Genomic DNA, 108032 nt, shown 5'->3' with positions numbered 1-108032 from the left:
CTGGTGGGGTAGGAGGTGTGAGTGGGGCAGGTTACCTTGGCAACCCACCAACCGGCAATAGCGGTGCAGGGAAGCCCCCAAAATCTCGACTTTTCCAGGAAGCGAGAAGAAAAGAAGAATTCTTAATGAAGCTTTTCTAGTTGTTAACACAAACGCTGCTTTTTTTTTGAGCTGGCAGTGAATAATAAAATAATGAAATAAGATGTCAGTACGTAAGAGATATAACACAGAAAATAAGAGATAGAAAAACAGAACCAAGCACCAGGGCAGCCATTCTGAGGCACATATGTTGATCAGTTTAGTGTCGTTTAGTTTATTTATTTAAAAGGACAATGTGCAGTTACATTAAAAAGATGGCTGCACCAGATTAAGCGCAATGCTACTTTCCATCCGTAGTCCTCAACATCAGAACGACTTTTAGAATAAATAATTTATTAGAGAAAGGAATTGTTTTAATTCTTTAAGTAAAAACGCAATTTGATGGTAAACGTTTGAGTTTTTAAATTAATAATATTATTATATATGAAAAAAAGAATGTAAAAGTATTTTTTAAATGTGTCTATGAATTAAGTATATATTATTCTTCATACACCAAATATTATAAACTATCAAAAATATGTCTGTCAAATATTGGAATATAGAGTCAAGAATATTCTAAATATTTTTGTCCAGGAAAAAAATGACATTTAAAGAGAAAACCCAATTCCAAAAAGGTATAAAAGGTGTCATGACTCGTATTTGTTGTTGAGGATTGCTGGTTTCAACCAGCGGCGCTAGGACCGCTCGGACTCCGCGCTGGTCTCTTTGTCTACGCCACTCCTCCCCCCGCTCCCCCCTCTCTCCCCCCTCACTCCTCGTCTCTCTCCATCAGGAGCGGTCTGGATGCTCGCTGGGACTCCAACATGTCTGTCAACCTCGGCAAGAACCGGCTGGCCCTGCTGACCGCCTACCAGGACGTCATCGACGAGACCTCGGACACCGACTGGTGAGTCTGGACCCTCATGTCTGTCCTCAGGGGGGCGGGGGGGGTCTGTTGTGCGGGTCGACGGGCAGAGATGCGCAGGACAGACGCGCACCGGCAGCATCCGGTTTGCTCCTCCAGAGAGTAGAACCTGACAGCCTCAGTGTCGTTTCTGATCGCCTCTCAACTTTCTCTGTGGACTTTTGAAGCTGGGGGGTTAGGGGGGACATCAGTCCGGGGGTCCGGGCTGCAGTGCGTATCTCGGGGGTCAACGTGGATCGAGCCCTGCTGCGTGATTTCCCCTCAATGTTCCTTCTGAGGCTCATGTTCTGCAGCTGGAAGCAATTGTGGTTCTTGAGAGGATGCACGGAGAGAGAGACTCGTGTAGAGGACCTGGTCCAGATACTGGTGACGAGCCCCCTGCATCCCTAAAACGAGGGCGGGGAGGAGGCAGAGGGGCGAGGCCGAGGAAGGGTGGAGGGGGGGGGGGGGGGGGGGGTTCAGCGAGGGGCGTCCTTCCTCGCCCTTTGTGGCCTCCTCACTGATGCAAGAGGAGGCACAGATCCATCTGCTGGAGTATTGATCTGGAGTTGGACTCTGGCCTCTCTGTGAGGTGAAAGTCTGGTATCTAAGCTGAACATCCAAGTTTGTACAATGAGGCTCAAACATTGTTCTGCATTCCTGGTTTCATTTCAGTAAAGATTGATTTAGATTCACTTTAACCAACTATAAAGTACTTGAGCTACGTTAGCATTCTAGAGAGCATTACTTATAGCGAGTGCGAGCGATCTGCGAGGGCCGCGTGTGACCCAGAAGGGCTAGTATTAGTTTGGCACACACTTCTGAATGAACTCAATATATATTATTGTGGATGATAAATTATATCCTCCTAATATATGAATCACATTATTAATTAATCAACTATAGCCATTGGGGGAATAAGAAAAGAAACATGAAATCAAACATAATACAAGGGTTTTTGTATGAAAAACTTTTTTTGAACAGGTCCATGGGCTTCTTCTCTGTTGGTGACCCCTGAATGTAGCAACACATGTTGAGTAAATGAATGTCAAATGACACCAGGCAGCTCAAATATGACTATAATTTAGATCTCAGCAGAGTCAAAATTTAGTTCCTATGTTGTGATCATTTGAGAACAATAAACGCTTTGTAGTTAAAATGGATTTTTCAACAAACAACTAGTCTAGTTGATGAAAGAACGAAGCTTATTTAGATTGTTAACACCATCAGGATTCTTCAGTTTTTGCTCATATTGATTACATCACCATTTGAGAAACTTCTTGAATCAGTTCATTTGACGGAACATCAGTATTCAAAGTAGTATTTTCTTTTTCAAACAAAAAGTATTTCGAACAAACTTCAGGGCTTAGCCTGTCCTGTTGTTTAGTCACATGTGTTTGGAAGAGCAAATCTGGACGTCTGTCTGTTCTTGTCCAGCAGAAATCAAAGGATTTATTTATTTTAGTTTGCTGATGCTGGAGTCCGAGCAGCTTCTGACTTCCGCTGTGTTTTTTGCGTAGTTCTTCCTTTAGCCGCGTTTTACTCATTTCTGTTTTCTGACTGAGATTTGAAGTTTCACTTCCAGTTGGAGTTAGAAATTTGAGGAGGCCGCATAGATTGTTGATATGAAAGTTCTTCAGGAGTTTCCTTTTCAGGAAATTATTTCAAAAGTCAAAGAAAAGTAATAATGTTCTCTGAAGTGCTTGCCTGTGAAAAAGAGGAATTTAATTTAGTCGTTAGCTGAGCTAAAGGCAAAAACTAGTCCCTCCTCTCGAACTGGGTGGAGTCCCCGGGACATGATGAACCTTGATTATGAGAGAAGCCTGGACCTCTGCACCGCATCTGCTGCCCCTGCAACCTGAGATGAGCTCCCTTTTGATGAGTCAGCAGTTTTTCGTTTCTCTTCAGTTGATTCACCACTTGATTTATTGGGGATTTGCAGATGAGCTGATGACCTCTTTGGACTTGTGACCTCTACTGCTGTGATGTCAAGAATAAGACATCTGAAATCATCGTATGAGTCAGTTCAACTTCCACCTTAACAACATCTGGAGAGTTCCGCTTTACGATCTGTTGGATCAGTGGGGCTGCACTCGGGTCTAAACCCTGACCCCGATTTTCACACTTGATGGGATTGCAACAAAAGCAGACACTTTAAAATGCAGCTGACCCCAAAACAACAGAGCCCACACCCTCCATCTGCCCCTGTAATGATACAGGAAATACACACACACACACACACACACACACACACACACACACACACACACACTCCAAATAACACCCACAGTCAAACACATACACAATAACACGTGCACATTCTCAAACACACACACCCAAGCACTTTGTGACCCTGGTCTAGAAAGGCACTTTACAAAAATGTTTTTCTTACTTACTTACTTACACACACTCACATAGTCTCACCCTCCAACACACATACACTCATGCATTACAAACCCAAAACGTATATTGTGAACCACAAACAAGCATGTTTGTGTTATTGTGTAACACAAACATGCTGACACTCACTCGCACACGCAAACTCAGATACAAACGCACACTCCCTCTGCACACTCCCTCTCTCTCTCTCCCTCTCTCTCTCCCTCTCTCTTACACACATTCACACAGAATCACACATACACATTTCTTCGGGCGAAAGGCGGGGGACACCCTGGACAGGACGCCAGTCTGTCGCAGGACACACAAAACAGACCAATTCACAAACACACACACTCACTCCTACAGACAATTTCCCCAAGTTCCCAATCCACCTCTGTATGTGTTTGGACTGTGGGAGGAAACCGGAGTAAACCCACGCAACACTGGGAGACCAAGCGAACCGGCAAACTTGCTGTAGGCAATCGCATTAACCATTTCAAAATCATGATGGTTAAAAAAATTATAATAATAATAATAAAATATGTAAACAATAATCAGGTAAATTTCCTGACAGAGAGGTTTCTTAAAATAATGCGAGCGATGCTCTTGTCAGCAGGTGACATTGAGATGTTTCTGCTGGCATTTATTTGACCCCAGTTCTCCATTCTATAGGGGCAGGACTAACGGTGGTAAAGTTAGTTTGATTTTAGCGGACCCGGTTGAGTCTTTGCCCGATACAAAATCCTGTTTAACTGCAGCAGTTTGTCTGTTTGGATCAGATTTGATTGTGTATATTTATCATCTAATAGTTGATACGATAGTTATGTCAGGATGATTATCTTCACCCAAAATTATTTCAATCTCTGCTTTAAAGTAAAAAATCGGTGCAGTGATTTACTTGCGCTTCGTGAATGAGACCCACTGTTTTCAAGTGATGGCGATCTGTGTGATTTAATTTCACGTTTTTAATCACAGTGTTTTGAAGCTAGATACTTCTGGAAAACCGGAAAACAGGGTAATTTCCAGAAGTTTCTTAGCAGAAGGACAAAAGAAAAGCTCAGAGGGAAACTGCTCAGACCAGATGAGCTGAAGCTGTAACTTGTCTTTTGTATTTTGGGAAACTTCCCAAGAGGACGTTCATCAATCATTACTTCATTCTTATCAGTCTTCCTGCTACTAACTCCATGACTACTATCGCAACTGATGCTGCTGCTGTGAAGGTCGTTCTACTACGACAAAATTACAGAGACAATTATGTCATGCTGTATAAATAGTTTATCCTGGTGTTTTGTCCCGATATTTGGACCTTCCAAAGAACTTGTGTACCAGGAAGTTGTGGTGTCGATATGAGAAATGATGTTGTGCTACAGTCCTCTAGTGTCTAGTGTTGACATATTAGCATACAATCGACAAGCTGAATCAGTTGTTCTTCTTCCTTGTATCTAGCTTTATCAAGCTTCATTCACAACTGGAACCCCCTCTGACCTGACTATTGTAGTCCTGTACTACAATATATTATATAGTGTATGTAATAGAATAATAACTAGCAGTGGGTTCAGCTCGGAAAATTTGAATGGGTCGAAAAGAGAAATTCTTCACTGGGCCAACAGCGTTATGCAGTCAGAACCTGTGACGTGTCACGTGTCATCCAACCGTCATCCACAAAGCCCAGCACATTCTTCATCCTTTGATACCGGATCGCTCTCTTCGCTGCATCACCTTCACTTCGACCTTTGTTGTTGAGACGTTCTTGACTTGTGCCCTTGGGCAGTGGTTGAAAAGATGACAGCATCCTGTGTCTCTGAAGGACAAATTGTTGAGTAGCAATGCAACCTGGAAACTTGAGGAAACTGATGCTGTTTCATCATTCATTCAACTTGATCAAATCCTTATTTTATGTTTTACAGCAACTGTACCAATACAGAGACATCAATTTTAGTGCAGCGCTGAACTTCACTTTATTTCTGACTTGCTATAAAAGTAGGCGAGGAAGTTTGGCCCGCAGAGGTCCAGAAGAATTTTTAAACATGGATATTCTGACCAAAAACAAAATCAGCGTCTCTTTTGGGAGTCGAGTGAAGAGTGCATACGACGTCGCATGATTCAGTGTGAGCTTCATCTAGGGGTTGTGACCTCAGGATGATGTTGAGGGTCAGGGTGCAGGTGAAGCGAGCCCTCAGGCTTGTGCGTCATGTGACACCAGTGAAGCTTCTGATGTTTACTTACTGGTGGAGATCAATGAGACACTTTCAATGGCGAAGGCTTTGTCTCAGGTCCTGCTTGTGCGCTCTGTCCAGCCGGGTTCTTAAGATCTTTGATCATCAAAAGTGTTCTTTCCGAGACAGTCAAGCTTTTTAATGTTGACTGACTTCATCCATCCACAGTCAATCTTTAGGACTATTTGTAAAGTTTTACTGTTTATCACAAAGAGTTGTGTTCTAAACTGATGACTTTAATGAGATTCAACTCAGATTCAATGTATGACCAGATAAATTGATTATTTTTTGTCACCCTCAACATCATTTACTATCCTACTTTAAACATTTTGGATTCTGCAAAACTTATTAATATTTGTTAATGTCATTTGTAGTGGTTTTTGTCTGTTTGTGGGTGAAGGTCAGTCTTAAACTCTAATGTTTGTGGTGTTCATTCTTCTCTGGTGGATTCATTGAGGCAAAATAAGTTGGGTTTTTTTCAGGGTGAACCACAGTTAATCTTTCCATGGCTGCACGTCAGTCTGAGCAGTCTTACCCTAATCACATCAGATCCTATGTTGTCATGCAGGACTCCTCACTGCTGTGTAACCTTTGAGCAGGGCTTTCACTGCCCAAACCCATTCCATCAATCACTAAGAGAAGGAAGAGAAGATGTTTCATTTCCTTTCCTTCTCTCCATCTGTCTTTTTTCCGAGACTTGACAGACGGTGCGTCGTATTTCTGGAGACTTGAGTCGCAGTTTCTCCTCACGAACAAAAAGCTGATGGTCTCTACTGCAGTAAAAATAGCTCTTGACTGAGGAGCCTGGATGAAACAGATGAACGCAGGTTTGTCGGTCCCCAGCGAGATAGGTCTGCCAACTGGCCTAGCCAGTCAGAAATCAATCTCTTGTTTCTGATATGCAGGAATGTGCCATGAAAACCTATCCGTCCTTTTTTTTATTAACCTGAAATCTCTAAAAACCCACTGTCATGAACTTTCCGATACTCTCCATTCCTTTAACATGGGAAGTTTCCACGATATTCTACTGTCCGTTGACTTTAAAGAATGATGAACTTTGTTAAACATGAAAGAGAGCAAAGTTGAATCCATCAAAGGCACTTAAGATGAGAAATGTCACAAAGAGTTGTTGAGTTTGTCACTGGCTTTGCTTTGCAAGGGTTTCTTGGGTGAACGTTTAGCTTTGTTGCACGGCGTGTGGGAGGACCAAGACAGGAATAATCTCAAACACATTTTTCTTGACAATACATACGTGCAAACTGTCATTGTTCTCATTCGATGTTCTTATATGGTTCTTGGATGTAAGTAAGTAAGTAAGTAATATATATTTATATAGCGCTTTTCGAGACCAGGGTCACGTGTAACCACTAGCTTGATGATGCCTTTTGCCTAAATGGCATCAACCATTCAAGATGTCTGGACCATGTAAACTGGGACGATGGTGCTTCTATGAACACATTGCAGTCAGGATTGGTGTTGAACTGCTTCATTAGAGTGAATAAAAGACCCTAACCCCTGAAGGATTTCTGTCCGTCCTTTTCTTTCAAGTTCAGTCCCTGGCGAACCTTCATTTAAATCTCTTTCTGGCTCCAAAAAATGATCTCCAGGTGGAAAAATGTGTCTGTAATCCTTCTGACTGCATATCCCTCCCCCACCTCTCCCTCTGTCTGCTTGCATCATATGTCAGCGGAATGATGGCGGCAGAGTGGGGATTTACCCAAGATGTCTGGAGGTTTATATTCTGTGTTAGACAAGATAGTGACGAGTGAAGGCAGAAATACTTACAGAAATACTCCATGTACCTCATTGTCATGGCCGGAGCTGGTGGCGTCCGTCGAGCGCTGCTCTTTGCACGGTGTTTGAGATTCTCTATCTGGGTCAGTGGTTGAGGTGGATCCCTCGTACAGTAGGAAGAGTGGCAGAAACACAAGGCCTGATGGGAAAATACTCATAAACTGAATCATCATAGGCGTTAAGAGGCTTTTTGTTCTGATACCAAATTACCAAAACTAATGACTGCCTCCTGCAGGCTGGATAGGGCTTAGCACAGATGTGGGTCACTGTGGTTTTCACGTTAGACTGCCCTCATTCCTTTGAGCATTAGACATCTGATTCTTCTTTCACTCTTATTCCTGCACACAAGCCCACTATGGAGTCTTGGCCTGGACCCACAGAGTCACCCAGAGACCAGATCAGTCCCACTACACATTTAGATAGATAGTAAGTAAGTAAGTAAGTAAGTAATATATATTTATATAGCGCTTTTCGAGACCAGGGTCACAAAGCGCTTTAACAATCAAAACAATACTCAAAACAGTACATACTTCAAAGATCAAGACAACACCGAGAACAACACAGGAGTTCGAGAAATTCAAGGAAAAGCCTGAACAAATAGAAACGTCTTAAGATGTTTCTTAAAGGAGTCAATAGACTCCATCAGGCGCAAAGAGAGAGGAAGATTGTTCCAAAGCTTAGGAGCAACAGCCTGAAAAGATTTCTCTCCTCTGGTCCTGAGCCGTGTGCGTGGAACCATAAGTAGATTCTGATCCACAGACCTCAGAGCCCGAGCTGGGGTGTAAGGCTGGATCAGATCAGTGATGTAAGGAGGAGCCTGACCATGAATAGCTCTGAAAGTAAGAACCAGAATTTTAAAGTTGATCCTGAAAGAAACTGGAAGCCAGTGAAGAGTTTTAAGGACCGGAGAAATGTGACTTCTTCTACTAGAGCGGGTCAGAATTCTCGCTGCAGAGTTCTGAATCAACTGCAGACGAGACAGCTCCTTCTTGTTAAGACATGAAAACAAACTGTTACAATAGTCCAGACGAGAAGAAACAAACGCATGGATTACAAGCTCCAGATCATGTTGTGACAGCATTTTCCTAAGTTTAGAGATTTTTCTCAGTTGAAGGAAACAGTTTCTGGTCAGTTTTCTACAGTGTTGAACAAGAGACATGTCTTTATCAAATACAACACCCAGGTTTCTCAGGCTCAATTTGACAGACTGACCTAAGTCACCCAAGTACTGACTCAACCCTGGAATCGTATCATCAGGAGCAATCACCAGAGTTTCAGTTTTGTCCACATTAAGCTGTAAAGTGTTTTCACTCAGCCATTGTTTGATTTCTAGCAAACAATTGACTAAGCTGTTCAGCCTTTGGGGCTCAGTTGGGTCAAAAGAGCAGTAGAGCTGGATGTCATCAGCAAAAATGTGATAAGAAACATCTGGAAATCTCTGAATGATTTTACCGAGGGGAATCAAGTACAGCAAAAACAATAAAGGACCCAGAACAGAACCTTGAGGGACTCCACACAACAGATCTGCCGATTCAGACCTCATTTGATTGGCAGATACACTAAAACTGCGCCCAGAAAGGTAAGATGAGAACCATTCTAACACAGACCCAGACAGTCCCACTTCATCCCTTAGTCTTCTCAGCAGGATCTGGTGATCAACTGTGTCAAAGGCTGACAGATAGATAGATACAACTTTATTGATCCCTCTGAAGGTCTCCTTCGGGAAATTGTTTTTCTAGTCAGCACACAGCAACATAGACAGAGGATTGATTCATTAAAAACAACAACAAGAACAAAGTTTATATAAAAAGAAAGTGCAAGATTATGTCAATCTAAGTCTAACGATAAAGAACATAGATCAAAGAAAACTAACAAAGACAAAGGATACAAAGATTAACATAGAATAGACATCTTTTCACTCCACTACTGCCCCCAAACTCAGAATTAAACCGTCTAATAACACGAGGAATAAATGAGTCCCTGAGTCTATTAGTTTTGCATCTGGGGAGGAGCATTCATTCATCTGTTTCTCTGCTCACTGATGACAGTGTTCAGAGGATGACTGTCATCATCCATGATGGACTGTAGTTTCTCCAGTGATCTCCTCTCTTCAACTGTCACCAGTGAGTCCAGCTTCATGCCAACCACAGAGCCAGCCCTCCTGATCAACCTGTCCAACCTGTTGACACTCATCTTGGACACATTGCCACCCCAACACACCACAGCATAGAACAGGACACTGGCCACCACAGACTGGTAGAACATGCAGAGGAGCTTCTTGCAGATGTTAAATGATTGGAGCCTCCTCAGAATGTACAGTCTACTCTGAACTTTCTTATACACATGGTCTGTGTTGCAGGACCAGTCCATTTTACTGTCCAGCCACACACCTACTTATAGTTGTCAACTACTGTATATCCACCTCCTCGCCTCTGATGGACACTGGACGTGGCTTTGTCCTAGACCTCCTAAAGTCCAAGACCAGCTCCTTGGTCTTTGAGGTGTTCAGCTGCAGGTGGTTCCTCTCACTCCAGTCCACAAAGTCACGTACCAGACTCATGTACTCGTCCTCGCTGTTGTTCCTAATGCATCCAACAATGGCAGTGTCGTAAGCATACTTCTGGATGAGACTGTGCTCGGAGTGGTAGCAGAAGTCTGAAGTGTATATAGTGAAGAGGAAAGGAGCCAGTACTGTCCCCTGAGGTGCTCCTGTACTACACACCACAGTGTCAGACATGATGTTCTTCAGCCCTAACCACGTACTGTGGTCGATCAGTTAGATAGCCCGAGATCCAGGAGACTAGACCTGGGTCCACATGCATCTGTGTCAGTTTGTCCTGGAGCAGACTCGGCTTGATCGTGTTAAAGGCACTAGAAAAGTCCAGGTATAGGATCCTCACTGAGCCACTTCCTTTATCCAGGTGGGAGTAGGTCCGATGCAGGAGGTGAAGGATGGCATCTTCTACACCAACCGTGGGGCGGTAGGCAAACTGCCGTTGGTCTTGTGCCTGCTGGACTTGTGGCCTGAGATGTTTGAGGACCACTCCAGTGTCTTCATTAGCTGTGAAGTCAGTGCCACCAAAGAGGACGTGATCTTGTGTCCAGTGATGGTTTTAACACCATCCCAGACCTCTCCTATTTGTTCCCAACTCAGCTTCTCGGCCGGTCAAAGCGGCAGGCCGTCAACAATGAGTCAGGTTCCGCTCGAGGTTTCTGCCTTCTAAAAGGAAGTTTTTCCTCGTCATAGCTCACTGTACAGTGTTTCGCTTCTTGCTCTTTGTTGAATTGCTGGGATCTATTTTTCCTTAATCAACTATAGTCTTATTTCAACTGTATAGTGTCTTGAGATAACTTTGTTATGATAAGACACTTTTAATAAAATTGAATTGAATTGAATTGAATTGTAGGTGTCCTTTCCATTCCTCAAGCATCGCTTCACCTCCTGCTGTGCTGACCTCATGGAGTCCCTGTCCCTGCTCCTGAAAGCCCCCTTCCTCCTGTTAAGGACATCCTTGACCTCCTTTGTTACCCACGGTATATTATTAGGGTAACAGCGGACAGTCTTAGCAGGGGCGACAACGTCTCAGCAGAAATTTCAATAATCTGTTAGACTGTCTCTGACCCTCGATGTCCTCACCATGAGACTTTAGCAGCACATCCCAGTCTGTGGTGTCTAAGCAGTCTCTGATGGCGTCCACCACAGCTGGTGTCCACTTTCCGATTGTCCTAGTGGCCACAGTGTACTGTGACTGAAGGTGGTTGTGATTTACATTGATTTTCTTATGTCAATGAGTCTAACATGATATTCTTTTCTTTCTCTTATCCTTGCTGTTGTCGTATTAAGAGCCTATCTTTGTGTGATTGGTCCGTCCATCCATCCATCCATCCATCCATCCATCCATCCATCCATCCATCCATCCATCCATCCATCCATCCATCCATCCATCCATCCATCCATCCATCCATCCATCCATCCATCCATCCATCCATCCATCCATCCATCCATCCATCCATCCATCCATCCATCCATCCATCCATCCATCCATCCATCCATCCATCCCAATAAACCTCTTTATGTGTTTCAACTGTGGGAGGAAACCGATGTGCCCGGAGTAAACCCAAGGTACACAGGGAGAAAATCTAACTCCAAAAAGAGAGGTCACAGGTTGCCCATCCGGGAACCTTCTTGCCTCGCCCCCATTGTGGTGACCGCATGAAACTCAAATCAACAGTGCCCAAATCCACATGTATGTGCCGGTTGTCGTCCACGCAAGCAAACATGGTGTCAAAGCTTTGTGTGGATGAAGGTTGAATGTTTCAGGTCGCTGCAGCTTGTAGACCAGAGAATCAGGCTGAAAGTCGTCTTTGCTGGCTGTAAGGTCTGATGCCATGGTCCAGAGAAAGTCCTGATGCACTTGCAAGAGATGCCAACAGTCACCAAGTTGTTTCTTTAGAGCTGAAGCTCCATGTTACATGAACAGAGGTGTATGTGGAAGACACTGGATAGATGGATTACTAAAAAAAAAACATTTGTGGGAAGAAAAGTTTAGGATGTCAGTCTTCTGTAGGTAAAAGAAGATTTGGATGTCGTCTGTAGCTTTTCCTGCAGAGCCTTCCATCGTTTCCCTGTTTGAAAGCACCTGGTTTCTCTGGCTGTGGTGTCATTGGATAGACAGTTTTTATTCTCACTTTGTTTGATGTTGATGAGTTTTGTTGTCTCAGTGGCCAGTGAAGATGTTTTAAATTAGGGGTGAAAAAAACCCCAGTTACACTTATGTGTCGCCACATATATTTTCATGATACCTCATCGATAGTCACCATCACTGTAATAAATGGCAACAGTTAAGACCTTGTCAAGATCATCCAGTCTGTAAATTCTGCAACACCAGAGATAAGTACCACTGCAATAAGAACACTAATCGACTCAGGGACTCATTCATGCCTTGTGTTATTAGGCTGTTTAACCAGAAACTGTTTCCTTCAACTGAGAAAAATCTCTAAACTTAGGAAAATGCTGTCACAACATGATCTGGAGCTTGTAATCCATGCGTTTGTTTCTTCTCGTCTGGACTATTGTAACAGTTTGTTTTCATGTCTTAACAAGAAGGAGCTGTCTCGCCTGCAGTTGATTCAGAACTCTGCAGCGAGAATTCTGACCCGCTCTAGTAGAAGAACTCACATTTCTCCGGTCCTTAAAACTCTTCACTGGCTTCCAGTTTCTTTCAGGATCAACTTTAAAATTCTGGTTCTTACTTTCAGAGCTATTCATGGTCAGGCTCCTCCTTACATCACTGATCTGATCCAGCCTTACACCCCAGCTCGGGCTCTGAGGTCTGTGGATCAGAATCTACTTATGGTTCCACGCACACGGCTCAGGACCAGAGGAGAGAAATCTTTTCAGGCTGTTGCTCCTAAGCTTTGGAACAATCTTCCTCTCTCTTTGCGCTTGATGGAGTCTACTGACTCCTTTAAGAAACACCTTAAGACGTTTCTATTTGTGCAGGCTTTTCCTTGAATTTCTCGAACTCCTGTGTTGTTCTCGGTGTTGTCTTGATCTTTGAAGTATGTACTGTTTTTGAGTATTGTTTTGATTGTTAAAGCGCTTTGTGACCCTGGTCTCGAAAAGCGCTATATAAATATATATTACTTACTTACTTACTTACTTAATTCTCAGTTGGGGGGCAGGAGTGGAGTGAAAAGATGATGTTATTCCATGTTAATCTTTAAATCCTTTGTCTTTAATATTTTTCTTTGATCTCTTGTTCTTGTTTTTTATCAATCTATCATCTGTGTGGTAGCTGGAAAAACAATTCCCAGAAGGAGACCTCCGGAGGGATCAATAAAGCTTTATCTATCTTTCTAAAATATAGTTTTTCTTACAGTATCACAGTCTTTCATATCGCTGTACCTGTATTGTGATAACAATATTAAAGCCAGATTCTTGCCAGAACACACCCCTAGTAAACACAGGATTTCTTGAACGTAGCCACAAGAAAGAAGTCGCTATCTTGCAAGTGTAAGCTGCTGTAGTCAGTTTTGTTTGCTGTTAGATAGAAAGATGGATAGATATATGGATTGATAAAAGGATAGATCCTACAGAAAGAAATCAAACTCCTTCAGCCCTTCTTCCTGCTTCAGTCTGCGGGTGTTGAAGCAGGATCAGGCCGGCAGTCCACACACCAGGATTTGAACGTTAATGTTCTCAGCAGGAGGCCTAGGCTTCTTCTCTAAGCTGATGATGAGACTGAGGAGAGTCTCGTTCCAAAAGCTCTCCACACAGAAGGAAATACTGAGTGAGATGCAAGTGATAGACTCTAAGGGGACAGACAGGTCATGAGAGAGAGAGACAGGCATCTTTGAATTTGCTGATTCAGCTTTCATCAGACTGTGTAAGTGGGATTCGGGGAGGGGAGGGTGTGGTGCATTCTGGGTAATATCCTCTCGGGTTTATTTTGCCTGGAAACAAGCTGTCTACTTATTTTTTCAGTTGTGCCTCTTTTGGCGGTGGGGGTGGTAAAAAAAAAACCCAATGTGGTTATGAGGATTAGGATGGTGATGTTGTTGGTGATGATGATGATAGGGTCGATCAGGAGGTTGTTGGATTTTTCAGGTTAGTGCAAGAATATCTTTTATACTGTATCATCTTTGATTTTGTACAAAACTGATAAAACATTGGAACTAATACAGTTTTATCAAAGACACAAATATGTTTTTCATTTAAGTGTTCAAAATTACAGATGGTTCTCCAATTGCTGACCAAAATAACCTGCCATCGATCTCCACATGTGTTTCAGGAGCTGATGATGAGGAGCAGGGATTCTATTTTCAGACAAAAGATATTTTCAGATCCCTGTGAAAACACTATCCTCTTACTTCCACTCCTCCGCTCTCCCACACATCCTATTATCTTCACTCGCTTGTGTTTGTCTTCCCACCTGAACGTCCACAGTGGATGTTGTTGAGCTGCAGGAGAAATCCCAGGAAATCAGTGGAACTGAAGATTTGGTGGAAACTGGTTCTCTTGTGTGACTGTAAGGATGAGACACCAGCTGATATGTCGCAGGACTGAGACATGAAGATGATCATGAAACAAACATGGTTTAGTTCTTGTAAATTTGAGAACCATATAGACCTGGCTAATCACTTCTGGTGTACACTCTACTCTGGTACAGCAGAACTGACCGTGAGACGGGCAGGTGAACAGAGAGACAGCATCTATTTCTGTCTCTCTCCCACTGAGCAGCAACACTGCTCAAACCCACCAGGGTGTCAGACACCAGCAGGTAAGAGGTTGTTAGCCGAGGTGAGAAAATAAGGGAATCAAACTTGTGACTACAGTTTGGAGGTGTTGCAGATCTTTCGATGTCAGTGGCTGTAAATTGGACTTGGCTATGGTAATGATCCAGCTCTGGATCTTCCTGGATTGGATTTCTGGAGTTTGCGGTTCCACAGATGATTGTCAGAAATTTACTGTGACCTTTGACCTCGAGACCAAAGCCGAAGTATAATAACTATGGCAGTACATGAAGCATAAAAGGTCTTCGCAGTCGTAATTATTTTCGGTGTTGACTTGCAGCACCAAATTGTGTCTTAACTTAAAACATGCAGATCTTTTGTCTTTGTTCTGTGCTGGTTTGTTAATGTCAAGCTGTGGACTATGACTCATGGATTAGGACTTTGCAAGACCTCACAGGCAAAGATCGGCCAACAGCTCTTTGTTACTCATTTGAAGTTTCGTGAATTTGTTGTTTATCGATGTTGGTGACTGAAGTAAAAGACGTAGAGTAGCTTTGTCCCAATATTTATTCTCTTAGAGTCATTTCCTGAAGCCTCCTGACGTCTCAAAAAGCCATAATCTGTACTCGAGTGTCTCCTAAAGGTCTTGTCAGTGTCCAGATTTCAAGTTGAGAAATATGACTGGAGGTCAGAGTTCTTCACCCTCCTATTCTTATCCTGCACTGATACTTCACATTACTGATGTTTACTAATCCCACTGATAACAAGCTCACTCTGGTCAGATACCAGTTTGAGTGACATAGAATGAGACATGTGACTTAAATATTAACTCCTTTTGACTCCTGAATTTGTTGTCGATTTACCGAGTGTTTTCACATGAAGTGAAGGTTGAATACTGAATACCTCTCTAACTCCACGTGAATGACCCCTCGGTGTTGCAACTGACCTTCTGCTGTATCTCAAGAATATCTGAAGAAAACAAGACAGGCAAGAGAAAAAACTTCTTCAACATGGAGTTGATTAAAAGACTCTTGTGTTTTAAAATATGAAATAAAAACAGCTGGAGCAGCAGAGGAGACACTCACTCCGATTTGACTCAAAAGAAGACTTTGATCCATCCGTAACTCAGGCAGTGAGGATGTTGCATCTTAGCTAAAGACCATGTGCATAATTGTTCTGTGTCGCCATCAACGTCTCTCTGGCAGACTCAAAGATGAGTGGTCCGGAGGTCACGACCCAACTCCTCGGGATCAATTCTGGTTCTGGTGGAGTAGCTTCGATCTCTGTCATCTTCATCAACAAAAACAAACAGATCAGTGTCCCGGCAGCAGATCGAGGCCATCTGTCTGCAGGCGCCTCCTGCTGAGACCTCTTGTGGAGCTCTGGCAGCCTCTGAACACTCTAATCCACTGGTTCGGATACTGAGACATAAGACATGAGCTCCTAACATGCACATCGTCATTTGACACACTTTGGGTTTTTCTGTCCTTGACTCACACTGAAGCTCCACCTCTGATTTACTCTTTTGTCTGAAGACTCTTCTGTGTCTTTAACCTTTCATCTTGGTAGCTGAAGTCTGGAGTTCTGACCCACCAGCAGCAACACCAGCCTCCACCATGTGGACCTGTAGGTAGAACACATCCGCTATGTTGTCTCCATCAGTCAACTGTGGTCGTCATGGCGATGAAATGTTTGTCCGGTTTTAAACTTCTGGTGGGTTTATATTTGTCATCACACTTTTAATGTGACCAAAAATAATACAGCAGTTTTGAAACCACTGCTGCCACTTCATATCATTGTGCTCTCGCCAAAAAACTAAATAAACCTTCAGGTTATTGAACAATACACAGCAGATAGAAACAGACATTACATCTGATGAGAGAACTATGAGGGAAGCTACCATACTTACTGGCTTATGACAAGTCTAACTTAGACTCATCATCAAAGTGCATCAATTATTTAGCCATTAAATGTGGTTCTTAAGTCCAGATCAATGGATACAATCTGGAGCAGGTATGGAACTGTTACCCATTTTCTATCCTTCCTGTACTGCCCTAGGTTTTATCAAGTTGGCAAAAGTGGCGACAGAGCCGTTGGTTGATCATTTACAGTCATATTGACTCTCGAACCCTGATCACTTTGAATGCATACAAACTTGAAACAAAAAGCAAATTGTTCTGTTGTAGAAGATGTGAAGCGTTCCATGGATAGGTTCCTTGTGTGACCTGAAGAAGGCATTAGACACTGTTGTCCACCTCTTTTCAAAGTTGATCAAATGTAAATTATCAAAGCGAGCATTGATTCTACTCACTTCTTTAATTTAGACAGGAGGACAATTTCTAAATGTACTGAAAAATAGCAAGGCTCTGTGACTGGAAATTGATATGCTCCTAAGCTTTGGAACGATCTTCCTCTCTCTTTGCGCTTGATGGAGTCTACTGACTCCTTTAAGAAACATCTTAAGACGTTTCTACTTGTTCAGGCTTTTCCTTAATTTTCTGGAACTCCTGTTTTCTTTATTGAATATTGTTTTGATTGTTTAAGCGCTTTGTGACCCTGGTCTGGAAAAGCGCTATATAAATAACAATTACTTACTTACTTACTTACAAACACCAAATGAGACTATTGAGAGATTATCTTCATATATTGACAAAGTTTGTCAAAACAAAAGCCTAACTAAGGACATAGGCCATAACTAGTTAGACATCAGTAACTTGCCTGTCACAGCATTCCATTGTCACTATCAAATAAACTTGATAAGTATACAATATCAACTTCTAGAAGTATCATAACTACTGTGACTATCACGACCACTACTACTTCAAGAAGGTCACAGTGTTGAATTAGTCATACTCTAATAAAAACAACATTGTCTGATGCTACTTCTTCTTAACAGTGTTCTTGTCAAATGTGGACCAACATTCAGCTTCTTGTTTCTGAGCTGCAGGTGAGAGTCTTTCTGCTGAAGCACACCTGCGGTTCTTTTAAGCGCCTGCCAATTGCCGTATAAAAGGCTCTCCAGGGCCCTGAGGACACACAGCTCACTCGCCCTCTTTTTTTGAAGCCAGGGCCAGCAGGAGGAATCCCTGAATGACAACATGTCCAACAGGGTTGTGATCAAACACCTCAAAGACCAGGCCCTATTGGACCTGGAAGGTACGGCAGGAGGTTGAAGCCTGAGGGGCTATCAGAAACCGAATCGCCGTAGGTTGACTTCAGGCCCTCAAACCTCAAACCACTTACACAGACCTGACCAAAGGTGCCGATGCATAAAAAGGTCCAACAGGTCCACATAAATAGCACTTTCAGCCATTTTATGATGAAGATTTTTGGTAGCAAAATTTGAGGTGCAACAAATAACCATTCTTCTTCTTCTTCTACATGTCACTTGGTAGCCTTACTGCTCAACTGTGTGGAACTTTCTGGCTGAGACAAAAAGAAGGAAGTGTGGGCAAGGGATGTGTGTCCCGAAAAACCTGTGGGCTTTTGTCTTTAGCACAGGCATAGCTATGGTGACGCACACATGGTCACACACACTCACACACACACGGACAGAGGAATTCAGACATGATCTCAGCTCACAAACACAAAGGAACGACCACAAATCTGTAGTTGGCCGCTGTTGTTTCTGGAAAGTTAAGAGCCAACAGAATAAACTTCCTGTAAGAATTCATGTCGCATTGTTTAAACCACTGAGTGTGTTAAGGTTCTCAGAGAGAAGGAACATTTCTGACGCTTTTATGGGGAACATACTGGATCCAGAAATGCACTTTTGCAAACATCAACCTGTCTGTTTCAGCATTGAAACATGTAGTGGGAGTCATCATAATGGATGAACAACTGTAGAAATATGTTCAACACAGTGAAAACACTATTTATCTAAAAGTATCTATTTATTTCGTTATTTCAATATGATGATCTCACTCTGTCGATGTCACTCTCATAATAACACTTTAATCTGTTCAATTACATAAAATTGTAATTAAAGTGTCATATTATAACATAGTTATCTAAAGACATTAACTAACACTATTGTATTTTGCTTAAGACTATATTGATGAAAAGATAAACTAATCCCAGTGAATCAACAATGAGTAAATCACAGTGTGGGAGTGGCAATGGAAGAAACATTGAGCATAACCAGACTCAGAAACAAGAAGTAGTCGAAGCGCTTCTTTTTCATTTCTTCAATGTGAAGGATGTTGTTCACATTTCGTTTACATCGCTGCTCTTTTATTCAGCCATATGCTACCTGACCTACTTCACTGTGAGTGCGCGTGTGCTTGTGTGTGATGCTCAGACACGTCTTTGTGCATCATCAAACAAGAAATGACACAGAAGAGAGGCTGTTGGACAGGAAGTTGGATTGTGGAGAGTCGTAGCAAGAGAGGGTTTGTGTGTTTGTCTTTAAATGTGTCAGTTGTGAGTGAGTGAATGTGATTTTGTGATGTGTAAGGTTGTGTGCGTACCAACACAGGCATGTCTGTATCAATGAATGAGGGGACTGAGTCTCTGACATCAAAAGCTCCAAGCTCAAAAGTGTCCAGCTTCTTAAGTTTAAGGAATTTAATGGGCTGAACAGGCCCTTTCCAGGCTACCACCTCCTTCAACCACTTCCTATCTCTGCAGCTCTGCTCTCACTTTTTTTTCGTTTCTAGGACTAGTCTAAGCCTTTGAGCTCCAGTTTGGTCCCATAAAGCGTTGATGGACTTGTCGAGATGTTTCTCATCCACGTACGTTCTCCAGTGTCTGTCCGACTGCCTGTTCCTCACACGGTTCTGGATCCCACAACATTCCTGACATTTCACAGATTCCTTCTCATTTTAATTTCTTATAACTGAAAGTTAACACCAGACAAACTCATTGTAATTGCCTGGAGTAGAGCGGGGAGGGACTAGTCATGCTTCGTCCCTGAACAACTTCTTTGTCCAGAATCATTCCTCAACTTTCCTGGTGGTAAACCTCACACTCAAATAAAACAATCTTGACTGCGACAGTGACAGTCGGATCTCTTGCCACACTCTATGTGGAAAATGTCTGCTGAGCTGAGCCGGACAATAAAACTCCTCTAACCTCACGGCGAGCAAGGTCACAGATATAGAGATTATCTTTCTGGACCCTCTGAGTCAGAAGCTGGGTTTTCTAAGAGAGACTCAAACTAGAACCTCTGCACAGGAAAACAGTGACAGACGGTGATAGTCAGTGTTTGTAAAAACGATGGGTTTCAGTAAAAAGAGATGTTGATGACGGATGCAACATTCTTCATCAAACTTATTCATTTCTACTCTGTGGTATGGTTCAGGAACACTACTGCCCCCTGCTGTCCCATGAGCTCAATGCTATATTTCACATGCTAACATAATTATGTTTCTACGATGACCAAGTGTTTTTTTCTGACGGCAGAAACACTTTTGTTCTGGACCTGTAGTCAAGTCTGCCTCAGTGACCCACAAGATTGTGTTGTGAGGATCAGGATCAGGACTCAGCAGACTCTATCTCTGCTTCTCTTAACTTCTGCACTCAGATTTGTTCCAGCGTTCCTCTGCGGTGAAGTCAGCTAACTTCCTCCATAAATCATCCGACCACAGCATGAGTATCTCCTTACATGACGCCTTCATGAACAAAAACTCTTTTTTGTTGGCCTGGAAATGCACTTAAAGTGTTTCACTCGTCTACTGCCTGTCTTTTGTGAGCAGCTGTGATCTACTCGTGTTGCGTTCATGTGTGCCTGCTCTCTTTGTCTTCACGTCCTCCAAGACTTTTATTCCTTTGCAGATGAATTGTTTTGTAACTGCCGCTCTCTGATTGGCCACTTTTGTGTCAGGTTTTGAAGAGCATGAGATTGTTCCTCAGAAGGTTTCGAGTCTCTAGGTTTTCTTCTCGGTGATTCTGAGGTTCTACTCTGGGTCATGACTCGCTCTCCTCTCCTTTGTCTATTTTTTTACCTGTGTGTGTATCTTCATTTGAGGAGTCAGCACTCTTGTTCCTCTCTCTCATGGCCCATTAAGATGCTGATTAGGTTGCCATGGTGATCATTGTGATTTGTCATTATTATTATTTTTGTTTTGTGTTGTGTGTTACGCTCTTATCTTAGTGTCATCACTTGGCCTCAGGCCATTGGTTCATTCCTAGTGAAAAGGTTAACAAGAAACAGTAGCTGAGTAGCTGCTGAATCATTAACTTTGAACAGAGAATTTCAAAGTAACAACTTCCTGTTTTTTTTGATGGGCAGAAATATGAGGTTTGATGGTTAAGAAAGTCTATTGTTGTCGTATTAGACGACAATACTCTCTTTTATTGCACCACCACTGCCAAGACACATTGACTACCTCACTCCTTCACTCCTCTGTCAGCTCCTGCCGTTTTACTTCTTTTTGCGCTCCGTGTGTGCGAGGCTTTATCAGGTTTACTGAGAAATAAAAGGTTGTGCCCAGACAAGTCTCCCCATGGGGACGGTTGCTATGGAAACTAGGCAGCATCCCCCCATCTTTAGTTGAGCAGCAGCAGCATTTGACCTGAGGGGAGCATCGGTGTGAGAGAGGAGCAGAACTGAAGGGCACACGCTCGGTTGTGCTTGCTGTAGAACTCTGTGTACGTCAGTGCACGGATGTGTGTGTTTGTGGGGACATAATTAAGGTGTAAATATTTGAAATTATAATTTTAAAACATGTTTCACAGTTTTTTTGTAATTTTTGTTCTTTTTTTAATCCAAGAAATATATATTTTTTACTTCGTATTGAAGCAGCTGATGACTTCTTTCATTTCTTTACATTTAATAATTTAATTTTAATTTTTTTGAATTTCCCCGTGCGTAACAAACATGTCAGCGCCCCCCCGACAAACACACACTTTCACGACATTCTGCATGACATGATAGTTGTTTCACTACACTCACATGTTGAGCTGCACACACAAGCAGTTTCTAGGTCAGAAGGACTTTGTATGAATAATAAACAGCTGTCTGGTATAAAGAGAATTATTTATAGTCACAGAGACCCTCTTCCTTCTCTTCCTCCCCCTCCACCTCCTCTTCCTCCTCTTCTTCCCTTTGTCACTGTATTCTATCAGTTTCCTCTCGTTTATTAATACGTTCTTGTTGGTTCCCGCAGTTGGTTTGTTTAATCCAATGAGTTTCTTCCTGTGTCTTTATTGTGAGTCACTCAGAGTGCAAAAATCTGAGTTTGTGTAGCCAGTCGTTGTACTTCGGTCATGAGTCATAAACCTTATTAACCCATGAGTCATAAATCTGTGCTTATGTTAGTGTCCAACAGAGAACGCCTCATGATGACTGATGAACTCAGGACTGTGATGAAGCCTTAAGGAGTCATTAAGTCGTTTGGTTCTGGTAACTTAATGACTCAGGTGGACTCGTTCAGTGACTCACAGAGACCACCAGAAGCTGAGGGGATGCAGATTTTTATATCTCTGACCGGACCTCCAGTTTCATTGATTTGTGTTGAGCAGAGATTTTAATTGTGTTTATTCGCTCGATAGATGTTGATTGTCTAGATGTCGATGGAGCGAACCTGGGCCAGCGCACGAGTGTTCATGTGCATGCAGTAGATTCTTCTCACTTCACTTCTTCATCTTTAATAATAATCTCATGTCAACCCTTAGTTTAAGAAGGTTTTTTTTAACCACAGTCAAACAAAGCGTTAAATAATAAATCCTGACGTTAATTCAAACAACATTTCCACGTGGAGCCACCAAGCTCCTCTGAGAGTTCTCCTGAACCAGAACCAGATCGTCATCTGCTTCATATTCTCTCTCTGGGTCAAACATGGAGGTCATGTTTAATCCCAAAACGAAACTATCTGACTATAATCTGACCTGAATGTGTCAGGGTTGTGTGTGTGTTGTGTGTGTGTGTTTCAGGAGAGAGACCTGTGCGTGCTTTGAAATTTAATCTGTCCTCAATAATTTACCAGATTATTTCTCTCCTGCCTCACACATGCAGCTAGTCCACAGCAGGAGATCCAACCTCCACATTGGTCTGTCTGTCACACTCACCAGAGACTCCACAGACAGATTTCTTCCTCTCAACTGTCTCTTCTCAGGTAGCAGAGGTTCTACTCTGAGACTCTCTTGGATGAATGAGCTGCAAATAATCTACTGATCTATCTTGTTTTAGAGCAGGGGTCTTAATCTTGCAGCCAGCAGTCTGGTTGTCCAGAACTTTGTTTCAGAATCCCATTGATGTGTGAAGTATTTGACTGACCTTTTCATTCTGGTCCACAGGGCCGTGTACACATACAAGGATGATACGAATGACTTGACGTGTTCGTCGTCAGGAGGTGAGTGGAGCCTTTGTGCATGTGTGTCGTCTCTTCTGCTTCATCATCGTCATCATCATCATCATCATCGTCATCGTCATCATCATCGTCATCGTCATCGTCATCATCATAATCGTCACCATCATCATCATCATCATCATCGTCATCATCATCATCATCGTCACCATCATCATCATCATCATCATCATCATCATCATCATCGTCATCATCATCATCATCATCATCATAATCGTCATCATCATCATCATCATCATCATCATCATCATAATCGTCATCATTGTCGTTTTCGTCGTCTTCGTCGTCATCATCATCCTCATCATCCTCATAATCGTCATCATCATCATTGTCGTCGTCTTCGTCATCATCATCATCATCATCCTCATCGTCACACCATCATCATCATCATCATCATCATCATCATCATCATCATCATCACCATCATCACCATCATCATCATCATCATCATCATCATCATCATCATCATCATCATCATCATCATCATCATCGTCACCATCATCATCAGCAGCAGCAGCTGCACTCACTCAAACACACACACACTCACATGCACATACTGAAAGACACTTACACATGAACACACACACCCTCACACATGCACAGACTCTTCAGATGTCAAAACTTAGGCTCGGCAGTTCTTCATCACTTTTTCTTTGATATACTTGATTGTGAGATTTTTCTGAGACCTCTGGTTGATATTCTAATGTAATCACTGCTGCAGCAGAACCATTGTGTCCACTGCTCTGCTGTTAGAGAAGAACACAGTCTCAGTTTCAGGTGATGAAGAATAACAAGCATCAGCAAGAGATCCAGTGAGCTCGGTGAACAAGAGGTTACGAGAGCGGAGTACATTATGATTTAATAATGGCCAGCCCAATCTCTAGGCCTGAACCCCAGTGAAAAACCTCTGGAATGTGATCTGTCTTCTATCCTCACTGTTACACTCTTCACTGTGGCATAAACACACAGAAACCGTTAAGGATATGGATTAAAGCAGTTAAACACATTCTTCAGCATTTGGAATGTCATCGATATCATCAACATTAAAATACAAATGAGCTCAATCCCATTTGTCTCCTTTACAGGCTTCCTCATTCTTTAAGCTAATTTCTCAAGCTCAACCCTCACAGCTAGGAAGATGAATGGAGTGGAATAAAGTCACCCAAGACATCTCAACGCTCGACGCTTCAAAGCTTAGATTAAAATCAGGGTTTCTCCACCAAATACTGATTTCTTCCAAAGTTAAAACATCAGTATTGTTTGTTTTCCAATTAATATGATCTTGTTTTCCCTGCCTTAACTAAGGTCTTTATAGAATGAAAAAACATGTTCATTTTACTCAAACACATACTTGGTGGACGTGATTATGGAAAACAAGATTTAATCTCCAGACAAATAAGCAATTTCAGTGGGCGGAATAATCAAATTTTTCAATGTTAATATTTCAATGAAAAGAGAGTTTTGTACAAACGGACACATACTGATGATACAAAGAGGTCCAAGATCTATTTAAGACACACTTAAATAAACACATTAGTTGACCTTTAACACAGGTGGCTTACACTGAATGAGGAACAATTAGCTACTGTACATAACTTTATTATTTTTCTGAAACTTTGCCAGAACAGTATGAAATAAGATGGTTTGAGTTACAGGTTGCTGGCTGACCTTCAGGAAGGACATTGAACAACACATCTCATGATCTCTTTTTGGCTGTGTTTATGCTCAGATAAAAGCAGTTTTTCCATGTTTTAGGACTTGGGCGTGGAAATAATTGCCATTGTAGTCGAGTGCTTGACTTGAGTTTGTTGCAGGAGGAGGACTGGCGGAGATCACGCTGACCTTTGACAGCGCTCGGGTGATGTACGGCTTCTGCAGCCTTAAGGAACCGGCCGCTACATTGCCACGATACATCCTCATCAACTGGGTGAGTCGCTGTGGGACCTGTGGGGGAGTGAGATGAGATGTAGGTCAGTGGGTCAAAAAAATCAGGATGATGTCACAGAGAGACAAGAGTTAAATAATTTCACAACATAACATTATCATCTCACAAAGAGCACCGATGTGGAAATATTGAAAGTACAGTAAAAGCAAGTGCGGGTCGTTGCGGCAAATGCATTATCTTACCGAGGTGATGTATATGTTTCAGTGGAAATTAATTTTGTTGTAAAAGTTCGTATTACAGTGATTTTCTTTTTTTTAGTAAATATCTTTCATACCCTCAAAAGAGGAAGCAATAGAAGGAGGTGCACTCGAACATAAAGTTCTGTCAAGCTCCTTTTCCAGCAGAAAAAAAAGAAGCTGCTTATTTATTTCTTACGTTAAAAAATAATGATACTTTAAGGAGAAAGATGTGAAAAACTCTTGCTTCAGGAATGTGTGCACTTGATGTGAGCTCAGTTGCATAGCTGTCATATCTCTATCATATGTTACGTCTGCTATAATGGACAATATAATCTCTGCTCTATTCTCTGCTGTACCTTGAAGTTCATTAAATGCGTATGTGTGTCGTTATTAGCATGTATTTATATAATAGTCCTCTATATGTTGGTCATATCAATGGAGTATGAAAATAGTGTTAGCTGGAGAAAATAAAAATGTTATGCAGCACTTTAAAACAACAATAAGCTCTGTTGTATTAAAACAGACCTAAATGTGTCGAAACCTTAATAATGATTTATGAGGATTACAACATTTGTTTCCAAGATGTAGATATACATCTTGGAAACAAACATCAGAATCCATCACTCATTAAGATTCTCATCTATTTGGGGTTAATTTCAGTTAAGCTGCAAATCTCTAGATAATCATCAGGTTTCGTTTCATCATCCTCAACTCGTACGAAGTGTATTATTTCACTTATCTTATAAATAGAAGTCAATGAGATGAAGTTGGCTAAATAATAACTATAATTTAATTTTTCTTATAGGCCAGGTCTTACTTAAGGAGCTTGGACAGTTCTACACTCTCTGTTAACTTGATTTCGCTCTTTCAGGTCGGCGACGATGTGGCGGATGCGAGGAAGTGTGCGTGTGCCAGTCACGTCGCGACCATCGCGGACTTCTTCCAGGTTTGTCTGACAGCAAACCTTGAAACATTATTTCCAACACAACAATACTGGGTTTCTCAAAGATGACACAGTGCTGCAACATTTCTACACTTTGTCAGTTAACCTTGTTTAAGTTACAATGATCCACTGTGACAGGTGCGTTAGTTGCACAAAGAGTCTCACGGATAACACAACTTCTGTTTTCAATACCAATAATAGTGAAGCAGAATTTGATTTTCACTTTTAAGTTCACATGTGCAGTTGAATGTTTAGCAGGTTTAAGATCAGCCCCTTTTGATGAGGCTATGGTTCATTTGTGCTGGTACTGTAGTCAGCCGCTCGGCAGTGACTCAAGGAAAAGATCACAGATACGAGAGATTCTCTGTGTGTACCTGCATGTGTGTGTGCATGCATGTGTGGGTGTTTGTGTGTGCTAACATGGGAGTGTTCATCTCCGCTCTAAGCTTACTCTGTGCACTCAGATCTCTTGTCATGTGACCCAGAACATCATTTACACCCCCACACCTGAGTCAGGACTATTTTTGGACACCTGATGAAAAACAGAGAGAAAAGTGTGTATGTGTGTGTGTGTGTGTGTGTGTGTGTGTGTGTGTGTGTGTGTGTGTGTGTGTGTTTGTAACTGCAATAAGCAGCACTTTTCTCTCCCACACAACTTCAGATTTGTCACCACCATTATCTTGATTGGTCTCTTTGAACCCACACATGTATTACACACACACTTACATTCAGTAACACACAGGTACAGAGAGATATGTTGAAATAGTGCGACTCAGTGTCCGGTGGTCTCCGCAGGGCGTTGAGGTGGTCATCAATGCTAGCAGTCTGGAAGACATCGACCCGTCAGCCATTGGCCAGCAGCTGACCAATGGCACGGCCGCAGTGGCCAGTCCAGTGATGGGTCGCCTGAGGACCCGAGAGGACGAGCACGCAGACGTGGTAGGAACGTTTTTCCCTTCTGAACTGATGATGAAACTTGACCTTTCAACTCTCCTTTCATTCTACTATTGTAGGCATCAACACAACATCCTGTTCTTATCTCTCTTTTCATTTCTTAACCTTTTATCATCTACTTCAGGAGAATTCAAGTCGGTCTTCAAAGGGCTCAGATTTTGGATCCAACCAGTCGAGCACATATAGTTGAACAGATCATGTCGACGACAGAAATTAATTGTCAGTCGAAAAATAATAAGTTAAATCATGTGAGCTTGACTGGTTGCAACAAAAACCAGGACGGGTACTGAATTAAATACCCCTTGTTTAATTCTTATCATCGATATCTATGAAGGGCACTTTGCTTGCTCCTACAGAGCTTTGTCTGTACTAAGCCCGATTTTTTATTCATTTGCAAAAGGACGAAAACGGTCGTGCGATAACTGCTCCCATATTAACAATAGGTTTTCAACCTAATTATAGCTCTTGTAGCTCAAACGTTAAGCAAGTAACAGCCTCCAAGCAAGTTAAAGAGACAATCATATATATTTAAAACTAAATTACATGGCCTTCGCATTTTTCATTTGAATGTTTTTTAATCTTGTAAAAATCCCCGGCCAACGCTGGCTCTTTCAGCTAGTATATCATATTCTTCCTGGGACAGTATTTCATTTGTAATTTGTACTTTTTTCACCTCAGTTGCTGGTTCTTCTATCTATTGTGTGTGGTGTTGACCGCTTGACGCGCCTCGTTCTCTGCAGGGAACGGTGTATGAGAAAACCAACGCTGAAGTGGAGATGAAGAAGATCAACCGAGAGGAGTTCTGGGAGATCGCCAAGGTGGGTGTGTGGCCTCTGCTGATGTTGTTCTGTGGTTGACAATGTTTCGTTTCAGCGGGAGGAGGAGCTGAGGAAGGAGGAGGAGAAGAAGAAGGTGGCGGAGGAGCGGCAGCGGTTCGAGCAAGAGAGGATGGAGCTGGAGAGGCAGGAGCAGGAGAACCGTGAGAAGAGGTATCGCGAGAGGGAGATGCAGATCGAGGAGCACAGGTGAGGACAGGAAGTGCTGTTGACTTGATCCAATCAGAAGGAAAAGTGCGCGATTCTGGCGCCATCTAGCGTTTGTTCTTTACTTCGCATATAAAGGTCAACATAACTTCTGTGACTGTAATGACCTAAAATAATGACAACCACGTGACTTGATCGAGTATCTCAGTTTTTCAGTTGACATAATCGATTTCATTTCATTGTCTACTTAAATTCTAACTTTGATTTTTGTGTGTATCCGTTTGTGTGGGTTTCTTTTGTTTCCAAGCAGGAAGCAGATGCAGGAGGAGGAGGAGGCCAAAGAGCGGTTGCAGAGTCAGAAACTGGTCAGTTTTTTGTTCAAGTCGCTTGGTTCATTGTTATTTGTTAGAGCTTTGATCACACGTGTTGTTGTGTTGACCTGCAGGCGACAGAGAAGAGTGCGGAGGACTTGAACCAAGACAAGAGGGAGACTGAGGTGGAGGTGAGCTCAGTGATGAATGTGCCTAGAAACATGTGCAACTTTGAAACATCTTTGAAGGTCAACCAATAACTTGTTGACTCTCTGATGTTGTTGTGTATTTGTTGTCTCTCTGATGTTGTTGTGTATTTGTTGTCTCTCTGATGTTGTGTGTATTGGTTGACTCTCTGATGTTGTTGTGTTTTTGTTGTCTCTCTGATTCAATTAAATTCAATTTTATTTAAAGTGTCTTATCATAACAAAGTTATTTTTAAGACACGTTACAGTTTAAATAAGACTATAGTGGAGAAAGAAAAACAGATCCCACAAGTTCAACAATGAGTGAATCACATCGTGGTGTTGGCGAGGAAACCTCGAGCAGAACCAGACTCATTGTCGGCCTCCTGCTGTGACCGGCTGGGGTGGAGGGGGAAACAGATGGATGAAGAGAAGAGTGGGGGAGGATACAGTGAGAGAAAAGAGGAGAGTATAGGAGAGTCCATGGAGGTGCTGGAAAGAACTCTGGATCAGATGACGAGGAGATCCTGGCTTAGCAGCAGCTCTGGAGGTGGAGCCCTGAGTGAAACGTGTGGGTTTAAACTGCACATGTGATGAATGTAATGCAGAATAGGAAGGATATAGAGATCTGGGTCTCTAAAACTCCAGCAATCTAAGCCTTTAGCAGCTAAGAAAAACAAAAAGACTCAGGCAGTGCCCAATTCAATCCTAGTTATAACCTTTTATCGAAATGTAAGGTTTTAGCCTTAAACATAGACATGCACTACTTGTACTTTTGTTGCTGTGTTTTTAGATTTTAGTTAAATGTATATATATATATGTTTATACTGTGCACTTTTGTTGGGGGTACAAAGGAAGAATTTCATGGTATGTAGTACCTATGACAATAAACGCTTTGAATCTTGAATCTAGAGAGGGTGTCTGCCCTCTGGACTGAAGCCGATAGTTGGTTCCACAGCACAGGGGCTTGAAAACAGTAGGCCCTGGCTCTAAATCTACATTTAGAGATTTGTTGTATAACTAATAGATCAGAGATTAGGGATCTTAAGGTCCTAGAGGTTTGATACGTTTGGATTAGATCTTGAATGTATGTTGGTGCTAAGCCATGTAAAGCTTTATAGGTTAATAGAATGATTTTAAATGGTATTCTAAATTCTACTGGATGCCAATGTAAAGAAGACAGCAGAGTGGAAATGTGTTCACGCCTCTTAGTCTTAGTCAGGACACGAGCTGCAGAGTTCTGAATGAGCTGAAGAGATCTGAGAGACTTTTTAGAACATCCTGACAGAAGAGAGTTACAATAGTCCAGCCTGGAGGTAACAAAATCATGGATGAGCTTCTCAGCAGCATCTAAAGGAAGGAAGTGCCTGATTTTTGAAATGTTACGAAAGTGGAAGTAAGCAGTCCGTGAGATTTGTTTTATGTGTGAGTTAAATGATAAGTCCTTGTCAAAGCAGACACCCAGATTCTTTACAGTGGTGCTAGTAGCAGGAGCAAGTCCATTATGTAAAGCTAGATCATTAGTTAATGATTGTCTGAGATGTTGTGGGCCAACTAGTAGAAACTCAGTTTTGTCCGAGTTCAGTAAAAGGACATTTTTGGTCATCCAGGACTTGATATCTGTAATACAGGACTGTAGTTGTGTTAGCTGATTTCTTTCATCTGGCTTCATGTCATCAGCATAACAGTGAAAGTTTATAGAGTGTCTTCTGATCAAGTCCCCTAGTGGGAGCATATAGATTGTGAATACGATTGGACCAAGAACAGAACCTTGTGGGACACCATAGCTGACCTTAGTGTGTCGATGAGAGGTGGTTGACATGTACATAGTGCTTTCTATCTGTTAGGTAGGATTTTAACCAGTTTAGAGCAGTTCCATGTATGCCTATATGGTTTTCTAATCTCTGTAGAAGGATTTGGTGTCAACAGTGTCAAATGCAGCACTGAGATCTAGAAGAACAAGAACTGAAACATGGCCCTGATCAGAGGCCATCAGTAGGTCATTACTTACTTTTACCAGGGCGGTCTCTGTGCTCTGGTGTTCCCTAAAACCAGACTGAAACACCTCAATCTAGCAGGTCTTGAATCTTTCCTCTAATAGATAATTTTTTCATTAAAAAGTTCATGAAGTCACTACTACTGAGATGAGGAGGGATGGACTGCTCAATGGACTGACGGCTCTGTGTCAGCCTGGCTACAGTGCTGAATAAGAACTTGGGGTTATTCTTATTTGCTTCTATAAGTGATGAGTAATAGCTGGCTCTGGCTTTCTGAAGTTTTTTTGTATATAACTTAATATACTTAAAACTTAAAAATGAATAAGTTTGCCAGACCTGGTAGAATTCATTATTTTTTGATGAAAATTTATTCTCTAGTCGTCTAGAATCCTGTTTTAATTTACGTGTTTCCTGAGTATACCAGGGAGCACGACTACTTCTGTTAACAGTCTATTGAGTTAGTGGTGTAATTAAGTCAAGCGTGTTATGCAACAAGTCTTTTAAACTGCCCACAAAGTTATCAATGTCAAGGTGACTATGGGTAGAGTTTCTTGACACACCGAGACTAGACATTTTACTGAGCACAGAGGGAATTGATTCCTTAAATTTGGTTATGGCACTTTCAGACAGACATCTTTTTGAGAGTGCTCCTGCTCTGTAGTGCTGGGTCATTTAAGATAAAATCAAAAGTTACTAATTGATGGTCAGAAAGAAGTGAATTCTTAGGAGAGAAAAAAAGTCTGTATGCTAGGACAAGATCTAATGTGAGCTTAAAACAGTGAGTTGGTTCATGTACATTTTGTTGTTTCTTTTGTTGACTCTCTGATGTTGTTGTGTTTTTGTTGACTCTCTGATGTTGTTGTGTTTTTGTTGTCTCTATGATGTTGTTATGTATTTGTCGTCTCTCTGATGCAGTTGTCTTTTTTATTCTTGTTTCTGATGATTTTTGTTGACTTTCAGGAGGCAAAGGCGATCATCGCGCAGCGGTCCGGGAACCCGCGAGAGTTCTTCAAGCAGAAGGAGCGAGCGATGACCATCAGTGTGGACACTTCGCCTGTTTCTGTCCTCCGCAGCGGTGAGACCTTGAACCATTTGTTTAAACTTTGACCTTGTTCAGTCTTTTGAGGGAAGCCAAGGATCATGAAGATGAGTCATGTGACTTTCTGGATTTTTATTTCAACTCTGTTTCAGCATTTTAACATTTCTGCCACTTTTATTAATTATTTTTTCACATTTTCAATTTTTTGCAGTATTCTGGTTTTAATTCAAAATATATATACATATTTTTCCTTTTTTGTCCAACGTTTCTGGTTTCAGTTTCTTTATGTTCCGAGCCTGGAACAAACTTAAGATACTTTATTTTTCCTTCGTGTTTTTCAGTAACATCTATTTTCTGTTTCCCCTTCTCTCATCCTTCATCATCACCTACTCTTCCTCCTGTCTCGCCCTGTCGGTTCTCTGCGTTTCTCACGGTGTGTATGTGTGTGTCGCCGTGACGACCAGGCCGTCTGGACAGCCCGTTCTTGAAGCAGCAGCACACCCACAGTTCTACCTCCCCACCCCGCGGGGTGTCGCCCCTCCGCACGCCACACACGTGGACGATAAACACTGCAGCCGGTAGGTACAGAACCAGGACCAGGACCCATCCTCCCTAAGATTAAGATAACCAGCCTTAGGTTCTAGGCCCTGTATTATTGCTCAGTCAGAAGATTCAATCAGAGTTCTCATGACAGCTTTAATCGGGAGTCACTCTTACCCTCTGTCTTCGACCTCTGACCTGCAGCACACAAGACATAAGTCACATGACTCATCACTTCCTGTTGAGCCTGTGAGAGTCCTTCATCCTTGAAGCTCAGGATCCTTGAATCACCTTACACACACACACACACAGACTCATACACACACACAAAAGCACCGGAACCTTTTTTTAGACTCATCAACCACACACTCACAAATCAGTGACTCACAGGTCAGTGATCCGTGGCTCACCTGCACAGGCGTTCATCTGATTTTGCTCAGGTCTGGCTCGTCTCGTCGACCCGTAGTAGCATCAACCTTCACCAAGTCAACGTGTGTTTGGTTCCGTGTCCATTGTTCTGTCGTCCAGCTCTGTTCATGTTGCGTTTACACTGGGCTGTCGATACAGACTAACGTCTCCTTCCTCTTCCTGCCTGCTGGATCCACTGACCTTACCGACTCTGCTGATGCCTCTCGTGAGTGATTCCTGTCTGCAGTCATGAAGTTTCTGGCTCAGAAATCTGTGAAGTCCTGATGGTGTCGTGACACTAGAATGCTCCTCCTCATTGCTGCATGAAAAGTGTTCTGCAGTTGAACATGTCAACACATTGCAACACGTGACATTACCAACACACTTGACATCAGTATCATGTGACATCATATGTTGTTGTTTTTCCCACTGATTGTGACATCATCAGAACATGTGACATCGCATATTTTAGAGGTCGTCAAACCGTAAATGATCATTTTGTAGTATTTTCTTCTGACCTCTGAGGCCACATGTCTTGTTGAACTCCATGTTTTACAAAGTAACCATAAGCACCGTGGTGTGTCCAGCTGTTGATGACGCCACACTGACTGTGGATCTTTTACACTCACTCTGCATCAATAAGAAGTGTTGAATTTGAAACGGGAAAGTTTATCCGAAGACTTAAAAATGATCATGGCGGTTCCTGCAGGGGACTCCGATGATGAAGGGAGCGCTGAGAGGAACGTGGCCGCCATCTCACCCATTCCTAAAATTGTCACCACAACCATCAAGGAAGACCTGACCAGAGATGAGGACGAGTGGGGTGAGAGAGCTCCTTTACTCTGACTTCCTGCTAAGGCTACTCTTTCACCAGTACACTGTATTGATGCACTTAAATATCGCAATATTATTTTTTCATAATACCGTCTCGATATACGGACTGGGGGTTGGGGACCACTGCCCTGAAGTACACATAGGCAATACAAACATCATGAATGCACACACTCCGCAAGACACACACAATATACACACACATCCACTGGTCTTCTCTTGATCTTGTGTTGTTTGTGGGTTTTGGGGTGATGGATTTGTGGTTCTGTTCAGGCTCAGTGCCAAAGGCGGATCCAAAGTCTCCGGTCCAGGAGTCCTCAAGCACCAAGCCAGTCCAGAGCGTCGCCCCTCAGAGTCGCAACTCTTCAGGGTCCACAACGTGTAACTCCGGGTCGGAGAGCCTGGTGGACCTGTGGGGCAGCGACCCTGTCGCCCCAGCTTCCAAGACACCCCAGGCCTCTGCCCTGGTGGACTTGACGGAAGACGTGATGGATGATCAAGTCCGAACAGCGACCGCTGTCACCGCTGCTCGTCCTCAGCCGCTGCTCAGCTTCGACGACATGATGGACGCGACCTTTTGCTCCGCTGCCGGGCCTGAGGACAACCCGACCAGCCTGGTGGATGTGACCGGTCCTGACCAGATGACCCTGAGCTACCAGCATGCCCTTGAGCATGTGTCCGGAGACGGAGCAGAGCTGATGACCAACGGAGACTCGCTGCTGAAGGAAGGAACTCAGGTGAGGAACTGGTCCGAACTGCTGGAGGACTTACCATAAAACTATCCTGTTTTTTACTGTGTGTGTGTGTTCTGCAGGCCAGTGAAGGTTACTTCAGCCAGTCCCAGGAAGACGACTTTGGTCAGTTGAACGAGTGCTCACCCAAACCTACACCTGTCTTCTACAACAAGCCTCCAGGTGAGTAACTAATGTGCGCCCCCCTGTGGTCAAGTTTTTAGTCCAATTCATAGAAATTTAATTCAGAAGACTAAAAGGTTTCATGAATATCTAAAAAAAATAAAACGGGTTTCCTAGTTCCCCAGCAAGATATTAATTTCTACCCACGCGTTGAGACAGCAGGGGGCAGTAGTGCTCCTGAACTCACACATAGTTACTCTGTGAAGATTGCATCTTTGTCTTTATCGTTCTGTCACGTGACATCTGTGGCTAGCTAGTACCTGTACACTGCTCAGAGGTCCACTGTACATGGAGATGAACTGTGGCTGTTTGTGTGTCCAGAGATTGACATCACCTGCTGGGACACAGACCCCGTGGCGGATGACGATGAAGACTGAGCCGGCCAATCGGACGATGTGCGCTTGATGATGTTTTTCTACAAAACACAAAGAGACAAAAAAATAAAGCAGCAAAATTAATGATAATAACATGACAACATTAACGATAATAACATGTGTCTATGATCTTTTAGAGGAACAAGCCGCCCAAATCACTATTTTTCCCAATTTTTAATTTATTTCTTTCCTGTGGCGGGCGCTAGGAGGAGACGTCAAGCACTGCTGCTTTTAGAGGCGACGCTCACGCGTAGACTGTAGTGCTTTAATAACCACTCTCTGGAGCTTGCAGCAGCCATTAACTTCACTCTCTTCACCCAGCTTTCCCCTTGACCTAACTCCCCCGAAACCATAATCAGCTCAATTACTCTTGTATCTAGTCATCATGGCAACAGAAATATTGTTATATTTATTCTGGTGTATCTTCTTTCATAGTTCTCAAGATTAAATTCCTGAAACAGCTCTTGTGGAACCTTTTTCACCTTTTGTATGATTTGAAGATTAAATGAAGATTAAATGAATTTTAAAAGTTGATTTATTTTATTTTTCCACTCCACATTTTTCGATTTTTCGTTTTTTTTGTCAGAAGAAAATGCAAATGTATCTTGTGAAGACAAATCCGATGAGCATTTTAAGAATGTTTTATTTGCTCAAGAGTATTTCTAGCCACCAATTCCGTTCTTAACACAACAATCATTGTAAACATGACCAATGAAATCTTATTCTAAGTCACATCTTTAAAATATTCATTCATTCATTTTCTACCGCTTTATCCCTTATGGGGGTCTCGGTAGGCTGGAGCCTATCCCAGTTTCCACAGGCACAAGTGGGAGACATCTTGGACAGGACGCCAGTCTGTCGCACACAGACATACAACCATTCACAAGCACAAACACACACTCATAACTATGGAGAAGTTCCCAATCAACCTCTGTATGATTTTGGACTGTGGGAGGAAACCAGAGTTCCCGAAGTAAACCCACGCAACATGGGGAGAACATACACACATACACACTCTCACATACACATTCTCACTCTTCACACATTCACCCTCTTTCACCTGCCTTCCTGTCCACTCTGATCTTATCTTCCTCCTGCTCACCTCTCCTCTGTGTTGACCTCCTGTCTTGAGCTTTTGTCATTCATGTCCTGCACCACGATGAACTTTCACCTCAGGCTTTATTTCTCAAATGTCCCATGTGACCTCTGCTTTCATGGCCACATCACATCACTCACGACGGTCTCATCCGCTCATAGTCAGGGAACCACCTCACACTTCATCAGCTCACATGTGTCCGTCACAAGCTTTCCCTACTTTGATTTTCCTGGCCTCTAGTTCCACAGTTTGTGTCAATCATTATCAAGTCAAATCAGTAACTGAAACTTCACCTGCACATCTAGAGATTGATCAGGTCGAATTAAGGACCAGCTTTCAGTTGCGATGACGTTGTTTCTGAACATTGCAGATTTTCTGTTTTTCTATTTGTATTTATTATCAGCTGCATAACAAGGAGTTTTTCGTCTGAAATGAGTGACTGTTCCCATGGTAATGTTACACTTTTGAAGAGTGTGTGTGTGTGTGTGTGTGGGGGGGGGAGCTGATGTTCTTTCTTTTACTACATGTCAATGCAGCAGGGATGGTTGCTAGACAACGGCCTTCCTCACCAGGACTCATATTCGAGTTTCATCTTCACACCGACGTCTCTGAAAATGATGTTTTCACGAGACCAGATCAGGTCAGGTCAGCAGGAACAGAAATCAAAGAGTAAAATGAATCAATGGTTCTGACATGACATGTAATATGTTTATCTTCAAAGTAAACATTGAGTCAGTTATGAGGAACAACGTTTTCAGTTTTGACAAAAAAAACATGACGAGAGAAACAAAAGTTACCTAATGTTACCACAGTTCTATGAACAAAGCCTTTGTAAACTTTAGTGCCAAAAAACCTTGTTAATACTCTTAAATAAAAACTAAATCATTTTGTAGAAATCATTGTGATTTGATAGCAAACATTGAGTAAAGAAACCGAAGAAGCAAACGGAATTCTGAGTTGCAAACTGCTCTTCAATCTGGTTTATACAAACGTACAAACACATTTTCGAAAAGTCAGAACATTCCATCAACTCTCCGACGAGCTGAAGACGATGATTATTTCAATGAGCGCACAGTTTTTTTAAATGTTAGAAAAGTGGGCAGCATCTTGCTGCACGTCGTATTGTCATTGAACCTTCTGTCGCCTGCGACGGAAAACTCGAGAACATGCAAGCAAAGCTAAAACCTTCAGGTGAAATGTTTGCCATGTGTAAAGAAGAAGAGGATCACGTCTCATGTTCATGGATTTCCAAGAGTTCTGACCAGCGTACAAGAAAGATTAAAGCTTTAAAACTCACTCACACTGGAGTCGTTTTTGGTGTCACCGTGGTGAACCTCCACATGGCTGTAGGTCTCTCACTTCAGTCTCAGCCTGAGGACTTCTCTAATCTACACGACTTCTCCTAATCCAGAATCCCGTGGCTTTGGACTCTGAGCAGCAGACTGATTCGTCAGTGAGGTCCTTGTGGCAACCGACTGCTCTCGATCGCCATGGCAACACCGACATCATACAATAGGTTGTTGAGGCGAACGATGATGAGGAGGAGCGATGAAGAGGACAAGAAGGGAGATGAAAATAGTCAGGATGCTGCTCTCCTCTGTGTGTTCTGTGACTCAACCACACCTCCTCAGATCCCTGCAACACAGCGGGAATTAAACCACTGACTCCTCCACAGGCCCGCGAGTCTATACGGCCGTGCTGCGTCCCAGCAGCGGGAAGGCTGCGGGCCCACCACAACTGGACTCTTGTCCGAGACCCTGAAGGCCCCTTGGGCTCCTGGACAGCCCTGGAATCACACCTGTTAGACTCTGTATTCCTCCATGGTACCCTGACACTCCAACATGACATTCCTGTGTCACCCCCTGTAGTCCTTGTGTCACCCCCTGGCACCCACGAGTGCCCACCTGGAGTCTCTGCCTCCCCTCCTGTTGTCCGTGGAGTCCACTTCTAGAGCCTTGAACGCACCTCTGAGTCCTGTGGTCTCTGCGGGGCATGGTGGCCATTGCGCTGCTCGTGAGGAGGGACCGGGCGCCCGGCGGGGTGAAGTGGTTCAGCTCCATGTTGGACAGCAGGTGGCCCAGAGAGTCCCAGCGCTGGGAGGACGGCAGGCGTATAAGGGAGGAGTAGCCACGATCGGGGAACACCCTTGTGGTCTTGCTGCTCTCAGAAGCAAGTGTGACCGGATGTTCCATAGAGAGTAGCGGCACAGCCCGAGGAGGCACATGCTTCATGTAGGTGCCCATTCGAGGGTCGGCCAGGACCTCGCTGTAGGGGGGCGGGGGGTCCTCCATCAGTACAGCCTCCTCGTAACATGGCGGCTTGCCGAAAACATCTGTGTCTGTAAGAACAAGGTAGGGAATTAATTGTTTGTGTGTGTAATTGAGTATTTTGCAATAATAAAGTCATCCTTATGTGAAATAACCACTTGTTGGGTCACATGACCCACAGATCTAGTGAAAGTGTTGGCTAATATCACAGCTCCAGACGACTGACCTGCTATAAAAAAAACATGAGGACAGTCTTTCTCTCTGCCAGGCTGCTGCCAGGAGACTCGACCTCTTTATCAGTCTGGTTCTGACAGGTTTGTGGCTCCGACCTTTCTCTTCTCTGCGAAGAACCAGGTCCAAAAGCAAAAGCAACACTGTGACCCCAGTTCTCAATCTATCTGCTAACGTCGTCTCTTAGGAGAAAAGACTGCAGAGGTACTGTACCTCTGGGCGACAACCTGTCCAACCATGTTGTATTTTCACACCCTAGAATCCTTGTTTCACCACAAATGGCGCCTCTGCTGACTCCACACTCTCTATTTCTGTGGCTTGTGGCTCGTCACACTCGTCCTCCACCTGCAGCTCAGCGGCAGCTGTCACATGACTCCCCGCCGAGCTGCCGAGGAGCGAGTGGAGGCGGGAAACGAGTCAAGCAGAATATCTGAAGCCAAGGCAGAACAACACAGAGACGACACATTCAATGTGTTTGGAATGCATGGATTGATATTCAGCCTTTCTTTCATCCAGTTAAAGAGGTGACGGCAAAGTCCCTTCGAGGCGAAAAGATAAAGCTAGTGAGACTACAACGGTCGATTCAGAGGTAAAGGTGAGGACAAACAAGTTGCAGGTCGCACAACTCTGTTGGTACGAGACGTCCTGGGGACGTTTGTTATTAGGAGTGAGCTTGACAAAGAAGTGATGGCAAGGTAGTCAATATCAGCTCTAACAGTGATACATCAACATCTGGACCTCAGGGAACACCACCAGAACCCTCTGAGCCTATCTTTGATCCTATCTTTTTTTTTCAAATTCTAGGAGAAAAATCATTACCAGTCAGCTGTGCGAGTGACACTGTTGACTACCAGATTCTCCTACAGAGAATATAAAAACAAATGGATATAAGTGGAACTGCTTTAAAAGCTTTCTTACTTGAAATCCTGTACACACAATCACTTCTCATCGACACACACTAAAGTTAGTTTTTGTTCCAACCAATCAAGAGGTGACCTTTATACCAACCTGGTGTCTATAGAGTGTAATCTGTTGAGTATTAGTCCGGTGTTGCCTGTTTCACCTGAAACGTTATCGGTTAAACTGTGTGTGCTTGATATGTTGGAATAAAGACCCTGCACAACCCCAGTACCATGAAGGACGATTTGTCCTATCCCTGCAGTAGAATAATCAGAAATCCCTCTATAACTGTTCACCACAATGCTGATGACAACTAATTGTATTTATCAATGAAGTCTCTAATCTAGATGTAAATGTAGATTTGGAGCCAGGGCCTTCAGTTTTCATGCCCCTCTGCTGTGGAACCAACTACCGGCTTCAGTCTGGAGGGCAGACACCTTCTCTATGTTTAAAAACAATCTTAAAACCTTACTTTTCCTTAACTGTTTATCTTTAGCTGCTATAACTAACTTAACTGTTTATCTTAGCTGCTATAGGCTGAGAATGCTGCAAGGAGTTTTAGACACCCAGCTCTGTATATCCTTCTTTTGTGCATTACATTCATCACCTGTGCAGTTTAAACCCACACCTTTTTATTTCTCTAGTTTTTCCACGCCATAGCTCACTGTACAGCTCACTGTACAGTGTTTCGCATCTTGCTCTTTGTTGAATTGCTGGGATCTATTATTCCTTAATCAACTATAGTCTTATTTCAACTGTATAGTTTCTTGAGATAACTTTGTTATGATAAGACACTTCAATAAAATTGAATTGAATTGAATTGAAGTCAGATAAATGTAATCAGCTAAAAAAAACTACTGTCATGTATTATGGATTGGAAGTCCTGGATGTCACAAAACATCTTAGAAAATAGCCACTGTCGCTCATTGTGATTGGCTGTTACCCGTTCTTTCCTCTTCTCTTATATCGTATTATTTAAACTGAAAACTGTAATGATTTGTTACATTGAATAACATTGAATTGAACACAACAGTGCAACCATACAACAGTGACAGAGTTTTACACACGACTTCACTTTCGTCTTGATTCAAAAAATAATCAACACTCACACACAAGTCAAGAACGTGGGTTACCTGGCAGCGTGACCCAGTTGGCCTCGGGCATGAGGAGCGGCACTGTAGGCGGCACGGTGGGCGACACACTTTGAGGGGCGCTCGCCTGCGAGGCCTGTTGCTGCGACAAAGACGGGGGAAGCAGCAGGGGCAAGCTGTTGGAAGCAGGGGGCGCTGCAGTGCAGCTCAGTGGTTCAGTCTCGGCGGACCTCAGACACGGATCACGCAGGCGCTGCTCCCGCAGCCGCTTCAGGTGTCGCTGCATGAAGCTGCAGAAGCAACAGAACAAAACCACCACGGCCCAGATGAGCCAGAACCCGGCAAAACAAGCCAGGAAAGTGTAGGTGCCCTGTGACATCACCATCTTGTGACCAGCAAAAGGATGTCCAGAGGATATGTGGTCACATGACAGGGGTATAACGTCCACACGGAACAAATGTTCTACAAGTTCCTTAGCAACTGCTGACATGGAGCCTCCATCAGGTTCTGAACCGCTCCTGACAAGTCCTTCAAAGTATCTCTCTGTATCATGAAGTTGGTCAACTGATCCTGATCACAGAATCACCTTGTCCGAAAATCACGTCCTAGAGACTCACAAAGACTCAAGTCCAGTCTGGGGTCGCTCTGATCCTCGTCAGTCTGCTGAGAGAACCAACAACCTTCTGGTCTTCTGGAAAGATCACATGATCTGGTGAGAGTCCTTCACATAGAGCCGAGACTTCCTGTTTGGAGCTTTAGTTCTCTATCACCCTCTAGGAATCCAGCGTCTAGATGCTCTGTCGAGGAAAACAGGAAGTTAATTGGTTGCAGAACTCTTACGCATTCAGTTGAATGACATCAAAAGCTAACATCCTTGACTAGACGACTGCACGTAACATGGTGTGAACAGGATTTGGATTTTGTGATGGGTTTTGGAAATCATCACAGCAGAAGGACTATAAGGAGTCACCATAAGTTCAAGGACATAATCACAAGGTCACAGTCAATAGAGTCAAGAACGGGGCAAATTGGAGAATGAGAATAAAAAAGTTAGATGACGGCAAATCAGTGGAAATGTGTCATTACAACTCAGTCTGTACCTCATATCTATTGACGAGACTCACTGAGACATGCATCTCTGACCGAGAGAGTCCAGAGGAGCAGGGGTCTCCAAACCGGTCCTCAAAGGGCCGAGGTGGTGCAGGTTTTTGTTCCAACCGATCAAGCATGTACAGTTTAACCAATGAGGTTTCAGCTTGGACAAGCAACACCAGACTGATAACACTGAAGACTCCTGATTGGTCAAAATGTGTCCTCTTGATTGGTTGGAACGATAACCTGCATCACCCCGGCTCCCTTGAGGACCAGTTTGGAGACCCCTGTTCTAGAGGATTCATGCGCAGGCTTATGTTCACGTCCGCTTTGACTCATCAAAGATCCCAGAATATCTTAAACCTTCTCCAAGGTGAAACATCGGTGACTCACAAGGCTCCAGATTCTAAAATTACACCAGCAACAAAAATAATATTTTTGAAAATGAAGGATAAATGAAGAGCATGTTCAGCCACTGGGGCTCAGAGCCACAGGTTACAGGTCAGCTCAAGGCAGTTCAAGGTAGAGTCAGTTGAAGGACAGCAACAGATGAGTCAAACTTCAATGGCAAGTTGCTGTCACAGACAAGTCTAGTTAGGCCACGTGGTTAGGTGTGTTCTTTGCTGTGACGACAACATTCATTTAAATTGTTGACTCTGAACAGTTGGTTAATTTTCAACACATCTACTGACTCGAGCATTTTAGAAACGTGTGTGACCAGCGTTCAGATGTAGACTAATGTAGACATGACGTCACGAAGGTGAAACTCAAGACAGAGACGTTAAAAGAGAAGAGAATCGCTTACCTTCATAATCGAGTCCCGCTGACGCAGTGAAGAGAAGTTTCTCCTCCACGCGTTTAGTCGTGAGGGAGAGAGGGAGAGAGGGAGGGAGAGAGAGAGAGAGAGAGAGAGAGAGAGAGAGAGAGAGGGAGAGAGGGAGGGAGAGAGAGAGGGAGAGAGGGAGGGAGAGAGAGAGGGAGAGAGAGAGAGGGAGAGAGAGAGAGAGAGAGAGAGAGAGAGAGAGAGAGAGAAAGAGAGAGACCCCTCCCATTTGTAAATAAATGTCCTGAAGAGAACTATACAACCCTAGTCATACAGTGTGTGTGTGTGTGTAGGTGTGTGTGTGTGTGTATGTTCTGATGGGGGAAACGTCTGAGTGGAGCTGTTGTTGTGTACAGCAGCTATGTAATAAAGATTAATCTGTTCATCACACACACACAAATGACAAAGTGGGCTCGCGTCTCCTGTTACATCTCCATCCTTTCTGCTGGAGTTGCCGTGGAAACAGTGGAGGATGAGAGATGTTGACACATGTGGAGACTCAGCTTCGTTCACACCCTGAAAACCCACCTTTCGTCCTGACATGGTCAAACTTGATTTGTTTACTACAGTTGTATGTCTCACGGAAGCATGCAGATAGAGACGAATAAAAGGTGGAAAACTCAAGCAGAGGAAAATCAGCTTTGGCTTTTAAAATCATCTTCAATGTACATGAACCTGAAAACAATTAGCATCAGACAGAAGAGTACACGCTAACATGAAGATTTACTTTACAGATACACATCACCAGACAGACAAAATCAGGACATACGACCTAAACATGACCACAAGACACATCCATCATTGCTGATTACACTCCCAAGGTGACCTGTCGAGTGAATCAAAGACCTTCTCATAATAAATTTCTCAATAATAAGTTCTACCTAACCTGACCTATAATCAACAAAGACAGCATGCGGTTGTGAGTTGAATTCCGTATATTGTTCTACTAAGATTCTCAGTGTTACGATCTTGTTACCACAAGTTCACAATCAGAACATTTTTGCCAGTGTTGTGAACACAACTTTGGATTTTTTGTAATGTCAGTACAGTATAAAATGAGAGAGTAAGATCTGTTGGGAAAAAAGCCTGCTTGGTTGTCTCCGAGTGTGGATTCCATAGCATTTGCTGTCTTTTAAGGATTATTTTGGAGAGTAGCTTTCTAGAGGAGCATCATGCCACGCCTGTTTTTGCACTGGGTCAGGTCTCCCCCAATCTAAAGGGATCTTTTCTTCTTGCCATATTCTCTTAAGATAGGTAAAGGGTATAGGGCTTCAACCGATGGATTGCCTCTTTCCAGGCCTCTGGGGGGGATCCCACCTAATCTTGCAGCTTGACCGTTCTTGAGTAACGCCATGGTCTTGCGATCTCTCCGCCTTGCTTTGTAGTCCGGTGCATACATCAAGCGCAAACTTCTGCTGGATCCGGTGAAGGTGTGCTAAGGATGTGATGGTTGAGAATGAAGTCGGCTATGAAACTAAACACAGGTCACGAGCCACATTGAATGTAAAAGAACAGTGAAATTATAGTACTTGACGAGGAACATCTATTATACTATTATAAACTATTATACACTGACCAGACTGCCAGGACAAGACACAAACTCATCTTATTCAGCCGACTCAACCTAACACTCACTCCAGTCCTCAAAAGTTTCAGGAAGATTTATTGTCATACATTTTATGCAACTGATCCAATGCCTACATGGGACTGATGTCTCTTCCATGCTTCGATCCTAGTAAGATCTGTGTGGTGTTTGACTGCACAGTTTGTTGGAGTGTCTCTCGATCATGTGCTACTTACAGGGCTTAACTTGAACAACACCCTCTTGGGCGTGCCACTTGGTGGTTGCTAAAACAGCTAACATAGAACACATGTTTTGTAGTTCTCGCCTTGTTATGAAGACACCGATCACAGCAAAGATGTTGCACGAGAGTGCAATGTTTTTAGAAATTGGGCTGCAAATATCTACAAGGAAGGCAGGGCTTATTGCAGTGATGCCTGTCTCTTCAAAGAAAAAACCTTTATGTCAATGATGCACTGAAATCCTTTCCAACAGAAGCTGAGGGTATCACTCTCTTGCAGAAAGCTTAAAAGATGCTTGCTCTCTCCAATCTGCATCTTTTTAAAAAAGATTAATTAATTAATTAATTTAAAAAAATTGTATTTTTCTATATACTGTATATATATTTCAAATTAAGAATTATATTTATATTGTATTCTTATTTAGGTATTTTATGCAATTTTTTTGTGCTCCTGCTTATTGTACTTTTTTTCTTTTCACCTGATGCTGCTGTAACAAAAATTTCCCCTTGTGGGAATAATAAAGGAAATTCTTATCTTATCCTATCTTCATAAGTTTGCATCTGATAGAGCAGAGGTGACATGAAGACAGGGCCATATTGCTCTCTACAGATGAACTCCTTATCCAGCGCAGCCTGTGGTGAGTTGGAACATCATGTCTACACAGCCTTTTCCATCCTCTTGGCTTTCTTTCCCCGGTATCCTTCAAAGGTAGACTTAACCTCAGAGAGCTCTCCAACAGTTACCTCGATGTCATATGGTCAGATGAACCCAAAATAAAGTAAGTAAAACTTGTGTTTGGAGGAGAACAAATGCTAACAATTATTCAAAACACACCACATGGGGAATGAAGGGGTGGCTTCATTTTAAGGTCCTAGAGTTAGTCAGTCAGTCTCCAGATCTAAACCCTATTGAAAATGGGGGGAGATGAAAGTCTGTGTTGCACGGCACAGCAACAGTGAAGGATAACCTAGTGAACTTTTGTTATTGACGAAATGCATATATCCAACCATAATTTGTTAATAAATTCTTAAAATTGATTTTCTGGATTATTTTGTCTCTCATATCAGCCTATCTTGGAGTCACACATGGAGATGGACACAAAGTCAGCGGTCAGAGCTCCTCACAGAACAACCTAACACAAAAATAGACAAAACAACATACTACCCTGACAGTTACATTGTGGAATGATACATCAAAAACAGAATTGAAGATCCCATGTATATATTAACCATCGTGTACTGGGAATTAAGCAACATTCTCAACCTGGAGACCTGGTTGATCAGGGCTCAGTTCGCAGTAGCTTACATTTACCACATGGTTGTGCTGTCCAGCATTTCTTCTGCAGCCTGGTGGCACAACACCTTCTTAACAGCAGGGTCAGATGTTGAAATTCACTCAGATGTGACAGCACTTTCCACCAAGCACTGTCTTCAAGTCATTTGTGTTCAGCAGGCTTTGACAACCTTTAAAGCTGACAACCCTCATCAAAGCAATAGCTCACACTGTTTGTCGCTTCATCAAACCTAAAAATAACACCAGGTGTGCAGTCTCCCACCTTGTTCAGTCTCACAGTTGAAGCCAGGTCAAGCAGAAGATGCAGTGTTCAGATGTGTACAGCCGGAAGTGTACGCAGAGGATATCAAATGCATCATGGCAGGAGCTGCCATCTAACAGAGGCAGGACTGAAGATTATCAGGCTTTGAAGCTCAACATCAGCTCAGTCAAGACCACAGGTTGACCATGAGCCCAAACAATTTGACCGGCACCTCTTTACTCAGATGCTGGTCCATTGTTCGTCAGGATGAACGAGACTGTTCAGGGTTCAGAGTAACTTTATTCATCAGCCTAGAATAGAAGATAGTTTCTCTGCTGCCTCAAACATCAGTTTCACGGTTGGCTTCACGCTTTTATGACATTACAAACCATGTTCAACATCATGCACTCCATAAGGTTTTTCGTTTCACTCTTTGTTGATTTGGGAAACGTTCGATATGTGACACGTGTTATGTCACATATTGACTCTTGACATTCATTCGAGGTTCAACCATTAGATCCTCAGGCAGTGATTCAGGGATTTTTTTTACAATGAGGAGAAGCTGTTGTTTCGACTTTCTAGTTGAAACAAAATTTCACTTTCTGTTTTGAAAAAAAAAAAAAGTCTGGAGGTCACAGGTTCAATTCCCTGTACTCAGCAGTCCCATCATAGGTGCATTGAGCAAAGCACTTGTACATTGGTTGAGTTCAGTCAGGGCAATTCTGGAAAGTCCAAATGTTCAATAGAGTTATTTTATCACTCGTCAAAGCCGGGTTGGCTCGTCGTCGCTATCGCTGCAGTTCCCACAGCAATCCTGCAGGGGGAGCCAGAGAAAGCATCAATGAACATTAATCGTGCAGCAGACGTTGTTTCTGCTAAAGTAGCACAGTTCCTCACCTGGCGGCCAAACAGTCGCTGCAGCAGTCCAAGCTTGACCGGCGGTTCTGGTGGCGGAACTCTCCAATCCAGGTCCGGAGGAAGCAAACCGTCTAGCTGCAAAACGTTCAACTCGGCAAAACATTCCGTCTCGATCATCTGGAGGTCAAGCACACGTTAGGAAAGAGCGGTCAAGTCTGAGTCCGGGTCAGCCGTCATACCTCGTTCTGCCAGGGGATGGAGACGCAGCCGGTCGACACGTCAGTGTAGAACGACTCGTCTTTAGGCTCTAGTTCGACTCCTTTGACCGTGGAGAACTGCTCGATGTCCAGTACATCTTTACAGTAGATGGCCTGAGGCTGCATAAACAAAAGTGAATTCATCAGACCAACAGGTGTCACTCTACACTGGTCCATCTCGCTCTTCTTCTTGATGTCTAATGGGTTGATTTAAGTGTGTCTTAAATTGATCTTGAACTCTATCATCAGTATGTGTCTGTTTGTACAAAACTTTCTTTTAATGTAAAAATGTACATGTGCTTAGCACCGTCCACTGAAACGCTTCATATTTTGGTAGATTCAATCTTGTTGACCATAACCAGACCCACTCTGCTGTGATTGGCCAAACATCAGTGTTTGTCCACGGACATTACGTGATTACAGCTGACTGTAGGAGTGAAGACCATTATTTTCTCATAATGGACTCCTCTCCCACAACCTCTTGTTCGCCAAAATTTTAGATGGGGGAGAACTTTATAAAGTAATAACTTCAAAATCGTCATGATCAGCAACTGCATCTTAGAGAGGAAGACATTTGAAATGTATGAGTAAGCTAGGAGAGTTGGGTTTTCATGTTAGTTACCCTTTAGTATTGAATTTTGTGATAATTCCTGTTCTTTTCCTTCCAGTGATCTATTTGTCATAAAAAGTAAGTAGTATTTTTTTTTCCATTTCATTTGATTGTAATGTTTTTGGCACTTCAGGTAAGTAAGTGAGTGTATGAAAAGAAATTAATAGGTGGCTAATTAAAAATCAACAGAACGTATTATTAGGCAAACCTGTTATTAGGGTGGTTTCCCACCTATATTTCCTGTTTTTCTCTCCGCACCCTAATCTAGAGTGGCCATAGGCCTGGATTTACTTCAGAGAGTCCGGAATTTCTATTATTTTTCTGGCATCATGCCAAGTTTCAAGCCGGACGCTATATTGTCCTCCTTTGTACTCCTTAAACTTGAACACAATTCTGTGATTTCTCATTGGTTGACACCAATGTAACGAAACCACCAATGTAACCTGAAAAGATGGACCTCATTACAAGTCGAATAGTCAAAAGAGCACAAGTGTTTGACCAAAAGTTTAGGATACACAGAACAATTCTCCTCAATAATGGTATCTGCATGGAGAAATGCGAGTTACATCATAAAGACAGAGCTCCAAGTGTGTGTAAACTACAGCTTTCCCGGATCAAAAGATCCTTAGAAAAACTGAAAGGGGCAGAGTATTACAGTTAGAGAGTCAAGTATTTGGTTTAAACAATATTCACATTTTATTATCACTTTGACTCTAACAAGGAACAAATTACTCTGGGAATTATCCCAACCCTTAGTAAGCATGTGGGTGAGTAGAAAATGAGTGAAGTTTGAATTGTGTGTGAACATCGTCTGTTTGCGTTTCTTAAAAAACTTTGGGGATGAGAGTTGTGTGCCGAGAGTGCCCTCTGCTGGCTACCAGGAGACATCGCTGTGAAATGCATTCATGATAGAGATTAAATGGATTCAAATCATATTTGAGACTCTTCTCTTCTACACCTTGAAAATTGTAGCTGCCTCAATAGGTCAAGAGTCAACATTATGACTCTTCTCCAGTTATTCCTCTCCTCCAGGTCCCATCTACTCATCTTCTCTAGATACTCCTCTCTACTCCTCTCCTTCTGTTTTTTTTTTACTTTTTAGAACTCACATCGGGCGTGAACGGTGGCTGCAACATTCCGGCTTCCAGACGTTTGAAGTTGATGGAGCGGAAGATTGGATGATCTTTGACCTCCGATGCTCCGTTACCAAGGCATCCGAGTCGCTGGATGGGATCTTTGGCAAGGAGCTGGAGGACACAACAGCAGCAGGTCGTGTAGCCGGAGGTGACAACATCATCATGGGCCTTCATCACCCACCATCTTGCAGAAGGACTTTGCGTCCTGTGAGAACTTCTCGGAGTACTCCTCCTGCACCTCCCTCACCAGCCGCTCAACCTCCTCTCTCTTGATCTTCTTCTTCCTCTGCTGGAACGGAGACTGGCCCTCTATCATCTCGAACATCAGGACACCCAGAGCCCACCAGTCCGGGCTGAAGGTGTAGCGCTCGTTCTTCACCACCTCTGGAGCTGTGACAGCAGGAAGCTTGTGACGACTGTCACCATTGCGTCATCCAGTAGGATTTAAAACTTACCCATATACCCGACGGTTCCCACCCGGCCCTTGATGCTCTGACCCTCTTGCACGTGGAGAGCCAGTCCCAGGTCAGAGATTCGGATGTGTCCTGAAACATAAAGTGTCCAGTCAGCAAGGCTAAATGGACTTCAGGGACTGGCTCACCATGGTCGTCCAGCAGGATGTTCTCAGGCTTCAGGTCCCTGCACGAGGACAGGAGCGTGAGTGAGGATCAGCTACAGCCTCTCACCTGGACGTCCTCACCTGTAGACAATGCGTTCATTGTGCAGGTCCTCCAGGCCGCAGCTGATCTCTGCGGCATAGAAGACCGCCCGCTGCTCGTCCAAGCCCGCCTCACCCATGTGATAGATGTGGAACTTCAGGTCACCTCCGTTCATCAGCGTCAGCACCAGGCAGAGCGTGTCCTTGGTCTCATACGCATAGGCCAGACTCACCTGCAGGTCAGAGGTTACGGCTAAAGATAAATCAGACTATTTATCGAACACACAAATACATAACAATGTAAACACACAAACAACAAAAAGTTTTAGTAAACACACTAGCGCAATTGTGACATTAGCGAACACAAGTACACACATAGATGTTTCAACCACACTCACACGACACATACATCTGCGCACACAAAAGAGCTAGCACCACAAACATAAGCACCTTTAATGCCACAGCATGTAGTTAGACTGACCACAAATCTGCTGTTGACCTTCTCCAGGATCTGCTTTTCGTTCAGGGCCATGGCTTCTCCTCTTCTCTTCTTGATCCTCTTTTTCTCTAACTTCTTGCAGGCGTACATCTTCCCTGTTGCTTTCACCTGACAAGCACACACCTGTGGCAACACAGGCACAGTTTTTAGACCCTTTGCCTTAAAAAAGACCACGTGTTTTGTTGTGACATGTTGAAATAAAATGTCTTTCAGCACAAATCACTGTTTAAAGGCATCATCTCTCATCAGCAGCCGCTCAGAGCACATGTGAGGGTCACATGATCTGGTACATCCCCACAGTGAGCTGATACATGTTTGGTTTGTTTGTTATGGTGCAGGGGTGAACATCTAAAGAAACTGTTTTGACTTAAGGTCGACCTCCAGGCTTTTGTAGTTTGGACAATGTTAGCCTGGAGTGGTCAAGTTAACACAGACCAGAGATAATAGTCAGATGACCACATTGAAGAAAACATCCAACGGTTGTTGAGATGACCTTGCCACACACACACTCAGATCTGGTCATTAAGTACAAACTTACCTCACCGAAACCCCCTTTTCCTAAAACTCTGTACTGTCTGAAGGTGTTCTTAGTCACTGGCCGACTGCAGGAACACAAACATACAAAAAGTTGGAACATCAAAATCTTCATATTTTTTTCCTTTTACATTAATCATTTGAACACATATCATTTAACACTTTATTTTTTTAACATTTAAAATGTCGTAACATGTATAAAAGTTTAAGATTTATGTTTTTAAATATTCATCATTTTAGTATTTATCTTTGATTTATTTAAGTTGACCATTTATTTATTAGTAACTTTTGTTATGTTAAATATTGATAAAGTAAACAAAAAAACAGAAAAAAGGGTTATTTTTAAAATGTATCAAGTATGATTTTTTTTTATTTGATGTAAAATGTGTTAATGTTGTGTTGACGGTGTATTGATTATATGTTGACATTGGGTTAATGAGATGTATGGATATGAGTTTATTTTGTTTTTGTGGCTGATATGTTGATAACATGTTTAGTACGTGTTTGTATGTTGATATTTTGTTGACAATAGGTTGATGACAAGTGGATAATATGTTGATGATATGTAAATTATATGTTGAGTATGTGTTTGTATGTTGATGATGTGTTGACAATAGGTTGATGACAAGTGGATAATATGTTTATGATATGTAAATGATATGTTGAGTACATGTTTGTATGTTGATGTTGTGTTGACAATAGGTTGATGACAAGTGGATAATATCTTCATAACATGTTGAGGATGTGTTTATATGTTGATTTTGTGTTGATAATATGTTGATGATGCGTTGATTATGTTTTGACAATATGATGATGATGTGTTGAAAATGTGTAAACCATGTGTAAATATTGGTTGGTGTGAGGTCAGTTTGTTTCTCTGTTTCTTCTGAGATCACCATACCCCACTTTTGACTTTGTAAACCCTTAGAACGCTTTAGTTTATTTTTATTGTCTTCCATGTGACAAACCTGTGTGTTAATTAAAGTGATGTTCAACTTGTGGAGATTTAGAGTCTTGGAAAATCATGAGTTTGGTATACAGACATGTGGTTGAAGATAGAAGTGTTGTTATAAGTAGTATTCTTGATGATAAACTGAAATACTTTCCAAACACACTCCTCACCAAGTCAATCCACGGCATCAAACCTTATCAAAAACACAATGTTCTATAGAGCTACTGCTGTGCAGAGGAAGCAGTGCGTGAGTGTGAATCAGATGTGACTCACAAGTGGAGGTTTAGAGCTGACTCACACACTTCTGTTGTGTAATCGAGTCAGTGTTTCACATCTAGGTATAAAAACCTAAAACTCCACAAAAAGACTAGTTTTTATCTGTCAGTAGTTGTTGCTGGGCAACCTGAGAAGATTTACCCTGGGTTGTCTGGTTAAGTTACATTTTTGCTTCACAGTATTATATATATATATATATTTATCTATCTACCTGCATGTCTGTCTGTATTAACTATAAGTTACTAGACAGTTTTTCCAACCACTGTTTTATGTCCTAACCCTGATAACTCCTAATGGCTCGTACATGTGAAGACCACCAGAAAGTGCCCCACCCTCTTCTTTAACTCATCAAACTAAATGGACACTTGTTTGGATGACTCCGCACCGGCTAATCTTGAGAATGTGTCCTTTAATGGCAGTTCTGTATTACAATTTAAATCATTTTAGGTTTGCTGACATTTCATGCGAAAATATGTTCATGTACATATTTACCCTTCCAGCCACTTCCACTGCAGGAACCTACTGAAGAACTGGCTGTCCAGGTAGTCGACAAAGGGTGTCACGCTCAGGTAGTCGTGGATCAATCTAAGGGAAATAATTCAGCAGTTCAGAGGCTCATGAACACAGGTATTTGATTCCTTTTCTTCTGACTGACTGAGTCTCGTTCACTTTCCAAAGTGATGCTAGAAATGCTAACAGCAAGGTCCTCTCATTACACAAGATCAGCTTGGCAGGACAGCACAAACCTGACAAAATAACATTGCAACTAATCACATGGACAACAACACAGACAGAAATACAAACAACAAAAAAACAAACACATATTTGAGTAAGAAAGAAAAGAAGTAAGGAGTGCATTAGTATTCTCTTTTAAATCCCCAAATACTTGTTATATTATAGTAGCACACAGTGGACCATTGTATGTACACCACAAGCTTTGTGAAAGACAAGACAGATGTAAACTGATGTGACATGACAGGATTGAAATAAAGAACTCGGCATTCTTCTTCCTGAAGCCCTGACCTGGTACAGTGGTTGAAGAGCTCCTTGCAGGATTCCTCCTGCAGCCGCTCCGAGCACTGCAGGGCCACACTCTCTTCCACCTCCGGCACATGATCCTGTGACTGTGGGAGAACAGAGTTCAGGTGAATCCAATGTGAGAAGCTGGGTGAACCTGAAGTGAGACAAATCGCACATGGATATGTCCGGACACTCTTTGAATGAACTCCAGAACTTCTAGATGAATTAGATGGATCTTCAGAGTCAGGATGATTGTCACACGAACCTCTACTTCGATCAAACACTTGTATTCGTCTGAAGGGTCGATTTCTGTCTGGTAAAAGTAAGTGACTGTAATGTCTTCATACTTCACATTCAGTATTAACAAAAAAAACCTTTGACAATCTTTAAGTCTTGCGTGAGAAAATCTTTTGTTCATGATTCAAAATTGCTACCTTTGGGTTGAAGAATTTATCGATCAGTTGTTCACCGCAGTCTTTCCTCTTCTCATCTGGAGTCAGCTCATACTCCGCCTGACACGAGGAGAAATAAGTTAACACACATCAAAAGTATACAGAAACATGAACAGCGAGGCAAAGGGCAACAGTAGGATTTTTGTTTTTATTTTTGTTTTTTTCATTCAGTTCTCTCTCTCTCTCTCTCTCTCTCTCTCTCTCTCTCTCTCTCTCTCTCTCTCTCTCTCTCTCTCTCTCATATGGCTATAAATGACAGTGAGAGTAGAAAATCTTTGTCTATCTGCTGCTCCTTAAGGAGACAGGAAGTGGAGAGGCGGTCCACTTGATAAAGTCGGTCCAACAACCAGACTGGAGATGATATAAGAGCTCGTCCTGGAGCCTTCATTAATTTAACATGATTTATTGACTCGCTATGAAGCATAACATGAGTCAACACTCATGTTAGAATCAGGAAAAGGGCCTTGAACCTCCTTAACTCATTAAAGAACTGTGTATTCACATCCTGATCCCCAGCAGCAAGTATTTGAACACTTTTAAAACAACACTCAGAAAGCAGCACTTATTGAAATGTAAAGGAGCTCAAAAGTCACTCAGGAAGTTAAATATTTAAAAACATAATAAAAGACCAGACAAGTCTGACAAGACATGTGGCAGCTGAGAAGTGAAAGCTTATAAAATACGGGAAATTAAATTGATTTGTACTTATATTTATATTTTTATGGTCGATAATACAGGTCTTTTTATCAGGTTGGTGCTCCATGATAACGCTGTGTGTTGTTTAAACTGGTTATCTAGACTCTGTACCATGTGACCTTGATTTTATTAATATATTTAACACGTTAAACAAGAAAGAGCCTCTGTTGATGCTCAACATGTTTGTTTAATTGTGTATGTTTGTAATACAGAGATTCAATGTGGGAGTTTGTGTGTTTTCGGGGGACTGAGGGACTCTCCTACAACCACCCATGTCATCTTTTTTATAATCCATCAATCATTTATTCATCGATGAACCTTTGGCGTGGGGTGCATGTGCATGTCTGCGGGTGTGTTTGTGTGAGTGTGGGTTGTGTGTGTGTGTTTTAGCATTAATGTGTATGTCTGAGTGTGCATGCCTGTGTGTTTGAGGTGTATGTGTTTATATGTCCATGTGAGTGTGCATGTCGGTGTGTGAGTGTGGGGTGTATATATGTGTGTGTGGGTGTCTGCATGTATGTTGTTTATGAGTGAGTCTGCTTATCTGTGTGTGTGCGTTTGACACTTGCCATGGACTGAATTGACTGCCAACCCTGAAACTAGTTATAATGACAATAAAAGCTACTATGTTACACAACAATTAAGTTCATAGACTGCAGTGAAGATTCCTGGATTCCAGGAGAAGTCCTGAACTGGACCAGAATGGAGTGTGCGATGAGTCAAGAGTCCTTGACTGTTATTTCAGGTCTGGGCTGGAGTTAAGGTCAAGCCAGTTTAACAAGTCAAGTGTTGGGTGTGAAGGTTTATGCTGGAGCTCTGTTCACATCAACACACACACACACTCACCACAGCATCCAAGAACTTGATACAACGCTGGAGTTCTGGTCGGGTCTCACAAAACTGTCTAAAGAGCAGACGTCCAATTGGCTGCCGCTCACATAGGTTGCTGTAGTCTTTGTCTGATGGAAAACAAACAGGTCAAGGAAAATAAGACACAACTCTCAGACTGGTGAGAGGCATCATCATTACATTACTCATGACATTATTCCAAAAACAGCAATAATTCAATTCAATTAACAGAAAACTCCACATGTATCATTGTGAAGTAGGTATCTTTGCACCCCATTGTTTGACAGCATTAAGATAAGATAAGATAAGACTTCCTTTATTAGTCCCATAAGGGGACATTTTTGATACAGCAGTATCAGGTGCAAAGAAAAGAGTACCACAAGCAAGAGCACACACACAAAAAAAAATCTTGGTTGGCACGATGTTCACCACACAGAAGTTTCTATAGTCAGTTATGCATTCTGTCAAGCTGTCGATGTCCTCCTTGTGATCTTAACTGAATATTTTCCGTTCAGTGGTTTCAAAGCAGTCCTTCAGAGCTTCTTCAACTTCTTCAGACCTCAGATGGTTGCCTTTCTACAAGTGCCTTGTATGCAGGTAGGAGATATACCAGACTGTGGTCTGCTTGTCCCACAGGGGGAAGAGAGGATGATGAGTATGCATCTTTCATGTTTAATATAGGTTTCTTTAAACATCTCTGCCCTACCATTGTTAAAATTAGTACACAAAATGTATTTTATCCATAGATTTGTTGAAGGTACATCCATTTTATTCCAGGATAGGCCAATCATAGTCCAAAGTCTATTAATGGTGATTTACTTCGACACAAACCAATGTATTTTTGTGTAGATCCCCAGTATGAATTGTTTTGCATAGTTAGGTATCTTGATTTTATCTTGTTCTGCCAAACCAGGAAGTTCAGTGGCACTTATTAAACAGCACTTCTGGTGGCTCCAGATAAAAGGAGTTTATGGCTGCCAGCAACATTTGCGCCCGAAGCAAGACGTATTCTGGTGTCTGGTTTGGCTTCAGCCACTCCCTATTCCCAGTCTTCTCTGGTCCCACAATACCATCGACTTCATTACCCACAATTCCCTCTCTTCCTTCTATGTTGGTACAACCCCCTTCATGGTGGCCAACAGTTATCAGGTCCCTCTCTCTTCCCAGGGGCAAGAAGCTACTGTCCCTTTCATCCAAACCCAAATCTGTTGCTGAAGGTCCCTCTGGAGACCCACGGCATCTCATAAGGTACACCCCACCTTCCATATCTCCCTGAAGCCTGTCGCCACCAGTCATCGCAGTCCGCCAACTGATCCTCCTCCACCACCACCGGTTATTGATAACCATCCAACCTACTGCGTCAGCAAGATCTTTCACGTCCGTTGCAGTGGGTTAGAGTATCTGGCCAACTGGGAGGGTCCCGAAGACTGGTCCTAGATATCCCAGTCCCTCATCTTGTATACTTCACTCCTCCAGGAGTTTTACAAACAATTTCCCAACAAGCTGTGGCAGGGGTGTGTTATTATTGAATTGTCACTATTTTTGTAAACTCTGTTGTTTATTATCTTCTGCTCCAGGGTCACCTTGTCCTTACAGTACCTTGTCCTTCTTCACATTTAGTACAGGTGCATAAGGGATTCCAAGATTATTTTGTATTTTCAGGTTATACCTTTTATTATGTAGAACTTAATGAAGTACTGCTGATTAACTTGGTATTTCTGGGTTCTTACAAATGTAAGTATATAATTCATGTACAATAATGATATTGAAGGAGTACCGTTTATATGTTAAAAAATATATTATGACTCATAACTGAGAAGCCCAATAATACTATAATTGTATAATAATATGTGTTTTAGAGCAGGTCAGATGTTCAAAAGTTGGGTTTTAAACCTGCTTTGTGCAAAGTTGATCAGCGAGACAACACTAAGCAGCCATCCTGGATTGCAACTCCACTGATGCCCCTAGTGGATCTCTGTTCAACTCAGATGCTGAAAAACATTTGTTATTGATCATTCAATTGACGCTGTTGCTTGTTGTAGAATCCTGCGCACTGCAGACAATTAGCTTCATGTGAGCTCATGATGCTTCGTGGTAAACCTTTGCGAGGCCACTCAGGCGTGAAACAGAACATGCCCCAGTTCCAGGAACTTCGTTCCGCTGTTGTGGACCAGTGGATCTTCTCTATAGATCTCAGGAGGTGTGATGTTCATGGATCCGACAAGGGCACTGTAGGGAACATGATGTATGTGGGAGACAAATGGTCCTCTGTCCCTCACCAAGGCTGAACACAGAACCTGGCCTCAGTTCAGATGCACCGTGTCATCAATTAGATCTTCAGATGGGGTTAGGTCTGATGAAGGCTTCTCAACAGACAGGCTTTAGAACACTCACAGAAGGGAACACTCTATGTTTTCAATGTCAGAAGGAAAAAGCCAATGTCACATGTCTATGGATCTGATTCAACCCTGTAAGTCAAACCTGATGGAGGCAAAAAACAAGCAAGTCTAACAGATGAAAGAAAACTTAAGCTGAGGATATTTTCTTCTGATGTCAAAGTTTGTAGTTATTGTTTACACTGCTTCAGGCTTCAAGATTGGTGGTTAGAAAATTGGGTGATGTGGAAGGTGTTTGTTTCTTGATATCTTCAGAACCAGATGGAGAATCACACAATTATTACTTTTGAACAAATTTGTTGCAGCTCACCCTGACGACAAAAGCCACTACCTGTTTCAGTCTAGCACACTACACGCTTTCACTGACAACATTAAAAACAGAACCAGGTAGATAGCAAAATGTCTCCCAGTATGTCCCTCGTCCAAGTTATGGAACAGGCAGTGTGTGTTTAATGTTGAACTGTGCTTCAAGGAGGTTTTTATTACATAACCATTAAGGTGAAAAAGAGAAATCTTTTTTTTTTTGTTCATTCATAGTTTCAGTCGAGTCTTTATGCATTCGGGGACTCGACCTGCAGGGAGGTTCCAGTTCATGAACTTCATTAAAATCTTATTGTGTCTAAACTTGTCTGAATGCAGCAAACAGAATCACCTTTGTGTCCACTGGTTGAACTTCAATAGAAACAGATGTTTGAAACATTCTGACGTCAGAGGTTGTTCATTTATTCTGATCTGATTTTTTAAGAAGGATCAAAAGACAATGATAGTCACTAGTTTTATCTCCTTGAAAGAACTGGTGTGTGCTCAACCCTGGAAGTTGGTCTGGTGTTTCTTGTTGTTGTTGTAGATAAACAGAGCCGCTCATGTAGTGTCTGCTAAAATCCTTCAGTGTGAGCATGTTAGCACATATCGAGGACAACAAAGGAGGTCAGGGCTGTCAAGTTTAAGAAAACAACAAGATTGTATGTTGTGATTATCAATTTATCTAAAATTCTTCATTCAAATGTTATGATATGCTATTATTATGCATTTAAAACTTGCCAATCTAAATGATCTGAAACCTATTAACTGAGTGAAATCCGTATTTGTTTTAAACAAAAAACACATGGCACAAAATGATAAATAATAACAAGAACAAATTTATTAAAAAAATAACAAACATGCATTTTTAAAAGTATTTTTAAGAGTATGACCTTGAAAATAAAGGATTACAAGTAAGAATGAGCTGATGCAATGCTCTTAATTTGAAAGTCAGGAATTTATTTCCTACTTCTGAATGGCGTTTGGGGAAATTACAAACAAGTTAAGCTAGGAAATGTTGATTTAAGTGCGTCTCATGACTGGAGAAACACAAACTACCGATAGATGAACTGCCGTACAATGTCAAGGCTGTTGTGTTAATGTGTTGTTAAAATACAGTGACTTGATGTCTCTGTGTGTTGGTGCTATAATGACAGAAGCCAAGACCCGCCTTATATTCCTTCTGATTTGTGTTTCACATCCATCTCTTTCCTTGGCTGTCACAAACCATACACTACCTTGATGTATTTACTGACAAGGGAGCACAATTTTAACATTTTCACAGATACAGAGGATTAAGCAACGCAACATTGTGAGACTCTTGAGCAGAAAATGACATCATTACAGATATAACAAAAACTGTAACATACGAGTACAGCATGGAATTTCCCCTCGACCTCTGACTGAGTTTGAATTCTCAAGATGTTCACGCAAGAGCCATATTTCTGTTCACAATCACATCTGTTTGTGTGGAGAATTTGACCTGTGTGTGGTCTGGAGTGGTGTAGTGGAGAGAAGGAGGTGATGTTTCAGGGATTCCAAACAACAGAAATGGTGCTGAGAAACAGGAAGTGATGTTGGTCTGCAACCTGAGTGTCTCCTCACCTGTGTCCCGACGCAGGTCTTCACACGCGCTGATGTGAGGAAACTGCAGCATCTGTTTCCACTTCTTGCTCTTTCCTTTCCTGTTCCCCCCTCCACCTGCAACACACATGAGTCTTGAAGAAAACGTGCTCTCCTCTTCAACGTGCAATTTAGTATTCATCCATTCACCTCACTCTGTATCTGTTCCTAAACCCCTCACACTGACGCTCCCTGTTGTGGCAGCTTTTTTTGTTCTCTCCTTCACTTCTGCACTTTTCCTCATGCTCTCACGTCTATACTGTTCTTTGTCCACACTCACCTTTTACCTCCACCAGCTCCCCTCTTGTCCTCTGTCACTCCTCTCACATTTTATTTATTGCTCCTTGACATGCACACATCACCTCTCCCTCCATTGCTCTTCCTTTCCATCGATTGCCTCATGTTTTTGGGTAATATTACGTCTTAAGAGACAATGTTGATGAACGAATGAATTGTTATATCCCGACTCTCTCCAACTGGACTCCAGACTGACCTCAGATGTTCAAGAAGTCAGAATTTGAATTTCAAATGTCCATGAAGAAGAAATGGATCCCAAAACACGCAAAGAAGGTTTTTGTTTTGGAAATGGGATGACTCGGTTACACGTGACTTTTTTCACATGCAAATGCTGCCAGTGCACCAGAGACATCAGTGTGAAGCTAGTTTCAACAGATGACTTTCCACACTCATTTTGTCTTCATGTTCCTCCGATAGATTAATATCTCACACTATCTTTACCTCCAACTTCCTCACTCTAGACAAACATCGGAGACGACAGCTGCTCAGATCTCCCTGCCTGTGCATGCAGCACTCTCTTCTTCACCTCCCTCATTGCTCTTAAACACTATAATTGCATCTGCACTTCCTCTTACGCTCAACAAAGATCCGCTGTTATGTTGATAAGACCATGGCGGCCAGCATTCCCTGCACGTATTGCCAAAACAAGTGTGGCTGGTTTATTGATCTAGGAATGACAAGAGTGTGGAACAAATAGACATCACAGAAAAAAACCCAAATGTGAATCTACTTAAACAAATGAACAACAGCTCTTCTAGCTGGTATGTCTGCCCACTTTAAGGTAACAATAATAGAAGAATAACTTTTTGTGGTTTATGCAAGTGTTTGTTTTTTCTGTAAAAAAATATGCTGGGCTTCAATTTAAAGCATTTCAAACCAAAACTGCTGTTCATCTGCATAACACCTATGGACTTCCCCCCTTCTTGCCCTCATGGTCTCCAAATGTAAAAATGATGATCGATAGGTCTGTCACTCATTCCCATTGCGATCCTCTACCACTTAAATGAAAATGATGGGGGTAAGTAGGGGTCGAGCCAAGAGAGCTGAGGACCACTCGACTGATCCTACAAGATAATCTCCTGCTTGTGTGAATCTCTCGGCTCACATCTCTCAGACAAACAGAAGCCTTGTGTGGTTAAAAAAGTGTATGTGGGCCATATTGAACTTTGCGTTAGATCAATCTGTGATGTCACGTCAACAAAGCGGCCGTTATTCTAGGTCACCAGCAGAGCAAATGGTCAGCTAAATTTGATCACAACATGGCCGAAGACTCTTGTCACGGTAATTATCATGAGATGTGGCATCACAAGTCTTTCTCTGTCGTGGTGTTGGCTTTTATCTGTTGTGCGTTCTTATCCTAGCTGTGGAAGTCAGCTTGTTATTGGGTTAGCTCTGTGTTGACATAACAGGGTTGTTGATAGGGCTTCACGAATCGGGATTTGTAAGGACAATATTGTGATGAGAAAACCAGAAGTTTACAACTGAAAACAATTTATACAAATGTTTACTTCCACAGCTGACGTGAATTTGGTGAAAAATTGTTTGAATAAAATGTTACACGAAATACTGAAATATACTCAAAATATTAGTTTAATAGGATCATATTCATAAACATTTACTTTACAGGTAACCAACATGTTATGGTAATCTGTGTGGTAAAATATTAGAAAATAAGTGAGGTACATTTGGTTTCCATCCGTGTTGTGGTAAAATAACTACAAAATGTATTCATAAAATATTGCATGAAATAAATTATAAAAACAATTTAAAGTAGTAGATATAGATATCTTTACGTAACACGAATTTGATGTTTGATCAGTTTTGTAGTGTATGGTCAATTAAAAGAACTTTTTTTTTCATTTTCATGCTACATTCATTGAAGGATGAAGCTCTGCCACTCGTCATCATTGAGAACTGTTCAATTCATCCGGACAACCTGAGGTGTAGACAAATTTGAGGTGGATAGTTCCATTTCTATTAATAAAAATGGTTAATATTTGTGTTTGTGGGCGTTCATTGTTTCACATTTAGATTAGATTAGATAGACTTTATTAATCCCTCTAGAGATCTCTTTCGGGAAATTAGAATTCCAGTACACAGCAGACAATAGAAGGTACAGCAAGTTTCATAAAAGCAGGAACTTAGTATCCTACCGTGTCAGAGTCCCTTAATATTGTGCGTACTTTACCTGTGTGTTGCCTCCAAATATTTGACAAGCAAATTAATTTGTGTTTTTCTTTCTTCACCATCTTATCTATGTTAATTTGCAGAATTCAAGTCTGCCACTGTTCTGACTTCTGCTGGTTGTCACGTGACCTCACTCGCTTCTGTGACATGAGAGCAACTGAGGGCAGCTGCAGGGAGCGAGCAAAATCACAAATCAATTGTATTTACAAGATTGTTTGATTAATAATTGTTTTGAAACAGACTTGGGCCAGTCATTTTTGTGAGCAGGAAATCTAAAGTGGAGGCTTTCTTGACTTGTTTTGTAGTTTTGATTTTAATTTGGTTTTAAACTGTGTCTTGTCTGATGTACACACTCAGCAGCAGCAATCCCAACTTTTACTAATAACACAGGCCTTCTTTCATCCATACGTTTTCTACACACAACCAAATAGGATACTGAGATTTTTGCTGCGCAGATTCTCAGTGTGTAATGAAACAGTTCAACAGGAAACTGATGATGCGTGGTGGATGTGTTTGACAAACCACAGAGGAGCATAAACACAACAGTGCATACTTCTTCAGACTGATGAAGATTACTGTTGCCAAATGACTGATGTCACAATGAGCTCTCATGTATGCAATCTAATTCACTGAGTTCAGTTTTTCCTGTGAAGCAATGATGCAACTGTTGGTGACGACAAAACTCCAGAAACAGGCCTTAACCTGCTCCACTGTTAAGAAAGAATTGAAACAACACTGATCGGGAATCTTGGCTCTACCATACTATTCATGTGTTTATACTTATTCTCCATTTTTAAAGTATTTTGTATTAGGCTGATATTATTTGTTGATGTTTCTGTTGTTTTTCTATTTTAACAAACTCTCTCATGAAATCTGTCAGACTTTTCTCATGCTCAAAGACATGGAAATTGTCTCAAAACTGAATGAAAACCAGAGGCAATCCGGAATTGAGTATTAACAAATATTGTTGTGGTTGCAGTCACTTGTGAGATCTAATCACTAAGCAAGCATTCAGAGAAGAGCCAAAGCTTCTTTAAAAGAAAATGTTTAGAATCTAAATTTCACTTGTTTTAGTAGCTACATGTAGGATTTTTACAATACATCTCATTATACCTCTAAAGTGACATCAGGACATTTAAAACATACTAGTATAAGGAGGCATGTAATACAGCTGCTGCTCATTGTAGCACGAAGGAGAGAGTCAGTATGTTTGTAACTAACCAGCTAACCTTTAGTAGCGCTTGTGTAGCCGGGCTCAGAAGGACTGAGTGAGGGCCTGTTGGAACTAGTTACTACTTCAAGCTGTCATGAATATTTTCAGCTGTCAAACCAGACACACACAAGACAAGCCGTCGAGAAGAATAGGAGCTTATTAGTTGACCGGCATTGCCCAGGGATTCATATAAGATACGAACCAGCACACACAAAAATAAATCATTTAAAATAAAATAAATATAGGAATTTTGTTTTAAATATTGTTTTCGTCCAATCGTGACAGATTCTGAAAAATTACACAGAAGCTCTGAGGGCTTAAAGAATGCCAAATAGGTCGGAGTACTTGTGACTTTTAGAAGGCTATAACTTGCCTAATATTTCAGAATCAGAATAAAAACTTTTATTCTGATTGTCTCTCTGACTCTGATGCCAGTGTTGTAAGCACAGCATAGTAATGTATATTGGTGTTTGAGCGACAGAGCTCTATTTACTTTAAAAGCTTCCTTAAAATGAGACGAAGAAAATATCACTAGAGTTATTACCAGATAACAGTTTTCAGCCTTAAGAGGGTATCCAAGCTATGCTCAATGACACCAAAAGATGGGTTCCGCTGGTCACTTGCATGACCAGAATTGAGCAGATAATCCCATTAACATGATTTGTTTTGCTCATTTTTTGCATCTCTGGAGATGTCAGCCGAATAATGATGCATCTCCAAAACCATTGTCTCCGAACCACAACCATCTGTGCTCTTCATGAAACAACCAAAGCTATAATGCAAATGTGGACCCCAAAACAAGCCACATGCAGGTCACTTGCTCTGAGCTCAATTTGAAGAAAAGGGGCAAAGTTTTACCTCAACATCCTGTTTCGCAAAGGATGGCAGATGCCGCAACATCAGGAGGGAAACACAGCTCTTGTCATGAGCAACATACACTTCCTCTTGTGCGTGTTTCTGCTGAAATCATTTCTCATTTCTACACTTCTGATGACTGGAACTCTGGAAAAGTATCATGGCAGTTCAAGTAATAAAATATTTGTGCAACTCCGCTTGTTGTTACACAACTGACAGTTACCTTAAGGAACCATTTGTGCAGATATGTGTCGTTTTAGCTCATGTTCGTGCTCAGTCCGGAAGAATCAAGTTTTGGAAGTATTATCACGGATGATCTGACAAGTGATAGTATGGCGTGATTCAAGAACAAACTGTCACTGCATCACCATGACCACAAACGAGCCTTCCATGTCCAGGTGTGTCGCAGGTTACACGACCTAAAGATCGACTTTTTTACTCTCCATCCTTACCTTCCCGAGCTTTCAGCAGCACCGTGTTCGCCACGATGTTCTCCAGCTCCATGTTTGTCCTTCTCTGGCTTCAGTGAGAAAAGTAGTCCGTGTGCCTACTCCCCTGGAGGGTCGTGTCTCAGTGTACCCCTAAACCACCGAACACATCATCCTATCAGCGGAACATGCGAGCCTCGGTTCCGGCTTCAGGGACTCCGTCCCGTCCTACGACGATGGCAGCCCTCCTCCTCCCTGACCGCCTCCTCCTCCCTTTCCTCCGCCCTGAAGCAGTAAAGGAGGAGCAGACCTCTGGACGGGTCTGAAACTTCATTTAAACACGAATATTAGCTGCTAATAACACATGATAGCGTGACAAGCTAACGTCCACAGTGGTGTTACAAGTGTACGAAAGAGTATTAAATCCAGAATATATATATTTTTAAATTGCATTACGAGATTTAAATCGTATAATATCCATTTATTACGAAATTAAAGTTGTACAAAGATAATGTATACTCGAGTAATCGTCGTACGCGAATAATAAATTGCGAAATGATGTCGTACAAAAAATTGGTTCAATTGCGAAATTTAAGTCGTACACAATTAATTTTTTACGAGTTAAACAATAAATAAAATAAAATTACCGGATATGACGTTGCAGACTCAACCGCGCTTTTGCAAGTCTGAGCTCAGCAACCAATGGGGTAGAGTGACAGGTAAGAACATTTTTAGTGACACATTTGATATATTTAGTTCTAAAAAAAAAGCGATTACATCTTCCAAGACAGTCATTGCAACAGGTATGCATTAGTTGATAAGAAGGTTTAAAAAACAACAAAAAAAAACTGTCAAATGAGCCCTCCTCCAAGGAGGGATGTTCAGGGTATTGCTGAGTGGTCCATGGTCACCCAGTGACGGTTGCACTCAATAGGTCAGCTCCAGAGGTGAGACAAAGTTTAAGATATGTTTCACAACTGAAACGCAAGTCTTGATGTGTGTGCATGAGAAAGCATATGTGGCACCCTATACACTTTGGGTAATATTATATTCCGTTGTGCCTGTTATTTTATTCTGTGTCTCATTCACCTGTTTACTTAATCGTGATAATAATTTTCGCCAGAAAATGGCAGTTATTTTTTACTAGAAGTCACCAGTGAAATATCCATTGTCTCAGAGTTTGAAAAGTATTTACCCAAAATTTTTTTTACGACATCAATCTCGTAATAAATGTATTTTATACGACTATAATCATTTGAGTGGTCCTTATACTCCGTCGTACTATTACGCTAAAATGAAGTCAAATCTCAATTCAATATATAAAACATCATAGCAGTGTAATTATAACTTTTGAAAATATCTAAATGTCAGACAGAATCTTCCTTTAAATTACATTTTCTTTTGATTATACATGCTAACCTAGCTTACACAAATTGTGTTTACAGCATAGGATTATAAATGTGACCTTTAATTAGTCTGATTCATTGTACATTATAGACACACATCGAGATACATACACATATAGATGATGGTTCAGTTTCCATATCGTGGTAAGATGACGGAACCTCAGGTCTTGGTTTTATGTTGTGACACATGTGTATTTCATGTGACCTAAGAGAGCTTGGGAAACCCTGTGGCTTGATCATGATCAAATGTAACACTAATGTAAACCAAAAATGTCATCATGTGTCTCATCAAATCTCTCATCTTCAAATCATGACTCTTGAAGACTAGTAATAGTTGTATTTTACAGCCAGTTTTCTATCAAACAAAAACCAATGAATGCCAACAACTAATTTGGAAAAATTAAAAAACATAAAAATAAAGCTGACGGATGGGAAGTGACTGGAAGTGGCTGTATGTTTATTCATCAAGGAGAAAAAACTGTCGTGTCAGAGGTCTTTGGTGGATTAGGACATTTGATGAATTTTGACACTTTGATTTTTTGGATGTTTTATGTCAAATTGAGACAAATAATGTATTCTGTTTAGGCTCTTGGGAGTTTAAGACTAGAATTACATGTTGTTTAGCCCGCTGTTGTGTTTAGCATTGTAGTCTCTTTTGCGATTGAGTTTGACACACTTTTATAAGGTTAACAGAAAATAATATTCATGTGAATGTGGATAAATGCTGCTGTATGAATCTGAGAATATAAGAATGAGGAATCATTCGTTAGGCATGTCAAGATTCATGTATATATCAGTGGTCTACCTCATGGTCTTTTACCTTGTATCATATGGGAACCACCATAATAATATTTGTAGAGAACAAAAATATTTTCAAGTGCTGGTCACAGCAATAGATTTGTATTTTTTTCATACACATTCATCTACAAGAAGAAATTTGTGAACAAGTTTAAGATGTCATATCCTTTCTACCAATATTGGTTGTTATAATAGTCTGCATACACTGGTGAAATAATGGTGTACTTACTTGAACAGGCTAAACCAGTAAAGCCAAACATGGCGATAGCTTTTCATGGACACTCAGACATGTTAACATTATACACATATACATTACATTATACACAGATAATTTAGATATATTTAGACTAACCATTTCATGTGATACCTGCACATCCGAGCCAGGCAAATGGGGTAATATAACCGCTAATGAGCAAGCGGCAAAAGTAATGAAAATTATCATGTATTTATTTCAATTTGTAAAAGATAATGAACACAATTTTTTTTTTTTTTTTTTAAAGGAGACCGGCAAACATATAGAGAGGAAAGAAATTAATAGCAGATTGCTTTGCATAATCCTAAAACGACTGGACCAATGACAAAAACCTGAAAAAACAAAAAATCCAAGTATATCACAATTAAAGATGTGGACGCAGAAGAGGAAACATGTTTTCAAATAATTATTTCACAGTGTTCGAAACACAGAAGACAGTAAAACGTAAAATGAATGCAACAAATATGATGTATGTATGAAGAGAGAAACGTTGTTAGAATATTTTTTAACCTAATTTCCATTCTGCAATGAAAAGAGTGTGGGTAAACTCCAGACCAGTCGGTGGCGGTAGTGCAGAAAAGTGTGAGCCAACCGCCGTAAATATCAAGGAAGACGAGGCGTGGTTTCCGCTCATGTGACCGGAACTACAGCGCCTCTCTCCTGCACGTTGGAACTGCGGGCCAAAAACAACAAAACTTTAGCGTTATCAGGAACGCATAAGAAAAGACTAACATGCCGAAAACTAAGCGAGGAACACAGAGGAAGAAGTTTGATTATAATAAAGACAGAAAGAAGCTGAAGAGGAAGTTACAGAAGAAATACAAACCCAGAATCGAAAGGTGTGTAAGAGCAGCGTGTTAGAACAACTGCACAACAGTTTTCCTTTTACCCATGAAATACGTGTCGATTGTTTTGTCTATTGTGAATGTATAGCTTTTCGATGCTGGGTAGCTAACAGATTTTCTAATTCAAGAAGTTAAACATGTGTTTAAGACCTACAGAATAACATGATCATGTCGACTTGATTCAGTGTTTTTATTCGCTGTGTGGTTCACTAAATAAATGATTCCTGATAATATAATTGTTAAGAGTACATTTGGTAACTGTTGTTTACAACTAAAACTCCCGATACCTTTTTCTCTTTTAAATGCGTTTGTCTCGTTTCTTTCAGTAAGGGTTTTGTTTTCCCTGTTAATGTTGTGTGCACCATATCGCTGCCATCGTTGCTATGGGCTCTGTTTCAAATTCAAACTACTGATAAAACTACTCCTTTCTTGAGTGCAACTTTGCAAGCTTAATTTATTTTTAAAAAAATGAGACGGTAAATAACGTAAACACACTGTACTTGTACAAGTTGTATTGAATACACATTAATTATTTACACAGTTGCTATCAGTGAGAGAAGGCTTAATTGTGAGAATATTAAGTTTCATAAAGAAATGCTATATACATATGATTTGTGTTTGTGCTCACATTCCAGTGCACAGATTCGCAATGCATGGAATAACGGGAAGTCGACAGCCATTAACCTGGGAGACATGGGTCTGGCATTTGACCCCAACCTCAGTATTCCCTTCAAGAATGATGGCGTAAGAAAAACTTGATCCCTACGATGGTTTACATTTTGATATAGAAGCTTTAAAACAGGTTAAATAAGCTTTATTTGACTAGTTCTCTTCTGTATTTCAGGCTGCAGGCAAGAACAAGAGAGTTGCTGTGGTGAGGAAGCCATACGTCATCAGCCGTGAGTTTATCTCTCTGTCACACATGGTGATCTTTATCTTTAGCAAACAAGTTATGGTCTACAATGTTTTTGTGAGCAGAGCTGGAGGAAGAAGCCAGTCGACCAATCAAAAACCCCAAGACATTGTCCACTGATATGATTGAGTATGTTCAGCACATGATCCAAAATCACAGAGAAGACTACAAGGTGAGAGCCGACACAAGTCCAGTGATGTTTGAGTTTATTTTTTCTTTGTCTGCAACAGAACCAAATCACATTTATCACAGCCTCTTACCTCATCCTGGACATAAGTCCAATGAAACACCTGCAGTAACTGACATTGGAGGTTCTTCATGAAACAAATTTGTGTGTTAAGCGTGAATAGCAGAATATTTACAGGCCTTTGGTACAAACGTATAGTTAATAACGTGGTTAATAATAAACCACCATGTATTTCCTGGCAGGGGGGTTTTCTAAATGCTTGCTTTATGTAGTCATTTTTGTCTATTCATGGGTGAGGATTTATGCTGATTTCTAATTACTGTGGTGTGCTCTCACATTCATCATCATGCACACGATTTCACTATCAGATCTGAGTTTTCTGTGTAAATGATAACAGGGTAGATTTCTATTAGCACAGACCTATACTGGATGTGCAAGCTGTGTGTAGATCTACTTAGGTTTCATCAATGAGACCCATTGTTTTACATTATCTTGGAAGCTCAACGTCTGAAGCAGAATAAATCTACAGCGTTACATTTTTCAATTGGAAATTAAAGATTTAATTGGTGCTTGGCTTTATTGCTCCCCCTGCAGGCTATGGCCCGAGACGAGAAGAACTACTACCAGGACACACCCAAACAGATCAAGAGGAAGATCAACGACTACATGCGCTGCCATTCTGATCAGTACCAAGCTTTCATCGATTCACTGGCTCTGCCAGAACCCATGGTTTAGTAGTGGGCCCTGATTTTAGACTTCTGTACAGTAATCGAGACTGAAATCAGGAACTGGATCTTGTTCTCGATGATTTATTTCATATTTTCAATGTTACCTGTTGTATATTTAAATATACAAGTGCTGTTTTTACACGGTGTTTGTTTCCTTAAAGTTTGCTTTCACACACAGAAGGTTTTCCAACTGACTCAATTCTCGAATTTGATTCATGACTCAATCCCGGATGAGGTACGTGTTATATATGCGGTAACATGGATGTCCACCAGGTTGCGTCTTTTTTTCAAGAGTCCAAAGTTCAGCAAGTTGGGTTTTCCTTGAGAAAACTCCAGTTTGCTGTATTTTTTTTTTACTTTATTATTTAACAAGGGGATATAAAATGCCAAGCTCTTTAAGACAAGGTCCCATGAGTAATAAAAACAACACCAAGTGAAGATGCTAAGTGTTAGAAGTGATCAAATTCATAAATACTGAAAACATTTTCCCCATTTGTGATTCACAATTTTGTTTGGTTGACTATATGCTTTTATTTTAAACTTCAGAATAATATAACCTTTGGTATGATGTTGGTGTTTGGCCAATCAAATGTGGCCACTGTACAAAAATGTTTGGACACTGCTGACTTAAGTCAGAGAACTTGAACTGAGCTGGAGGTTATTCGCAGAAAATAAGTCTGGTATATGAGTGAGTTTCCTTCACTTATCCTAGTTGTCCTGATTAAGAGGCCACACCCTTGGACAGCATAGTAGCCTCTGTCCAGTGACGTTTTATTTGTTATTGGGTTCAAAACACTAGTGAACAGAACAATCTGTTCGACATGTGGGTACATGTTTTGTCAATCATTCACAGACCAAGAAACACCAGGAACATATGCAGCAAGAAGTCTAAAACAACAGACTTTGAAAGGATGCATCATCATTTTGACCTTTGGCTTGTTGCATTGTAAAGGGATAATTATTTCCACACCCTTTTTTTAATGCTTTTTTTGTGTTGAGACATTGTGTTTCCACTGTGAGCAGCTTGGGCTAACCCACTCCACCTTGCCATAATACATTTCATTAATTCAAAAGACCAAACATTTAAAATAAAATGTTTACTGTCACAGAAATCATGAGCATCAATACTTGATAAAACCTTGGGAGGTCATTCTCCAACCTTTGCTCTGCGGCAGAAACGATGGTGTCACGTCTTTTTTTTTTAACGTCTGTTTATTAATCAGACGCCGTCACCTTCAGACTATTTACATTCAATACATCAGACTTCGTTTGACGATGGGATGAAGAAAACAACACACTTTAAACCAAAATTATGTTAGAACTGAAACCCTAGAATCAATAATATTCTTGTTATTTAACACTTAACATTTTACTTTTAATACTTCAGTGAACATTACTTTCATGTCAGGGTGGAAAGAACTACTTGAATTCTAAAACGGTTTAAGATGCACGAAACAACTATTACAAAAAGAAAAACAGACGAACATCTGCATTCAGCAAAGTGAAGAAGTTGCTACAGGCTCCACAGAGTGTTTTCGGTTTCAAAATAATCCGTCCGAAATTCATTGAATAGATGTGCAGCATTTCCACACTGGAGAATTCCTATCAACAAAATTCAGTCGAACAACATTGTCTAAAACACTAATACACACAAACTTTTGGTAAACATGGAATTGTGATGAGGAGTTTCTGGAAAATCATTTTGGCTTATCCAGAATAGCCACAGGTCAGTCTCTGAGCTGGAGTCAGACCAGCTGCAGCAACAGCTCCTGGAAGGTCTGCAGACCATTAGGTGGGGACAGCTGAGAGGCCAGTAGAAACAACTTCCTGTCGTCTGTCACTGAGTCCAGAGACAAGATGTCATGAAGCTCTGCCACGCTGATTGCACCAGGTTTGTCCTACCGAGAGAAGACAGTTCTTAAGACTGAGACATAGTCTCAAACTAAATTTTCTCTCTCAGCTGACTGGTGTAGGTCAAAGTTCATCTCATGACCGGTGAACGTTGACTTTTTATCTGATGACACTCAAATTGTTGTGTACCTGTTTGTTGCCAAGGACTACCACTGGCAACTGAGACTCCACCTCCAGCAGGCGATGTAGTTCCCTCCTTGCCAGCGAGAACCGACTTCTGTCCGAAGAGTCGACCACATAAACCAGAATGTGGGTCTTTCTCAGGTAGTCGGACCAGAACGGCCGCAGATCCTCACCGCCCCCGACTGTCCGCACCAACCAGGAGAGAAAAACAAATGTGTCAACGAACAAGACGGTCTGTGTGAGTTCATAGTTCATGACTAATCTGAATCTTGCTGTCGAGTGTTCACGACTCAAAACCTTAAGACAGAGAAGCTTCTTACTCTCCAGGAAATCCAGCTGGCACGTCGTGCTGCTCACACTTATGAAGTTGAAGCCCCTGGTGGGTCGACAGGACTCCCCGTTTCTGTGAGCCAGACCCTGCAGCATGCTGCTCTTCCCTGCACCGTCGAGGCCCAGAACCAGGACCTGCCGCTTCCCTCGCTCTTCCCCCTCCTGCACACAACACACAAGCACACACATCTAAACATTTTGTGAGGATTTCCTACAAAGCGTTCAGTGATGCTGTTTCTGTACAACTGGAGATGCTGACTTGCTCTCTCACTCGCCTGACCTCAAACACAAGCAGCAACTTCAAAGAGTCTTTCCAGCTTTAATTGTCAACATCATGCAGGAAAAATAAGAGTCAGCTCCAGTCTGAGTCTGCGCCAGATGACTAAGCCAGTGTGAAGAGACAGGCTGGCTTCTGGCTCAGCTCTTTCTTCATCCTAATATGAAACACATCAGCGCCCTCACCTGAGAACCAGACATCTAACCATCATAGCAGTGTTATCATCTTCAACATCGCCGTCATGGATATTTAAAAAACGTCAGACGTCAAAAAACATATATTTAGAACAAGATCGTGTCGTCCCAGCTCTGACCTCCTTGACGGGTCGGTACCGTCCGTGTGGACTCCAAACTCGTCTCCGGTAGAAACAGTTGAGAACGATGAACAGCGCGGAGCCGAGGGCGGCCATGGCGGCTGTCAGGGCTATGGACAGGTGCCGCATCAGAACCATCGCTCGGAGCAGAACCCGCAACAAAAACGAGGCTGGATCATATGAGGTGGACTCTCCTGTCAACCGCCAACGAGCGGAGGAGAGTCAACGTCCAGGTGAACAGCGTGTGTTTGTACTGATAGGAGGGAACAAGTGGAGCGTTCAGGTGCTGCTGGGAAATGTTTCGGTTCTTCGCGCTGAAGTTCGATGTAAAAAAAATAAAAATCTTGAAATATATTTAGTTTTTATTGGGCCTACAACTGATAATAATAATAATAAAACTCACGTTTGAATGAAACGAGGCACGTTTTTTATGTTAATTTTTTGAAAGACGAGTCTGTCATTATTGTATTACAAACGTATGTAATTTTACGTATATTTATTTGACTCGATTTAAAGCAAAAACAAGTAAAACAAAAACAAGTAAAACAAACTATTGTTATTTATATCGTGTGTTCATACATTTTCGATACCGTACATAAATCCATGTACGCAACGAACCCGCAGAGCTTCAGGTAGAAACAGGAAGTGAAGAAAAAGTCAAAATTCTAATTGAGGCATGAATCGCATACGTTTTGAGGATTTTAAAACAAAATACATTATTATTATTCAAGGACTCGTTTTAAAAACTTAAAACTCAAAACAAAGTTTCCTCCACTTCTCGATTGGGAGCAAAGAGCGCCGCCTACAGCCCAGTGCTCATAGCCTTTGACGTGAGACGTTTATGTTTTGAAATCGACGTGTGAAGCGAGTGTATGGAAGAACATCAGTGCCATCAGAATATTGAATGGTTGAATTTATTTTTTCAAATATTGAAAGGTTGAAATCATTTAAAATATTCAATATTTGTTATATTTTGATTTCAATTATTCAATATTGTTATATTTTAATTACAATTATTCAATCTTTGTTTTTAATTCAGAACCTTTTAAATTCAATATTAAAAAATTGGAAGCATTTTAAATTCAATATAAAAAATACGTAGCCTTTTAAATTCAATATATAAAAGAAACACCAGCCAGAATCAAACGAGTACCGAGCTACTTGATCATACTTGCATGGATAAATGATCAGGTGACGTCATCACTGCCGCATCAGTTTAGATATTTTCATTTAAACATCATACACGACATCTCACAATCAATCTGGAAATTCTGATGTCAAAGGATTTAAACAGGAATGATGTTTTAATCTCATGGTCACATCCTTTTTCACAGTGTTTTAGGTCAGTGAGGTAATATGAAGTCTCAATTTTTTGGAGTTGCAGGTTCAAAACCTCCTCTTGAACTTTTGTCTGGCGATGTCATGTTTTATTATTAGCTCATATCTGGTGAGACTGACTCTCTTTATAATGCTGGTTCTGTTAAAAAAGGTATTGTTTTTAAATGTCTCAGGTTCGAACCTCGGAGCCTCATGATCTAAGAGAGCGTTCACGTTTGAAGGTGATTTGCAGTTTTGTTTTTGTTAAACTTCCTCTCAAGATGTTTCAAACAAGCCCCTGATCGTCTCTGTTATTAAAGTATTTGTGTTAATGCATGCAAAATATGAACATTTACACCAGAGCTCGTCTAAACTCCTTTACAACAGTGTGATCCATGTCAAAAAATATTAAAAAGAACGATTATAAACTTTTAATACAGTCTAAATTGATGTTTTCATTGCATTTTTCTTTCTGATCATGAAAAGGAAAATCACTGGACAAACTTTATATAGAGAGTCAGTCTCACCAGATATGAGCTAATTCTGAAACATGACATCCCTTGATAAAAGTTATACAGCAGGTTTTGAACCCGCGACTCCAAAAGACGAGACATCATGATAACTCACTGAGCGAAACAGTCAGGGCTTCAACAAACTGTCTAATAGTGAAGGATGAGACCATCAGGGTGAACTATTTATCCATCCATCGTCAACCGCTTATCAGTCGCCGGGTCTTGGGGACAGCAGCTTCAACAGGGAGCGCCAAACACCCTTCTCCCTGGCAACATCTACCAGCTCTATCGATCTCAAGACACTTCCACGCCAATAAAGAGGTCCTGGGTCGTCAATCACAACCCCAGAGAGAACAAACCATCTTTCTCCTGCTGAGAACCATGGCCTCAGATTCAGAGATGCTGATCCTCATCCCAGCTTCTCCACATTCAGATAAAAACCGATCCAGCAGGAGCTGAAGGTCGCAGCGTGATGAAGCCGCGATCGGATCTTCAGGCCACCAAACCGCAAACCTTCCTCGCCAGAGCTGTTCCTCGAAATCGTGTCCATGAAAACCAGAAACAGGATTGGAGACAAAGCACATCCCTGATGGAGACCAACTCTCACCGGGAATAAATCTGATCTGCATCCAAGGATACGCACACAACTCCCGCTGCGGGAATACAGTGATGGGAGGCCCCTCAGTAGAGAGCCTCTCACTCCATACTCCTGAAGCACCTCCCACAACTTCGCCCTGGACATTCGGTCGTACGCCTTCTCCAAGTCCACAAAGCACATGTAGAATGGCAGGCTATACTCCCAGGCACCCTGGAGAACCATCAAGAGAGTAAGGAGTTGGTCCGTAGTTCCAAGGCCAGGACGGAACCTGCATTGTTTCTCTTGGATCTGAGGTTCAACCATTGATCGGACCCTCCTTTCCAGGACCTTAGAGTAGACCTTACCAGGAAGGCTGAGGAGTGTGATGCCTCTGTAGTCGGCACACAACCTCTGGCCCCCCTTTTTAAATAGGGGGACCACCCCCCCGTTCTGCCACTCGTCAGGTACTGACCCAGGCGCCCTGGTTTGGTTTTGTCTCGTGGCACTGTTATGCTGAATTTAAAAGGCTTCGTATTTTTAATTTTTAATTTAAAAGGCTTTTAATATTGAATTAAAAATGCCTCAAATTTTTTTTTATATTGAATTTAAAACGCTTCAATTTGTTTTATATTGAATTCAAAATGCTACGAATTGAATAATATTGAATAATTAAAATTAAAATATAACAAATATTGAATAATTTAAATTAAAATATAACAAATATTGAATAATTGAAATTAAAATTAGAAAAATATTGAATAATTGAAGTGAATTCAACCTTTCAATATTTGAAAAAATAAATAAATTCAACCATAAGCTTTGGAACGATCTTCCTCTCTCTTTGCGCTTGATGGAGTCTACTGACTCCTTTAAGAAACATATTTGTGCAGGCTTTTCCTTGACTTTCTGGAACTCCTGTTGTGTTATCAGTTTTATCTTGATCTTTAAAGTCTATACTTTATTGAATATTGTTTTGATTGTTTAAGCGCTTTGTGACCCTGGTCTGGAAAATTGCTATACAAATAAAAATTACTTACTTACTTACATTCAATATTCTGATGGTATTGATTTAATTCCATACGAGTGTGAAGCAATTATATAGATGACCACAAGGGAGAGCTGTCGGATGTAATGTCTACAGTATATTTGTATTTCACGGCTCACGTTTGACAAAATAACCAAAACTTCGCCCTGATATGGATAGATGGATGGATGATGGATCTCTCTCTCTCCCTTTTTTTCTCTCTATCTCTCTATCTCTCTATCTATCTATCTATCTACATCGCAACCGGAAGTAGATTCCGTCATGCTTTAATTTTGAACCCTCCACAGGAAGTGTACGTGAACAGAAAATTAGTTTGACACACATCTAGAAGTCCCGGGACTGAGCGAAGACTCCGGTGCTAGTTCCGCCCGTACAGCCTGAGATCTGTTCCAGAGAGTCCCACCAACGAGGACCTGTTGAGTATCTATCGGATCAGTATTGTCTGCTGGTTCCCGGTGACGTGTGGCGGGCTCTCGGCTCCAGGCTTCAGGCGGCTAGCATTGAAGAGATCAACATGGTGGCCTGGAGGAGTCCAGACGGGAAAAAGTCCGCTACGGTTTAAAGGGAATTATCCGATTTCCCGCAACTTTTGTGCCTTCACCTCCACAGTTCCATGAACCAGTGACCTCGAATATTGTTTTTTATTTTTCTGCTTTTCCCACCACGGACTGGACTCTTGTTCAGCGGAGCGTGAAGGATCCGAGCTCACTGGTCAACGGAGGAAAAGTTCCCCCAAACTTGACTACCGCCCCCCAAAACCTCGATCCGCCATCGTCGGTGCTCTTGTGATCCTAAAAAATGAAAAGCCGCGAGTGACTCCTGGATTATTATGGATTACTATGACCGTGGCCTAATCCAGCGCGCGCCAGGACGGCAGGTTTGGGAGTGAGACGCAGCTGCAGGTGAGATGTTCTCCAGGAGGACCACGCTTTCCCCGGTTTGTGATTGAGAGGAGGGAGGTACATGGAGACTCGTCTGACATGCCAAGGAAGGAGTTGCCACTACCCGAGGGCTGGGAAGAAGCCAGAGACTTCGATGGGAAGATCTACTACATCGACCACATCAACCACATCACCAGCTGGATCGACCCCCGAGACAGGTGTGTGTGCCCCCGGTCTCTGTGGCCATCTGTCGCTCCTTCAACAAGTCTCCAAATAAACTATCAGTTTCTCAGCATCCTTCTTAGTCAACGGCATTTATTGGGAAGGAGGTGAAGAGCTTTTAACATCTGTAGGTGCATGTTGATCCAAGGATATGAAGTTCAGTCAATTAATCTTGTTAAAACCAAGATTAAAATAGCTTGCATCTTACAATTATATTTTAGTATTTCATTATAAACAACATAACACACTTGACACAGGTTTACTTTTTTCCACATCTATTTTTCCAAATAGTTGTCGAGCTGACCCAGACCAACACATAAGTCATTTGAAGACACTTGTTCGTCACAAACACTATTGCTCACATCCAGGGAAACCAATTCTGATAAAAGGGAAAGTTTAAAAAAGATGATAGAAGAGAGGAGAATAGCACGTTCCCTTGATTACAAATGATCGACAGTCGCAAATAGAAAAACTTCACAGGCAGAAACCTTGAGCAAAACCAGACTCGGTGGTCCTCTGCTGCATTCAGCTGAAAAAGAGGAGAGAGAACGGGGGATGGAGAGAGAAGGACGGGGGAGAGCAAAGAGAGAACATGGAAGTGGAGTCCAGAGAGAGAGCCTTGAAAAGGAGTCAGGATCTGTTGACACTGTAATGGCGGAGGGACATATGTCCTGGATCGAGCAGCATGTTCCGGAGGGGCTTTGAAAGAAGGTGGAGCACTGAGGTTTTGGGGTCAGATGGGTAGGAAGAAGACAAGTTGGAGCTGTACAGGTGTTAAAACATGAAGCAAGAAAGAAAAACAGAGAGGGAGAGAGCTTTGAAGAACTCCCCCAGCAATCTACATTTTATAACAGTATAACCAACCGTTGGTCCAGGAAGAGCCCCACTTTAGTCTTTATCAAATAGGAATGTTCAATACGACTTTTCTTAAACGTGGAGGTGGTGTCGGCCCCGCGGACTGAAGTCGGTTATAGCTTCCACTGCAGAGGAGCTTTATAACGGTTGGCCCTGGCTCCATATCTTCATTTGGAGATTCGAGGTATAACTGAGAGATATGAGTATAAAGATTGTAACATTCCAGAGCGCTGACTATATCATAAAGAAGTTCTGTTACAGGTGAGGTGTGGTGATGGTAAGAATGTCCTCACAAGGTCAAGCGCTGCTTGACTGTTGTGGACATGTTAGCTGTACTAACGTCCATGATTTGCATCACAGACAGTTTGTCTTGAACCCCGGTGGCTCAGATTTATGACCTCGCTGACTCGTATGCAAATATCTGATGACTGCAGCCCAGCACAAAACATGTCTGACATTTTTCTCTCTGCACCTGCAGCAGATACCTAAGACATGATTGACAGCTCAGGTATTCACAGCTCAGTTGTTGACCGTTCTTCTGGTACGACACTACTATTACACCTGAACTTAACACAGAGGTCAGAAACTCGGTAAATAAACGCGGCTGCCAACTTGAATCAGCTTTGGCTTTTCGTTCGCGTTCATTTGTTTCTCATCGTACACACAGTTTCATTAGGCTCTCGCTGTCGACATCAACTAACAAATGAACCGTTTTTTCAAAGATTACTCAACTCGACAACAAACGACTAAATGCCACAACAAACTGCAAACACTAAATACAAAAGTCGGCACATGATCTGCCGCCTGTTGTTGTGTTCAGACCAGCTGTTGTTGTTTTACAATGGTTTTGCTTAAAGTATAGCAATATTTTAATTTAAATCTTTTATATGTTGTTGTAATTTCTTGAATTACATTTTCAGTAGCTGGTGTTACTGTGTAGTTCAATAACAAATTACAAAACAAGAATTTGCACACGAGTCATGGACCAATAAAAATTCTTTTGCCACATTGAAACGCCCTGCAGGTGACGCAGCGCTGTCAGCTGACAGGAATGTTATCAGTCAGATTTGAGCTGTTGATTTACACATCGGGTTGTACTTCTGCTTGTAGCGCTGGTTGTGAGTCTGACTCATGGCTCAGCTATGCGGCTTTGCCTCTCTTAGTGTTGCACTCGCCTCACGCTTCGTCAGTTTGCATTAGCTCGTCCCTGTTTACCTTGGAATGTTAAACTTCTAGTCGTCCATTCCTCAGATGTTGGGTTTTCTAGGTACACACAATGTGTCTAGCTCAAAACAAATTTGTCACGCTAACATCGGAATGAATTTGAACACACAACATCTGCGCGGATGCACAAACTTGTTCCACACTGTGTAAGTGTGCGTATGCGAAGAGCTTGTTGTCGCCTAAAGTACCATTTGTGTGGAAACTGTAATAACGAAGATCCATTCTGTCACGTATGTGGTAAGCGTGTTAAAGTCTTGAAAACAGGCTCTGGTCTGAAAAGAAAGCGGGAGTTTGAAACAGACGATCCTGGTCTGGTCTAGGCTGATCTGGACCATGCTTGGCCGGCCGGTGGTAAATTATATCCATTGCTGGTAGACTGGTCTACTGGACTGGAGCGTCAGGAACTGAACAATGTTCTGCTGGCAGAGCGAGTCTGTCCTCCTGAGCTAAATTTAGAGCGGCACTCAGGGGTCTTCTGCTGGCCCCTTTATTATTCATCAGCTGAAAAAGGACCCAGTTCAGTTTCTCCTCTGAGCAGCATGACTCGATGTTTGTGTGGACGTGCGGTGAAAACATGAGCAGCTGAAACAAGTGGTCCATCGATTGCAATTTTATTGCCTGATGCCAATTCTTCGTAATCTCATTCTTATTTTTAAACAAGTCTGGCACATAACATTGTGTATTAAATATGGACATTTTACACCAGAGATGGAAAAACTATCCAACTTCTGTCATGTTTTGGGTGTTCATTCCCGACAGCTAGGATCTTGGTTGGATGTTTTTGAGATCTACAACAATTAATTGTATTCATGGAACGACCTTTAAGACAGTATTAATTGATGGATCATAAATGATGCAAATATCTTTTTCTTCCTTACCGGCCCGCCCGGTAACAAATTTCTCACGGACCGGTAATGGTCCCGGACCGGGGGTTGAGGACCACTGACCAAGAGGACTTCTTACGAAAATAATTTATTTAAAATCTCAAATTTAAATTTAAAATTGACTGCAACATAAAACTAGACTTTATTGATTAAATCAATATATCGTGCAGGCCTACTGAAAAGAAGTGGGAGGTGATTCATTAAAATTAATGATGATTAGAAAACAGTTACTGTGACTGAGTGACTGAAATGTAAATGTTTTACCACAATTCGCTGCATTGGCATAGATGGAAGGATATACTTTATTAATCCCTCTGGAGATCTCCTTCGGGAAATTGGGTTTATTTGCATTTATTACATAATTCAGATAAAAGAAGAAAAAAGTTCCCTGTTGGTGGTACGTGGCATCAAGAACCTGCTGACCCCCTCAAGAGACTGTAGATCTCTATCGTCCAGGGCAGGAGAGGGCACCAGTGAAGAGACCAGTCCGTGTTCCAGAGCAAGACTGCAGGCATATCAAAGACTGTGATGCACAAAAGCTTCTAAATCCACTGAAGTAAATAAAGACACATATAATGCCAAAGTATAGTTGGGCTTAAAACTTAAGTAGTACATTTATAGTCACTGTGATTGAATGTGTGTTAAAGACTGGTTGATGATGGGAATATGTTGTTAAGTTGTGTTTAGTTGTTGGTAAGGGATTAGTATGAGTAGAATACTGCTCATTACTAGTTAGGTGGCAATTCTTATATCGGTTTGATTGATCAACTGAAGATGGAGAGCATTATAGTTGTCGACGGCTCTTTTTGGAGGTTGATCTTTATTGTTCATAATAAAATAACAAGTTTTTAATGATTTTTTCTTGTTTTACCAAAAATAAAAAACCTTTAAGCAATCTATGAATAAAATAATAGAATCATAAAGCGCCTATCACTAAATGGAATCGTAAACACTGTCAAACAACTGAAAAATAGCAATTTGTCAGTTCTCACCCGAATTCAATGAATAGGTTTTGCAGTTTTACAAACGCATACTCTTTTGAATGTCAAAAAGAAACAAGAGACCAGGAAGGATAATGTATTTTTGTAAAAGGAAAATCAATTCAATCTGCCATTACCCTGGTAAATTTTTATGCACCACCTTAGATTAACAAGGACTCCTTTACATTTATAGCATCATCAGCTTTTATATTTGAGTTCTCCTTCTGAATCTTTCCAACAACTAATTCAACTCTAGAACGATTCAGGGTTATAATAGAAATATATACGAAAAGCTTCTCTCTACAATGGTTCTATAACTAATCATATAGAATTCTGCTTAATTAGGTTAATTTAATTGTTTTAGCCTTGGTGAGATTACAAGGGTAAATACAATTGGTGGCCCACTCCCATGAATGATGGAATAAGTACATCACAGGCCAAATTTTCAAAATGGATGAGCTAATATCATGATTCAAGTTTTGATTATATTCTCCATTTGTCATATTTGCAGTACAATCTGGTTATCGGTTATTAAAGCATCTAAAAGTGGGTAACAAATTGGGTCTCCTGAAATTGATAGCAGAGGACTTTGTACCAGCTTGAAGATACAAAATTGAAACAATGGGTTATTTTTAATAATTAAATTAACAAAACATTAACAAGACAATGTACTAATATAAAAGAAAACATGTTAACCATGGCAAGACATGCGTATGGACTGAAAGTAAAACTAGTCACAATGTATTTGTTTGTCCGTTAATATGTTTTTTGAAGAGGTGAAGATGAAAGTCTGGATGACAGTGAGACATCTGTGTAAGTTTGTTGGCATCAAGAGGTACAAGTGGACTATTTGACTTCTGAATGCATAAAGTCTATGAGAAAATAATGATTACAAACAATGCGTCATATGTCACTTAATGAGGTAAAAAATGTAAACATATCAGAGATAATACTTGTACATCAGTACAGTGTAACTGAATATATCATTTATGTCTTTTTTTTTTTTTTTTGTTTAGCCGCACACACACACATTTTATGTACTCGCATGTCTGTGAGCTTCACTTTTACTGTTGACACTTTTAATTTCTGCAAACACACACACAACCTTCTGTGACCTTGATGGTTTCGTAGATAGAATACCACTGTATCAGTAATATTGACTCTGCTCCAGTTGTTTTGTTTCCAAAGTAAAGAAACCATTAGTTATATACAAATGCTGCCACTGTGGTAAAATGTAATTGCTGAAATCATTGCTGGTCTTCTAGGAGAGACAAGGAGTCCTGACCTGAAGATTTGTTGTAGATCAGAAAACTGTTCTTCAGGATTCAGGAAGTGGCTAAGGATTAGTTTTCTACTGTGATTCAGACGGAAGTGACACGTTTGTGCTGGAATAATGGCAACTAATGTGAAAACTCTCCTGACATATTCACAAGTTTCACATGTTGAAGTCTTCTTCTCCACGACGCAGTAAGTTACTAATCATGATGATGTTTTCAAGTTAGTACTTTATTAAGTCCCCCCCCCCCCCGTCTAAAATATTGGCGAAAGAGAGGTTACGAGAGTGAAGCCCATTATAACGTAATAATGGCGCCACTCCTCCAGAGTAGGCATGGTTATGGTAAATAAGATTTAATCTTCTGAAAAACAAAGTGTTTTCAGTGGGTGGGGCTTAGCAATTTTTTTTATGTAAATTTTTTTTTATTTTTATTTTTTAAATAATGTTTTGTACAAACACACACATACTGATGAGTACAGTAGAGGTCCAAGATCAATTTGAGAGACACTTAAATCCAAGATGAACTTGTATGTAGCCAGTGTGGCTGAATCTTTGGTGGTAAAGCATTAGTGAGAAACATGACCGTGAAACTTATGGCTACAGTAAATATACAATATTAGAAGTTAAGGAGCTAGGAGGTGAGAGGAAAAAGAAATGCATTAAAAAGTACACGCACAGTTGATGGTTGTGTTTAAAATCCAGGAGCTCCACTGTTGACAAGTGAGCGACTGGTTGTGGCTCTAGGGTAGAGATGTCTGATGTGTGCTTTCCTGAGGTCAAGATAGCGGCAGGTTTTTGCTAGAGAGTAGCAGATGGATTCAGGTCTGGCTGAAGGAGTTTGGTTGCCACAGCAACCTTGCAGCAATGTTAAGTTGCCCAGAGTGGAATTCCATGAGTCTGCTTCCTTCTATTGTGGTCTGCTGGAGCCCCTCAACCTTTCACCCTCCCTCCCTCCCTCTGAGGTGAATAGAGGACTTTCACCAGACTGCCCCCCCCCACCCTTGTTCACCCCCTCGTTCAACCCCTTTCATGGGAGAGCTTTCAGATCCTGGATCAGCTCAGGTTTCCGTTGTATGTGTGTTTGTGATGTCACACTTCAAGACGCGGCAGTTTAATGTTCTTTCAGATTTTGTTACTCACTCAATATATTAACTTTACTTATTCTAATGCTGTCTTATATGTGTTTGTGTCTTTATTTTCACATGTGATTTTGAATCCGTGTGTGTTTCTGTAGGACGCTGTCATTTTGTCTCTGTCTTATGTCAATCTCTGTCCTTGCAGACAAACCAAACCTCTGACGTTTGCTGACTGCATCGGTGATGAGCTGCCGGTGGGATGGGAGGAGGCCTACGACCCGGTGGTGGGGGCCTACTATGTGGACCACAACACCAGTGAGTCCTCCTTGGTCCACTTCTGTCTCGTGTTTTTCTATCTCAAACTATTCTGTCTCTTTCTTTTCTGTCCCTTCCTCTTGTCTCGTCTTCTTCCGTCTCAACTTCTTCTGTAGCTTCCTCTTTTCTGTCTGGTCCTCTCTAACCCGGTCCAATCTGGTCCTCAACAGAGAGCACTCAGCTGGAGGACCCACGGGTCCAGTGGCAGCGCGAGCAGGAGTCCATGTTGCGAGAGTACCTGGCTGTCGCCCGGGATGCCCTGAGCGCCCAGAAGGAGATCTACCAGGTGAAGGAGCAGCGGCTCCAGCTGGCCCAGCAGGAGTACCAGCAGCTCAACGACGCCTGGAAGGACAAGTCCACGTCTCAGACCAGCTGTGAGTCCAACACGCATGTCGGTTTGTGCGGGTGGTAGGAAGTAACAAAATGTGCAGATCCTCTGATCGTCATGCTCCATAGCTGGAAGTTCTAAACTCCTCAATGATTCCCCTGCAGTGAACTCCAGGTCGTCATCCTCCAGCAAGTACGACCCGGACATTCTGAAAGCAGAAATTTCCACAGCTAAAAGTCGGGTCAGTATTTCAGCTTCATGATCAGTCCTCTGATATGAAAGTGACATATTTGTGTGACTGCAGGTGAACAAGCTAAAGAGGGACCTGGCCTGTATGAAGCAGGAGCTGCAGTTCAAGGAACAAGGCTTCCAGACGCTCACAGAGTAAGTCACTGCTGCTTCTCTTAGCTCGGTCTGAGAGAACACTGGGTTGTGAGTGTGATGCAAACATGCAGCACAACTTTTCTAACGATCTGGTAATATGAGAGGTATCACGATGCAGGGGCAACAACTGTCTGGTGAATTCACATTTTTAAAAGCTTCTGCTGACTCTTGGTCTAAGTCAACACCAGGATCTCACAGGATTTCATAGTCTTGGAGGACGTATTGGCTGCTGCTGCTATCTAACGGTCGGAAGTGTAATCGCGACACAAAAACAAACGCTAACAATAGTTGTTTATAAATTGTAAGAAAAAGGAGTCAAATTATTTTATTTTACACATACTTTGTTAAAATATAAACCATAACATAACTATGGTAACACAAAATATGATTTGAAAGCGAAAACAATTAAATAATACAAATTTTATAAAATTTTGTTTCATCTAGTTTTTTATCGATACATTTCTACAGTGCTGTTAAATATCGATACAGTGTCCGGCGGTGTATAGGTATATCGATATTTTCTCACACCCATAGTGTTCAACACATCTACAAAGTCTGCAGGAGCAGCTATCTACCTGCTGTGTTTTGTGTGTTTATTCTTATCAATCTGCATCTCCTGTGGGTCAGACCTGGTAGTCCATGCTATGTAAGAACAGAGCAGCAGAGACTTCTTATCGGCTCAACTTTTATCGCACATTCCAATGACACCGAGCTCCATAAAAGCAGCAGAGGAATGTGAGCAGGACTCCGGCACCTGACCCACTTCCACAACCGAGCGGAGTCAACGGTTCCTATAACTGCAGTTCTTGGAGGAGGTTTTCGACTGGAACAGGAAGGTCCGGTCCAGCACAGTGCCGACTGCAGCGAGAGTGTCAGGGGATTAATGAGTAGCTGAAGCAAGTGGACTGGCCACATTCCTGACGGCCCACAACGTCAACAATGAAGTTTCTGAAAACTAGAATGTGCTCAAGAGCTCAGGTCCCTGCTAGATTTGTTACCTGGAACTGAAGTCAGAAGGTCCAGTGGGTTTGAAGAACCAGGATAACTTGTTCACCACAGTTTGTGTCTACAGTGTTTCATGGTTCTCGTTTGATTACCAGACTCTTAAATCTATCTTGATATTTTAGTTTGTATTGTGAAAGTTTTCTGACCAGTTTCCCTGACATACACTTTTCTTTTTAAATCTTCAAGTGATTCCATGAATGCGCCCTCTAGTGGCCGTTTAAGTCACTAACCATGAACCTTCATCACTCATGGGTTAATCTACGAGTTCATAAGTCTGACGCATTCCATCTTTGTCCCAGAAAATCACTAGTGAGATCCTGAACACAAGAGGAACAATCCACCACAGTAGGCATCCTGTTTTCAGTGGTTGTGTTTGAGGAAGGTTTAGATGGATTACTTCTCATCGTCTCTCTACTACTTCCTCATTCTAGGTGTACCATCCTTCCAGCTCCTGCTGCTGGCTGAGGAATGTGGTCTTACCGGTTCTCCGGTGCTATGCGCTCCTCTATCTCATCCACTCCTGAACATAATCCAGTGCTTTCACTGAAATGTTCATGTTTATTTGCTTTTGTTATTTAAACATATGTTTTATTGAAACAAAGAAAAAAACGTTTACTAACCAAATTAGATTTTTACACTTATAGAGGCTTTTGGGAAGGAACTTTTTTCAGCGACTTACCTACAACATCTCTGCTGTAAGAGAGTCACCACAGTTTTTAGTTTTGTGTCGTCACACAGAGGTGAACCCTATATCATCATCATCTCAAAATATCCTTACCTAAACAGGCACTGAGACATCCACACGACCAGGTGTGCAACCCTTTGCACCTTAAATGTATAATAGATGTACTCAGGGATGTTAACAAAGTCATTTTAATTAAGCCAACTCTTGAACTAACCGCTGTCAGACTCTCCCGTCTGGTTTCCAAATAGATCTTCTGGTGATCTGGCTATCTTTAACTCTATTGACGTGTGAGTAGGTAGAATATGAGTGAAATTTGCGATAACAACCACTGAGTTTTTATGCTAGACCATTTATCTTTCTACTACTTCTAAATGCATCTTTTCTGACCCACACATGTCCTATCTGACTCACACGAGTCTCTTTGACCCACGAGGATGTCTGACGTCACCTTCTGACCTCCACTTCCAGAATTGACCAGAAGGTGTCCAACAGCTCGCAGGGCTTCAAGCTGCATGAAGTCCAGGCCATCCTAAGCGAGGTCCGATCCATCCGAGACGCAATCAGCACAGGAGAGAAGGAGAAGCAGGAGCTCATGCAGGTGAGTTGTTGAGTCAAAGCAGAGATCAGTGGTTCTAACCCCTGAAGGAAACTCCCAGCAGCCTCCATGATTGAACCGATTATGTGACAGTGATGCAGCTTTGATCCTGCACACCTCAGCTGTTTTCCATTTCTGAGGAACCAAGAATAATCAAATGGTTATTGCTGCCGGGCATTTCACGCGATTCAGAAAAAAACTTTAAGGAATTATACATTTGTTTTTTTAATGTAACGAGCAAAATTATGCGCGTATGATAGCTTTAAATCTTCACTACGAGAGTCGCAGAAACATCACGTCATATCTACCAAAGTGAAGCTGCAGGTTCAAATGAAAGCGCAACAAAAGCTGGTTTCCCTCATGTGATCACGTGATTGGAGATGCATCCTTAAAACACACATAATGACTATTTGTAAAACACTTTTGTCCTATAAATATAATAATAATAATAATTTGTGTACACATAGGCACACATTCTAATCATGCTCAAAGACGATCAGACAAAGTGCTCAGTAGTTTCTGATTAACAGTTTTATTTTGTTTAAACTTCAGGTGGAGATGTTTTAAATAAGCCACTGGTTGACCCCTTTGTGAAAACACTGTTTTTGATAATAACCGTGTATGTAAAGTTTACACCGGAGCTCGTCTGAATTAATTCACAGTGTGATCCATGTCAGAAATGTTTAAAATGAACAAATATAAACTGTCACCCCAGTTTTATTTCATGTCATTTTATGATCACACAGAGAGGAATCTTGGGTCATTTAAATATGAATGGATGAACCTGTTTGTTCATCCAAACCAACATAGGATTCAAAGTTCTTGCATTTGTGTCACGTACAGATTCAAACATCTGGATATGTTTGCGCTTCATTTTCTGGGTTTGATTGTTTTTAGTAGGAAATCAATGCAATTCTTAGTACATAAGGCCCCTGGACTTGTGTGTTACTCACAGAGGAAAAGTGTGCAAATATGATTAAATATGCTACTTTCTTGACTGCAATATCCAACTCTACTTATTTATGCAAGTCATTTTTCTATAAAAAATGATTAAATCCACACATCCTCCCATCATAGCTGACTATCACTCTATTAAGTTTATTCAGTGCATGTCATCCAAGTAACGTGTATATTTACAAATACAAATTTGATGGAGGTAGATCTTTTGGATTTGATCGTTTTAAAAGTAGCTCACGAATCGAAAAAGTGTGGGCGACTTGAATCTTATTTATTACCAAAATGAGACAGAACTCAGACTAAGTGCGCCATCTGCTGGTGACATTGCTACAGTGCTGCACAAAATAGGTTCTCTTCATTTCGAATATTGAATGACATGAAACACAGAGGTTGTTAAAACCGTCTATATCTGAGCTACATCAAACCTGCTGCTCCTCCCTGTCTCGTCATTCAGAAGCTGGCAGTTCTGAAGGACAGTTTCCAGCTGGACTCTGGTTCTCAGCAGGAGCTGTGGGGCAGCAGTCCCTCGCTAGCAAACTCGGAAGTTTCCATACCGAGACTGTACTCTGACGCCGGCTCACAGACCGACATCCCTGTAGAGGTGAGTCCCACGAGAGAACCTTGATATTCACCTCGGTCTTGATCTGACACAAATGTTTTTTGCTGACTTTGATCATTTCCGGATCATCTCATTCTTATCCTCTCCGTCAGTTCACATCGAGCAGCAACAAACTGGCCGAGAAGGTCCGTCTAAGTCTGAAGTATGACGAGACCAGGCACAGGATCGCCACCATCGAGGTGCAGATCGCCAAGCTAGACAGTGAGGCGTGGCCGGGCCTGCTGGACCCGGAGCGGGACCGTCTGATCCTGATCAACGAGAAGGAGGAGCTGCTGAAAGAGCTGCAGTACGTCAGTCCCCGACAGAGGCTGGAGCCTAACGACGCCCAGAGGCTGGAGACGGAGAAGAAGAGGCTGGAGAAAGACCTGCAGGCCGCCCGGGACAACCAGAGCAAGGCGCTCACGGAAAGGTGAGAGGGTCGTCAATAGATGGTCACATAATTTAAGACGTTTCACGCACATACACAACAAACATTTGTTTTAGGGGAAACTATTGTCTAAAATCAACTCTCCTGACTCATCCATATGTTTCAAATGTTGAAGTCTGCAGTAAGTCCCTCATCGTGACCATGTTTTGAAGTTCTCCTCCCATCTAAAATCTTATTGAGCCATTATGGCGTAATAATGGCTTCACTCCTCCTCCAGCCAGCTCGCTTTGTTTGATGACTCGCAGTGACAATCCTTGATGCTTGACCAATCGCAGTAGAGTGGGCGTTGTTATGGTAAACAAGAGTTAATCTCCAGAATAACAGTGTTCTTACTGGCAGGGTTTAGGCACATTTTATAGTGTAAATGTTTTAATAAATCGAGTTTTTACAAACGGATACATACTAAGTACAATAGAGGTCAAAGATAAATTTAAATGTATTGTGCTGACATGTTTAAATGAATGTTTGTTTCTATTTAAAGCACCTTGTGGAACTGATGTCTGATAGGTGCTTTATAAATAAAAGTGTTGTTATTAATATAAAAGCAGCTGCATGGATTAGATGAGCTGCACACACAGATACATAATTTAAGCAGGCTCTGACTCTGGCGTCCATGTGTGTCCAGGCTGCGTCTCCACTGCAGGAGGAACAAGCTGGTGAGGGAACTGGAGGAGCTGGTGAGACTGGCTACATCGTTGCACTCGCAGCTCAAGAGGTGAGCATACAGAAGGTCAGAGCAGACGAACAATATATTCAAAGTCCTGACACCCCCCTGTCCCCCAGCCTCTCTGCCAGCACTTTGTCCTGTTCGTCTGGCAGCAGTCGAGGTTCACTGACGTCGAGTCGCGGCTCTCTGGCCACGACATCCAGCCTCGGCTCCTCGTCCTCCCTCAGCTTCACCGACATCTACCTGGAGCAACCGGAACTATCCGACCCGGACTTCCAGAACAAGCTGGACAGTCTCCTGCAGGAAGGGGGTCAGGGGGGCTACCGGCCCTCCAGTTCTATCACCACCATCCATGAACACGAGGTGGTGACGGGCGGCACTGGGCCGGACGCCGTTGCTTTCGAGGAAAATCTGACAGCAGCGGGGGGAGGCGGTGCGTCCCCTGTTGGAGGGGGGTCTGTGGAGACGGGGTCCACAAGGATTCAGAGCCTTAGACTTTCAGAAACGCCTCGCTCCATGAGCTCCTTGTCTCCACGCTCCTCGCTGTCTTCGTTGTCCCCTCCCTGCTCGCCGCTGGTCACAGACGCCAGCTTCCTGTCCGGCGACGCTTTTACGGCCCAAACGGGACCAGGTGGTGGTGTGGGCCTGGATTTGGAACTCCGCAGCAGACTCGCTGAGTTGGAACTCTGTCTGGACTCGCCGGAGCAGCAGGACGTCAGCAGAGAGGGTCTTCGGCAGAAACGGAGCAAAGGTGAAGAGGTCAAAGGTAAAAGTCTACACCCTGTCAACGAGTTATCTCCTCAATCTCACCTGGCCTCCCTCAGACTCTGTGCCGCAGCTGCGCGGGGCCGAGCCTAAGAAGATGGGCGTGATCTCTGCTGTGTCTGATGAGTCTGTGGCAGGAGACAGCGGCGTTTACGAACCTTCAGAGCGTCGGTGAGTCAAAGACTGACTCCAGAGATATCTTCAAGAGCTCAACCTCCACCCCTGCAGGCAAGGTGTCCCTGTGGACTTACTGGGAACTTATGAGGACCGGTTAGCGCCAGGCTGCTCTCAGGTCCAGCTGGGTTTCCGCTACGAATCCAGAGATCAGCGCTTCACCGTCTTCATCGTGCAGCTGTCCAACTGCAGCGCCCTCTGTCTGCCGGCTGACCAGAAAATGTGCGTCTGTGTGTTAAAGTCTCATGGATGAGTTTTGAAGTCGTCGTCACTGTTGTCTGACCGCTGCAGGTACGTCCGAGTGGCAGTGCTGCCGTGTATGGAAGCCTCTCGCTGCCTATTCAGGACTCGCGGCTCGTTTCCTTGTGACAAGACGGAGATCAACGAAGCGTTCGGTCTTCAGATATCCCAGAGTGCACTGCGTCAGAAGACTCTGAGGGTGGACGTCTGCAACACCAGCAAGACGGGACATGAACAGTGCCGGGTCAGTCTTGCTCTTTGCTGGTCCACACATACAGTAGTCTGCTCTTCTTCTCTCTTCTGTCTCATTTACTCTTCTTTTCCTTTTTATTGTGGCAACCTCAACCTCCTACTTCTTTCTCCTTCTGCACCTCAACTCTCCTTCTTTCACCTCCTGCACCTCAACTCTCCTCAATTTCTTCCCACTTAATTTTCCTTCTCCACCTGGTTTCTCTTCTTCTCCTTCTCTTTCTTTTAGCCCTTTTACACTTTGTTTAACTTCCTCTCTGTCTCCTCCTTTCTATCCTCCTCTACAGTTACCCTGCTCTTTTTCTCCTAATTTCTGTCCCCTCCCGCCTTGTTTCTCCTTTTTTATTTATTCTCCTTTTGTTGCTCCTCTATTTTTTTTCCTCATTGTCCTTCTCTACCTCAATTCCTCTCCTTTTTTAAATCTCCATATCTTCTTCTTACTTCACATTTTCATTTTCTCTTCATCATCTCCCCTCTTTTTAGCTTCCATTATCGTCCCTCACTCCATCTTTCTCCTCCTCAGGCGGGGGCTCAAATCAGTCTGGCAGACGTGGTGTGTTCAGATGAAAAAAGCACGAAGTGGTTCAACTTGCTGAACCGAGCTTTTATGCCGGATATCAACAAGGACAAGGAGAGTACAGCGCCCCCCAGTGCTGACACGGTAGTTAGCTTCACAGACACATCTATGAGTAGTTCAGTTGTATTTGTAACCTCAGATGATACTCAGGCTGAGACTCGGTTGATTTACAGGTCATCTGATCACATGTCTGTGTCTTGCAGGTTGGTTTGTCGTGCAGTCAGCGATCAGCTAAAGGGGACGAGTGGTGAGTTCTACTTGTATTTATGTTCCTAACGCAGCTGTCATACACTACTACTACTGCAGTAATGTCTCACAGCCTTGTGTCTGTGAATAAATGAATATGTTCATACATCTTACACTGGTTGATGAATTGCTGGATGGATTTACTGGTTAGTAATTTATTAAATAATTATTTAATAAGTGAATAACTGACTCTATTAACGTGCGAGTGAAAGTAATTTTTTAACGTGCTTTGTGAATCATTTATTGGTTCTAGAAAATATTTGATATCGTTTTTAATATTACATTTGAAATTTAATATTTGAATATTACATTTCAAAATGTATTTTTTTTCAGACCTTCTGTTCTGACAGATGGCCGTGGTAATGTTTGCCATAAACATGGGAAGTTTCCAGCGTCATCTCTTTGACTTTCATAGTAATAACAGCGGAAATACAGCCAAGTGCAGATCTTAGCAATATGATAATATAATCACTGTGTATGGGTGAGGGATGATGAGAGATTTATATTTGAACGGCTTTGAACCCTATATAGATGATAATCTTGGAAAGAATGTTACCCTGAAGCAGAAGAGTCTAACAATGACTTCAAAACCTGTTCTCTAATTATCATAAAGGATTATTATGGAATACTAAGCACACAGGAGGTTAGGATACATTTACATCTGTTTTCATACAACAGTTATAATTTCAGTGTGATTTTCTAAATCCTACTCAATGTTTTGATTTGCTCCAGCTCTCAGTATTTATTTATTATCATTAGATTTACTTGAACAGGAGTATTATGTAAATACAGTTAATGCCGATAACAAATGCATGACATTCTCTTGAATTAAAAGAGAGCTATGAAGCTCCAATAATCATCTGTTGTATTCACACATTCCATAAGCAGCTATACAATATAAAGACACATTAATATATCAAGTTAAAGGGCAACTAAATTGACCATTATTGTACTCATCAGTGTGTGTCTGTTTGTACAAATCTCTTTAAATTCATATTTACATTAGAAAATGGGTTTAAGCCTCGCCCACTGAGAAGATTGTTTTCTGGAGATTAAATCTAATTTACTATAACCACACCCACTCTGCTGTGATTGGTCAGACATAGAGGTTTGTCACTGTGTGTCATATACCCAGGAAGTCACCACTTCCAAGGGACCTGTTGTACAAACAAACCAGGCATGATTACAGCTGGAGGAGGAGTGAAGACTTTTATTAAGGCATAATGGACTCTGTTCTCATAACCTCTCGTACACCGAGGTTTCAGAACTTTATAAAGTAATAATATTAAAACATCGTGATGATGACGGCTGGTGTAAGTACCATTTTGGTCGTCATACTATTTCTGTCCGGGCACCTCAAACATTCCAAACACTAACCTTTTTTTTTTTTAAAGCTTTTTTATGAGTGAAAGAAACTTCAACTGAGCGATTTCAGGATAATTTGTTCCGTCAAAATTGCTGTTTTGGGTCGCACTTTAACTTGTGTCGCTGTATTCAGGAGTGGAGCTGACGTCTTCAACGAAGAGGAGGTTCTGGAGGGGGACGGGTCTAAGCTTGGAGAAAGTCCTCTGGACGAGGAGGACACCTTCTATCCTGACAGTAGCCAGTGGGAAGACGAGGAACGACTGGAGAGCAAGGAGAAGCCAGCTCCAGTAGCAGTGATTATCACTGAGAGGGTGAGTCTTGTGTTTAAACATTCCACATGTCTGCTGGTGGAACAAAGCTCCGCTATGATAGGTCTCTAATGTCCTCAAGTGCTTGCTGCAGGTAAACAAGGAGACCAGCATTGGCGGCCGGCAGTTGTCCGTGGTCCGGCCAAAGGAACGGTGCCAGAACCCGTTCATGAGGGGGAACACCATTATCCGCTCTAAGACCTTCTCTCCTGGACCTCAGAGCCAGTACATCTGCCGGGTAACTGACTTTTAAAAAAATGTGGGTGTGTTTCTAATTGAGGGTCTGACACATGGGTTTATGGATCATCAGATCAACCGCAGTGACAGCGACAGCTCCACACTCTCGAAAAAGTCTCCATTTGTCAGAAATGCGTCAGAGCGCCGCAGCATGAGGATGAAGAAGGTACAAACGAGAAACACACTCATTTCAGAAACGCATAAACATGGACAGCGTCACACAAAGAACAACTTGATGATGATGTAATTTCCTGCCATCCCTGCAGCCTCCTGTACAGGCCAAAGGTCTGGACGGTCTTCTGCGAACGCCTCTGGACCTGGAAATGGACCTGCAGGTGTCCCGGACCCGCCAGGCCCGGCTGACTCAGGAGTTGCGAGTCCTGCGAGAGTTGAAGTCTCAGCTGGAGAAGGCCAGACAGCAGGGTCAACGGGAGCTCCCGTCTTGGGTCCAGAACGATGAACGTTTCTGTCTGCTGCTAAAGCAGGCTGAGAAGCAGGTACTGCATCCTGCCGGTTTGGCAAGGTTTGGGTCCCTCTGCTTTTTCTCAAAAGTGTGTGTCTGCAGACTCAAGAGGAGCAGCTGCAGGAGAAGCGGGTGGAGAAAATGATGCGAGCAGCAGCCAAGGACGTTCACAAGATCAGAGGCCGGAACCACAAGGAGGTGCCTGAGATCCAGACCTTTAGGTGGGTACGCACTCATCGACCAGGACGAGCTTTAAGAGCTCATTTCATGACTTAAGTGAACACACCGTTTGTGGCGCCATTGTGTGACGGTCGTCCCTCGCCAGTGGCGACTACTGACACGTCCAATAGATGGCGCTAATGCGCCTGCCCATCATTGATCACTACTCGAGGTTCGCAACTTGAAAAATTGATTTAATAAGAAAAAATATATATAATATTATGAACTATAAGTGTTGGTATTTTGAAAGAATGTATAATGATGAGAAAAGTGAATTTGTGTTGGCTAGTAAGATATTTCTGTCCTGGAGCATAAACATATTTTAATTAAGGCTATTGGGCTTCCTTTGTCCTGCACCCAGATTAAAAAAACTTTATTTTAAAAGGCAAAGAAATGTGAGTAGACTGGGACGAACATGAAAAATGTAATGGACATGTTTGTTAAAAAAGACAATCTCAGCTTGATGAAGAAAACGGAATTTAAATCCATAAAAAAAATGTCAGGAGATTGAAAGACGCATTCTATTTAAAATAATTTCTAAGATAAATTCTGGTGCACCTTAACTTACCCCGAGTGGCCATGATGAAAGTGAGCTCAGAAAACCCATCTGTTTATGTTTTGATGTTCCTCTGCTGACTCCTCATATGTGTGACTACAGAGAGAAGATGGCCTTCTTCACACGAGCTCGCAGCAGCATCCCGGACCTGCCGGCAGACGACGTGTAGAGAAGCATTTCAAGCCCCCCCCCCCCCTCTGACTGTTGCTGCTCAACTGGAATCATGAAGAACCTTCTAAGTGTATAAATACGTTTCTAGACGAGTTGAAAAACCTTGTAAGCTTTTGTAGAGTCGACGTTGTTCCTCTCTGCTCCTGTTACTCACCAGCCTCCTCCTTCCCCACACCTCCTGTAGTCCACTGCCGACTGAAATAATGATGACGTCAGCTGTCTTAACTGCACACACACACACAGAGACACATGAGTGCACATGTCTTCAAGCGTGTGTCATGAGTTGAAGTTCAAAGTCGCGTGTTGATCGAATCTTCTAGTTCCAGCTCAACTTATAAAATCGCACCGAAGATTTGTGGTTTGAGCCTGCAACCTTTGAGTACCTGTGACAGATATTTAACTGCATCACCAGCACAAACAAACACCATCTGACCTAATGTGGAAGCTACACTGACGCTGCAAGAGTTCCTCCTGATTTTTCACAAAGCCCTTTGACAGTCCTGCCACACACTGTCAAACAATAAGTAGCACCGGGAAAAACATGCAACCACTTGAGACGTCCGACATCTCTCGACTTCGAAATTGTCACATTAACTGTCTAAAAAAACAAGTTTAGCTTCTTGTTTTGATTATTTGACCAACAACAACCACACAAATCCATCTCATCATACTTGCCAAAACCACAACATGAAATGCTCTGAAGAGAAATCGAGGGATGTCGTTTGAACACGAAGCTTGCATCGGTCGCTAAATGTTCCAAAAACGATTTTGATCAATGAAAGTTGCAAGACAGAAACACCAGCATAATATCAGTTTCATTCCATTGATTGTAAATATGTTAGCTCTGATTGTTATTTTGTGTGTGTGTGGACACGCACATAGAGCCTAACGCTCAGGTAACTGCTCCGATAGTCTGCACTTTAAAGAAACTGGAAGTAAAAAATGTTTTTTTGAGAAAACTTCACTGGAGCGATTATTGTTGAGACTCACAGGAAATGACTTGTGACTGTGAACTTGATTGTATTTTTTTTTTTTAAAACACTGGTCATCGTTAAATTGCTTTGTTGAGTCAATTTTCCCTCCTTGTAAAAGAACATTCCGGATTTTGGGTCACCACCAACAAACCCTGAGGTTTAAATTTTTCTGTCGAAACCTCCAATGTCGATCATTAGAGACTCAGAGTATAGCTGCTTTATCCGTTTGTAGAAAGGACATGATTTGTTCAGGTGCCTTCTTTTGAAAATTGGCAAGAAGAGAATATTCTGATGATTCTTGAGTAGAAGGAGGATGGATAAATGTACTGTAAATTTGGGGCGACACAGTGTCAGCTCCGCATGTAAATAATACAGACTCGGGTTGAGTGAGTGTTCTGCGAGCAATTGAAGTCCAAAAGCAGCAATAAATGGTTGTCGTGACGACAGTATTTCCTTGTTAGGATGATGTCATTATCATAAGCACCCAGAGAATCGGTGAGGTGTTCGGAGGGTCACATGTTTGTCCTTGTGAAAACTTCTTGTAGTGAATCTGCCACTGACCTGCAGGGGAAAAAGATATTGTGATGTGTTTGGATCTTTGTTCTGTTAATGTTGCAGAACTACAATTCGGGTCTCGGAGTTTGTAGACAAATCCACCAGATGGCGCACTAGCACGAGTGTCAGAGAACGTTACGCAGTGCTAACACTGTAGGACTGTGTAAATGGTTTTCTATTTATAAATGTCAGATTTGAGTCCTATTCAGGGTGTCCCCTCCATGTTGCCTCAAGTCAAGTGAATAAGCGGAAGATAAAGAGAGAATGAATTCACGATGCTGCCCCCTATGGTGCAAATATGTCATTACAGGAATGATTGAGAAACTACAAAATTACCAACACAGGTCTTTGTCATGTACTACAATATGAAACTTTGGAAGACATTACAATGCTGTATATAGTTCTCCCAGACTGTCTCACTTTTAACTTCTCCTCTACGAGGTTTTCCTGAGAGATCTCAAGCATCTCCGTTTCCACTTGTTTTTATCCTCGAGTCACCGTGAAGAGACTTGAATGTTGAAATGTTTCAATCAGAAACACCCAGATGAAGGAATCTCGCCACGTGCGTCGGCAGAATGTTTTTTTTTTTAATTCCTCACTTGATTCTTTTACATCTTCCAGCCAATCTGTTTTTATCACATCCGCTGACAAAACAAAACCGCATCTATTTATTGCACTTTGTGATTTGGGTGTGCTTGTTTTTGTTTCCTTCTTTTGATCATGAAAGTCCCGAAAAGCTGTGAATTTCTTGGCTGTTCTGTTGACTAGAGTTGTAAATATCTTACCAGCACAGAAGATAAAATATGTTTTGTAGTTTCACAAGGAATTAAAAATTATCTTCTTCTAGTTTCTGTTGTGAATTTGATTTCACATGCACTGATTTGTTTGAGTGATATCTGCATTTGTTCAACATTCTTGTCCGTGCCTCTCTTGTCCTCTTCATGATCTTTGTCTTTTTTTGTGCATCTCCGAGTGTGTGATGGCGTTTGTGTGTGTTTTTGTGGGCAACTGATGTCAAAACCCAACTTTCCTGCCTCACTCACATGTTCAAATGTTGAAGTCTTCCTCTCAAAGATGCAGTAAGTCCCTCATCATGACCATGTTTTGAACTTATTATTTTATAAAGTTCTCCCCCTTTTTAAATCATTCCTTCTCCATTCAGCTGTAATCACCTCTGCTTTGTTTATACAACTAGTTCCTTGGAAGTGGAGATATCTGGGATTGATGATGCTAAGTGACAAACCTTGATGCTTGACCAATCGTAGCAGAGTGGGTGTGTTTAACAAGGTTTCAGGGGGAAAAAAAGCAAAACGAAGTGTTTTCAGTATTGTCTCCTCGTACATGTATTCTTATTCTCATAGCTGATTTAATTGGGCGGAGGGAGGGAAGTATATTTGTGCCATCAGAATAGATAGATAGATAAAACTATATTGATCCTCTGGAGGTGTCCTTTGGGAAGTTGTTTTTCCAGCACGCAGCAACACAGACAATAGATTCATAAAATGCAAGAACAAGAACAAAGTGAAATGAAAAGAAAGTGCAAGATTATTTAAACGATCAGAGTCTAAAAAACTATCAAAGTCTAAAGATAAAGAGCACAGATCAAAGATTAACATAGAATATCATCATCTTTTCGCTCCAATCCTGCCCCCAACTCAGAATTAAACAGCCTAATAGCACGAGATATGAATGAGTCCTTGAGTCTATTAGTGTTGCATCTGGGAAGGAGCATTCGTGCACTCATTCTGCTTCTCTGCTCACTGATGACAGTGTTCAGAGGATGACTGTCATCATCCATGATGGACAGTAGTTTGTCCAGTGATTTCCTCTCAGCAACTGTCACCAGTGAGTCCAGCTTCATTCCAACCACAGAACCAGCCCTCCTGATCAACCTGTCCAACCTGTTGACACTCCTCCTGGACACATTCCCACCCCAACACACCACAGTATAAAACACTATTTGAAATGTAATGCTTAATTCAATGTAATCATTTGTATATTGACAGGTCGAAATTATTTGTATTAAATAATTAAATCAAGTTTTTTGTATTTAATCAACTGAAATATTTAACCCACATAGGTTTATATTATAATCCCAATAATTGAATCAACATTTTTTAATTCGTAGTCTTTCAAATGCAATATAAATGCTTTCATAATAGTGCCAAAAAATAAGTAAATGACTCGCCAGTGCTTCGATGTTGTCACATGATCGTCTGTGCGTCGCACGATAGGCTGACAGTACGATCAGCAGTAGCTCGGTATGGTGGCACTGTTATACCAGCGTTTATATAGAATTTGAAAGGATACGAATTAAAACATATTTAATCTACTAAATGTATTTTTGAATTATTTTATGAATGTCAAACTATATTTGCTAAATATTCAATTTAATATAAATATATATAATATTATAATATTCTTTTGGGAAATATTTAAATCCAATTATTATATTTTATTATTATTAATATTATAAAATGTCTATTTTCCTTTGATATATATGGAGCCCCGGAGGTGACTTTTTTATCACGAGATAAAAATGAAAATAAAGAAAATACATCTATGTGTATGGACTCATTTATTCCTCGTGCTATTAGGCTGTTTAATTATTTTTGTTTGGGGGCAGTAGTGGAGCGAAAAGATGATATCCCATGATAATCATTGTATCCTTTGTCTTTTTTATTTTTCTTTGATCTATGTTCTTTATCTTTAGATTAAATTGCGTCATCTTGAACTTTTTTTTGATTGCATTGTTCTTGTTCTTGTTTCATGAATCTATCGTCTGTGTTGTTGTATGCTGGAAAAAACAATTTCCCGAAGGAGATGTCCCGAGGGATCAATAAAGTGTATCTAATCTTATCTGATCTGATCTAATATTAAATATATAAACTATAAACGCATTTTAAACATTTCCACGTTCTTACAATGTCCGCCCTCGGGAGGCGCTGTTGCTTGATTATTGTAGTCCCGCAGCTGCTGTTGTCGGCGAAACCATCGAAGAAGAAGAAACGTCAAGCAGTGTTTCATCATCCACGCTTTCCCACTGACACTCGAGGCTTTCTGCGTGGACTCTATGAACATGGCAGGACCGATGAGCGATTACACGACCCGACTCCATCAGCAGGTAAGCGAGTTTGTTTTACAAAACAAAACAAAATAGGCGGAACTGTGTGTGTTGTCGGCACTAGTTTTGTGTCACATCTGCAGACGGAACTCTTGACAGAGAAACTTCTCACTGGTCTCTTTTTGTACCATGTCCAGCAAGGACAGATACAGACCAGATGTGCGTCTCCTTCCTGGTTCTTACATGTGTAGTGTTATCAAAGAGGTGCTTTAAATACCACTACCATCTCGCTTTGTATCTTTAATTTAAGGAAAACATAACGTCAACTTTGGAAATGTCTGCCACTGTGACGTCATAAAACCTCAATCTGAGGTACAAGAAGAACAAAAGTTAAACTAAAATAATCTTGAGTACAACTGTACTCTATAATATAACTATAATAAACACATATGAACCTCAACTCTTTCCATTTTTGGCACATTCCCTTCATTGAAGTTTCTTTTAATGTCAAAGGGCAGAACTGTTATTGCTTTCAGTTTCAAGTTTGCTAACTGATAACATTTTTATGATTCATGTGAGATAAGAACGACAATAGAGCTGATCTGATCCGGAATTACACCCCAGCTCGGCCTCTGAGGTCTGTGGATCAGAATCTACTGATGGTTCACACGGTTCAGGACCAGAGGAGAGAAATCCTTCCAGGCTGTCGCTTCTAAGCTTTGGAACGATCTTCCTCTCTCTTTACACTTGATGGATCTACTGACTCCTTCAAGAAACATCTGAAGACATTTTTATTTGTTCAGGCTTTTCCTTGATTTTCTGGAACTTCTGTTGTGTTATCAGTTTAACTTGCCCTTTAAAATATATACTTTATTGAATATTGTTTTGATTGTTTAAGCGCTTTGTGACCCTGGTCTGGAAAAGCGCTATATAAATAAAAATGACTTACTTTCTTACAATAGAATCAGTCTTGACTGCCCAATCTTAAACATCAGAAGCTGTTGTTCATGTCCGATCGGAATAAGACAACACTGGAATAGTTGACCAAGATTTAATTTTCCCAATTGATGCTTATTAGTTTGAATATTTGTTTCTAATACAGTTTTGTTTTCTCAGGAGCTGGAGATCCATAATCTCAACGCAGAAATCGAATGCTTAAAGAACCCAAAGAGCCTCCAGACTTCTTCTCGCCTGGAAGAACTTCGAGATGAAAATACCAAACTGAAATACCGTCTGAATGTCCTTAAGAGGGTGAGTTGACCAGCGGGTGGCAATCATTTTTCAAGATAACAAGACAGTCATTTCTCCTCAGAGTCTTCAGGTTGAGCAAGCCCACTCCTCTGGCTCCATGACCAACATCAACCAGCAGCTGCAGGAGATCTTCGGCCAGGCGATCCGGGCTTCTTGTCCAGAGCTGGAAAACCCACCACTTGCCGTTACTCCCAACCAGCAGGCTAAGTTTGGGGACTACCAGTGCAACAGCGCTATGGCTATGGCCCAGGTCTGTTTCCTCTGTTCCCCTCCTCCTGTCACTTCTCTCGCCGAGGATGTCTGAGATTATTCTACTTCTGCTTAGCAACGTCCCACACTTTATTCCCAACCACCAGGTCCTGTTTCTGACTAGCAGAATTAGTAAGGTAAGGTAAGGTAGAACTTTATTGATTGTTTTTTTTTTTTTTTTCCAATAGCGACAGAAAATACAGCAATTTTTCATAAAAAATAAATAAGAACAAGGAGAAATAAAGAGAAGATGATACAATCTAAAGATAAAGATAAAGAACATAGATAAAAAAAAAACAACAAAGACAAAGGATACAAAGACTAACATAGAACAGAACATCCAGATAATTTCGCTCCACTCCTGCCCCCGAACTCAGAATTGTACAATTTAATAGCCCGAGGAATGAATGAGTCCTTGAGTCTATTTGTTTTGCGACTGGGTAGGAGCATTCGTGCACTCAATCTGCTTCTCTCCTCACTGATTATTAGTATTGAGGTTATTTGCCTCTTAGAAGCAATAAACACTGTCCTGACACTTTACAAGTTTAGTTGAACAAACTACTGTCCATCATTGAACAAACTACTGTCCATCATGGATGATGACAGTCATCCTCTGAACACTGTCATCAGTGAGCAGAAAAGCAGAATGAGTGCATGAATGCTCCTCCCATGATGCAACACTAATAGACTCAAGGACTCATTCATTCCTCGGGTTATTAAATTGTACAATTCTGAGTTCGGGGGCAGGAGTGGAGTGAAAGTATCTGGATTTTCTGTTCTATGTTAGTCTTTGTATCCTTTGTCTTTGTTGTTTTTCTTTGACTATGTTCTTTGTCTTTATCTTCAGACTTAGATTGTATCATCTTGTTCTTTCTCTTTATTTTCTTGTTTTTATTTTATTTTGATTTATTTTTTATGAAAAATTGCTGTATTTTCTGTGGCTATTGGAAAAAAAACAATTTCAATAAAGTTTTACCTTACCTTACCTTACCTTACAAATCACTTTCTGAAACAAACTCTGTACCAATATCTTAAATCCCACAATCCTTTACTCTTACAATGATAATCTTTCTGACCTTTCCTTCAATGCCCGTTCCTCCACTAGATGGCATACTCTGTTATTATAATTTTATGTTGTGCCCCCTAGGATGAAGAAACCTTTCATGTCTATTAAACTGTAAAAACTCCTCTGTATAACGTTGTATGCTAATTAACATGAAAGAAAAACATTTTGTCAACTTGCAACAAAGAATAACTTGTTATGCCATCACAAGAATAACTTTTTATGTAATGTTACTATGTCTGTAACAGAAAATATTTAAGGTGCATCAATTTGCCCGAAATAATAATAATAATAAAAAATCTTACGAAACTGAATCTTCAATTTATTCGAACTATAAACAGTTTGAACAACTAAATTGAGCTGTTTGATTGTGAAAAATAAATAAATACATTTTAATTGATCAGCAACTCAGGAGCACAATATATAAACCAAAAATTAATTGAACCATTTGTGTTGTTTCTAAAATCAAAACGAGGTCACTATTAATGGCTACAATGAGCATGTTTAGCACTGCACAGTTTTTCAAAGCAAGGTTTAAAGCGTGACACTGCAATTCTCAAGCTCTTTATAAATGTTTAGTTTAGACGTGTACTTTGTCTTCAGTTCAGCAACTGCTGAGAAGATAACTGCTCACTAGTTTACTAAAGTAACTTTCTTAAAGCGGATGATTGTTGGTGAGATTTGGCCCATTTTGGAAAAACTCGAGTGGCTTTTCAGCATAAATTTCTTTATCCCCTCCCTCCCTCTGATTACTCTTCCACATGTTTCTCACTCCTTTAAGATGCTGAAAGCCAAAGGACTGAAGGTGAACCCTCGAGAGATTGCAGAGAACATCATCAAGAATATTCCGGAGAATGAGGTCATTCAGAAGACCGAGATCGCTGGACCAGGTTGACTCATTTTTCTCGTCAATATAGATCTATCACTGAGCTTCACTTACAGATTTGTTTGTTTCTAAGGTTTCATCAATATTCACCTGAAAAGGGCATTTGTGTCCAAACTGTTGAGCAGCCTGTTAAAAAATGGAGTGCAGCCGCCGCCTCTTGTTGCCAAGAAGAAGGTGGGTCATAGGACTTTGATGTCATTGCTACTCCTCTTATCAGTAAATGCATGAGATACTTTAATGAAAAGGATTGACTCCAATATATATATATATATATATATATATATATATATTGTTGTTGCTGCTGCGATGTGTGTGTGATGTTGAATCACTTTTACCAAGAAACAGTCCTTCATTATTGTCATGCACCACCATGTTCTTCTGGCTACACCATGGATGAAGAGACAGCTGGTCAGAAAAACAATGTCATTGATTATGTGTTGATTGATATCCAGGTGGTTGTGGACTTCTCGTCTCCCAACATCGCCAAGGAGATGCACGTGGGTCACCTCCGCTCCACCATCATCGGGGACAGCATGTGTCGACTCTTCGAGTTCCTGGGCTACGAGGTTCTCAGGTCAGCTCTTTAACAGTCCTCAGTTCCCACTGGATGAGGATCAGCTTGTTCAAGTCCTAGATCATGGTTTTCAGGGTCTCGTTCACGAGTGAGAGGAGGGTGGAAAAGATGGGGGGAGTGGTCTAAGGGTACAAAAAACGTCTCTGTCTAGACTCTTTTTAAAGAGCTCAGTTATACAGGAGGTACTCGGAGTATAACCTCTTCTTGTTTAAGAAAAGTTGTTGTCAGGATGTGTGTATGTGTTGAACAGTGGAGAGAACATATTTTGCTTCACTGCTACCTCTGATGTTGTTATCAGCCATCTTTATCTACTGCGATGTTGTGTCAGGTTGAACCATGTGGGAGACTGGGGGACTCAATTCGGGATGCTGATCGCTCACCTGCAGGACCAGTTTCCAGACTATCTGACTGTGTCTCCGCCAATTGGAGACCTGCAGTCCTTCTACAAGGTGAGTGCTGGAGTGTGTTGGAGGTACAGCTCTGACCTGCATCTGCTCTCAGGAGTCAAAAAAGCGCTTCGACGAGGACGAGGTCTTCAAGAAGCGAGCGTACCAGTGTGTGGTCCGGCTGCAGAGCAAAGAGCGAGACTTCATTAAGGCCTGGAACATGATCTGTGACGTGTCCAGACAAGGTAGACTCGGCACCACCATCAAAGCTGGTCCAAGTTTGATCATGAGTTTTTGATGTCTAGAGTTCCAGAAAGTCTACCGGTGTCTCGACATCGAGATCATTGAGCGAGGAGAGTCATACTACCAGGAGCTGATGCAGCAGGTGGTACAGGAGTTCCAGGAAAAAGGTAAATAAATATTACTTATATTACTAACTTTATCTAAGAACTCATGATATCCAGAATGCTTCTATTTTAGCTGGTGTGAGGGTAAAAAGAATGATCTAGTTGAGAAAATGCAGTTGGTGACTGCTGTAATGACTGTGGTTGTGCAACAGGGGGCAGTGTTGCCACGTTACCTGCAGCTGCCCTATCATTTTACGCGTTTTTTGCTATTTTCTATTTGGTGGGAGAGAAAGTTGGCCGCTGAGGTGCCTCTTTCCCCCGAGGGCTTGTGATCTTACATTGCATAATGAACAGTCATTGATTGTGCTGCAGGTCTGGTGGAGCTGGACGAGGGCCGGAAGATCGTCTTCGCTCCTGGTCACTCCGTCCCACTCACCATTGTCAAGTCCGACGGCGGCTTCACCTATGACACATCTGATCTTGCAGCGATAAGGCAGAGGATCTTTCAGGAGAAAGCTGACATCATAATCTACGTGACGGACAGCGGTCAGGTGAATATCAAAGCAGGACATTATCATTAGCCCCCTGTTTGTTTGTCTGCACGTGCATGACATGGAGCAAGACCAGCCCTTTGAATGAAGAGTAAAGCTACAGAGCAGTAACATGGGTGGTCAAATTGTTCACTTGATGACCACTTTTGACGAGGTCAAAAGGGATCCCCCTCCTTACCTTCACCACAACCTTCATCCTACCCTTCCCACTTTGACCTCAAATCGCATTACAATTATCCTACTCACCTTAACCTTAAAACTCTTCCTCACATTCATCCTACCCTTCTCACTTTGACCTTAAATCGCATTACAATTATCCTCCTCACCTTCAGGCTCCCCTCCTAACTTTGACCTTCATCCTCCCCATCTTGACCTTCAACCTCTCCTCTAGTTTATTTTTATCCTTTCCCTCATCACCTTGACCTTTAGCTTTTCTTTTTATCTGCATCAACTGTTTTATATCCCCGCCCCTCACCTTGCCCTTAGAACTCCTCTTCTTTGTCATCATGACCTTCATCCTCATCACACTCCTCACCTTTATCATCCTTATAGTCCTCACCCATTCACCTTCATGATGATCGTGTATCTTGTGTTTCAGGGGACTCACTTCCAGTTGGTGTTTGCGGCGGCTCAGATGATCGGCTGGTACGACCCAACAGTGACTCGGGTGGAACATGCAGGCTTTGGTGTGGTGCTGGGAGAAGACAAGTGAGTTTTGTGTGTGTTATGAGCTGGAAAAGTTTCAGTCCACGCACACAAACATCTATTTAAATAATTAAAAGCCTAAATCAGAATCTAATGTTGCGTCACGTATACTGTAAAACAAACATCTTGAATATTTCATCCTTGTAATCACTTTTGCCGCCTCAGCGTTTCCACTTAACATCAGCACTGCTTTATTTATCGTCTCGTGGCGTCGCTGATCTCTGTGCGGCTGATTGCGTTCTCTGTAATTGCGCCTCGATCTGTCATGCTGCTGCTTTCCTCCTCATCAATCGTCCAGAGGAGGAGAGGCCGGCGAGCGTGAGCGTCGTAACGAAGTGCTGCCAAACGCCCCGTGGTCACCTGAGGAGGTGTAATTTGGCCCAACAACGTCGACTTCCATAAACTCTATTCGACATTTATCACTGTTTCACAATCACTCTTCAACAGGACGTGGCCATTGGTTAACAACAACACAGAAGAAGCTACATATTCTCACAGTTACACCTCTGGCCACATGCTGTCCATTGCCTCTGATATCACTTCCTGTTGGTTGAACTCTGATTTCCTCCTCAGGAAGAAGTTCAAGACCAGATCTGGAGCCACAGTGCGACTGATGGACCTGCTGGATGAAGGCCTGAAGAGGTCCATGGACAAGCTGCTGGAGAAGGAAAGAGAAAAGGTGAGCGATGCTTCTGTAAACATGTCAGGACCAAAATATTATTTTGTTATTTTATTATCCCTTATCATCATGGGGCCCATCTCAGAAATTACCACTGTCACTGAGGCAGCTTACACTCTGAATGGCAGTGGGACAAACATGCATGGACAAATGGGACAAAAACCTTATTGGTTGATTGTCCTCTCTATTTAAGCTTTTGATTGGTCAACTTTAAAATATAATTGCATTTGAATTAAAGTTGGCAGTGAATGTGAATTATTATTCAATTCTTATCTCATATATACAGTATCTATATCTACATCAGTTGACTTTGTTTAAAAGTCTCGTAATCTGAGTTGTAAGTGCAGGATAACTTGTGACCCGGGTTGATAGAACTAACTGTGAACTCCTCACACTTCTGGGTTTGATTAATCTGCTTCTTGAAACGTACGCAGACACACTGGTGTCTAGTGGTTCTATTGGATGGCATCCTTGCCTGGACAGATAAGTTCAGAGGAGGACACATAAGTCCGAGAACACAACACAGCAGACACTCTGTGGCCCTGAGCCGTGTGTGTGTGTGTGTTGTTGTTGTGTATTTAATTGTGTTTAATAATGGCGCCGCTGATTATTCCCAGACTTGAGTTGCTGCTGGTGAAACATTTTTAATTAATGAAAACTGCAAAAGAAAAGCGCCCCTTTTGCCCCCCCCCCCACGCCCCCTGCTCGGACTTCTTAAGTGCCTGTGAGCAGCGCGGCATGTTTTAATTACTAACCATTAGCAGAAAACAAACTAGGAGGACAAATGCCTGTGCTGCCCTCCGGAGGTTCTTAATGGTCGCTGCTCCTTTCTCGGTCTACAGGACGTCGACTCGTAAAACACTCACAATCCAGAAGTTTGTCCAACTTCTATCAAAGTTCCGAGATGCACGAGTCAATGATGCATCTTGTGAACAACAAATGTCAGAGTCTAGCTGTGCACACGCATGTAGACAGCGTGAGAAAATATGTCCTGTTCTGAAGTCCAAATTTCGGCGGGTCAGTCTGAGGTGGACAGACTGAGCGAGTCCTCCTGGCCCAGCGTTGTGTGTTTGCATCTGTGTCTACCATCTGCTGCTCGCTCTCATTAAAAAGAACTCGCGGCAGCAACACATGCTGGTGTTTGTGTTCTGACGACTGACATCCTCCTGCTCTGGCTCTGGTGACTCAGCTGATGGACCGGGCAGGAAGGTCTGCTCCAAGTCTCTGATGGAGGACTGAGCTCTTCACTCGCTTCCATCCTCTACAGATTTCTTGCTGAAGAAATTAGTTTTTCTACTTTTGTTACACAAGTAGTGGTTGAACACTTTGCTTCTCCTGACAACCATGGCTGGTTGATGGATGGAACAGTTCTGGTCCTAAAAAATGTCCACTCAGTCATCAACCATCTAAGTGTCAGCAGTGACGGGTCTGTTTCTTCTTCCCAGCGTGGGAGCGAGTTTGACACTTTGTTTTGGTCCAACAGATCAAGTCTTAGGGAGGTTGATGTTGTTCTCTTTCCCAGAAGTGCCGTCCTCTTTAGGAAAGACAGTTGATTGACGTTGAATAGATCTGACAAGCAAGGTGTCAAGTTGACGTCTAGAAGAATGAAAAATGGATGATCAGCCTGAAACAAGTCGTCTGTCTTCCATCAATGATTCACACACTCTGCATTATTCAAAGTTTATTTCAAGTCATCTCTGTCTGCAGGTCCTGAGCCCAGAGGAGCTGGAACGAGCTCAGAGGTCGGTAGCCTTCGGCTGCATCAAGTACGCCGACCTGTCGAAAAACCGCATCAACGACTATGTGTTCTCCTTTGACAAGATGTTGGATGACCGAGGAAACACAGCAGCGTACCTGCTGTACGCCTTCACACGCATCAGGTCAGTCCTCTGTTGCTTGTCAACGGTCTCAGATGATTTGCAGCTGCATTCATGCGTCCACCACCACATCTGTTCCACCGCCGTCGACGTGTGTTTGAGCTCCCGGACAGCAGGGGGCAGGATCGGGCTGACGTAGTGTGTTCACGCAGGTCCATCGCCCGCCTGGCTAACGTGGACGAGGCCACGCTGAAGAAGGCGGCCCAGACCACCGAGGTGCTCCTTGACCATGAGAAGGAGTGGAAGCTGGCCAAGTGTGTTCTGAGGTTCCCTGAAATCCTGCAGCGGATCCTGGACGACCTGCTGCTGCACTCGCTGTGTGACTTCCTGTACGAGCTTGCCACGACCTTCACAGAGTTTTATGACAGCTGCTACTGTGTGGAGAAGGACAGACAGACGGGTACGTTTTTGTGTGTGCTTGTGTGTCTTCACACCCAACACCGAAATCACCGAAAATACACTAAATAAGGCAAGTACACACTTGTGTTTTAACTTTTGTCTGTTTGTGTGTGTGTGTAGGAGAAGTGGTGAAGATCAACATGTGGAGGATGCTCCTCTGTGAGGCTGCAGCCTCAGTCATGGCAAAGGGCTTTGAGATTCTGGGAATCAACCCCGTCAGCAGGATGTGATGTCACAGTGATCGCCACCTGTAGGTCCGACTGTGTGTCCATTGAGGTTCAGGACTCAATGATGAAGGGAACCTTTTTAAAATTAAATCATGACAATGAAGTGTGTTTCAGCTGTATCTCTGTGTGTGATGAAGTGAACAAAATAGTGTGTGCGTGTGCGTGTGCGTGTGCGTGTGCGTGTGCGTGTGTGTATGTGTGTGTGTGTGTGGAGGAGGGGTTGAGCTGGAGGAATAAGTCGGGATCAGCAAGGCCTCATTCAGAGACTGCTGGGGCTGCAACCTTGGTCCAGGCGTCTTGCTGAGTCA

General features: G+C 42.0%; 7 protein-coding genes across 12 annotated transcripts; 4 read left to right on the top strand and 3 right to left on the bottom strand.

The window, feature by feature from the left end:
* The first annotated feature begins 840 nt into the window (after positions 1-840).
* On the top strand, positions 841-35051 carry dbn1 (drebrin 1). 5 transcript variants are annotated; one of them, XM_087807797.1, is made up of 15 exons: positions 841-985; positions 22846-22901; positions 24731-24843; positions 25912-25986; positions 26779-26922; positions 27678-27755; positions 27811-27962; positions 28231-28285; positions 28366-28422; positions 31374-31488; positions 31917-32030; positions 33110-33223; positions 33505-33968; positions 34046-34145; positions 34467-35051. In XM_087807797.1, the coding sequence occupies exons 1-15, from the start codon at positions 903-905 to the stop codon at positions 34520-34522; spliced, it is 1776 nt and encodes a 591-aa protein (XP_087663923.1). In that variant the 5' UTR covers positions 841-902; the 3' UTR covers positions 34523-35051. The 5 variants fall into 5 exon arrangements, with proteins under 5 accessions (XP_087663923.1, XP_087663924.1, XP_087663922.1 ...); XM_087807798.1 differs by having other exon boundaries at positions 28228-28285; positions 33128-33223; XM_087807796.1 differs by having other exon boundaries at positions 28228-28285.
* A 1244-nt stretch (positions 35052-36295) lies between these two features.
* prr7 (proline rich 7 (synaptic)) lies at positions 36296-42058 on the bottom strand. The gene is made up of 3 exons (XM_087807802.1): positions 42002-42058; positions 40147-40901; positions 36296-37953 (listed from the first exon to the last, which is right to left on the bottom strand). The coding sequence occupies exons 2-3, from the start codon at positions 40592-40594 to the stop codon at positions 37301-37303; spliced, it is 1101 nt and encodes a 366-aa protein (XP_087663928.1). The 5' UTR covers positions 40595-40901; positions 42002-42058; the 3' UTR covers positions 36296-37300.
* A 3578-nt stretch (positions 42059-45636) lies between these two features.
* Positions 45637-63685, bottom strand: grk6 (G protein-coupled receptor kinase 6). Its single transcript, XM_087807801.1, has 16 exons — positions 63477-63685; positions 58455-58550; positions 54151-54263; positions 52591-52668; positions 52160-52260; positions 51629-51721; positions 49913-49976; positions 49357-49497; positions 48918-49108; positions 48819-48856; positions 48673-48762; positions 48399-48607; positions 48191-48328; positions 46454-46591; positions 46254-46391; positions 45637-46170 (listed from the first exon to the last, which is right to left on the bottom strand). The coding sequence occupies exons 1-16, from the start codon at positions 63526-63528 to the stop codon at positions 46120-46122; spliced, it is 1731 nt and encodes a 576-aa protein (XP_087663927.1). The 5' UTR covers positions 63529-63685; the 3' UTR covers positions 45637-46119.
* Positions 63686-66556: 2871 nt separating this feature from the next.
* On the top strand, positions 66557-68721 carry nop16 (NOP16 nucleolar protein homolog (yeast)). Its single transcript, XM_087807795.1, has 5 exons — positions 66557-66748; positions 67390-67498; positions 67599-67653; positions 67733-67839; positions 68449-68721. Exons 1-5 carry the CDS (start codon positions 66642-66644, stop codon positions 68587-68589), a joined length of 519 nt encoding a protein of 172 aa, XP_087663921.1. The 5' UTR covers positions 66557-66641; the 3' UTR covers positions 68590-68721.
* A 137-nt stretch (positions 68722-68858) lies between these two features.
* arl10 (ARF like GTPase 10) lies at positions 68859-71783 on the bottom strand. The gene is made up of 4 exons (XM_087807794.1): positions 71537-71783; positions 70937-71108; positions 70623-70798; positions 68859-70480 (listed from the first exon to the last, which is right to left on the bottom strand). The coding sequence occupies exons 1-4, from the start codon at positions 71672-71674 to the stop codon at positions 70328-70330; spliced, it is 639 nt and encodes a 212-aa protein (XP_087663920.1). The 5' UTR covers positions 71675-71783; the 3' UTR covers positions 68859-70327.
* Positions 71784-75318: 3535 nt separating this feature from the next.
* On the top strand, positions 75319-96305 carry wwc1 (WW and C2 domain containing 1). Of its 2 annotated transcripts, none has more exons than XM_087807008.1 (21): positions 75319-76086; positions 82591-82700; positions 82871-83074; positions 83193-83269; positions 83333-83412; positions 85571-85700; positions 87109-87255; positions 87366-87682; positions 88326-88415; positions 88484-89118; positions 89192-89303; positions 89361-89528; positions 89598-89790; positions 90319-90456; positions 90576-90619; positions 92117-92294; positions 92386-92529; positions 92602-92694; positions 92795-93025; positions 93094-93212; positions 93869-96305. In XM_087807008.1, exons 1-21 carry the CDS (start codon positions 75968-75970, stop codon positions 93933-93935), a joined length of 3396 nt encoding a protein of 1131 aa, XP_087663134.1. In that variant the 5' UTR covers positions 75319-75967; the 3' UTR covers positions 93936-96305. The 2 variants fall into 2 exon arrangements, with proteins under 2 accessions (XP_087663134.1, XP_087663133.1); XM_087807007.1 differs by having other exon boundaries at positions 88484-89133.
* Positions 96306-98445: 2140 nt separating this feature from the next.
* rars1 (arginyl-tRNA synthetase 1) lies at positions 98446-107827 on the top strand. The gene is made up of 15 exons (XM_087807733.1): positions 98446-98590; positions 99647-99781; positions 99843-100031; positions 101875-101983; positions 102053-102153; positions 102432-102553; positions 102882-103002; positions 103055-103184; positions 103245-103349; positions 103659-103837; positions 104436-104545; positions 105116-105221; positions 106929-107101; positions 107251-107498; positions 107618-107827. The coding sequence occupies exons 1-15, from the start codon at positions 98540-98542 to the stop codon at positions 107725-107727; spliced, it is 1989 nt and encodes a 662-aa protein (XP_087663859.1). The 5' UTR covers positions 98446-98539; the 3' UTR covers positions 107728-107827.
* Positions 107828-108032: the final 205 nt, after the last annotated feature.

This window comes from Callionymus lyra, chromosome 14 (genome assembly GCF_982586985.1).
Source record: "Callionymus lyra chromosome 14, fCalLyr1.hap1.1, whole genome shotgun sequence".
NCBI lineage: Eukaryota > Metazoa > Chordata > Actinopteri > Syngnathiformes > Callionymidae > Callionymus > Callionymus lyra.
Note: the sequence above shows the minus strand (reverse complement) of the source record. Positions and strands in the feature narration are given on the sequence as shown.

Excerpts from the sequence above, each read along its gene's own strand:
- dbn1 (XM_087807796.1), top strand. The coding sequence starts at position 903 with ATGTCTGTCAACCTCGGCAAGAACCGGCTGGCCCTGCTGACCGCCTAC. Across the intron at positions 28,286-28,365 it reads GGTTGCAGAGTCAGAAACTG|GCGACAGAGAAGAGTGCGGA; the intron begins GTCAGTTTTTTG and ends GTTGACCTGCAG. Across the intron at positions 33,969-34,045 it reads TGCTGAAGGAAGGAACTCAG|GCCAGTGAAGGTTACTTCAG; the intron begins GTGAGGAACTGG and ends TGTGTTCTGCAG.
- prr7 (XM_087807802.1), bottom strand. The coding sequence starts at position 40,594 with ATGTCAGCAGTTGCTAAGGAACTTGTAGAACATTTGTTCCGTGTGGAC. Across the intron at positions 37,954-40,146 it reads CAACTGGGTCACGCTGCCAG|ACACAGATGTTTTCGGCAAG; the intron begins GTAACCCACGTT and ends TTGTTCTTACAG.
- grk6 (XM_087807801.1), bottom strand. The coding sequence starts at position 63,528 with ATGGAGCTGGAGAACATCGTGGCGAACACGGTGCTGCTGAAAGCTCGG. Across the intron at positions 52,261-52,590 it reads ATAAATTCTTCAACCCAAAG|TCACAGGATCATGTGCCGGA; the intron begins GTAGCAATTTTG and ends GTTCTCCCACAG. Across the intron at positions 48,329-48,398 it reads CAAAGTCCTTCTGCAAGATG|CTCCTTGCCAAAGATCCCAT; the intron begins GTGGGTGATGAA and ends TGTGTCCTCCAG.
- nop16 (XM_087807795.1), top strand. The coding sequence starts at position 66,642 with ATGCCGAAAACTAAGCGAGGAACACAGAGGAAGAAGTTTGATTATAAT. Across the intron at positions 67,499-67,598 it reads TTCCCTTCAAGAATGATGGC|GCTGCAGGCAAGAACAAGAG; the intron begins GTAAGAAAAACT and ends TCTGTATTTCAG. Across the intron at positions 67,840-68,448 it reads ATCACAGAGAAGACTACAAG|GCTATGGCCCGAGACGAGAA; the intron begins GTGAGAGCCGAC and ends CTCCCCCTGCAG.
- arl10 (XM_087807794.1), bottom strand. The coding sequence starts at position 71,674 with ATGGTTCTGATGCGGCACCTGTCCATAGCCCTGACAGCCGCCATGGCC. Across the intron at positions 71,109-71,536 it reads GGTACCGACCCGTCAAGGAG|GAGGGGGAAGAGCGAGGGAA; the intron begins GTCAGAGCTGGG and ends TGTTGTGTGCAG. Across the intron at positions 70,799-70,936 it reads CCAGCTGGATTTCCTGGAGA|TCGGGGGCGGTGAGGATCTG; the intron begins GTAAGAAGCTTC and ends TGGTGCGGACAG.
- wwc1 (XM_087807007.1), top strand. The coding sequence starts at position 75,968 with ATGCCAAGGAAGGAGTTGCCACTACCCGAGGGCTGGGAAGAAGCCAGA. Across the intron at positions 89,134-89,191 it reads CAAAGGTGAAGAGGTCAAAG|ACTCTGTGCCGCAGCTGCGC; the intron begins GTAAAAGTCTAC and ends GGCCTCCCTCAG. Across the intron at positions 90,620-92,116 it reads TCAGCTAAAGGGGACGAGTG|GAGTGGAGCTGACGTCTTCA; the intron begins GTGAGTTCTACT and ends CGCTGTATTCAG.
- rars1 (XM_087807733.1), top strand. The coding sequence starts at position 98,540 with ATGAACATGGCAGGACCGATGAGCGATTACACGACCCGACTCCATCAG. Across the intron at positions 103,350-103,658 it reads ACAGGAGTTCCAGGAAAAAG|GTCTGGTGGAGCTGGACGAG; the intron begins GTAAATAAATAT and ends ATTGTGCTGCAG. Across the intron at positions 107,499-107,617 it reads GGAGAAGGACAGACAGACGG|GAGAAGTGGTGAAGATCAAC; the intron begins GTACGTTTTTGT and ends GTGTGTGTGTAG.